Source organism: Pan paniscus, chromosome 9 (assembly GCF_029289425.2).
Source record: "Pan paniscus chromosome 9, NHGRI_mPanPan1-v2.0_pri, whole genome shotgun sequence".
Lineage (NCBI taxonomy): Eukaryota > Metazoa > Chordata > Mammalia > Primates > Hominidae > Pan > Pan paniscus.
The window spans coordinates 51,248,653-51,392,831 of NC_073258.2; the positions used below are offsets into that span (position 1 = coordinate 51,248,653).

The 144,179-nt window shown below is 36.1% G+C and overlaps 3 protein-coding genes and 1 pseudogene across 3 annotated transcripts in view; 1 reads left to right on the top strand and 3 right to left on the bottom strand.

Annotated features, from left to right (window-relative positions):
* LOC100994551 (cell adhesion molecule-related/down-regulated by oncogenes) overlaps positions 1-1,294 on the bottom strand; it is a gene marked incomplete at its 5' end in the record, with an annotated part of 3,850 nt that extends 2,556 nt beyond the window's left edge. The window contains 5 exon segments of the mRNA XM_008959563.4: positions 1-103; positions 105-508; positions 511-984; positions 987-1,032; positions 1,034-1,294. The exon segment at positions 1-103 is cut by the window's left edge and continues 20 nt beyond it. Of these exon segments, the coding sequence (XP_008957811.4) occupies positions 1-103; positions 105-508; positions 511-984; positions 987-1,032; positions 1,034-1,294 (1,288 nt within the window).
* A 13,052-nt stretch (positions 1,295-14,346) lies between these two features.
* On the bottom strand, positions 14,347-21,903 carry LOC117974917 (tripartite motif-containing protein 77-like). The gene is given in 6 exon segments (XM_063607963.1): positions 14,347-14,840; positions 16,242-16,339; positions 17,050-17,072; positions 17,808-18,038; positions 20,699-20,794; positions 21,493-21,903. Coding segments are annotated over 6 exon segments (1,353 nt in total).
* Positions 21,904-39,529: 17,626 nt separating this feature from the next.
* Positions 39,530-105,763, bottom strand: LOC100980316 (glutamate carboxypeptidase 2). The gene is given in 20 exon segments (XM_034932633.3): positions 39,530-44,296; positions 45,987-46,079; positions 51,191-51,272; positions 51,573-51,837; positions 54,050-54,140; positions 55,285-55,376; positions 62,039-62,106; positions 66,546-66,609; positions 68,546-68,628; positions 70,709-70,828; positions 72,252-72,337; positions 73,221-73,319; positions 80,493-80,586; positions 83,014-83,200; positions 83,989-84,114; positions 90,132-90,233; positions 97,607-97,793; positions 103,417-103,522; positions 104,129-104,225; positions 105,638-105,763. Coding segments are annotated over 19 exon segments (2,208 nt in total). The 5' UTR covers positions 104,202-104,225; positions 105,638-105,763; the 3' UTR covers positions 39,530-44,106.
* Positions 105,764-119,918: 14,155 nt separating this feature from the next.
* On the top strand, positions 119,919-120,063 carry LOC117975164 (U2 spliceosomal RNA; annotated as a pseudogene).
* The last annotated feature ends 24,116 nt before the right edge of the window (positions 120,064-144,179 follow it).

A 144,179-nucleotide genomic window follows, 5' to 3' on the forward strand; every position in this document is an offset into this window, starting at 1 on the left:
GCAGCCCAGTGGCATTGCAGGACACAGTGACAAAGACTCCACATACCACCTTTGCACTTATTGGTGCCATGATTATAACTGGCTTGAATCCATTGTCTTTTTCCAATTTCAAGTCTTCCAGTAGACTGCATAAATCCAGTCCCATTATCTGTTAAACACTGATACAGCCCAGTATCTTCCATGATAACCCCACTGACTTTCAGTCAATTTCCTGCAGTTAGATGTCATGGGGAAGGATGAATAGGCTGTGCAATATAAAACCAAGTATGGTTGGCGGCTGGGTTTCCATGAATATGACAGGTAAAATGTGCTGTGGCACCCAGAGACTGATCCTGTAGTCCTTTATAAATGGAAGCATATTCAAGCACATTAACCATGTATGTCACATATTTTACATCTCCAGTCTTGTTTCCCACCATGCGGGAATAGTTTCCAGAGTCTACTGGGTCAATGCTATCTGTCGCAACATGAGAATATAACCTTCTTCCAGTTGCTTCCTGGAGCAATATTCCCTGTCCTTTAGCCAATACACTTGAGGATCCAGGACCCCACTAACCACACACTCCAAGGTTAGAGGAATACGTGAAAAAACAACTAATACCTGTGAACAAGCAGGAAGAAGAATGTCAAAATCATCTGAAGAAAGGTGACTTATAAGGAGCTTTTGGCCAATGGGTTCAACTTTTAATTCATGTATGACAGGATTATAAGCCACATATTTGTATGATCCCTTGTCCTGTAAGGATACATTCAAAATGTAAAGATGTCCTGATGGAAGGATTAAGTAATTCTTTGTGGAATGTTTCAGCCACTTCCCCTGGATTTTAGCACACACCTCAGCTTTGGGGTTACTCTCTGGCACCCTGCAGCCAATGAAACCAGCACTTTTTTCTTCTGCTGTAATAACATGCTTTGTGGATGAACCAAAATCACCAAGAACTGCTGTGGATACTGTTACAGGGCCACTTACAACAACATCAACCTATTGGAAATGCATTGGTAGTAACCCAAAAGGGAGGCTTTAAGAGAAAGAAATTGTCAAAGTCCCCTGATGATTCTTAATATATTCCATGTTTCTATCCTATTTTTTTCCATTATGTAACCATGAGATATGAGTGGTCACAGGTTTAGCGGAACAATATAGTTCTACAGGTCCACTAAGTTTCTGGACGGCAGAGAGTTACTCAAAAATGAAATAAGGTGCCACGTCCGAACTCACAGAAAAGCAGAGAATCATCAGAGTAACATACAGTAGTGTCCATAAAGGGCCAAGACCTGGATGCAGAGCGCCAGATTACAGAAACAGGCAGGACTGACTTCCATACCCAAACCCAGGCCTTGGTTCATTTTCCATAGTAATGCAGTCCAGGGTAAACAAACACATTCTTTAATCTTGACTCCTTCGTGCTCACGAAAGACTCTGATAACGGACAGTCTTCATGCTGTCCACAGGGGTCTCCCAATATTAAGAGTAACAGCTGGCTTACATCTTCAGTGATTCAAGTCTGCAAGGTGTATAGACTTCTGCTGGGGAGGAAAAGCAGAGAAGCCACTTTCTGTACTTAGCCTGGAACTCACTTCAGTGCTATAAACATCATCGCAGTCCTGCCTGTAATAAAGTCCGGACTAGCAATCTGCCTTTGAGTTGAGCTTTTCTCTTACAAGGTAAGTTGTTAAGTCATGCCTTGATTTTAGATCTCTCCACAGAGAGGGCTAAGCATCTAGAGCTCCTGCGTGGCAGCCAGCTGGGAAAGCCACCCCTATGTCATGCTCTTCCGCGGGCGGCAGCAGCTGTGGTGACGGCTGCGATCTGAAGGGGCCCCTCCAGGCCCCGCACAGGGCAGAGGAGGGTGTCGCACGCCAGGGCAGAAGCACTGGGTAGGACCCGGAGGGTGCCGGGTCCCAGGTCTCCTCACACGGAGCGGCCTAAGCCGGGCACCCGGGCTCAGGGGAGGGTAGCTGGCGGGGCGGAGTGACAGGACGCGCCCCTGCAGCTGTGCTTCTCTGGGCGGAGGCTTGAGGGCAGGTAACCCGGTGGGCACAAGGCCTGCCAGGAGCAGGAGAGCAGCAGGAGGAGCGACTCGGAGAGAGACGGACGGGGCAGGCTGTAGAGATGGCCCTCAATAGGTAGTTTTTTAACCCATCCCTCTCCCTCGACCCTCAAGTAGTCCAGAGTCTGTTTTTCCCATATTGATGCCTATATGTGTTCAGTGCTTAGCTCCCGCATATAAGTAAGAATATACAGCATTTGGTTTTCTGATGCTGCATTAATTGGCTTAGGATTACAGCCTCCAGCTCCATCCACATTTCTGTAAAGGACATGATTTCATTCTTTTTTATGGCTGTGTAGTATTCCATGGTGTATAAGTACCACATTTTACTTACACAGTGTGTAATTGATGGGCACCTAGGTTGATTATGTCTTTGTTATTGTGAATAGTGCAGCCATGAACATAGGAGTGCATGTGTCGTTTTGGTAGAATAATTTATTTTCTTTTGAGTATATACTCAGTAATGGGATAATTGGATCCAATGGTGCCAGTTACATTTCTGCCTGCTCCAGTTTTTGTTTGTTTTTTTGTTTGTTTCCCCAAAACGACTGCCTTATTGATCTCCAACTTGCGTAGTCAGTCTCCGTAGTAATATGTCATTATTTTCTTTATTCTCCCTCCCGCCCTCCTACTGGTTCTGCTTCTCCAGTTGAACCCTGACTGATACAAGACTAATAGATTTATTTTCACTATTAAGATAGCTTTATATAATTTCTTCATTACTCTGCATATCATTCTTTGGCAGACTAAGCTAATCTCACTAATATAATCAATACCCACACATGGTTAGCTAACGTTTTATATTTGGGAGATTTAACTCTCATAAAGTTAATATATACTAAACATTCTGTTAGCTAAGAGAAAACCCTGGAGATTATAAGAAAGACATATTAGAAACTTTTCAATTAATTCAGGCCAACACTACTGTGAGTTTTCCACCTCAGCTGACTTTACATTTTATGAACTTATTTCAAAAGTCATTTTCTTTAGTCACCTCCAGAAAGTACAGAATAATATAACATAGAATGTTATAGTCAACAAATTAAAATAAAAACAGGTCATTTTCACTTTACTAAATATTGTTTGAATTCCTTTTTTTTTCTTATATATGTCCAGATTTTAAGAGGCAATTTATTCTTAGGACTTCCAAATCCTTATTTCTTGCTCTATTTTCTTTTCCGAGTTGCACATTCATAAAGCCACCTAGATATTACCCAGGCTCTTAATATAAATTATAGCCACTTCAAGTTCCTCACATCCAAAAGAACCCATCAGGTTTTGTTCTTGAAAAGTTATTCTCATCTTGTCTTCCTGGTTTCAGGAATCGGTATGACTACTTACCTCCTTATCCATACTGGAAAACTAAGATTTAGTTTAGATGCTGTTTTATTCCTCAACCTCTACACCCTATCAGGCCCTACACAGTGTTATTAAGTGATTAAACTTTAAATGTCTGTCAGGTATATTTTGTCCTTCACATTTCTAATTTCTTCTTTCTTAATTCAAAGTTTCATTATCTCCTCCAAATTTCTTCTAATTTTTGGATTTACTTCTGCCATTAGATTTAGCCTCAAGAATTGTTTCTGAAAAACCACTTTCCATGGGCACTAGGTGGCCACCCATTGGATTCTCCTTAGGTACTTGTGCTTGTGCCTGCCACTGGGGGACTTGTAGGTGAACCTGCCCAGTATGGCCCTGCCCATCTTGCCCCAGCTGCCCCCAGAGCTGAGGAGGGAGCCGGGAACGTTGTGTACTCCACGAATCAGCCCATTGCCTGGGGCTTCTCCTAGTAAACAAGGGTCAAGTATAAACCCAGCCATGTTGGTCAAAACCAGCTCTAACACATAAGCACCATTTACTGGCTTGTAGGTCGAACCGTACAGCCCAATAAAAAAACCTGTAGACAGAAATGCCTAGGGCTGTATGAGAGAAGCTGAAAGACCAGCCAAACCCAGCATTCTCTACATCAACTGACCTTTGACAAAGCAAACAAAAATATAAAGTGGGGAAAGGACACCCTATTCAACAAGGGGTCCTCAAACCCTTGGCCTGTTAGGAACCCGGTAGCACAGCAGTAGCTAAGCAGTAGGTGAGCAAGCATTACCATCTGAGCTCCACCTCCTGTCAGATCAGCAGTGACATTAGATTCTCACAGGAGCTGGAACTCTATTGAGAACTGCGCATGCATTGGATCTAGGCGACGTTCTCTTTCTGAGAATCTAACCCGTGATGATCTGAGGTGAAACACTTTCATCCCGAAACCATCCCCCTTACCGCTTCCCAGGAAACCAGTCCCTGGTGCGAAAAAGGTTAAGGACCGCTGCTCTACAGTCATACTAGGAAGGAGGAAAAAGAGAAAGAGTGGGGTGGGGGACAGGTGGGGAAACAAAAACAAACAAAAAGGAAATCCAATAACATTACAGGAAAATTTAAAAATATCCTATCGGCACAAAAGTAATTACAAAAATTAGAGATGTCTAATCTTGGAAATAGGAGTCCATAATGAACTCCAATCCAGCCAATTTAACTTCAAAACCCATCTCTTAAGGACCAGCTGTCCTACCTCTCCAAAAAGATGGGTTGCAAGACAGGAATAAGCAATTATTTTTTTCTTCAATAGGCAATTATTTTTTTCTTCTTGGTGGCTCATTTAACATGCACTTCATCAAGAATTTATTAAGTAGGGTGGATAATAGCTTTTCTTGGTGCAGAGAAAAAAGGAAATAAGGTTTTATGGATTCTGACAATTGGCAAATAAGCCTGAAGTATAGCAAGGAAGATAACAAGCAAGATAGCAAGGAAGTATCAGTAAGATTCAATAATAGATGGATAAATGGGTTTATATTCTGGCTAACCCAATACCACTGCAGAATTATATGAATGTAAGGAGAAAAACAATCAGTGTTTAGTTTTAGAAGATGCCTCTATTTCTCCATGAGGACAGACAACATAATTTAGAAAGACTGAAAATAGAGGGCAAGAAGAATTTTCAGTAACTTCATATATATATATATACACACACACACATATATGTGTGTGTATACATATGTGTATATGTATATGTTTATGTAGCTCTGGTTTATAAGACCAGAATGGCTCATAAGAGGGGGGATCTTAAAAAGGAAATGCGCCACAAGCCAGATACGGACTTGCTCAAGTGAGAAAGGAGATTTAGGGTGTCAAGGTGTTGAACATTCACATGCATGGAAATTATTTCTCTCAGATGAAATCTACATTCCCTCCAACTTTCATTATTTGTTTCCGAAAACATACTTCTATAACTGTGGCTGCTTTATTGTTTCCCCTCAAAAAATTATCTAGAATTCGTGCAGCTTACTTATACTTTATCCATGAACAAATGAACTTTGTGAATTGGTGAATGTAGAAGGCCGAAGGAAAACTGGCCATTTAAATGAAAAAAAAATTATTTAGTTTCTTGTAAATCCATAAAATGATATTTAGGTTAATATTTTGGTCATAGAAATATGAGAAAAGCTTGAGATTCTAGCTAACTAACTGCCTTCCTCCTCTATTTTCTCTTTAACTGTTATCACTAGATTTGTATCGTGGTCATCTTTGGGTCAGATATACTTAAGAATGACACCTTGGGAATTTTTGGACAACTCATTCGTGTTTATAACAGAGCACATTGGCTTCCCAGATCTCCTTCCACCCCACTCACTCTGAGAAGATCCTTAGAAATGAGACTTCTTCAGAGGTTTCCCCTCTGTCAATCTGCTCAATTGGGAGTCTCTATTGTAAAGAAAATAGGCAATGACTTCTCAAGTATGAGGAAACTGAGGAAAGACTATTTTTCAAAATTGTCTCAAGTTCTTTGACAGGACTTAGTGAAAGAGATGTCCTGTGAAGACCACTAAGCCTCCTGTTTTTGCCTTCACTGGCTTTTGGAGACATAATGTACAGTTGAGTCTGTCCCTGATTCCAGCAGTGCACTTTCAGAGTTTTCACAACAGCTACTGAAATGAGCTCACACATTATTAAAATGTTAACTCAATTTTTTATGAATCTATTTTTCCCTTCCTCTGATATAGAAATGTTTCCGGTATTCAGTAATTTTATTTGGCATGGTTTAAAAGAAAAGTTGCAAAAAAAAAAAAAAAAAAAAAAAAAAAGAAGAATCCTAATAATCTATTCCAGGTTAATTTTTTAGTTCTAAAAATCCTATGCATATGTGAAGGTGCTAAGTTTTTTTAAGTGTTAACAGAGACAATTACTTTAGTGAATGCAGGAATAGTGGATGCCAGAATAGAAAAGGAGAGAAGGAGTCTCCCTGGAGTGAAAAACCTAGTGAGTTACTCCTATATGTTACAATTGACAGCTAGAATAGATGAAAGAGACCCTATACGTGTGAGAAAAATGTGGTCCCAAGGGCAGCTCTATAAACCAATCTCACAGCCTCCACATTGGCAAACAAACAACATAAACTACTAGCCCTGAAAAAAATCCCATTGTTCCACACAGGGAGCATTGCAATGGAGTCTGGTAAAAACTGTATACTAGCCTTTTATTCCTGAATATTCTCAAGATATAAGAGAGTCAGGGTCTTTAAAAATTACTGGTTATTGGAAGTAAAGAATAGACTCAATTCTGACTGAGAATATTCATTTGATTTGAAAATTTAGGAGCCACAAATAGGAATTAATCTGGGAAAAACAAAGTAATGATATTGTAGTTTTCAAATTGTGAAATAAAATAAGATTTTGTTGAAGCATCTTAAATACATAATACTAGTGACTTTTTTTGTAGCTGTATAAATGTTAACTGCAAATTTTTCCTTATAAAAGTGAGGCAGTATAGCTGCAAGTGCCCTAGGCTGTGAACTCAGATCTCAGAGCAGGGCTGATTTCTAGACTGATTAAAAAGCTCAACTGCTTTCTATGTAAGGGGCAGCCCATTAGCAATATGCTCATAATCTAGTATTTTTTTGTGAAATCATATGGATAATCTTTTTACTTTAATTATTGAATTTATTTTCAGAAATTATTACATCATTTTGACCTTGCAGACTTTTTATAATTGCATACATCCTTGTAATCATATTGGCAAGATGCAGAATGAATCAGTATGAAACTTAAATAGATCTAGGCTCACAATCAGTGACTTACATAATAGGCAAACAGAATGACAAAGTAAGGGAAAAAAGGAATAAATGGTGCAATGTTCAGAGTTCAGGTAAATTATTCAATGTTACATGTAAAATTGTACATTTATTCAGTGTATTTAATTTTCAATTGCTAAGAGTAGATTTTTGGGGTTGTCTTTTGTACTGGTGTGCTGTTCTTTATATTATTTTTACAATATATGGCATATATTATTCATATGATATAAAATTTGAATAAATAAAAGTTGTTTTTAAAAAACTAAAATAAAAACTAAGCAAGGAAGCAAAAAAAAATTTAACTTACGGTATGAACAGCTAATGTTAAATCAGAAAATTCAGGGTAGCCCAGTGTGAATGCAGAGAGTCAGACAGACTAGAATTTTAAGAAAATTATTTATAAATAATACCTCTAAAATGCTTATATATATATTCACTTCAAAAAATAACATGTGTGGACTTCCTTTTGTTTTCTAGGGAAGATCTTGAATAAATGGAAAATTCTGACATCCTTGGCAAATGATGTTGTTATTTTGAAGTAAGAAATGTTTTCCTGGAAATTATTATTTAGAACTAACAAATGTTTTCAGCCATCTCTGATAGCTGAAGGGAGTTAATGACAGATAATTTATAGGGCATTTTGTTATGAAAGTTGAACTCAAATACATTAGTCTTATATTTGATTTTTGTTATTTGAATTTTCAGGAAATGGTTAATGTCTGTGGTTAGAGATTTGTTTGTTCTGCACATATATTAGTAATCCTCTACTTTATTAAACAATTTAAACAGAATTGTCATTGGCCTCTTGACCTCATATTGCTCAGTTATATAATACCTTGGGAAAAAATACACTTTATATGCTTTTCTGGTGAGATAAGATCCCATTACTCATGTATGTATATGTATGCATGTATCTTTTTTCTTTTTGCAATGACTATTACTCTGTATCCTGACAAAGCTAATAGCCATATCCTCCTACTTGGAGATTTGAGAAGCATGAGTGTTGGACGTGATCCTCAAGATCTACCATGTACAGCTCCAAGATCTAAGTGTTTTCTTGAATGAGAACTCAGACTCTCACTTTTGGCAGACATTACTTGGAGATGAGAGATTCTTGAAATTGGGCTCTTGGTGTCTGTAATTATTACTGGAAAGGGAAGAATAGGGATAATGAGATAAATGACGTGGAGAGATTCTCTCCTTAGATTGTTAAAGAGAACTTTCACTACAATCTATTTACCACTTCCTCACTTTTATTTCATTATGTGCCATGGTCTTTCAGTCAGAAGAATTTCTAGTTAATGGAAAGGGAACTGTGAACTTTGTTAATATTGTTCAGTTCCCTTTTATATAGCACTCCTTCTCTTTGTCAGGCCTGTCTTTTACTGTAGTCATTTCTGACCAGAAACAAATCAGGAAATTATCCATATATGGAGTAACAGAAGTAGCTGAAGGAGCCCTTCTGGTGTGTGTGTCTTCTCAAATAAGATGCATGGGTTATATCTGATTAAGTTCCTTCTAATTTAATGAAAGCACATTTACTATGATACTATTGGACGTATTTGGACATCTTATGCTTTTATTTTATTTTATTTTATTGAAATAGAGTCCTGCTCTGTTGGAGGCTGGAGTGTAGTTGCACAATCTCGGCTCACTGGAACCTCTGCCTTCTGGATTCAAGTGATTATCAGGCCTCAGCCTCCCTGGTAGCTGGGATTACAGGTGAGCACCACCATGCCTGGCTAATTTCTTTTCGTATTTTTAGTAGAGACAGGGTTTCACCATGTTGGCCAGGCTGGTCTCAAACTCTTGGCCTCAAGTGATCTGCCTGCCTTGGCCTCCCAAAGTGCTGGGATTACAGGTGGCCTGTACCTGTAATTTATACTTTTCAAAATGTGCTTGTATATATTATTTATTCATTTTATGAAAATCATCACTCATGATGCATAGCATATTGCTATTCTATGTGAAAAAGTGCTTATTAATCATTAGATTAAGGCAAATTAAAATCACAAGATGAACCACTAATTGCCCAGAAGAGCGACCAGAATTTACCAAGAGATTTATTACTATGTGTTGACAAAGATGCAGAATGAATGAAATTCCAGTCATACACGGGGGAATGTAAATTTATACAACCACTTTGAAAACATTTTGGGAAATCTACATAAAGTATTCCTTATGACCCACTAATCCACTCCTAAATATACATCCTACATAAATACATTATCTTTTTTTTTTGTAGAAATGGGGTCCCACTATGTTACCCAAGCTGGTCTCAAATCCCTGGGCTCAAGCAATCTGCCCGTCTCGGCCTTCCAAAGTACTGGAATTACAGGCTGCACTCATATGTTAATTAAAATATGTGTACAACAGTACAACATTCTTCATACCATTACTGTTCATAGTATACCAAAATTTAAATTAAAACATTTATCTCCAGTAGAATGCCTAAATAAGTTGTGATATATTCATGCAAATAAATTTTATGAAACAAAAAAAAATAATGAACTCTCACTACATGCAACAAAATGAAAGAATATCAAACATCACTTTAAGAAACGAATCTGGACAAAACTTATTCTTAAAGAATACTTAATATTGAAGAATATTAAATATTGACAACAGACAAGTTCTATTCTATCTAAAGATTTTTCTTCTTTTACCCCACTTTTTTCTTTACCTCTTTCAATGTATCTAAAGATTATGTCACACACAAAGACCTGGACCTTCCCTATCTCTTCTTCCCTATCTCCTCAATATAACAGAAGTCTAAACCACTGCAGGAGGATCGAGAAACATAGCTTCCTTTAAGGTACTGGTAAAAATTTATTCCAGCTCATAGACGGGAACAAGAAATTAAAAGATGGGAAATAGCATAAATATGTGTTAGATTAAGACCTAGAACCGAAGGCAGAGCAAGATCACTGAGAAAGTCCCATTTACAAGTCCCAGAGATACAGAGTCTGCCTATAACGGAGGCTTAATCAGAACTGTTTCATCTATCTGTGTGTATGTGTAATTATTTATCCTGATCATAGAAAATACAATTTTTTAAATAATATAGAATATTCTGTAAACCAAATAATCATAAATTAAATCAAAAGGAAAATAGTAAATTCCACAGTGTTAAAATACACACAAGATCTATATTATGATCTTAAAGTCTTTTATACAGTATATATATGTGTTTATGTGTGTGTGTATATATGTATATAGATAAAGATTCCATATATATATATACATATATATATGTATATGGCTTCTTCATCTATTTGATACTAAAAGTCCTATATAAATATTTTCTATATTGAGTATGTTTCTACCTAGGTTTTCTAGCATCTATTTTAACTTTTAACTTTACAATTTTGGTTCCTATACATTTGGTACATAGCTATTTATAAGGTTTAATTTTTCATTGCAAATTTTGATAGCATTAAGTTGTCACATTGAAAGTTGTTGATTTAAATTATACTGACGTTCTTATCAGATTCTCAGATCCTTCTTTCTTAATGTCTCCATCTTTCTAGCATAATTTTGTCCTTCTCTTTACTTGCAGTCTTTCTGAATTATTTTGCTTTAGGTGTCTTTTTTTGTATACAGGACATAGCTGGGAATTATATTTGAGCTTATAAAAATACTTTTTATCTTTTAATAGGTAAGTTAAGACATTTCACATTTATTTTATAAATGGTGCATGAATTGAACATCTCTAATATAACTAATAAGTACAAAAAAGATACTCAACATCATAGTCATTGAGATTATTTTAATTAAAAGCACAATTACATGCCACTATAAGCTCAATACAACAGCTATAATAAAAAACATAGACAATAGTATTTGTTGTTAAGGTCATGAAAAAATGGGAATTTTAATGCATTCTAGGTAAACATGTAAAATAATACAGCCAATTTGAAAAAGTTTGTTTTCCTAAAAAAATAAATAAATAAACATAAATGTACCAGAAAATCCAGGAATCCCTTTACTCAGTATCTACCTAAAAGAAATAAAAATATGTTTATACAAAGACTTAAACTCATATATACATGATAGCATTATTTATAATAGCTAAAAAGGTAAAACAATCCAAGTCTTGATAAACTCTTTAATGAATATCAAAATGTGAACTATTCATACATTGAAATGCTAATCAGAAAAATAATAAATAATGAAATACTGATTTATATTACAATATGGATAAATATTGGAAATATTATGCCAAGTTAAAAGACAACCTAAAAACTACATATTGTATAATTCCATATATATGGAACATTCAGAGGCAGAACATTAGAGAGAGGTAATTGATTTCTTGGTACTAGGGTAGAAGGTGAAATTAATTGTAAACCAGCACAAGGCATCCTTTTGGAGTAATGATAATGTCAAAAACTAAATTATGGTGACAGTTGCGGAACACAATAAATATACTAAAATTCCTTGAAAGTTACATATGGGAGAATGTTACATGGGAGAATTTTATGGTATACAGATTATATCTCAATAAAGTTGTTGAAAGTACTGAGGAATATAAAAGTTATAAAATTGCCAAAGTACTCTTCAAAAAAGAATAAAATGAGATTTACATTATCTGTATCCAAATGCGCTATAAGTCTGTAGGGATCAAGAAAGTATATTAGTGTATGGTGAGAAAAATAAATATCTACAACAATAAAACAGAATTAGAGTCCAGAAGTAGATAACACATATATGGTAAATTGATTTTTGACAAAGGTGGTAAGATCATTCAAAAGATTCAAGGATAATCTTTTCCACAAATAGTGTTTAAATTTTTGGAATTTAGGAGCAAAAAATATGAACTTCAAACCCACATTACACTGTACATAAAAATTAACTCAAAATGGATCACTAACCTACCTAAATGTAAGCTGAAATTATAAAACTTCTAGAAGTAGTCATATAAAAAAATTTAGTGACCTTGTGTTAGACAAGTATTTCTTAATATGTGGTGTCAAAAAAGGAAACATTAGAAAATGGCAAACTGGATTTATTAAAATTAAAAATGTTGTTCTTCCAAGGAGACAACAAAATTAAAATATAAGCCATAGACTGGCAGAAATTATATTTGCAAAACGTATATGTAATAAAGGATTTGTATCAAAAAGAACTCTTACAACTCAGCAAGTAGACACACTATCCAATGAAATCATTGTACAATGAGCAGATGATTCACTAAAGAAGATACTTGGATGGAAACTAACGATAGTAAAAGATGCTCAAGGCCAGGTGCGGTGGCTCATGTCTATAATTACAGCACTTTGGGAGGCCAAGACAGGAGGATAACTTGGGGCCAGTGGTTCAAGATCAGCCTGGGCAACACAGAGAGACCACATCTCCTCAGACAATTTTAAAAATTAGCTGGGCAGTGATGTGTGCCTGTAGTCCCAGCTACTTGGAAGACTGAGGTGGCAGGATACCTTGAGCCCAGGAGTTTGAGGTTAGAGTGAGCTATGATCTTGCCATTGCACTCCAGCCTGGTTGACAGAGGGAGATCCTCCCTCAAAAAAAAAAAAAATGTTCAACACCATTAATCACTAGTAATATATATGCAAATTAACCCACAATAAGCTATTACTATACACTAAAAAATAGAAAAGCTTATGTAATAAAGGTTGAAAATACTAAATGTCAGTGAGGATGTAGAGGAATTAGAACTCTTATCAAGATGCTGGTGGCAATGTAAAATGGTACAGTCACTTTTTAAAGAAGTATTTTGACAAGTTCTTAAATGATTAAAAAAATCCACTAAATAATTCAGTACTTTCACCCCAAGTAACTACCCACAATAAATGAAATATATGTGGGTTGATTTGAACAGAAATATAAATCACAGTTGCTAAAATTGGGAACAATTAAGATGTACATCATCTGGTGTTTGGATAAATAAAACGTGGTGTATACAAGGTATGAAAAACCACTCAGCTAAAAAAGAATGGAAGATGGCCAAACAGATGCAACCGGAAAGCTCCGTTCCTGCTGAAAGAGACCAAAATATTGAGTAAACCATATAGCTAACAGACACTATAAAGCAACTATACAATCAACTCTACAAAACAACCAGCTGACAGCATGAAGACAGGATCAAAATCTCACATATCAATACAAATCCTAAATGTAAATGATCTAAACTCCACAATTAAAAGGCACAGAGTGGCAAACTGAATAAAAAGACAAGACCCAAGTGTATTTGGTCTTGAGAGATCCATCTCATATATAATGACATCCAAAGGCTCAAAGTAAAGGACGGAGAAAGATCTACCATGCAAATAAAAACAAAAAAATGCAGGAGCATCTATTCTTACATAAGATAAAAAAGACTTTAAACCAAAAACAATAAAGAAGAGCATTACAAAATGATAAAGGTTCAATTGAACAAGAAGGCTTAAGTACCATGGTACCATATCTATGTATCCTTTATGTAATGATATTTCTCAGCCTGTTCTGTCTTGCTAATTATGGCTATACTGTAGTATATTTTTGTTGGTTCTATAGCTTTTGATTTTAATAATTTTACATGTTTATTCATTTAATTATTTACATATTTCTTGAATATCTCTCATATCATCAGACTGTTTCTTATTCCTATAATGAATGAGAAGAACTATCATTGGCATTCCCTTTTTGTAATTTACAAACTTGAAAAAAAGACCCAAATTCTGTTAGGAGTTTTACAGGGGAAATGTATGAGCCATTCTTGACATGTGAGACCTCGTCTAGTTCAGAAAGGTGGGAACTGGTGAAGGGAAAGTTTTATCCAGATGAAGGCAGGGAATAGAGAATTTTAGGCTGACACTGAGTTTTGAATAAGGGCTATCTGGAAGGCAACTTGTCTGTGCTTTAATTTGACTCAGTTAGCTGGGTTTTCATGCTCATGTATTCTTTCACCTCTAGTACGCTTTGATAACAATTTAAAAGAACATGCATCCTAAACAATATAATAAGAGACATTACATCTATTCAAATAAAATAGAAATGACAAATGTACATTATCAACACTTTAAAAAATGATACAATAAATATATATCCAGGAGGTAAAATGAAGTAAAAGGTAATGAGATATGACTGATTTTCCCCATTAAGAAAGTAACCAGAATAGGAGCCTCCTCTGCTATTAGAATTCCCAAGGCCTTGGTCAGGTTTGTGACCTGTCCCTGATTATTTAGATCCATGGCAAATGAAAGGTCTGAGAGGAAAATAGAAGATGCGTGAGAGGAAACTACAAATGAGGGAACTTTGGGCAACATTAACAAAGCTCACTACCCCACATTCATAATCCAGGAACACCCCTAGCCAGCCTTGGGGCCTTGGAACATAGTGAGGTAACAGTGGGGAGGTAGAGAAGAGACTGAAATGGTCATCCACTTTAAGACACAGGAGTAGAAAGATACCCTCAGAGTCAAGTCACATGTCATTCCTCTTTGTTCAGGCTTCTCTGCAAAGTCCTGTAACCCAATTACAAGAGTCTTTCACATCCACCTCCCAGTAATGTTTGCCAGAGCTGAGGATCTGAGCTCCCCATGAAGAAGTATACTGTGTACTTGTTGGATTACAGGACATGTCTGTATCATCAAGGCTGCATTGCAAATGCCTCAGGTCTTCGAACAGAAGCTTGTGATTCCTGCATATCTTACGATCCAAGGTGATATACACTGTAGCAAAAGAAAACAGTGAATGCAAAAAACAGTTTAACAGTTCAGAGGTACAGGTGCAGAGGCAGTCTGGCAAATGCTTAACAACCAATCCCTGAAAACAAACAAATAAAAAAAAGCAACTGGTTTTGTTTATTAGGAATATTTCCACCTCACTAAGGACAGTTTCAAGTTACCAACAATTTAATAATCAGTCAAAAAATTTCAAAACATTTAACAATTTGCTCTCATGAGTCAGTACTAACTGGCTCCGGCACACCGCTCTATCACGAGTGGCATACAGAGTATATCAGAGGAATTATGGAGACAGTTTAGCAACAGCTTCTTGCCCATTTGCAGGGCAAATGAATCTTTAATCAAGCAACTAAGATGAAAGAAAATTTAGAGAAAACATAAAGATGTAGGATGTCAAGCTCTGATTTAATTTTTACTAGACTACTAAAAATTTGCCAGCTTATTCATAAGATGCCAAGAAAACATCAAAATGGCCCTTTATTTAAGCCTCCTTATTAACCAATTTTCACAAAATAAAATAAACATACTAAAAATAATAAAAATATTATTAATTATACTCAAGCTCTGACATTGTTACCATTATTAGTCCTAAACAATACCACTTTGCCTAAGATAGGAGGGCTTCACACTTGATCTTAGCCAAAAGGCCAAGAAGTAATGAGGGCTTCACAACTTAAGCAAGCAAAAGTGAAATAAACTGAAAATCTATATGTGCCTTTTTAAAAAGGCGGTTTCTCTCCCAGAATTTCTGGTTTGGACACCATTAAATCAGAATTCTCTTCATCTCATCCCATGGCTGCCTCTCTTCTATATGCCAGACTCACCCTCCATTTCCATTTGTCTGTATAGCCCTCTACACAGTGAAGGGATTTTCTTTCAGACTACTTTGTTGTTGTACCTATTGTTTACAAACTTGTTTTTCTGCTTTTGAGAATCCTGTGGTTTTTCAAATGTATTCCTTAAAACTTCAATCTTTAGGTAAACATTCGAATAACAACATTAAGATATTTCTAAGAATTGGATCATGTAAATATAACCAGAGTTGAAATGCTTTGAATGAATATGCAGTTTTATATGCTACACTGAAAAATGAATGCTTTATTTATAGCATTCCTCCGGGTCTTTTTTTGAGTGTTTTTTTAAATCACTTAAAATAATCATGTTACGCACTGTATTTCTTATTTGTTTATTTATTCTAGACTTCAGTTAGCTTTTCCTGAATGTTTATTAACAGTTTTAAAATTGGTTATAAAGGTTTCCATATTTACCTGCTTGTTCACTGAAAATAATAATAGAGACAGAGAAATGAATATAGACTAAAGTGAATATAGGTCACCCATATAAAAATACTTATGTTGGAAACATTAGTGCAGTTCACACTCTTACCTCTGAAGAAGTTAAGCCTTTCTGACATCCCAGTGATGGTCCATGTACTGAGCTGTGGGTTCACAGGCTGAGGCATGGCCAGCCTCAGAAACCCATTCCTGCACAGAAAAATACCTACTTTTTATTACCAGTCCCAAAGGAATCATTAGCAATCCACTAATAAGATGCTTGATCAGAATCCTCACAATTAGGTTGAAGAGTGTGACTTGAACTCAAGAACTAAGACATATTGCAATTGTAACTGTATTTTATGATGTGCTCTGCTGCTTTTAACACCTCTATGCCAGTAAAGTATGTTATCTCAGTCATAATTATATCAGTTCTCACCTTTGCAGCTTCCCTAGGTGAGCCATGCAGAAATACTAATTTAATTTCTGAAATCTGATAGCTGTCAAATTTTTGGAACATGCCACCTGCTATATATGGAGCCTCAGCTCTATACTACATTCCTTCTTGGTGATGTTCCCTTTCTCCTATTTTCACCATCTCTCCATCAGCTGCCTCTCTGAGATTATTTGCCTTTCCCATTGACAACCTGGAATAACCTTCAAATAATTAGGATGTAGAAAATTAGAGGCAGGAAAAATAGTTGTCTTATTGAAACTTCTTTCTACATTAGGCCTTGCAATTAAAACTGCCCATCCTTCACTTTCATCTGAAGTAGTCAATATACAAAGCCTGGATGACCTTTGAAAAGAAAGGAATAAATACAGACAGAAATTCCTCACTAAAAGTGTGGGTCGATCCCAGCAGAAACAGCCTTATTATTGTCACAATTACCAGGACTTGGATAGAGGGGCAAACTTACCTTTTCGTTATGTCTCCCAAATCCTATAAAGAGAGAGAGGATTGCTTAGTTTGCAGCACAACATGGTTCTCTCAATATATCCTAGACATGCAGTCTGAGGATATGCACTGAATTGGAAAACTTAATGTCTTCCACTTTCCTTCTTTGGATAAAGGCATTTTTCATTTTCTTTTTCTTTATAAATATGAAACCCAGTCTGATATCTACATATAGTTGATAAAATTACACTCTTGATGAAACATAGTCAGATGGACTGAGGTTGAACAAATGGGAAGAGGAAGGGAAGACATTCTGCTGTACAAACATCTGCAACAAGATTGACAGAGGTCCCCACAAAGTTCTTATAAGGATGTGTGGGGCCCAAATTTAGGACTTTAAAACTAAAAGAGTAAATAAATTTCATAAATCTCACACTTTCACATATTGACACCTCCTTATACAAAACTGAATCATGTATTCACGAGCTGCTCTGTTGCAACTACTAAGAATCAGTGGGTGTAGTAAGATAATTTTAGAAGAGAATTTTCCTGAATTTGTTACTAGAACCTTTCCAAATAGTTTTCCTTCTCCTCTATGGGACAAGAAAGAGTGAGACTGGGTCTACAGAGGAGTGAAACCTGCCACCATAAGGTCAGGAGAGGCAGAATCTGAATATTTGGAACCGGAAAAGTAAAATAGATCAAAAAGGATATAGACTCTAGCAGATACGATTCCCAAGCAGGGTGGTGTTCAGCACCCTGACCTCCTTCAGTTTTTACCTGAGGCAGGTTCACATCTGCTTTACAGCTCATTTCCTTCAGTTTCTCATACATTTCTCTCAGGAGTACACCCATCTTAGCCATTTTGGTTTGACTTCTCTTGAGTTGCTGAAAAACTATCCTGCCTTCTCTTGCCAGGCCCTCTAAGTGCTTTTTCTCTTCTTCACGGAGGTATTGACACACCTTAGGATATTCAGCGCTAATCATCATGCTCTGCAAATTTATAAAAACCTGTAGTGATATTTGATTAATTAAATCATGTGTCTAAGTGGTTTTATTCTTTCCTTATCAGCTATTCTGCTTTGTTTCATGTTTTGTGCTATTCTACTAAATATAGTTTAATGCCTTTCCACTTCAAATACAGTATAAATCTTCCTTTCTTCCTCCTTCCCTTCCTTCCTTCCATTTCCCTGCATCACTCTACCTACTTTCCCTCAAACCTCCATATTTACTTTTTAAAAATAAAGATAATAAAGATAAATTAAGATCAAATTTATGTTGTCTTATATAATGTTCTAACCTCTTCATCATTATACCTAAATTTTATTCCATTTTTCTCAATACTCCTACTCATAACAATTTACTTCCTCAGGAAAATAGAGAACATAAGATATTGCTGCATCTTTCTAAAGTACCTCCATTTCCAAAACACTCGGTGTTTTTACCAGTGTTTGGCTATGCTTGCCTATTACCCAAGACTACACATCGCTATCCACCCCTTGTCTAGGTTATTTTCTTACAATGTTCATTCTTTCCTTCTGCCTGCCTCTGTCTTCCTGTCTCTGTCCCTATTGTTTGCCTACTCTCTCTTTCTGGCTCCATTTCTCTGTCTCATTCTTTCCCTGGCTTGTCTTTGATTTTCTCTGTCCCTGTATTTCTGTCACTGTGTCTTTATTTCCCCTACCTCTCTTTCACTCAATTATATTATTGTTATTATTATTGAGACAAGGTCTCAGTTTGTCACCCAGGCTGGAGTATGGTGGTGCAATCATCGCTCACTGCAGCCTTGAATTCCTGGGCTCAGGAGATCCTCCCACCTCAGCCTCTTGAGTAGCTGCGACTTCAGACACATGTCGCCATGCCAGGCTACTCAATTACTTTTTTTTTTTTTTGAGACGGAGTCTCCCTCTGTCACCCAGGCTGGAGTGCAGTGGCATGATCTCAGCTCACTGCAACCTCTGCCTCCCGGGTTCAAGTGATTCTCCTGCCTCAGCCTGCCTCCCGAGTAGCTGGGACTACAGGCGCATGCCACCATGCCCAGCTAATTTTTGTGTTTTTAGTAGAGACAGGGTTTCACCATGTTGGCCAGGATGGTCTCAATCTCTTGACCTCATGATCCGCCCACCTCGGCCTCCCAAAGTCCTGGGATTACAGGCATGAGCCACCGCGCCTGACCTCAATTACTTTTTCACACAGTTTTTCCCTTCTTTCCACATCACCTTTAAATACGTGCAAATTTTGCAAATTACTTTGGAAAAAAAATTAAAATATTCTTGTCCCAATTACCTCATCTAGCTTCTCTTGCTAAAACATTTCTATCCTTTTCAAAGGTAAATTTATTAATCAAATGTGATCAAACTTGCTGTGCTCATGTGTGTGATTAAAGACCCTTTTACCTTTATTCCCTACTCTTTCCTGAACCAAACATTACAACTTACCAAGAACTTCTTTTTTCTAAATCCAAATATTATGCTTTAGTCCTAGAATTCTTTACCTTCCTTCTGCATTTGACACCATTTTCTACTTATTCCTTTTAACCATACCTTGTTTTTCCTGCCACAGAAAAATACATTCTTACAAAGCCACTGATTCATTTCTTCTGCACCTTCTTATCCCTGAAAATGGGTTCTTCTTGGCCAGCATAGATTCTACAAACCTGGATTCTTTGTATCCATTCTCTGCTTTATTTTTCCCTGAAGCACTTCACGAACATTATTTATTATAAAGTTTACATTTTAATTTGTAGATTGAATTCCCCCACTAGATTATAGACTCCTAGGGTAAGTGATCTATTTCTTCTTTTGTCCACTTCTGTATCATTTTGTTGGGCTACAGCAGTGAGCAACACATGATAGGACCTCACGAGAATGCAGGACTCCTCAGAAAATCCATCTGAAATGATCAACATGATTTTTTTTGTTCCCCTTTGGCATTCTCACAGTATCATGTATCAATTATTATTATTCTCTACTGGTCCCTGTTTATATGTCCCCTTCAGAAGTGCTTGAGATCTTTGAGAATCAAAATGTTGTTTAATTTACTTATTCAGTTTTAGGTACTTAATTCATATTTGTGAATGGATTATATAATCCTAATTTCTTACCTAAGCATTCACATTCTAGACCTGGCCATAAGTACATTTATAGCCATATCTCTCATCACTGCCTGACTCTTTTTCATGAATTAATCAAGAGGAGTTACTCACATGTCCAAATAATTCTACTGCTTTTCTAACTTTCAGCTTTCTTATTCCTAAAATCTTCCAACATTATCATCGGTAAATTTCTAAATTTTACTAATACATTAGCATCAGATTGATTTTCACCTAGAAGCTATTTTTTTTAGCATTTCATGTCTGTTAAGCTGCTGTAGAACCACATTTTTACCTTCATTCTAGTGATCTTGCATGCCATTTTTAGCACATTTCTTGTCACTGCTGATGTATTATTGGTAGATACTGCTTTATTCACAAAAATCAGGATATTTTTAGTTATATATTGGATTCAACATGAAATCTCACACTAAAGATTAAGTTACATTGTAGAGAAACACATGTAGGTCCTTTTTCTGATCATCCTATTCAGGGGACATATGGTTAACTCAAGTTCTTCTCCCACAAGTCACATTTTCTATTCCAAACTGGTTCTGAGAGAAATGAGCTTACTGCTTACATCCCATGTTCCGATTATGTTGGTCTCTCTGTTTAGATTTCTTTGATTTTTCTGTTTTTTTTTCCAGATGGACTTCATTTGAATCAGGAGTTTCTTCTGAAAAACAAAACTATAAATTTGAGCACTAGAAAAGAAAATATAGTATATTTCAGATACTTCCAAAAGAGGTACAGACATGGGACAAGTAGAGTGCAGAATGCAGACATGCAGGGGCTTTTCTTAAGGGCACTGATTATCAAGTCTGAGAGGTCAATGAAACCAAAGGTAGAATTCCCAAATTTAGAAAACAAGACCCATTATCTTAGAAGTCTGGCACTGAAACTGATACAACCTTGCCAATTTTCAGAAGTAACTCTTATTTTATATTTAATTTTAAAATGCTAGCCCTCAACTTATCTACAGTACTATTGGAGCATACTGACCAGTATTTATTAGAATTTTCTATAATAGATTCACTGCAATCATGACTGTGTTAGCCAATGACTATCATGGAAACTAGTGATTAATATAGAGCTGCTTACACTGAAATACCATAACCCTAATGTTCATCAACTTTATCATCATTATTCTCCCTCAACCCAAGAGAATTTAAATTTCAGGTGAGCAGGGATGTTTGGTTTCTTCAGTGCTTTATCTTAGTGTCTAGAACAGTGTCTAATTTATGGTCATAAGCAATTCTGTTTGTTTATTGCATAAAATTATTAATAATGATGATGATAAGTATATCTTTCCTTATTACCTGTAGGATTCAGGGTTCTTCACATTTCAAAGTCCAATCAGTAGCATTTACTTACCCTATAGTATTCATCAGCCTCCTTTGTCATATAGTGTTTGTGAGTAGCATGCCTTGGGGATTGAGAGCAGAGAAAACACAGCAGGCTCCTATCAGTTTCACAGATGAGGTTCTTGATTTCCTGGTGTCTCCTACAGATCAGCATGGCAGAGCTTGATAACTGGCAGGAGACTGATTCTCTTGTAGGAATAACTTGTTTCTCAGCAAAAGTAATGCGTTTGAAGTACATTTGCTGTGATATTTCCCTCCGCCCAGGGCAGCAATTAGGAGTTAGTGTATCTTCCCACAAGAGGCAGAGACAGGGACTACAAAATCTGTGCCCACAGCAAATGGTGACAGGGTCTGTCAAATAGACTGTGCAGATCGAGCAGGTGAGCTCACTGGTAGAACACTGTGTGATAGCAGAAGCCATGTTTCTGAGAAAATAAAAGGAAAGTGTCATTCTTTCCCCCAAGGCATATGAAAGGAGCTTAAGACCTTTTTTACTAATTTGTGTATGCACTGTAGCATGACAGGCCATGTTTTCTGAAAGACTAAAATAGGATGGAGAGACACAAACAGTGCAACAGATTGATCACATGCCCTCTTTCTTGACAACCTTGGCCTATAGCACTATTTTCCAGTTCCCTAATAGAAATCCAATATTTTTCATATCTGTTATCTCTTCTACAAAAACATAAAAATCACACGTCCTGGGCTCATCTGTAGCCGCAGGCAGTGGATCATTATTTTGTCCAAAGCTATCAAGATTTTCCCCCTTTTTTCCTCTCTCTTTGATTGGTCATCATAAGACATGTACTCCAATTCTGGCCAAGAGAACAAGAAAGTAGACTCGTAGAAGAATTCTGTAAAAGGTGTTCTTGCTACAGAAGAGACACATAGAAGAAACAATTGCTTTTTCTGCCTCTGGACATTATTTGGATGCAATATTTGCTTGTGTAACCATTTTGTGGACTCATAGTGAACTAATCTAAGACAAAAGCCAATACTCTAAGGAAAACAGAAAAGTGGAAAGAACCTGCATCCTTAATAATACAAAAGAACACTAACTACATAATTCTGGAGAGGCCAACTAATGCAATAGAAGGAATGGTGGACAATCCTCATTTTACAGATGCCATAAAAATAACTGAATCAGGCAAGAATCATTAATGGATAATAAAATAACTAAGTCATAGATTTTGTGAAAGAGCCTATTTACATATCATCAAAGTTCTACCCCACATGTTAGCTCTATCCACAGTGTTATTGAGGCATAATAGATAAGTGAAAGTATATAATTTAATGTACACAGAGGTAGATGACTAAGGACACAAAACACCTCTGTAGTATTTTTGCCAAAAACATTTTACCTGCATGTAACCATGGGAGGAAATTAGATAAATGCATTTGAAAAACACTATGCAAAAAATAAGGCTGGCCTACTAAAAATAATTTTAATTTCTAAGGAGAAAATGTCTGGAAACAGCTATATAGCAAAGATAACTAAAAGAAATAAAAAATCTAACTCTGATGTAATTATAGTATCGTTGATTTGTACCTGGTTTGAAAAAAGTAACAGCCATTAGGACATTATTAGGACATTCAGGGATTTCATAAAACCTAATAGAGTCTTATGGTTGCAGCTCAGAAATGGAGAAGGATGAAAATACTATTGCCGCCTCCCTGCAAGAAAAAAAGTGCGAGAGAAACTAAAGATTAATTAGGTTTAGTTTGTTTGTTTGTTTTGTAAACCGTTAGAGAACAGAGGTAACAAGACAACTCAATCAGTTCTGGATAGAGACAGGTACAGCACTGAGAAAAACAGGACCCATGCATATGTTTATCTGGGGCAGATTCTACCAAAGTCCACAAAAACAGAAAATAAACCAAATGGTTTTAATTTACTGCTAAAAATCAAAGCTGGGCTAGAGTGAGCGTGCAAAGACCCTTAGGATCACAGACATAGAAGAATCCTCACCCAAAGGGCAGACCTTTCCAACAGAAATGCCAAGAGGCTCTCACAGGGAAAACCAGGAAGAATCAAGAGAAATTTTCCCTTCTTGTGGTACTGGCTGGCAGAGAAAAATGGCAGCAAACACATGAAATCAACCAAAATATCCGTCAATGATAGACCAGGTCAAGAAAATGTGGTACATATACACCATGGAATACTACACAGCCATGAAAAGGAACGAGACAATGTCCTTCACAGGGACATGGGTGGAGTTGAAAGCCATTATCCTCAGCAAACTGTAGGATACAGAAAACCAAACACCACATGTTCTCACTTATAAGTGGAAGCTGAGTGATGAAAACACATGAATACATGGTGGGGGACAACACACACTGGGGTCTGTCAAGGGTAGGGGGTGAAAGGAGGGAAAGCATCAGGAAGAATAGCTAATAAATGCTGGGCTTAATGCCTTGGTGATGGGATGATCTGTGCAGCAAACCACCATGGCACACGTTTACCTATGTAACAAACCTGCACAACCTGCACATGTACTTCTTAACTTAAATGTTGAAGAAGAAAAAATACACTTTAAAACATCTTTTAATTCCTAGAAGCTTTGCTCACCATGCATTTTCCCCAAGCAATATATTAAAACTGAAAGTGATTTCACACCAGATCTCTTTCTTCCAGTCTCTGCCTTTCTCAATAAACACAAAAGAACCCTTTCCAGTGAATCTGATGAAATTTTGTTTAATTTTCTTAATGTTTCTCCCACTGAAACACAACATTTAAAATAATTTATACCAACTATGTTAATGAATATTAACATAATAGTGACAAAAACTAGTTATGTATCATGGATTAAAATAATTTAATGTAATTTATTTTTATGTTATTTTTCATTTTGAAAGTTTTTACAAGTAGCAAAAATATATGTGCACAGTTGAATTGGGAGAATAAAAGTAGACAGGTATCTGTATAATAACCATAGGCTTTTTAATTAACAATAACAAAACTTTTTAACATAAAAAGTCCAGAACCTTTTAAGGCACTCAGGAGGGGGGTCTCCAGGTGCAGAGAGTGGTTCTCATTCCAGTTCTACTCCTTTAAAAGATTTCTGGATAACCACTGCCACCATCAAGGTGACCACAAATGGGGCTTTTCCACATTAATATGCTTGTTGAACTCAGCTTCAATTTATTCTGAAACATAGGAAAGAGATGCAACTGGACCTTTGGTTAAAGGCTTTATTAAAGGCTCAGTGAAACCTAGGGAGAAAGAAAATCAAACAGTAACCAGAAGTCAGGTAGCCTAGTTCATGAAGCTCACTTTTCTCACCTTACAGTTGGTGCTTCTCCTCAAGGAACCTCCTTTGTCTTATCCTGCCTGCCCCACCACACAGAACTGATGCTTTGTAGCTGCCTGCACTGTCCAGATCCAGGAAGAGGAGGAGATGGGAGAGGGCTAAAGTCTTCATTACCAGCTGTGCTTTGTTTGCTCTCTGAGAAGGGATCCTTCTCAGATTAACAGCCAGGCTAATGAGTTAGCCTAGCTGGTGCATCAGTATCACCTGAAAAGCTTCTGAGGCCACAGATTGCTGGGGATTACCCATGGCTATTCTTCATTCAGTAGGTCTGGGGTGGGGCCAGAGAGTTTGAGTGTTAGGCAACTTATAAGAGGTTGCTGCTTGTCCCTGAACCATACTTTGAGAATCTCTGATTTAGCCCAATGTTCATAAAAGATGATATATTTAGGTTGTAAAAGGATGGACAATTTTAAAAAATCTATTTGGAAAGCACAAAAATAGAAGTCCAGGATGTAAACGTGCCACTGTAGCTTCTTGTGGTTTGTGGTGGGTGAAAAGAATGGTAGGAAATGCATCCCCTTTTGCCCATACAACTACAGCACAGTGGGAAGGCTACTGTGCAGGACTCTTGCTTTTCAGAGTCTAGGAGCTCAAGGAACAAGTTATAGACCCAATGTCCAGGGTCCCAGGCAGCCCTAGTTTTAGACAGTTTCTTTCCTTACTCCAACCTTACAACCAGTAGGTGATCAGGAAATGGGCCCTTACTACAGAGGTTCACAATGTGTGGCTGTGAATATTTTTAGGGTTCATAAAGTCAAAACTATTTTTATAATAATAATACTATTTAGACATTAATTGCCCTTTGAAATTTTATTATCCCATGAGTATACAGGAGATTTTCCCAGGGGCTACATGACATGAAATATCACAAAAGATTGAATAGAGAAGCTGATGTGAGAATCCAGATGACTGCTATTAAGCCAGACATTAAAGGGATTTGTAAATATGTAATCAAAGCCACTCTTTTATTTATTTTTATGGTTTTGCAAAGTATACTTATTTTTTATAGAAATATTACATTACCAATTATGGTTTTATAATTATTTTAAATTATTAATAAATAGATATTTAATTATTTTTCAGCTTTAATTTCTAATACAGCATATCTTGACATTAAAAAACCCACATCAACAAAAGCTTGCGGAGACTCTCAATTATTTCATCAGCTTAACTGAGGTATAATTTACATACCATAAAATTTACTTAATGCATAGAGTTTAAAGACGTTAATAAATTGCTGTTAAATTCATTTTATGCATGATCACCATATCCACTTTTAGAACACTTTAATTCTTTCAAAAACATCTCTTCTCCCCCTGCTTTTTTTTATACTTAAGTTCTAGGGTGCATGTGCACAACGTGCAGGTTTGTTACATATGTATACATGTGCCATGTTGGTGTGCTGCACCCGTTAACTCGTCATTTACATTAGGTATATCTCCTAATGCTATCCCTCCCCACTTCCCCCACCCCAGGACAGGCCCTAGTGTGTGATGCTCCCCACCCTGTGACCAAATGTTCTCATTGTTCACTTCCCACCTATGAGTGAGAACATGCGGTGTTTGGTTTTCTGTCCTTGCAATAGTTTGCTCAGAATGATGGTTTCCAGCTTCATCCATGTCCCTACAAAGGACATGAACTCATCCTTTTTTATGGCTGCATAGTATTCCATGGTGCACACATATGTTTATTGTGGCACTCTTCTCCCCTTTTGTAGTCAATCTCTACTCACATCCCTGTCTTCAAGGAACCGCTGCTCTGTTTCTTGTCTGTAAGATTTTTGTTTTTGTTGTTGCTATTTTTGTCGTTGCTTTGTAAAGAAGAGTCTTTCTTTGTTGCCCATGCTGGCGTGCAGTGGCACTATCACAGCTCACTGTAGCCTCAACCTCCTGGGCTCAAGCAGTTTTCCCTCCTCATCTTTCTGCATAGTTTGTACTTCAAGCAAACACCACCACACCCAGCTAGTTTTTAATTTCTTGTAGAGACAGGGTCTCACTCTGTTTCCCAAGCTGGTCTCACACTCTTGGGCTTAAGTGGTCCTCTTGCCTTGGCCTCCCAAACTGCTGGGATTACAGGTGTGAGGCACCCCACCTGACCTGTCTATAGCGTTTTGACTTTTAATAAATATTACACATGTAATCATTCAATATATAATCCTTTGTGTCATTTAATATGTTTTTGAGATTCATCATGATTTTATGTATCTATGATTTGTTCTTTTTTAACTTTTATTTTTTATAATTTCAACTTTTATTTCAGATTCAGGGAGTAAATGTGCAGGTTCTTTACATGGGTATATTGCGTGATGCTGAGGTTTGGGGTACGAATGATTCCATCACACAGATAGTGATCAATTTATGTATGTCTGAATCAGTGCCTGGAACTTTAAATAGACTCTTATAAATGTCTGTGGATTATATTATTTAAAACGAGCAGCCGTTAAAAATTCACTTTTACTGAAAACATTTCATGAAATAGACCCCTTGATAAAATATTTCTAAATTGACCCTTACATTTTCTTTTCTTACCTTTCCTTCTACAACCAACTCTACAGCCTTCCATCATGTTTACTCCATTTGATTGTTTAAGTCACCATCCACTTCAACGTTGTTACGTACAATACCCCATCTCTAACCTCCTTTTAATCACTCTCTTTTCAGTAATACTGTTGGTTACTTATTTCTTCTTGATTTCATTTTATTCTTATAACTTCATATTCTGAAAACACTCATTTTTATTAGATTCTCAGACAAAATTTATATTCATCTGACTTCCAGCCTACCTCAGAGAACACCCTTTAGCAGACTTTTTGGAAGTCTCCTTCTTCTTTGTTTCATATCCAACTATTAGACTGTCCAAGTGCTCAGTTTTGCTACCTTTCCCTCCTTGATTGTGCTCAAAATTAGTGTCATATGGTGTGATGCTTTAATACCTGATAATGTTACCCAAAGTTATGCTTCACTGATGTATTCATCTATTCAATATTTACTCACTAAATGTGAGTGCAAGGCATTGTTCCAGATTCTAAACTGTTCAGTAAAAATTATAGGGGCCCTTGTTTTGGACTAAGCTCCTGTGCTAGGCCCCAACAGAGCAGACTAAAAACCAAAATGAAGTTTCCCATACTGAAGTTCTACATCATCAAACCAAAACTAAGTCTTCGTTGTTGGGTTGATTTCTGACTGTCCTATTAATAGAAATCAGAAGATGGAGATTATGACAAGTAAATTCCCAAATAGGGTAGTTTCAGTCGGCATGATACTGAGGTTCTCTCTGTTTTAATGTTTACCCCAAAAAATAACCTGAACTATTCTGATATTAACCAATCAGTTATTTTTCTGTACTCTTTCTCCCTGTCCCTGCCTTACAAGGAACATAACTTTGAGGTGATCAGCCAGTTTTCTGTTCATTGTTTTTGCTTTCTTCAGCTCTCTATATAAAACCAAGCTCTTCTCAGCTTATAAGAACACTTACTCTATTTTTTTTCTTTTTTTTTTTATTATACTTTAAGTTTTAGGGTACATGTTGTGCACACTTACTCTATTTTATGAAATACAGTGTTGCCAACTTCTGGAATCACAGATAAAGCCAATTAGGATCTTTAAATTAATGATTGTCACTTTGGTTTTTTAACAGAACCAAACAAATGTAATACATATTATGGAGTAGTAAACTATTTTGTTTTGTTTTGTTTTGTTTTGAGACAGAGTCTCGCTCTGTCGCCCAGGCTGGAGTGCAGTGGCACAAGCTCCGCTCACTGCAAGCTCTGCCTCCCGGGTTCACGCCATTCTCCTGCCTCAGCCTCCTGAGTAGTTGGGACTACAGGCGCCCGCCACCAAGCCCGGCTAATTTTTTGTGTTTTTGGTAGAGACGGGATTTCACCACATTAGCCAAGATGGTCTCGATCTCCTGACCTCGTGATCTGCCCACCTCGGCCTCCCAAAGTGCCAGGATTACAGGCGTGAGCCACCGCACCCGGCCATGGAGTAGTAAACTAATATTTGGGCTCCAGATTCTTACATGCACTGGGATAGGTAATGGGCATTTCAAAAATTAGAACTCCCAACTTCCCTGACAAAACCTGCTTACCTTTTTCTAAATGCCAAAATAACTAGGAATCATCTGGATTTCTCTTGTACTTTTACTTTCCATTTCAGGAAATTATCTTGCTTTTACCTCCAAAATATGTGGCAAATTGTCCAGTTTCCTTACTTTTTGTGTATTAAGTACCATTACTGAGCGCATGAAATAATTTGCTGCCAAGAGAACTTTCTTCTATCTGTATTCATTTGTCTCCCGTTCTCCCATGAAAGAATCCAATAGAGCAAAAGGCAGAGGAAAGAGGAATTCAACCTTTTTATTTTTCCCTGCCTTACTGGTAAGCTAAGACGTGTCATACCATCTCTTGCCATTGCACTAGGATTTACATTATTAGCTGCCCTGGATTTCAGGCCTTCAGATTCAGACTAAATTACACCATTAGCTTTTTCCAGAGCTTCTTGTTTAGAGATGATAGGATTTTAGAGCCAATTTCTCATTATAAAATCACATTCTCTCTCACACATACACATGCTCACACACACACATGCTCATTCACACACACACACACACACACACACACAAACAGTGCCCTATTGCTGCTGTTTCTCTGGAGAATTTTGACAAATACCTTAAGGAAAATTTACATTGATACATAATAAGAGAAATTTGACAAAAATGAATACACATTATGGAATAAAACTGATTAATCCAAATTGGCATTTTATTAATATGTTATTATTTCAAATATTAGCATAATTGTTACAGTTGTAAGTGGTGTAACCATTAGCTTAAAAATTAGAAGCAATACAAAAACATATAACTGCTATTATTTAATATTGCTCTGTATTTTCTAAAAGAACACATAAATAAAAAGGGATTTGAAGTATTAAAAATATAAATATTACCATTATTTTCTGGTACAGTTTACCTAGAAAATCACTTATAATTTATTAAGAAATCTAGGAACAAAAACACTAAAATCAATGGATATAAAATGGATGCCACTTCTTCTATGATGCAAACATTAATGAGAACATGAAAACAGAGGAAAGTATGAGAATGCAGTAGCCTTCAACTGACTTTAAAAGATAGCAGTAAACCAAAATAATTAAAGCTATGTGGTACTGGTGAATTCACAGGTGGACCAGGAGAACAGTATAGTGTGCATATCTACTCCTGTATCTTTCTAGGTATCCATGTATATTTCTGTATCTCCTGAATGATAAAGGTGAGGTGGACTTGCACCTGAGGCAGCAGGAAGAATCTGGAGCTTCCACCCAGGAGAATAAATACAACAGACACCACTTGGAGCAGCAGTGCCCTGCCCAGTCACAAAACATTGATTCTATGGAGAAGTTTATTCAAGTGAAATAGATAAATTTCCATGTTTCATTTCAAGTTTTTGAAATCAGTAAGAAGTCTCTTTGGGAGCTGAATCAGATATACATGTAAAAATATTGCCCCCTACATCACTCTGCCCACACTCAAGCATGGGAATGGCCAAGTCCTTACTTCAGGGAGTGGGGAGAGTGACGGCAGGAGTCTGGCAACATTCTTAAGGCACCTGCCCTAACTCCCACCAGCTACTCTTCACTCTACATTCAGCACAGGAGTCCTGAGGGACACTTCACAAAGAAGGTGGAGATTACAGACTCAGTGTCCCCCTACCACCTCTTTCTGGCAGAAAATAAGGAAAGAAAAACTTGTTACTTCTGGAATACTCAGTCTAATACCCCATAGCCCAATCATCTCATTGTTTATTCAAAAAACCTCAATTCCATGAACTCCCTCTCTCTGGCTAGTTGTGTATATGGGTGGGGAGGCAATACTGGCTAATACGAATATTTGTTCTCTATGGTTGGTCTCCACTTCCTGGGTTTATGGACCTAATATAGAGAGTAGTGCACTGCATCAAGTTCCTTGTTTATAACCCGTCCCGCTTTGTACAGAGGAGGAGGGGGAGAAAGGAGGGAAGGGAAAAAGCAAGGAAGTAAAAAGGAGCAGGAGGAGGGTCCCCTCCCTTTGACATAGATAACATGGATGGACTTTTGGCTTGGAAGGACTGTCCAACCTTTTAGGGTATTAACCAGGCTCAGGTTGAGCCTGAGTCAGGAGTACCCTAAGGAAGCTGAGCTAGAGCTGCTGCCCTCAGACTAGCCATCTTCATCTTCACTTCCACTGCTAGAGTCAGAGTAGTTACTACTTTCATCCTCTTTCCATCTTCCTTCTTGTTTTCCTAATCCCTGTGAGGAATTATACTCGACCCAAATGGTTTCTAATGAATTTGTTCCTGGACCCAGCAGCCTCTGCTCCTCTTCAAATTCTTCTTTCAGACTCCATTCTGATGGGATGGCAGATATTTCTATCAAACCTGGTGTTTGGGCCTCCTGTGATGCTCATGTTCTTGTGCTAATTAGAAGTTGACTGTCTATGCAGCATAATTTTTTTGAGACAGACAATTGAGCCAGAGATTCAGGTCTACCTTGCAGTATTTCAGCAACTCCTCAGCATGGCTCTTATGTTCCTTAAGGCTCTTCAGAGTATACTGATGGTATCTGCCAATCTCTATCATGGTCTTACTCAGTGGCACCTGTTGCAGCTTCCTATTCAATCACGAATCTTGATGATACTTTTGGAATCCATTCATGAGGGGCTTCTTGGGCTCTCCATGGAATTGTATCTTTGTGGAAGAGTCATAGTTTCCTGGTCGAGATCTCAATTGCACATTTTCTGAGGCTTTATTGGGATAAGGGGATGTTTTGGATTGGTGCTTCTTGGGCACAACAGAGTTCTTGGAGTTCTGAACTAAATTGGGGGGTCTTCACTGAGTTGAGAACAGGTTTTCCTCAAACTCCTGTTTGTCATAGAAATCTTGAATACATTTCAACTACCACTTCTCTGGGAGCCTCAGAACATTGGTCAGCTCCTAGTTACTTAGAATACGTTATAGGGTTGTGGGAAACAAGTACTTAAGAGCTTCTCGGAGACGTGCTGATGGGTGTTTTTGGTTTTATTTATTTTGGGTTTTTTTTTTGCCTCAGGAATTCTTAATATGTTTCTTAGTTTCTAGGATTCATTCTGTCAGAGTGATACTTGTTGAACACATAGGAAGTTTCTAGCCACTTGAATATGCATATTACTCCAGTATAATCTTTAAAAGCTATTTTTTCTCAATCCAGCATTAACTGGGTTATTTTGAAATGCTGGATTTCATTAGATGGAAAGTTAGTATTCATGCCTTCCAGAAACCTTAGGAGTTCCTCTTAGGACCATTAGTCTTGGTTTTTAGGTAATGCCATTTCCAGGTGTTTGAGTCATTGATAATGTCCCAGTTCTGCAGACACCTCAGCAGGAACTCAAATGCCTTTACTCTCACAACTCGGAGGATACATTTCAGAGGGTATTATTTTTGAAATTCTTGCTATGTGTGTTATTATGTATTTCTGAGGAGAAGGACAATGAAAGTTCTTCTTTTTCCATGGTTTGAGTAAGAAAAATCACCCCATTTGTGATATGTTGTTTATATAAATAATTTACCATTCACAATATAAATGAAAAGTTGCCTACTTCTGAATTAAAATTTCTTTGTCTTTCATATACTACATGTACAATATTCAAAATCCTCCCCTTCCATCCCAGCCCAGCTTCTGCCAAGTCTTACCAGAGCCTGTCACAAATATAGCTGAATAAGACAAACGCCAGGCCACTCAATCAAGAGGCTTGCCATAAGAAAAAGATGCTGGAAAAGGGTGGTTTAAAAAAAATGACTAAAATGGACAGGACTTTCCATCTCTATTGCTCTGAGTGTGGTCACTTTCTAAGTGCAGCCCAGATGTGCATGGCAAAAGGTGCAATTGGAAAACTGGAGATGCAATGAGACAAGCTGAGGAGCTCTTCCAGACACGCATCCAGCTGTTGTTTTCCTTATGGGTAGAATATGAACCTTCAAATCTTCAGGACCCTGTACATGAGAATGCATGCTTTTTTCCCTTCATATGGCAGGTGTTTCATAAAATTGGAAATGTTCTATTTAAGTCACAGTGTTTTGTATCTTACGGAAAATTCCTCTAATATATATATGTCATTTATTAGTACTTAAACATATAAAGAACTAAGAGCTATGATATCTTTACTAATCTTGTCTTTTCTAGTCTAATGTCTTTGAAACTTATTTCCTCAGATCATTCCCTGAACTATCCTAACTCTTTCAATATAGCATTTTCAGGATAACCTTCTAAGACTATGCTTCACATGAGTCAAATTAAATACAAACAAATAAAATATTTAATAAATCTAGATCTTGCCTGAGGAGTGGGCTAATAAGAAGAACATAACATAGGCATTCAGGAAAAAAAATATGCAGAAGGGAGAGACAACATAAGACAAAGAGTCAAAAGGAAGGTGAACTTTAGAGAATGAACTTTCGAATATCTAAGAAACATATTTTAGTATTTTTAATTCTCAGTAGAATATAAAAGTATCCAGCTTTTGAATGGCATTAAAATGTTTACCAGAAGAGGAAATAACTCAATAATTATGGTAACTTCAGATAAATGATGTATCAGAAAAATAAAATAATCTAAAAAATTAAGAACATAATTTAAGTTCATATTTGAGAGAGAAGAGAAAATAGCAAAGATATTAGACTTAGAAATGGCTTTTGAAAAATTCTATAATAAATTAAAATATGAATAAAAACAAAATGGCAAAAAAATAAAAGATTTGAAGTTGATGAGTGCAGAAGATTGAAGAGTCAACTTGAAAGTTACAGAATTTTTCATTTCAAAACTCAGAAAAAATACTATTTCATCGATTTCCGAAGAAAAATTAAAATAATTATTATTTCTGTTATATTAAGTTTGGTTTTAAGGAAAAAGTAATATTCACATAAGAAAGTAGAAAAATGAAGAAATAAATTCCCTACCTCTTGTTTATGGTCACAACTTACTCTCAAATTCTTCAGGGTTAAAAAGTTGCCATCAACCTACAACTATTATGTAAGTGATACTTATGAAAAATAAAAATATGTATATGTAAGATGTATTCTAACTCAGAAAAAGGAGAAATCACACAAAATTGACATTAGAAAAGAGATCTGAAATATTTAGAATCTGAAACTAGTGAGGATGAATTACTGTGTTTCCAATTCTAAAAGGTAGGATGATGTGTGTAAATTCATGGACACGGAAACGCAGTTTTTGTTTGTTTGTTTGTTTGTTTGTTTGTTTTTGTTTTTTAATTGTGTGGCTCCTATGAGCCAGGCATTTTTTCAGATTGTATTGAGTTGAAGAATGGCCCTCCAAAATAGATGTCTAAGTCCTAACCCCTGATACCGGTGAAAATGGACTTCTGAAAATAGGTTCTTTGCAGATGTAATTAACTTGATAACCTCCAAAAGAGACCATTCTGGATTTAGGGTGAAACCTAAGTCCAGTGACTGTTATCATTATAGAAAAAACAAGAGGAAGATTTGAGACAGAGACATCCAGGGTAAGACAGAGGGAGGAAGAGATTGGATTTATACTGCCGCAAGTCAATGAAAGCCAAGGGTTGCCATCAGCCAACAGAAGCTAGCAGAGAGGAAGAAGGTGGATTTCCCCTCAGAGCCTCCAGAGAGAACCAACTCTGTCAAACTCTTAAATTAAATTTCAGATTTTCAGAATTGTGAGATAATAAATTATTGTTTTAAACTCCTCAGTAGTCATTTATTATGGCAACCTTATAAAAATAATACACAAATGTTGGACACTTACCCGATTTTCTTCCTCCGAACTCTATTGGGTGGGTTTATCATTATTATTCCATTACATAGTTGTCCTAGCTTCCCATCAAAAGTTTATATAACTTCCCAAAGTTATGATAATAGTGAAAAGAGTAGGAAAAAATAACAAGAAAATTTTTAAAGAACATTTAAATAAAATATTTATTTTGTAAATTGAAATACCACTGCAAAATTAAAACTCCAATAAAATATTTAAAAAATAAAATTGAGAAATTAGAGGAATAACTAATGAGCTTTTTAAAAATATGATATTAGCAGCAGAAAAAGAGACAAAGTCTAATTCAGGTGGTACAACAGATGTTAATGAATGGGCTGCTAACACTATTATCAAAAAGGTGAGGAGAACCAACAAGGGCAAAGCACCCATCTCCAAAAATGGGGGACACTCTAACCACTTCTAAACCCCAGGGATTAAAAAAACTTGTAGATGAATTTGAGGGACTGATGAATGTGTATGTAAATCTTGAGAAGATATTTTAGTATAGAGAATTTGAGTATGACTTTTTGATACAGTTACTGAAAGCTGGAAAAATAAAATTTAACTCCAAGGAAAAACAAAACAATGGTAAGAAAAAGAAGATATAATCATACCATGTCTCAATGCTCAGCTATTTCATTTTACATACAGATTTAATTTTACATACAGATTTAATTTTACATACAGACAATAATTTGCACAATGTTCATACAATTTAAAAATTTGTAAATTACACTGGGAAGATGAGAAAAAAGTGTATTCCACGTATGGGTGAAATCAAGTAGTTAAGAAACTTAATTCTTCACTTCTCATAAAGTCAATGAATATTTTTCTAGATTAAGAAATATTATAATAACCATATTATTTAACATCCTATACAGTAAGATTGAGACTGTTTTGGCACATGTATGAAGATTAAGAAAATCATCCCTTTCTTATCAGAAGTTCACAGATACAAACAAAATATCAACAGAAAAATGCCATTCTGGAGAAATGTGCACATGCTATATGAGCTGACACTAGGAAGCAGTTCTTACACCTTGTCCATTTTTTCATCTGCACGTGTGCATAGAAAAGTTCTTGCCACCTGTGGACAGATCAACCTGAGAAAAATGATTATGCACACACAGACACTAAAATTAGTCTCCAAAATCAGTGACCTAAAATTAGTCACCTACAATGCTTTACTTTATTATATTAGAAAACCCCATCCTATCAATCCCTAATACAAAATAATTGATTAGTGTTTCATCAATCTTTGGTAGGCTGCAAACTTTAGTATTAAAAATTTACCTCTCTTTCCTTTTTAGCATCAATGCTCTTGCATTTAGGCAACCTTAATATAAACGGTATCCAACACTGGGAACAGAAGAGCAATATATTCCACAGTCATGTCAGATTTACTCTTCAAAGGTCATCCACATTTGGAAATAACGTAAACTCCAAGTTAAAATGACAACTGCTGCCATCTAATAAATTACAGTTTTAAAGTAAATAACTAGACATAATAAAAATTCTTACTTGTGGTGCAGAGTGCAGAAAACCCTCTCATTCCTGGTATTCAGTGTGGTCACCAATGTCACCTTTCCACAACCATGACGAGTTTCTGAATTGCTATTGAGCACTTTAATGACCAAGGCTACAACTTAAAGTTCCAAACATCATAGCACTTTTCACATTCTACAACACAGATTTCCAATTAAGTTTTAAACATCATGCCATAGATAAAACTGCATGATATCTAGAACTTTCCTTCCAGAAATCCACAATTTTCATACACAAGGAAGGAAAAAAAGGAAATAAAAATCATGTAAGTTTATATATTTCAAAGCAATGATAGATATTATACCTGAAAAGGAAACCGAAATTAATTACATAACTTTTATCAACTTGGCACATCAAGGTGACCTGCTTGGAAAGCTCATAAGCCTAGAAATATTTAAATTAATTCATCTTATGGGTTTTTTGTTTTGTTTTGTTTTGTTTTGTTTTGAGACGGAGTCTTGTTCTGTTGCCCATGCTGGAGTGCACTGGCAGGATATCAGCTCACTGCAACCTTCACCTCCCAGATTCAAGTGATTCTCCTGTCTCAGCCTCTCTCAAGTAGCTAGGATTACAAGCCTGTCCCACCACACCTGGCTAATTTTTGTATTTTTAGTAGAGACGGAGTTTCACCCTCTTGGCCAGGCTACTCTTGAACTCCTGAATTCAAGTGATCCTCCCGCCTCAGCCTCCCAAAGTGCCGAGATTACAGGTGTGAGTCACCACGCCCTGACTTGCATATTTTTTATTTCTAAGGGAAAAAAGTATGCATTATCCAGCAGGCCTGTAGAAGAGGGCCCTGACTGTTAGAAGGAAAACTAACAAACAGAATGCAATAGCATCAACATCAACAAAATGGACGACCACACAAAAACCCCAACCGAAGGTCACCAACATCAAAGACCAAAGGTTCAAACCAGTTCAAACAGGCTGAAAATTCTGAAAATCAGAACGCCTCTTCTCCTCCAAAGAATCACAACTCCTCGCCAGCAAGGGAACAAAACTGGATGGAGAATGAGTTTGAAGAATTGACAGAAGTAGGCTTCAGAAGGTGGGTAACAACAAACTCTTCTGAGCTAAAGGAGCATGTTCTAACCCAATGCAAGGAAGCTAAGAACCTTGACAAAAGGTTAGAGGAACTGCTAACTAGAATAACCAGTTTAGAGAAGAACACAAATGACCTGATATAGCTGAATACACAGCACGAGAACTTCATGAAGCATTCACAAGTATCAATAGCTGAATCAATCAAGTGGAAGAAAGGATATCAGAGATTGAAGATCAACATAATGAAATGAAGTGTGAAGACAAGATTAGAAAAAAAGAATAAAAGGGAGTGAACAAAGCCTCCAATAAATATGGGACCATGTGAAAAGACCAAACCTATGTCTGATTGGTGTACCTGAAAGTAATGGGGAGAATATAAGCAAGTTGGAAAACACACTTCAGGATATTATTCAGGAGAACTTCCCCAACCTAGCAAGACAGGCCAACATTCAAATTCAGGAAATACAGAGAATACCACAAAGATACTCCTCAAGAAGAGCAGACCCAAGACACATAATCATCAGATTCACCAAGGTTGAAATGAAGGAAAAAAGTGTTAAGGGCAACAGAGAGAAAGGTCGGGTTACCCACAAAGGGAAGCCTATCAGACTAACAGTGGATCTCTCTGCAGAAACCCTGCAAGCCAGAAGAGAGTGGGGGCCAATATTCAACATTTTTAAAGAAAAGAATTTTCAACCGAGAATTTCATATCCAGCCAACCATGTTTCATAAGTGAAGGAGAAATAAAATCCTTTACAGACAAGCAAATGGTGAGGGATTTTGTCACCACCAGGTCTGCCTTTCAAGAGCTCCTGAAGGAAGCACTAAATATGGAAAGGAAAAAAGCAGTGTCAGCCACTGCAAAAACATGCCAAATTGTAAAGACCATCAACAATATGAAGAAACTGCATCAACTAATGAGCAAAATAACTAGCTAGCATTATAATGACAGGATCAAATTCACACATAACAATATTACCTTTCTATGTAAACAGCCTAAATGCCCCAATTAAAAGACACAGACTGGCAAATTGGATAAAGAGTAAAGACTCATTGGTGTGCTGTATTCAGGAAACCCATCTCAAGTGCAAAGACACACATAGGCTCCAAATAAAGGGATGGAGAAAGATTTACCAAGCAAATGGAAAGCAAAAAAATAGCAGGGGTTGCAATCCTAGTCTCTGATAAAACAGAGTTTAAACTAACAAGATCAAAAAAGACAAAGAAGGGCATTACATAATGGTAAAGGGATCAATGCAACATGAAGAGCTAACTCTCCTAAACATATATGCACCCAATATAGGATAACCCAGATTCATAAAGCAAGTTCTTAGAGACCTAAAAGGAGACTTAGACTCCCACACAAAAATAATGGAAGACTTTAACACCCCACTGTCAATATTAGACAGATCAGTGAGACAGAAAATTAACAAGGATTTTCAGGACTTGAACTCAATTCTGGACCAAGTGGACCTAAAAGACATCTACAGAACTCTCCACCCCAAATCAACAGAATATACATTCTTCTCAGTACTGCATTGCACTTATTCCAAGATTGACGACATAATTGGAAGTAAAACACTCCTGAGCAAATGTAAAAGAAAGGAAATCATGACAAACTGTGTCTCAGACCACAGTGCAATCAAATTAGAATTTAGGATTAAGAAACTCACTCAAAACTGCACAACTACATAGAAACTGAACAACCTGCTCCTGAATGACTACTGGGTAAACAACAAAATTAAGACAGAAATAAATAAGTTCTTTGAAACCAATGAGAACAAAGACACAACATACCAGAATCTCTGGGACACAGCTACAGCAGTGTTTAGAGGGAAATTTATAGCACTAATTGGCCATATGAGAAAGTGGAAAAGATTTAAAATCGATCGATACCCTAACATCACAATTAAAAGACCTAGAGAAGCAAGAGCAAACAAATTCAAAAGCTAGCAGAAGATAAGAAATAACTAAGATCAGAGCAGAACTGAAGGAGATAGAGACATGAAAAACCCTTCAAAAAATCAATGATTCCAAGGGCTGTTTTCTGAAAAGATTAACAAAAGTAGATAGACTGCTAGCCAGAATAATAAAGAAGAAAAGAGAGAAGAATCAAATAGACACAATAAAAAATGATAAAGGGGATATCACCACTGATCACACAGAAATGCAGACTACCATCAGAGAATACTGTAAACACCTCTACACAAATAAACTAGAAAATCTAGAAGAAATTGATAAATTCCTGGACACATACACCCTCCCAAGACTAAACCAGGAAGAAGTGGAATCCTGAATAGACCAATAAAAAGTTCTGAAATTGAGGTAGCAATTAATAGCCTACCAACCAAAAAAAGCCCAGGACCAGATAGATTCACATCCGAATTCTGCCAGAGGTACAAAGAGGAGTTGGTACCATTCCTTCTAAAACTATTCAAAATAACAGAAAAAGAGGGACTCCTCCCTAACTAATTTTATGAGGCCAACATTATCCTGATACCAAAACCTGGCAGATACACAACAAAAAATGAAAATTTCAGGCCAATATCCCTGATGAACATCAATGCGAAAATCCTCAATAAAATACTGGCAAACCAAATCCAGCAGCACATTAAAAGGCTTATCCACCATGATCAAGTCAGCTTCATCCCTGGGATCCAAGACTGGTTCAACACACGCAAATCAATAAACATAACATATCACATAAACAGAACCAATGACAAAAATTACATGATTATCTCAATAGATACAGAAAAGGCTTTTGATAAAATTCAACACCCTTCATGCTAAAAACACCCAATAAACTAGGTATTGATGGAAGGTATCTCAAAATAATAAGAGCTATTTATGAGAAACCCACAGACAATATCATACTGAATGGGCAAAACTTGAAGCATTCCCTTTGAAAATGCACAAGGATGACCTCTGTCACCACTCCAATTCATCATAGTATTGGAAGTTCTGGCCAGGGCAATCAGACAAAAGAAAGAAAGAAAGGACATTCAAATAGGAAGACAGGAAGTAAACTTGTCCCTGTTTGCAGATGACGTGATTGTATAGTTAGAAAACCCCATTGTCTCAGCCCCAAATCTCCTTAAGCTGATAAGCAACTTCAGCAAAGTGTGAGGATAAAAAATCAATGTGCAAAAATCACAAACATTCCTATACACCAATAATAGACAGAGAGCCAAATCATGAGTAAACTCCCATTCACAATTGCTACAAAGAGAATAAAATACCTGGGAATGCAGCTTACAAGGGATGTGAAGGACCTCTTCAAGGAAACCTACAAACCACTGCTCAAGGAAGTAAGAGAGGACACAAACAAATGGAAAAACATCCCATGCTCATGGATAGGAAGACTCAATATCGTGAAAATGGTCATACTGCCCAAAGCAATTTATAGATTCAATGCTATCTCCATCAAGCTACCATTTACTTTCTTAATAACAGAAAGCTTTAATAATTTGCCCATAGACATACTGTAAGTAAGTGGGAGAACTAGGGTTGGACCTCAGGCAGTCTGTCTCTAAAAACTCTGTTCCTGGTCAGGAGAGGTGGCTCTCACCTGTAATCCCACCACTTTGGGAGGTGGAGGCAGGTGGATCACCTGAAGACAGGAGTTCGAGATCAGCCTGGCCAACCTAGTGAAAGCCCATCTCTACTAAAAATACAAAAAAATTAGCTGGGCATTGTGGCAGGTGCCTGTAATTCCAGCTACTCAGGAGGCTGGGGCAGGAGAATCACTTGAACCCAGGAGGCAGAGGTTGCAGTGAGCCGAGATTGCACCAATGCACTCCAGCATGGGTGACAGAGCAAGACCCTGTCTCAAAACAAAAACAAAAACAAAAACAACTGTGTTTCTATCATTGCACTACCTCTTATGAATGACAGTGACATTAAATATGTTGCCAAAGTATGTTCCTAAGCCACCAAATTACATATAATATTTTGGGGAGATGCTTATTGCATGCTTGCAGAACTGATTGAAACTTGACAAAGCTTTCAAGTATTATGTAGGTTTTGGTCCATTTTTTAGAATAGTAATATTCACCTTATCCTACATCTACAGTATTGTCCAACTCTCTAACACTGACATGACAAAAATCCTGTTAGCATGCTCTGCCAAACCCTGTAACAAAGGCATTGTGGAAATCCTAGTGTGCAGTGCAGCTTTGATTTTCAAAGCACAGAATGTCTCAGAAAGTCTCATATGCATGCTACTCTGATTACTCACAAAATGAGTGTCATCTATGGACTCTCCCTACTGATAGAGATTGAAGTGAAAATAAAAAAACAAGACTCAGTCTCTAAGGAGCTTATAGTCTAGTAAGGAATATAAGGGAAGGGGCAGTCATTCTGGAAGTATTCCTAGAAGAGATGACATGTAAGCTGAGACCTGAAGGATGAGGATAGTCTTATCTTTTCTGGTGATAAAGGCTACATGGCAACTGTTGTCATGAGAAAAGATTTTGGGACCTGGCATGGTGGCTCCTGCCTGTAATCCCACCCCTTTTGGAGGCCAAGGAAGGTTGATACCTTGAGCCGGAGAGTTATTGACCAGCCTGGGATACATGGTAAAACCGCATCTCTACCAAAAATATAAAAATTAGCCAGGCATGGTGGTGCACACCTGTAATCTCAGCTACTTGGGAGTCTGATGCTGAAGGATCACCTGAGCCCAGGAAGCAGAGGTTACGTTGAGCTGGGATTGTGCCACTGACCCCAGCCTGGGTGACAGAGTGAGACCCTGTATTTAAAAAAAAAAAATCTCATCTTTTGCTGGGTTGATGGCCTTCTAATCCATCTAGGCCAGAATGCTTTCTGAAATGCAAATATGCTCATATCCCTATCCTGCTTAACCTTATTATGGGCTTTTGATAAACTACAGGAAAGTACTTACACTCCTCTGGATGTCTTCTACGCCCTATGTGATGTATTTGGTGCTCAATGTATGGATTGTTCTTCCCACAAATCCCTTGGATTCTAGAAACACTGAGTTCTTTGTATTTCTTTAACATGCCACAATCTTCCATACTTGTTTTTTATCTTGAATAACATGATTACTTTGCCAGTGGGAATACAAATAAATAAAATCACTTTGAAACAGCTTGGCATTGTAAAATTGAAGATGCACACACTTTACAACACAGACATTCAACCTATAGGTAGATACTGTCAGGAAAGAGAATCTCTTGAATATTTGCATTAGGATACATGTTCACAGAAGCAAAATACAGAAAACATTCCAAATATACACCAGCAGAAAATGAATAAATACATTTTATTATTCACCAGTTATCCAAATTTGGGTTATCCACTCCAAACTCCCGCTTGATTGTCTTCATAAATAGATCTGGGCCCATTAAATAGTTCTTCTTTGTCACGTGTTAATGATGTTAAACTTTGTGAGTAGAAGGCATTGGAGAGATGTTCCAAGAAGGTGCTTTTCAATCTGCTTTCTGTGTGCACCCTTGGCAAACTCTGGCAATGCAAATGACATCTCCAGCATCTGACATGGAGGGCATACAGAGCTACACCAGTGCCCAGATTCTGTAGTTCAGGCTGCTGCTATGGCACCCACTTCCTGAAGTTCATGGTGGCCAGGAGAACCCAGCGGCCAAGAGCTTCTCCTGAAATTGTCCTTTGCCAGATTTGTAGTAGAGCCCCTCTGGCTTGACATTTCTTCATAAACAGCTTTACACATTGGCCCAGAAGACAAGTTTCTTGGGAGTTCTGAAGTGTCAATTTGAAGCAGATTCTTCAAGGGCAACACTACAGCGACTTCTTAACTTTGAGCGAGGCCACAATGTGAGGGGACTCTTCATTGGCTGCTCCAAATTCACCATGGAGACAAGAGCAATTCCTTATATCTGCTCATCACATTTTCTTGAGACTTCTCTTTACATATTACTAGACAATATTTCATTGTTCCAATGCTGTAACAATTAATAATTCTTCATATTAACTTTCCCTATTCACATTACTGTATGTTTTCTCTGTCTTGATGGACCCTGAATCCTACCCTCATGTGAATGAATGCTCTATATCAGCAAAATATGGCAAACTACAGCCACAGTGATAATATATTTGAACCCTTAAAAGTCAATGAAAAAAATCAAGTCCCTGAAAATTACACATGGTATGATTGTCTTTACAAAAAGTTCAAAAATACATAATGCCAAAACATGTAAAGGATACAGCCATGTGTGATAAAATTATAAATAATGACAGAGGAAAGATAAATAAACATAAAATTCAAGAAAATGCAAAAGCATAACTGTCATTAGTACATGGGGCATCCAAAGATATTAGAAATGTTATTTTCTTCATATGGCTATTAGGTTCACAAGTGTTCATTTAATTACTATACATATATGTTATACTATAGCCTTTTATATAAATAAAAAATAATTATTTCTTATGCTATAGAGTGATAACATTTACTAAAAGTGTGATTTGATCCATTTCCCAAATAGTGTGCTGAGATAGTGATCCTCTCAGCCCAGGCTGGCCAGGTAGGCCGTGAGGCCTCTGGCTTGGCATAATCTTGTGCATATTCCCCAGTGTGCTCTCTGACATACTGATGTTTTCTTCTGTGTGAAGTGACATGAATAGATTAGACTTGATTCCCTGATAATGCCAGAGGAGAGTTTTACTATATTAGGCCATTCTCCTTAGATTTAATACTGAGTTAAATTTTTCCACTTCAGAATAACCTCTTATAATTATGAAATTTAGTTTTAATCCATAGGGAGAAGATAAACAATATAAACACACACATATATAAACACTCACATAACTATATATAATATTCAACTTTATTTCAAATATACCAATTTTAAAATTTATCAATATACCCATTATGATTCTTTCTGAGTGACATACCACACAAATTCAATATGGATTCTCTAAAGAATCCTCTTAGGCTACTTCACTCAAAGTCTCTGCAGCTGCCTGCACTGTGAAGGCTGCAACAGAAATCTGTCTTTTCACTTCTCCCCAGGCCTTGGAAGGGTCCACTTTGCTTTCAATATCAAACAGAGCATCATAAATTCCTGGGAATGACTCCCCTGCATACTTGTTGTGGATGCTTGGAGCATAGATGACATGCCTGTTGATAAAATCGTTTGCTGTTTATTAGGTGCCCAAATGGTATACAAGAGAAACACAAGAGCACTCTGCAATTCCTGGATTGTATATTCCTATAACAATTTGAACAAGCCACTTGTCAACTGAACTTCCAAGTTCAGTCATCTCTGAAGACTATTATATGAAATCTATAGTAATTAATTATATTTTTATTTCAAACAAATAAATTAAAGTGGTTCAGTGCTATAAAACTAACAATGATGATAGTAACCACAGCAATCATTCTTGGTATTTAATGTTTACTTACAATTTTTCTGATGTTTAGAAATAAACTCTACACAGTTGATATTAGTATTTCACAGAGAAGGAAACTGAGGTCTGAGAGATCAAGTAACTAAATGATTTGTCTCAAGGCACACGACAAGTAACTGCTGATTTTTTAATATATCATGCTACCCCCTACATTATAGCACAATTGTAATCATTACAGTCTTGCTTGTGATCAGCCAACCCTCTATTGTGTTTTTTTTGTCTTTTTTTAAAAAGTCACACTACCATGTTAGAATACTTAATATAGAGTTTGAAGAATCATCAAAAACAATTTTGTAATGTTCCATGTGACCAAGGCAGAAAATGTTTTATAGAATGGGCTATGACAGTTCATGTAATAGCCCACAGAAGAGAAGGACAAACTCCATAGTAAAGATGTAAATAAGGCCAGAAGCAGTAGCTCATGCCTGTAATCCCATATATTAGGGAGGCCAAGGTGGGAGGATTGCTTGAGGCCAGGAGTTCTAGACGAGCCTGCGCAACTTAGGGACACCCTGTCGCTACAAGTGAACGTACAAATATTAGCTGGGCATGGTGGCATGTGACTGTAGTCCTAGCTTCTTTGGAGGCTGCTGCAGGAAGATTGGTTGAGCCCAAAAGTCTGAGGCTGCAGTGAGCTAAAATTGCACAACTGAACTCTAGCCTGGGAGACAGAGTGGGACCCTGTCTCTTAGGAAAAAAAGGGGGGGTGGGGGATGGATAAAAATATGCTGCCACTGGTGATCTGATCCAGTCAACCTGCTTGGAAGATGCTCTTACTCCCACGCCCGACCCTTTGATAATCCCTAGAAAGAAAGTTAGGGCCATTTCTGGCTGTCCAATGATCTATCTCATTCTGCAATATTTAGAAGATCAACCTGGGGACAGTCAATGTTTGGCAGAAAAAAATCCAACTGTCAGGATTTAGGAGGAAATAAAATATCTAAATATCAACATTAGGGAAAAGAATAAATAAATATATATTTATTATATACATTATATAGAGAGAGATGTTTGGGTTCTGTGTATACATAAGTAAAAATATATTTAAAATAGAAAAAGAGCTAAAATTATACACACCAGAATATAACAATGATTTTATATTTTTCTGATAAAATTGGGGAGATTTTTATTTTCTGTCATGGCTTTCTGGATCTTCTATATTTTCTAAAATAAATTTATATTCTTTTATAATCAGAACAAAGATACTCAAAATAAAGATATGCAAAAATCATATTACATTATATGAAGAAACAATACAACTATCACTTACTACATATATTTTGAAATTTTCTATTTGCTTGCAAGAAATCAACTACAATATTTTTTCCACAGTGAAAAAAATAAAAATAATTAGAAGAAAAAGTGATATTACAGAAAGGAGTCATATTTTCTTTTCTTACCTATAAAAAGGCCTGTCTGGTAACCCTAATGGATCAATAAATGCTCTTTCCAGAAACATGAGTTGATCGTTCATCATTCTTAATAATATTGGGCTGAGAAAGAAAATGAATATAATTATAACTTCATGAAAATATGTTTCTACCCAGAAAATAAAAATTTCAGAACAAAACTGAATTTAGTTATCTCCGGGGATTGGTTTCAGGACCACCCTCTACACCAAAATTTGTGCATACTCAAGTCCTGCAAGGAGGACACATGTATGTGAAAAGTCGACCCTCCTCCTCTGTGGAATTTTTTTTTATTATTATACTTTTAAGTTCGAGGGTACATGTGCACAATGTGCAGGTTTGTTACACATGTATACATGTGCCATGTTGGTGTGCTGCACCCGTTATCTCACTCATAGGTGGGAATTGAACAATGAGAACCCTTGGACACAGGGTGGGGAACATCACACACCAGGGCCTGTCGTGGGGTGGGGTGAGGGGGGAAGGATAGCATTGGGAGGTATACCTAATGTAAATGACAAGTCCTCTGTGGAATTAACAGGGTGAAAATGAACAAACTACCAAACAAATTAAATTGATCTCTCGGTATAATGATCCAGATTTAAGTCTAAAAGTTACTTAAAATTATATCGTTTCAAGTGATTTTCAGAATGGTTTAAGTACAGCGTTCTTGGAGCCTGATATGACTTTCTGGATTAACTTGCTCTGCCTCAGTGAGGAAATGTAGCTGTGTATGTGGAACCTGAAGCCACATCTGATCTCCCTTGGGTTAGCTGCCCCCAGTATAACTCTTACCACATGCTTAATCCCCCTTTCACATCTTAGTCTTCATGTTGTTAAGACAATGAGATAGGCAATTATATAAAATAGAAAATGTTTGTGGAACACATGGCTAGTAGTCCAAATGGAATGTAACAGTTTTTTTTAAGTTTCTATAATTCTCTTACTTTATATTTTTCATTAGTTTCTCATTAGCTACATCTGAGGTTCTCAGATTCAAGCCTGTAGAGTGAGCATCATTCTGTGATAAAAGTTCTAATATATCAAAGCTAAAAGAAAGATGATTGTTCAGATTTTTTCCACATAAATGAATTTACTCACTTAAAATACTTTTGTTCTAGATTTATGTCCATCCTACTTTTAGATATTTTTAATGAAATCATTTTATGTATGCAATGCTAACGTTTTCAAATGTAAGCTTGAAAATAAAAGATTTAATTTGGCAAAATAAAAAGTTTTCCATATTTAAAAATAACAAGAATAGTCAGCCCTCCATATATGTGGGTTTTAGTCCTTCAATACTGTATTTTATTTTGTTTTCTTAAGAGATGGAGTCTTGCTCTGTTGCGCAGGCTGGAGTGCAGTGGCTTAATCATAGCTCAGTATAGCCTTAAACACCTGAGCTCAAGCAATTCCTCTGCCTCAGCTTCCTGAGTACCTGGGATTACAGTGAATAATACTGAATTTTCCATCTGTGTTTGCTTGCTAATGTGAAATCTATGGATAGAGAGGGCTCACTGTATTAATTGAAAAAAATTCATATATAAGTGGACCTGTGCAGTTCAAATCACTGTTGTTCAAATGTCAATTGTAAATTTTAACATTCTGTAATATGCAAATTAAGAACAATAACATACATAGCTATGACATCTTTAAAATCTTATAAAATACTATACTGCTCAGGCTTATAAAGGCACAGAAACAGTTGTATGTGCAAATGGAAAAAATAATAGTGATTTTTATTTACATTGGCATAATTAACTGATCAACCCAGATATACAAATATAGGCAAGATTTTCTTCACCTTAGGTATCCTAGCAATCTACTCACTGAAGTAATATCAATATTAAAATAAGATGACTTGCTAATGTTTAGTAAGATGCCTGGCAAATTATAAATATTTACCAAGTGATAACTAATAATATTCCTTTTATTTTTAAAGCTAAACCTATTATGAACACAACAGATGGTGATTACTTAAGTCTTTCAACAATATTTGGATACCTGCTATTTATCAAACACTCCCTGCTTTTACAGAACTTACATTCTAAAAGGAGTGTTGGGGTTGTTATTATAATAAGAATGATTCAATATAATTGAAAGTTTATCAGCAAGCTCTGAACACTTCAACAATGAGTTACTGAATTTAATATACCAATTATTTCACAATTTAATTAACTGAGAAAAATTACAATAAGAAAGCATGAATCATCTTATTCATTAATTTACTTCTTGCTTTTCATAATTTAGTTTTACTAAAAGAGCATTTAGTGATCATTTCCTATGTGCCAATTACTGTTCTGAATCTTTATACAAAATGTGATTTTTAATTTTCAGAGCAATTCTGCAAGTTGGGTAGGGTAACAGCCCCATTTTGTAGATGAGATAACAAAGGATCATGAGTTAAATAACTTGCCTAAATTCACACTAGAAAGTTTTAGAGTGAAATAGGAGATTGATATTGTTCTTTCAACTGCACCTTGCCGACAAAAGGAAAATAGGAACAACTTAAACTCCCATAATTTGGATTTGAGCTATTTTTAACATTTATGTATTTGGCATCATGAATTCAGATTCTGTGATAGTATAAAGGTAAATGAAACACAGAATACCTGTTAGCAACTCCGATAAACAGTTGAGACAATCGAATGAAGGATAATTTCAATAAGATGCTATGGGTTTCGGAATCAAATTCACAAAGAATTGCTACAAGTACAAAAGCTCATGTGGCCACACACACGTAAATGCGCGCGTGAGCGTGCGTGCACACACACACACACACACGCATTTCTCTTTCTCTGTATCCTGTGTTAACGTCTTATATTCTTTGATGGGGCAAGAAGTGATACAAGAAAAGCAGGATAAAGTCATGTCTCTTCCTTAGATTTCAAAGTTCTGGTTGAGAAATTCAACATTCAGTTTAATTTACTTAGTCAGAATTTACTATTATTATGTGCAAAGCACTGCTCAGGTGTTTCAGAATTTGTAAATATCATATAGGGAACAGAGTGTATCTTTACTATCACTTACAGAAAATAAAACAAATATAGAAATACTAAAGGAAGGGGAAGCTGAGTGTGCTAAACAATAAGTGTCCTAAACAAACCACAATTCAAACCATGAGGCATTTTGTCAGAGGGAGAAAACATTTTTTCTTTTAAATACAAAAAGAAAACCAGTTTTATAGAATACATGGTGTTTGGGATCTCCTTAAAATGTATTTCTTATTGTTGACTTTTTTACTCACATATAAAAATTATAAAGAATTGAAAAGAATAGGAAAACAATTCTTCCAATATTCCCTGAGGATAGCACAATTATTATAATAATTCATTAATTCCCTTTAAGTTTTTCCTGTATTTGTTAAATAAAAATTAATCAAATTATATTTACAATTTTACAACCTTTTTGCTTACTTCATATTTTATTCTAAGTATCTTCTATTATGTTGTATTTCTAATAATCCATTGTTAGGATTATAAAATGTTCAAATTGGTGAATATCAAATTTTTTAGTAATTTCTCTTCTCTTAGGCATTAGGTTATTTTGAATTACTTGCTATTATAATTTTATACTTCAAATCTTTCTCCAGGCAGCCTTTCTTTTCCAAAATTGAGACTTTTTCCTAAGAAATAATCCAAGAAGTGGAAATACTATGTCAAAGCACAGGACTCTGTGACAGCTCTTGAACACATTAGCAATATGTATCTATCTTTTTCAAAAAGGCTAAAATAATTCATAATGCTATCAGAAAAGCATGGAGAGCATATGCTTCAGTGTACCAGCTACAGCAATGGGCAAACCAAGGTTTAAATTGTTATTAATGTGTTATAAAAATAACATCACATTACTTTCATTTGTATTTCTGAATTATGCATTAGTGAACTGCAATATTTTGCTATGTTTCTTTGCAGGTGTATCTTTGACAACATTTTTAAAATTATTTGTCTTGTTTCTTACCGATATTTTCAGCTGGTTCTTTTGGACTGTTTAAATTAATTTTCAAAAAATATTTTTATAATGTATATATTACTCTCCATTTTTGCTAGAAAATAAGTTTTCAACTTTCTTAATTTTTCTTGTGAATATTAATTTTTGTATTCTGAACCATTTCAAATGGTCTCAAATCTGATTGCATCATTTCCCCATTGCTTCTAAACTTGGCATCTTTCGAGAAATTTCCATTTTTACTAAATAATTCTTTACACCTGTTGTTTATGTTAGCATACAATGTGAAGTGCGATTCTGAATTTACTTTTATAGCAGTTATAGCAGGTACTAACATAGTTTATATAATATTATGGTTGAGTAATCTTTCCCCATTAATTTTTGCTGTATCATTTATTACTAATATTTCCTTATAGATCACCAAGCCTATTTCTACATCATCTACTGTAATCTTTTTATGTGTCCTTACATCAGCTCCTGGGGATTTGATATTTATATCATGATACTCTATTTAATACACAGATCTCTGCCCTCAAAATTATACTTTAAAAAAATTACCTTAGTATTCTCACCAAGTATTTTTCCTTCCATCTTAAAATTTTGTTCAAATTGTGTTGTACTTGTGTAATCTTACACAGAATTAATCCTAAATGTTTAACATTTCCAAAATTAATGGCTTCACAATATTTGCTATTCTGGATAAACAGAATTTTGCCAGATGGAAGTGGAAATAAGGAGCTCTATGTGGAGGTAATGACAAAAACAAAAGAGGAAGAAATCATGCTTTGAAAAATAAATAGTCTGGCTAAGTTATGATGTACAGATACTGAAAAAGCAAGAAATAAAACTGGAAACAGCTGGGGTCACACAGTAGAGGACCTTCAATGTTAAGCAGAGTATTTTGTAACCGATCAAATGGCAGGAGGGAGGGACTGACATTTCTGAGCAGCACAATTGCCACTCAGAATGTCGAAAGTAGGTCTTTTGAGATGGGGCAGCCCTACATAGGACGTGCTAGAGTGGAAAGACAGAAAACAGCAGGAAACGACACTTGTATACCTATGTAACAAACCTGCACGTTCTGTCCATGTATCCAGGAACTTAAAGTAAAACAAATTTAAAAAAAAGAAAACAGCAAGAAATTCCCAAAGCTAGTTCAGCAACAGTCATGTTAGTTTACTTTTAAATATATATATATATATATATACACACACATATACACATATGCACATATATGTAGAACATACTTGCTTTTGTCAAAGTCCTGGAGTCTCTCACTGAACTTGGAAGCAATTTCTGTAAAATTCTTTACTGCAGAAAAAAGTGAATCTGAAATAGAAATTGGGATCATCAAATGCTTAAAGAACATAATTTCTAATGGCACTGCTCTATAGTTCAAGAAAAAGAACAATATAGAAGCCATCATCTTTTGTGTTTTACAAGGTATTTATATTTTTATATTATAAGATGTGAGCATCCATAAAATGGAAAATACATTTATAGACATAAACAGAATATTGGATCACTTGAAATAGCAATAAATAATAAATGACCTAAGATAGCCCATTATATTTAGGAGATTAATAGGACCATACAGATGAGGAATTTGAAAAAGGAAAGGTAACATACCAAATGATACACTGTATGTCTTCATTTCCTGTGGATGTTTCATAGAAATATTGTAGATTTTGTCAGCATACTTTCTTAAAACTACAGCATAATCTCGACAATCAAAAGGGAGCACTATGGAATTGGCTAGCTCAAACACCATCCCTCCTCGAACCTGGGCCACAGTGAGGTGATATTTAAACATTGGATCATAAAACTTTTCCACCAACTCATATGTTTCATAGACACTGTGATACAGTGGATAGCCGCTGAATTTGTTTGTTTCCTACAGAAAAAATAACAAAACATATCTCTTATAGGATAGCTTACAAAAAAATGATTAGCACCATATTTACTATTAGTATTAGTAAGATTGGTCAGTGATGGATCAAGGAAAGTACCTAAGCATCTCAATAAGCTACATCCTAAATGGCTAATATTATGATACATAAACACATTCCAGGCTTGTATCAATTAAAATATGTGTATATGATATAACAAATATTATTTAAAAATTATTTGAAAGGGACCAAACTGGCTTGCCTCTAAGAATGCAGAAGATTGCATTCTTAGATTCATGTTTTAAGAATCTGAAAAAAAAGACAAGACAATCTTGCATTTGGATAAAAATAAGAAGACGAATTGTTAAAGGCAAGTACATTAGTATTACACAATATTATATAGGAGAAGACACTAAATTGCTTAATCACTAAAATTCCATGGGTAAATGATTGTCTGACAAGCAGTTTGCTGAAGGCTGGAGAGTCTGAGTGGTGAGGGGTGCAGTAGTGGATCCAAAATCTCACTAAGGAGAGAGAAGGGAGGCCCAGACAGGTGTCAGGAAAACCAAAAGTATAGGTAGAAGGAAGGACTTTTCAAACTGTGAATTGCTGGTTTATCACTTTTGATCATCTTAAGATGCTTATTTTTTATTATTAATATAAAAGGACATTTTATGTACTGATGTGTTGAAGAGACTGGGATTCTGGAATTACCCTGCCAGGGTTTGAATCTAGGCTTCAGGACTTACTACCAAAAACTTTAGGTGGTCATTTGACTTTTCTTTGTTGTAATTTTTTCATAGTAAAATGTAGACAATATTAATATTTATCCTCACTATCACCTCCTGCATAACTCTGCCTAACCTCCTACCTCACAGACAGGAGACTGAAGATTTTCCATCTGGGAAGAATAGCCCATGAAGAAAGGCTTACAGAAACTTAATGTCAACTCTAAATCACCAAATGTCTTTTCTGTATTTGGAGTTGAGCTCGATCTCTTATTATTGCAATATTCTTATTGGAATAGTTTTGGATGAACTCTTCCTTACCATTTTTATAACTGTGAGAATGATTTTTCTTTATAACATAAAATTTAAAATTGAAAAAGTATCAGGATTAAAATATTACTTATAAATATGGATGTATCATAAAAGTTGACAAAGGTTTCATCTGATGAACAGAAATCAGGGGTGGTATGAATATGAAATGGAAATAAGAAACAACTGTTTTTAATTATAAACCAGTGTTCTTATAAAACTACTTGACATTTTATAAACTATGTACCCAATTTACTTTGAAGAAAATGAAAACCATATATATATATATATATATAAAATCAACAACAAAAGAAAGGGAATCATGACTTTTACACGTACACAGTGTATTATACTGATATGATTTGACTCTGTGTCCCCACCCAAATCTCACCTTGAATTATGATAATCCCCACGTGTCATGGGAGAGACTTTGTGGGAGGTAATTGAATCATGGGGGACGAGTTTTCCTGCACTGCTCTCGTGATAGTGAATAAGTCTCATGTGAGCTGATGGTTTTATAAAGGGAAGTTCCCCTGTATATGCTCTCTTGCCTGCTGCCAGGTAAGATGTAACTTTGCTCCTCACTCACCTTCAGCCATGATTGTGATGCCTCCCCAGCCATATGAAACTGTGAGTCAATTAAACATATTTCCCTTTTAAATGACCCAGTCTCGGGTATGTCTTTATTAGGAGCAGGAAAACAGACTAATATATATATACCATTTTTCATTTGTTTAATGACTTGTTATTTGTTTAATAATTGGAGATACAGTAAGAGATGGAAATCCAAATACACTCATTAATTTTGAATGATAATGGGGAGATACTAATTTTGAATAAGGAGGAGGGTGAAATCAAAGACAATTCCTACATTTCCAACTTAAATGACTGAGTGAATGCAATGCCACCAAATGAAACAGAAAATATGATTAAAGGAGTACACGGAAGTTCACATTTGCAGACATGAGTATTGATACCAACTGACACTTGAATTTAGGGTTGGAATACCAGATACAGGAGTTATCCTACGTAGTAGTGATACTGTCAACCATTGAGACTTCTCCCTCTGCTTTCAAATTTCTCTATTCCTCTAATGCTTGAGTCACTTTTTGGAGTCAGAATTATTTGTTTAGTTAAAACATATTCATAAATAATCTTGGATAATTTGAGATTCACTTACCCAATTTTTAGTATACCGTGCTCTGCCTGAAGCAATTCCAAGTCATTGGAAGAACACCTCAAAATCATTTCCAGATCCCAATTTGCTTATCCTTTTAGAGATAAAACAACAGAATTATTTCAAAGTAATTTGTTCATTAAGCACAGATTACATGTCCATTAAACTAAACCCCATTCTTACTATTATAAATGTAATTTTAAACATACAGCTTTAGACATGCAGCAAAAACATGAAAAGAATATTAATTTTGATCACAAAATATCTCCTTCTATGAGACTATTTCGTGTAGGAATGACTATTTTATGTCACATTTTGTTAAAGGTTTCTGAAGTTGGAAAACATTTTCCTTAAGATTATTTCATTCCATTTATCATCTTTATTTGTTGTACATAATAGAGTGAAAAGCAAATATTTTTCAGATAATTTGGACATAAATTTTGCCCTTAATAATATAAATAGTGCTGTTGACATCGATAAACTCAGAGCACTGAGATATTTATTCTTCTTCCCTTGCTTGTGAAGATACAACCAATGTTGAAATGATGCTTGCATTTTTATTGCAATAAGCAAAATATTTGTTAACTATATGATATTCAGAAAAAGGATAATTACAAGGTGATGAGGTGGCAGAAAAACGAGGAAAATTACTTTTCACCATTATCTCTATCATGGGTTGAGTATCCCTAATCCAAAAATCCAAAATCTGTATCAAAACATTTCATGCACCCCAAAAATAAATACACCTACTACATACTCACAAAAATTAAAGATTAGAACATTTTTAAAAATGCTGCAAAATCCAAAAGTTTTTAAGCACCTACATGACACTGAAAGGAAATGCTAACTGAAGCATTTCAGATTATGAATTTTCAGATTAGGGATGTTCAACCAGTAAGTATAATGCAAATATTCCAAAATCTTAAAAAAATCCAAAGTCCAAAACACTTCTCATCCCACGCATTTCATATAAGAAATGACCAATCTTTATAATCTGTTGAAATGTTCCATATGTATATATTACGTATTCTAAAGATAAATCACATTTTGATATCCTGCAGATTTAACTACAAAACACACAGTAATATTTTATTTGTGAACCAAAGTAATGCTTTTCTTTATCAGATTTTAGACCATTTTGAAACTTAATTTTTCACTTAATGATTGAAAGAAAATATGCTTTTATTTTCAAAACAATCCCACACTGAATTCAGTGGAAACTTCATTCATTTGTTTACCTGGGCATGCCACTGAACTCTGGGGAAGGACTTTTTTTAGTCCAACTTTCATAAAGAGATTTGCCTTCAAAGCCTTCATCAGGGCTTTTCAGCTACACAAATTAAAAGAAAAAAAGAGAATACTTACAAATCAGATATATTAAAAACTAGATGTCCATTAACCAGAAGTGAGTAACTAAGCCACAATTCAGCAAAAACAAGGGATGCTATCCATACATTAGCAGTCATCAAGAATTATAAGTTTCTGACAAGTGGGAAAATACTCATGTGATTATATATAGGTGAACTATATTATAAAAATAAATGTATGAAGTGCATAGCATAAACAGGCTACACCAAATTCATACCAAGCCATTGTCTTTAGATGAATGGCATAGCGTATGATCTTTTTGTCTATTTTTCTGAATTAAAAGATACTACAGTCAAAACTATTTCTCATCTCACAACAAAGAAAATAAAAAGAAGTAAGCTGGTTAAGGGTAAGGATTCAATTTAATATTCTTTCTTGCCAGTAGGGTTGCCAAAGTCATTCAATAATATACAATAAACCGCAATGTCTGTTCTTGTACCAGTATCATGCTGTTTTGGTTACTGTAGCCTCATAGTATAGTTTGATGTCTCCAGCTTTGTTCTTTTTGCTTAGGATTGCCTTGGTTATATGGGCTCTTTTATGGATCCATATGAATTTTAAATTTTTCAAATTCTGTGAAGAATGCCAATAATAGTTTAATAGGAATAGCACTGAATCTATAAATTACTTTGGGCAATATGGCCGTTTTAATGATATTGATTCTTCCTATCCATGAGCATGGAATGTTTTTTCCATTTGAATATGTCATCTCTGATTTCTTAGAGCAGTGGTTTGTAGTTCTCCTTGTAGAGATCTTTCACCTCCTGAGTTAGCTGTATTCATAGGTATTTTGTTCATTTTGTGGTAATTGTGAATGAGTGTTAATTTGTGACTTGGCTCTTGGCTTGTCTGTTGTTAGTGTATAGGAATGCTAGCAATTTTTGTACATTGATTTTGTATCCTGACACTGCTACAGCTGCTTATCAGCTTAAGGAGCTTTTGGGCTTTGACAATGGAATTTCCTAGATATAGAATAATGTCATCTGCAAACAGGGATAGTTTGACCTCCTCTCTTTTTATTTGAATGAGCTTTATTTTTTTGTCTTGCCTGATTACCCTGGCCAGCACTTCCAATACTATGTTGAATAGGAGTGATTAGAGAAGAGTCCTTATTTTGTGTCAGTTTTGAAAAGGACTGCTTGTAGCTTTGGCCCATTCAGTACGATGTTGGCTGTGGGTTTGTCATATATGGCTCTTATTATTTGGAGGTTTGCTCCTTCAATACCTAGTTTATTGATAGTTTTTAACATGAAGAGATATTCAATGTTATTGAAAGCTTTTCTCTGCATTTATTGAGATAATCATGTGGTTTTTGTTTCTAGTTCTGCCTATGTGATTAACTGCATTTATTGATTTGCATATGTTGAATCAACCTTGCATCCCTGGGATGAAGCCTACTTGTTTGTGGTGGATAAGCTTTCTAATGTGCTGCTGGATTCTGTTTGCCAGTATTTTATTGAGGATTTTTGCATCATTGTTCATCATAGATACTGGCCTGAATTTTTGTTGCTGTTGTATCTCTGCCAAATTTTGGTATTGGGATGATGCTGGCCTCATAGAATTAGTTAGGGAGGAGTCTCTCCTCCTAATTATTTGGCAATAGTTTCAATAGAAATAGTACCAGCCCTTCTTTGTACCTCTGGTAGAATTAAGCTGTGAATCCATTTGGTCCTCGGCTTTTTTTGGTTGGTAAGCTATTTATTACTGCCTCAGTTTCAGAACTCATGATTGGCCTGTTCAGGGATTCAATTTCTTTCTGGTTCAGCCTTCAGAAGGTGTATGTTTCCAGGAATTTATCCTTTTTTTTCTTTTTCCTTTCCTTTTCTTTTTTTTTCTGTTTTTGTTTTGTTTTTTGATGAAGTCTTGCACTGTCACCTGGGCTAGAGTGCAATTGCGTGATCTCTGCTCACTGCAACCTCGTTCACGCAATTCTCCTGCTTCAGCCTCCCGAGCAGCTGGGATTACAGGCACCTGCCACCACACCCAGCTAATTTCCATTTCTTCTAGATTCTTTAGTTTATGTGCATAGAGGTGTTTATAATGTTCTCTGATGTTTGTATTTCTGTGGGGTCAGTGGGAATATTCCCCCTTATCATTTCTGACGGTGTTTATTTGAATCTCATCACTTTTCTTTTTTATTAGTCTAGTTAGCACTCTATTTTTTATTAATTTTTTTCAAAAAATCAGCTCCTGGATTCGTTAATATTTTGAAGGGTTTTTCATGTCTCCAACACCTTCAGTTCAGCTGTGGTCTTGGTTACTTTGTGTCTTCCGCTAGCTTTGGGGTTTGTTTGCTTTTGTTCTCTAGTATATTTAGTTTTGACACTATGCTGTTAACTTGAGATCTTTCTAATGTTTTTTTCTTTTTTTTTTGAGACGGAGTCTCTCTCTGTTGTCCAGGCTGGAGTGCAGTGACGTGATCTCAGCTCACTGCAACCTCCACCTCCCGGGTTCAAGCGATTCTCCTGCCTCAGCCTCCCAAATAGCTGGGACTACAGGCACCCGCCACCACGTCTGGCTAATTTTTTGTATTTTTAGTAGAGACGGGGTTTCACTGTGTTTGCCAGGATGGTCTCGATCTCCTGACCTTGTGATCTGCCCTTCTCGGCCTCCCAAAGTGCTGGGATTACAGGTGTGAGCCACCACACCTGGCCAGATATTTCTAACTTTTAATGTGGGCATTTAGTGCTATAAATTTCCCTTTAAATTCTGCCTTAGCTGTGTCCCAGAGATTCTGGTGTGTCATATCTTTGTTCTCATTAGTTTCAAAGAACTTCTTGATTCCTGCTTTTATCTCATTATATACCCACAAGTCATTCAGGAGCAGGTTATTCAATTTCCATGGAATTGCATAGTTTTGAGTGAATTTCTTACTCTTGATTTTGAATTTGCACGGCAGTACAAGAGACGTTTTTAATTTCATTTATTTTGCTTTTGCTGAGGAGTGTTTTACTTCCAATTATGTGATCAATTTTAGAGTAAGTGCCATGGGCTGATGAGAAGAATGTCTATTCTGTTGTTTCTGGGTGGAGAATTTTGTAGATATCTATCAGGTCCATTTGATCCAGTACTCAGTTTAGGCCATGAATATCTTTGTTATTTTATGTTTTGAAAATTAATTAATATTTTCAATAGGCTGTTAAAGTCTACCACTATTATTGTGTGGGAGTCTAAGTCTCTTTGAAGGTCTCTAAGAACTTGCCTTATGAATCTGGGTGCTCCTGTATTATGTGCGTATATATTTAGGACAGTAAGCTCTTCTTGTTGAATTGAATCCTTCACCGTTACGTGATGCCCTTCTTTGTCTTTTTTTTATATTTGTTGGTTTAAAGTCTGTTTTGTCAGAAACTAGAATTGCAACTCCTGCATTTTTCTGTTTTCTATTTGCTTGGTAGACTTTCCTTCATCTATTTATTTTGACTTATGTGTGTCATTGCATATGAGAAGGGTCTCTTGAAGACAGGATACCAATAGGTCCTGGTTCTTTATCCAGCTTGCCACTCTATGTATTTTAATTGGTGTATTTAGCCCATTTACATATAAGATTAGAATTGAAATGTGTGGATTTGATCCTGTCATCATGATGTTAGCTGGTTATTCTGCAGACTTATGTGATTGCTTTATAGTATCACTGGTCTGTGTACTTCAGTGTGTTTTTGTCATGGATGGTGACAGTCTTTCCTGTCCATATTTAGTACTTCTCTCAATAACTCTTGTTAAGACAGGTCTGGTGGTAACAAATTCCCTCAGCATTTGCTTGTCTTGAAAGAATCTTATTTCTCCTTCACGTATAAAGCTTAATGTGGTCGGATATGAAATTCTGGATTGGAATTTCTTTTTTCTAAGAATGTTGAACATTGGCCCCCAATCTCTTCTGGCTTGCAGGGTTTCAGCTGAGAGGTCCACTGTTAGGCTGATGGGCTTCCCTTTGCAGGTAACCTGGCCGTTCCCTCTAGCTGCCTTTAACATTTTTTCTCTCATTTTGTCCTTGGAGAATCTGATGAGTATGTGTCTTGGGGATGATCTTCTCAAGTAGTATCTTACTGAGGTTCTCTGCATTTCCTGAATTTGAATGTTGGCCTATCTAGCTATGTTGGGAAAGTTCTCATGGATTATATCCTGGAATATGTTTTCCAAGCTGGTTCCATTCTTCCTATCTCTTTCAAGTACACCAATCAGCCATAGATTCAGTCTCTTTACATAATCACATATTTCTTGGTGGTTTTATTCATTCTTTTTTCTCTATTCTTGTCTGCCTGTATTATTTCAGAAAGACAGTCTTCAACTCTAAGATTCTTTCCTTCACTTGGTCTATACTGCTATTAATACTTGTGACTGCATTGTGAAGTTGCTGTAGTATTTTTCAGCTCTATTCTTCTCTAAACTGGCTCATTTTACTGTCAGTTCCTGCAATGTTTTAACATGATTTTTAGCTTCCTAGAATTGGGTTACAACACGCTCCTTTACCTCAGTAAACTTTGTCCCTATCCATATTATGAATTCTACTTCTGTCATTTCAGGCATCTCAGCCTCAACCCGGTTCCGAAACCTTGCTGGAGAAGTGATGCAGTCATTTGGAGGAAAGAGGGCACTGTGGCATTTTGAGTTTTCAATGTTCTTGTACTGATCCTTTCTCATCTTTGTGGGCTTATCTGCTTTCGATCTTTGAGGTTGGTGACCTTTGAGTGGAGCTTGTCCTTTTTTTTCTTTTCTTTTCTTTTTTTTTTTTTTTAAACAGTCTAGCCACTTTTCTGCAGGGCTGCTGTGTTGTGTTGGGGGGTCGACTCCAATCGCTAGTTGCCTCAGATTTTACAGTACCTGGAGGAATCATCGGTGATGGCTGTGAAACAGTAAAGAATGCAGCCTGCTTCTTACTGTAGGACCTCCATCCAAGGGAGTTATAGACATGTTGCCAGCCTGAACAGACCTGTAGGAGGTGGCTGGAGACCCCACTAGGAGGTCTTACCCAGACAGGAGGAAAAGGATCAGGGACCCAGTTTAAAAAGTAGCCTGGCCACGTTTTTGTAGAGCAACTGTGCTGTGGTGAGGGTCCACTTCAGCCCTCGGTTGTCTTGGACACTCCGAAGTCTGAAACCTGGGATGGCTAAGTCACCCAAACAGCAAAGATGGTGGTTTGCCCCTCCTCCTGGCAGCTCCATCCCAGGGTGTCCTAAAACCAGAGAACACCAGTGGGGTAGCCAGAAACCCTAGTTGGGAGGCTCCACCCATTGATGAGGATCGCAGTTGGGGATCTGCTTTATAAGGAAGTCTGGCCACGTTTTTGTGAGGCCACTGTGCTGTGCTGGGGTACCGCTTCCACCCCCAGTCATCTTGGGCTCTCCAAAGCCTAAAGGTGGGAATGGCTAAGCCACCCAAACAGCAAAGATGGCAGCCCACCCCTCCACCCCCACCTCCCTGCCCCCCACCACCACCCAAGAGCTCTTTCCCAGATAGGCACAACACTGCTACCAGTGGCTGGCTGGAAATCCAAGCCAGTGGGTCTTATCCTGTGAAGTGCTGTGGAAGTGGGGCCTGCAGACCATCACTGCTCAGGCCCTTGAATTCGGCCTCTTTTTTATGGGTATGTATGGGGGTCTAACCTCCTGCTGTGCTGGAGTTGCAGTTACTTTTGCCATGAAGCCTGGAAAGCTGGTGTATCTAAAGCTCCTGTGTCTCCGTGCATGCCTAAGTGGCTGTTCTGCTAAGACTCCATGCAGCTGTGTATCAGACTGAAGGCCCTGGTGGAGTGGGTTCACAAGGGTATCTGCTGACCTAAGGGTTGTAAAGATCCATGGGAAAAGCATGGTTTCCTGGGGTTGCACATTCGCTCATCATTTTCCTGGGTTGGGGAGGTTCCCTTGACTCTGTATCATTCCCAGGTGGGCCGTCGTCCTGCCTTGCTTTTCTCCATTCTCCTTGGGTTGGGTTGTTTCCTTGATTAGTCCCAATGTGAGTATCTGCTCGTTTCAGTTGAAGGTGCTGTATTTACTTGCCCCTTCAATTTCTCTTTGTGAGAGCCACACACCATAGTTGCTTCTAGTCAGTCATCTTGGTCACTCCTCCATTCCATTCTTTTGAAACCAAAGCTTAATGGCATTTAAATTTTATTTATAATCCCTATCTGAAAAAATGTAATTGTGATCTCATCTAGCCTCTGTCCCTGGAAGCCAGCACCTGGTATTCTTATGAATATTCTTTCTCAATCAGTTAGAACATTTAATGATTCCTGTGTTCTGAATTAATTGGTATCACTATACTGAAGAGTATAAACAAGTTTTTTAATTAAGGAGTTGAGCCATAGGACCGAGTCTTGGTTCGGCTACCGTACAAGTTGTGTGTGACTTTGGTGGCCAATGTTCTTTGAGCTCAGTTTCACTGTTTTAAGAATGGAGATGGTAGACATGATGCTACTAATGGGCTACCTCACAGTGGTGTGGTGAGAAATGAGGCAATCTGTGTAAACAGTTTACTAGATGTGATGGTCTGTGAAGATGTGATGTCATATATGTTATATGAAATGAAGACAAGAAGTTATAAAACACCACCAATGTTTAACATAATAATACCTCAAGAAAACATCATTTGTAGAATTTGGGTTTTCTTAAATTATATGTAATTATATACCTCTTTTGTTAGGTTGTATACCAAGCTGTACATCAGCGGTGTACAATCAACTCTCAGAGTGTAGTTTCCTGAAAAATAAGAAAAGAATAGATTTTAAAATTTAATTTCTTTCTGTTATTATTTTCTTCAAAGACCACTGCTAAATTCCTACCAGAATGATTGTTTTAAAACCTGATTTCAACTGTAACTCTCCAATGGCTTCCCAACTAACTCTGTAAAGTCCATCATTCTCACCATGGCCCACACTGCCATATATGAAACCCTAGGTCACCTCTCAAAATCTGCATTTTACATTCTGCCCAAGAATACTCCCTCAGTATCTTTGCACACACTGTCCTTCCAGCCTGGAACAGTATTCTGCATTATATCTGCATGACTTACTCCTCCTCCTCTGGTCTAATGTCATGTTTTTCTGAGAGATTTCCCCTGATCACCCTACCTAAAATAGCACTCTCTTACCCCCTAATTTTAGCCACTCTCTCTTTTAACCTTGGCTCATGTTTCTCTATATTACTCATCTATTTAACATAAAACATATTAAGTACTTGTCTTTTTATTATTGGCCCTCCCACTAGACGATAAGTCCCCTGGGATAAGGTGCACTCTCTTGTTTGCTGCCATACCCCAAGTGTTTAGAACAATCCTAGAATTTGGCATTTAACCAATCAATATTTGTTGTAACAATGAATTTGTGAACCAGGTGCTCTTCTTAGAGTTTCAGTCCCCATTCCTCAGGAGGGGGCTGGTGGTTGTGACAATCAAGTGAAGCACCCAGGAGAGGTGTTCTTGGGAAGCCAAGACAGCACAGGGAGGGGCTGCTGACTCAGGAGGAGTTTTGGGGGAGGGAAGTCAAGACAAATTCACAAACTTGGAGAGGGGACTCTTGAACTGGGTTTTCTAGAACCAGGACACAGTTGGGGGGGAAAATGGTATTTGCAGCTAAAGGCATAGCCTGTGTGAATGCCCAGAAATGTAAAAGCACATGAAACACTCAGAGGATGGCAACTAGCTTTTATCCCAAAGCCTCAGATCCATGTTTGAGAACAGCAAAAGTTGAGGCTTTTAAAATAGTGACACCACAACAGAATTGTTTATGGAACTTAAAGATTTGATTTTAGATTCTAAAATTTATCTGGAAGAATAAATATGTACAAACAGCCAATGTAATTTTTAAAACAGAAGTGCTTATAAGAGTGGAAATTGGGGAGTGGAGTAGTTTGGCAGCATTTATTACAATTTAATTGCCCACATCTGAAGACCAAATAAATATACTTGTAGCTCTCTACCCTCTCCTCACATTATACCAAAAAAGCATGCAAATAAAATAATATTAACCACAACAAACTGAAGCAATCTGTCCAGCAGCTAGAAAACTGATACAAAATTTGTCCTATTGAATACATTGTAGATTTTTGTTGTCTGGTGGTAGTGTTTGTTTTTTAAGTGAAACAGAGATATGTGCTGATATGGAAAGTTTTTCATAATGTGTTGCTGAATGAAAAAGGCAAGTTGTAGAACCATTTAGCTGTAATATGATACCAAATACCTGTATAAGGTGGTGAGAGACAATAGAGTGTAGTGGTTAGAAGGGTAAAGTTGGAACAGATCAGTCTGATTTGAGTCTAAGCTCAACCCTTCACTAGCTGTGTGGCCTTGGGAAAATTACTTAACCTCTCTGAGTGTCAGTTTCTTCTTTTATACAAAAGGGATAATAAAAATATTTACTTACTTATCTCAGAGAGTTATTGTGAGTACTGAATAATTTTTTTACGTGTAAAGCACCTGAGATAGCACCCACTACGCTCTTGGTGCTTTGTGAAGCTAAATTCTATATATTAATGCCAACATGATGGAAACACCCAAAACTGAGGATAGTAATACCTTTGGAGAGAGGACTAAGTTTGAGAGTAGTTTGCATTGGGGAGTTTCGCTTTATTTGTAAATTTTACATTTTAACATTAGAAATTTCAGAATCTATGATTATTTGTATTATTTGAGAAAGAAACATTAATACAATGTAAAAATATAAAACAAGTGAGATGAATGGTGTCCCAATCATATAGTACGTCCTGTCCTTTGTTCTCGATTTTGAAAATTATAGAGACACAATGGAGCAATTTCAAGCCAGGGATGACATAAGTAGCAAAGCTTAATGAGTTTTTAAAATACATTAAAATATCAAATCTTAAAAAACTATGGCCAAGTATGGTGCCACACACCTGTTTTCCCAGCTACTTGGGAGGCTGATGGGGGAGGATCAGTTGAGCTCAGGAGTTTGAAACTATCCTGGACAATACTACAAGATCTCATTTCAAAACAACAATAACAACAACAACAACAACAAAAAAAAAAAAACAGAAAAAAACTATCAATAAAGAGAACGTTATTCTACGTTTCAAGAAAATATATTTGGAGTATTTATTCTGGGTGGGCATATAATATACATATATATACATATATATATTTCACCTTATTATGTGTTTTAAGTAGGTGTAATGATACTAATCAAAGTTAACTTTTTTTGACATTTACTCTGTGCAAGGCACAGGTCTGGGAGATTTGCAAATGTAACTTTTTTTGCCCTTACAGGAGCCTTTGAGATAGGAGCTCTTAGAAGTTATATTTAGAAGTGAGAAAACTGAGGCACAGAAAGTAAGTAGCTTGGGTCACACAAATAGGAAGTTGCAGGGCCAGGAATGAATCCAGGCATCTGACGCCAAAGGTCAAGCTCTTAGCCACTACCCTAAGAGAAGGAGAAAAGAATAACCAAATGCACTGTGTAAACTAACTTTCAGAACAGTGTAGCTCAGAGGCATTGACAAAGAAGAAAAGGAAGGTTGGGAGCTGTGGCTCAGACCCGTAATCCTAGCATTTTGGGAGAACAATGTGGATAGACAGCTTGAGCCCAGGAGTTTGAGACCAACCTGGGTAATATGGTCAAACGTCATCTCCACTAAAAATACAAAAATTAGCTGGACGTCTAGCATTTGCCTGTAGTCCCAGCTACCAAGGAGGCTGAGGTTGGAGGATCACTTGAGCCTGGGAAATCAAGACTAGTGAGCCATGATCGCTCCACGCACTCCAACCTGGGCTGCGGAGTGAGACCCTGACTCAAAACAAACAAGCAGACAAACAAAAAAACAGAAGAAGAACAGAAACAGAAAAAAACAAACAAACAAACAAAAAACAGAAAAAGAACAGAAACAAAAAAACACAAAAAAAAAAAAAACAGAAAAAGAAAAAGAAAATGCCAACGTGACTCCATCAAGGTCTCATGTTCCGAGTGTTGACATGGCAAATTTACTAATACACTAAAGAAAATATTCTAAAAACTTCCCCCTTCATTCATTTAGTCCTTTTTTTTTTTTTTTTGCAACCGTACCACAAATATTTATTTAATAAGACACTAGGAATCTAGGAGTGAATAAGCAAGATACTGTCTGTTCCTTGTTAAAGAATACAGTCTATTACTTGTAAAACAAATAATTACTTAATAATGACAGTGATGAGTGCCATGAAGACATGTCTTCCCTGAAAAAGTAACATTTCAAAGGAGGGTCTAAGGATAAGGATTAAACACATAAAGAGGTGTTGAAGAGCAATCTGAGTGTAGAGAACAGGAGTGCAATGGCTGGGATGTTGCATATGGTCAAGATATAGATATATTAGTGGAGCTGGACTGTAGTGAAAATGGACTCTTTCATTTTCATGAAAATCAATCTGAGATTTCCTTTAGTTTGGTCCTTTGCTTATTAAACGTATTTCCATTCTTCAAAGTCAGCCTCAAATGCCTATCCCCTTTCTCAAGCCTTTCCTGAAGTTTCTATTATCCTTTCCTCTGAACTCCCAGAGTGGTTTTATCCTACCCTTTCTAAAGTACCTGCATACATTATAATTCAAGATTGATTTAGTATATTATCTATACTGAGTGCGCCACCACGCCCGGCTAATTTTTGCATTTGTAATATCTATGGGGTTTCACCATGTTGGCCAGGCTGGTTTCGAAATCCTGACCTGAAGTGATCCACCCGCTTCAGCCTCCCAAAGTGCTGCGATTACAGGCGTGAGCCACCGCACCCCACAAATGATACTTTTTTTCTACACCATTCTAAATTATAGAACTCTTTAGGTCCCTGAGTTAATCATTCAACAGATACTTACTAAATTCCTGCTGTATATAAAAAGAAATCTGCCAGATGAAGCTAATCAAAGAATGCTGCTTTTCTGAATTAGTACTCTATACTTCAAAGCAAAAAAAAAGTAAGAAAAGAAAGAAAAGAAAAGAGAAAAGAAAACAAAAGGAAAGGAAAGAAGAAAAGAAACACCTGTTCACCTAGGGCTCACCCAACTCTCAACTAGGGTTCATACACTGCTTCCTGTCAGAGGTTGCAGTAGATTCCCTAACCACACGTTAATGCATAGCCTTCCTTGTTAGTGCATAATTTATTAACTAGACTGCTGCTCCTAGTTTAATCACATCTTTTCTTATGAGACCAACGATATTCACCTTCTATAGATGAGTCAGCATTAATATAAGCCACGCCACGCTCTTGAAGGAGTCTTGAATTCTCCTATAATAAAAAGGAAAACTATAAATATAAAGTTATAACCCACTCCCCCTCCCCCACAAAATGCACATCTACATTTAATGTATGTAGATTTCTAATTGAGCTGACCCATATTAACGACAAATTTGACATAAGAAATTCTCATAAAAGAGCTGCTTTGAAAGAATTTCAATAAAGATTACTGGTAGGAAACAACAAGCAAAACTTGTTAAAAGCTAATATTTAAGATGAAATTGTCCATATACTTATGGTAAGTGGAAAATGAGTTAATTTCTTAACCATACTGTAGTTTATCCTTCAAAAAGTTGTCTTAGCAAACATGAATGACCTAAGAGACTTTTCAGTGAAAATCTTCCTATAAACATCTCATTATTTAAGCAGAGAATCTTGTCTGATTCACATGGAATGAAGGTATTTTAAGTGTATGAAATTTTAAGTTAAATTTCATTTTATGAAAAATAAGTGAACTTAAATCATCTCCTGACCATGAAGTCAGGCTCTCCTGTAGGATGGTACCATCTCCTGGTCAATATTGATAATTGCACACTTATAGAACAAAGCGTAGCAAAGTTTTTTTGAGATATCAATGTGAATTCTGAGTCTCTAAAATACATAATTTCCTAAGCATTCTGACTATAAGATAAAAAATGAAAAAAATACAACTGTAAGTGAAAAAAATAATTTGAAAGACACAAATTACACCGTCAAAATATTAGGTTCTTCCAGATAGTGGCAAAATTCTTTCTTATAAAACTTTGACTAAGTCTACAGGAGCACCATTTTTTTTTCAAAGAAAATTAAAGTCCACAGGGTTTCACATAATATCTGGAGTATGAAAGGAGCCAATAAATATTTACAGCATGACTGGAAATTAATGGAATAAACATTGACTTTGCATATATTTACTTTATAGCTAACGTTTCTGTTATATAAAGCCAACAATACATGCAGGTAAAATTACTTTTCAAATGGCTTAGTAAATATTCTGTGGTGGAAATTTCTGCCTTACTTTTAGCATAATTTAACATAGAGCAGGTCATTATGAATTAAGAAAGATAAATGAAAAGTATACCTTACAGCCAGGCGTGGTGACGCACGCCTGTATTCCTAGCACTTTGGGAGGCCGAGGCAGGCATATCACTTAAGCTCAGGAGTTTGAGGCCAGCCTGGCCAACACAGCAAAACCCTGTCTCTATTAAACATAAAAAAATTAGCCAGGTATGGTGGCACATGCCTGTAATCCCGGCTACTCAGGAGCCTAGAGCAGGAGAATTGCTTGAACCCGGGATGCTGACGCTGCAGTGAGCAGAAATCACATCACTGTACTCCAGCCTGGGCAACAGAGCGAGACTCTGTATAGTTAGCTTTAGGAGATATTTTGGAAAGCGTAATAGAATCATGATAGAAATCAAACATGATACAGGAAAATTTGGCTTCATGGTCAGGAAATAGAGACAATTTAACTTCATATTTTTCATAAATTTGAAATAGTTTAATTCCCTTTGAATCAGACAAGATTCTCCATTTAAATGACATGTTTATGGCAAGATATTCACTGAAAAGTCTGTTAAGTCGTTCATGTTTGCTAAGACAATATTTTGAAGAACAAACTACAATATGATTAAGAAACTAACTCCTTGTTTTGATGTTTGGTTTCTAGCATATCTACTTATTTACTCTCATACTCCCAGGAAATAAAGATAAATTAATTTTGACAATTGACATTAAGTGGCTCTAAAATGTTCAAACAAAACTTAGTTCTTTAGCAACAGAGATTTTTATTGCTGATTTTTGAACAAGAATATGTTACTTCAGATTTTGGGGAAAAAACTTTGAATACTTTCTCATTATATTCACTTCTTATTTTTATGTGCTTGGCAAATAAGTCCTGGCTACTTTATTTTATAAAAATTTATATTATAGCAAATTACCAACTAACCTCTGCCCACTCAGTAGAACCAAGAAGACCAAATTCTTCTGCATCCCAGCTTGCAAACAAAATTGTTCTTCTAGGTCTCCACCCTAAAATGTATGTGTATATATAAATGATAGAAAAAAAATTCATAATATACCCAGGACACTACCAAGCCCAGATTGGAAAAAAAAAAAAAAAAGTCATTGATGGTTTGGGAAGGGCAAATTGTAGTAAAAAATCTTTACTTAAGTAACTTTCTTTTGTAAGATTTTAAAGTTGTCAATACAAAATAGCACAATTACATAGAAAAGGGGGGAAATGTGACAGTAAAAATCTTGCAAGATCATAAAACATTCTAATAGGTTTATAATGATTCGCTATGCATAGGAAGTCATTGGTGGTCTGCAACTGCCTAGAACAAAGAAAGAAATTTCTAGATGCATTTGGTATTCTGAAAGCAGATATAACTGAAAGAAAATCCTTTAGAACTCTTTCCTGTTGTTCTGACATCAAATGAACAATTGTTCAATATCAGCTGGTCCGTATGCTTTCACACCATTCTCTGCCAGAATTAATCAACAAGGGCTCAGTTAGCAACAGCAATGTTTGCTGTTGCTGAAAACCACGTAATTCAACAGAAGGGTGATGTGTCTCGGAGGTTATAAACACTGACCTTGGAGTTAAGGCAAGATCTTGTTTCAAACCCTGGTTCTCTCACTAGCAGAGTGACTGAGGGAAAGTTATTCAAACCTACTAAACTTCCATTTCTTCATCTGTATACAAGGAACAAGAGAGTAAAGATGAAGACACCACTTGATTGTGGGAGGATTAAATGGAATAATGTTTAGAAAGCACTGAGTAGGTGCTTTCAAAATTGCGAGTAGTCATCATCTTAGTAAATATTCATTTGTGCTTAAGAATGTGTATACTATAGCTGTTAACTCGAGTCTTTTGTTTTTGTCAATAGTATTATTCAAATTTCCTATTATTATTCATCAGCATTCCATTTCTTTGGCATATTCTGTAATTGTCACAGTGATGTTTTGTATAGTTAACCACAGGAATTTCCTAGAAAAATCATGAAACATTTTTGTAATAAAATTAAACACTACCTACTTCATGAATTATGTAAATTTAGGTCTCCATTGTTTGTTTTCTTCAAATATAAGATAGCTGTGTAGAAAAAAGAACTGAGTGCCTTTACATTTTATTTTAAATAGAGACATCATGGTTTTGAGGACTGGTAGTGAGAAATTTGAGTTTCAGCCCTGATTCTCTTATGCTGCCACATGCTAGCTACATAATCCTGGGGAAATTACTTGATTCTCTAAACCTTGGTTAACTTATCTGTAACATGAGAAGATAAGTAAATATGTCTTCTCCCTAGTTGCTATGACTTCAAAGAAGATAGGACATATAAAAATTTCTCAAAAAAAAAGTAAATACTATGCAAACAACATACATTATTGTTTTTATGGTTGATAAAAATATATAGATTACATTTTACAGCCCCAGACACCTTGTTTGCAGGGTCAATAAAGAGAATGAACTTCCTGCTCTCAATGTGTAATTATTATTTTAAAAAGCAAACATTTGAACTAAATTTTACTTTGGCTTTCATATGAAGATTCTAAAATGGCTAAAGTGGTGATGTTACGAGTGTAAACCTAATTTTTGTGAGAGCACACCAGGGCTCAGGATGTGAGAACACAGATTCCAAACTTTTGAGAGAATCCCATTAGACCTAAGACCAGTATTTCTCTGAATAGAGCATCTATCTCCTTAATTACTTTGTACACGTAATCTGAGGTCTGGGGTTAGAAGAGACGGAGGAACGTCTGCTTACAGTCTCTGACTAGGAAGCTTTGGCTTATAATCTAATTTCAGTGTGTTTTCTCTAGTGATGTAACCCATCTTCATCTTCTTAGTTGCCAAGAACAACCATTAACAGTATAATTCCTTTATTTCAGATTATCACTTAATACATAAATATCAATAATATATGTGTTATATAAATAAATGCAAAAATAAATAAACAATATAATTAACCAACCAACACTGAAAATTGTATTGGTATTTTTACCAAACACATGTAATGGTTGAGGTATTATTTTTATACTCCCTTTACAGAAGACTAAACTGAGACTCAGATAGGTTGTTTTTTTTCTTGCTGTTTGTTTGTATTACCTTCCTTTTTCAGTGTACCAAAGCTCCTCACAATTTCATGAACAACAGCTGCTCCACTCTGAGGGTCAATACCACCAAACACCCATGAGTCCCGGTGACCTCCCAGAATGACATATCTGTCTAGAAAGCATAGATACAAGATTATTTGTCATTTCAGGTCAATAAAAGAGAAAATTGCAAATGACTCAATAGCATCTAAATACAAAGCACTCACGCCTCAAAAAAAAAAAAAAAAGGCTAGGATCCCCAAGATTTGTGAAAATATGTTATTTCTGATTTTAATATGTGTTTCTTCTATCTGAGAAAGCATAAATGTGATAAAGCAAATATATATTTCAATGTATTACTATAATTATAAGTACTACATTAAGTAATTAAGAAAGTTTAAGGTTATCCTTATTCACATTTTTTGTAACTTTCTATTACTCCTCTCTTACCTAACTTACCACTTTCTAATATATTCAAAGTAAGAGAACATAGTGGCCACATAGGAAGTTCTCCAATTCCTATTCTTTCTATTCAGTTTTTAAGGTACAGCTCAAATATTTTCTCCCTCCATTCAGTTTTTAAGGTACAGCTCAAATATTTTCTCCCTCTATGCAGTTTTTAAAGTACAGCTCAAGTATTTTCTATAGAAGAGGGAATTTCTTTGCCTACCCAGCTCTCAGGAGTGATAAAGCATTGATCACCCTTAAGCATATGGCTCCCTTCACAAACTGTCAGTTGTTTGTCTCGGGTCTGTGTCTTCTTTTATCTCCCCATTTCCAATGCTTATCATGGAACTGGCACAAAATAGGTACTCGGTATTATTCAATAGTAGCCACTTATATATTGTTTAGTACTCTTTAGAATATGCAAACAACAAGGATATCAATATTCTTGATCTAAAATAAATCACTAGCTGCTTGTAAGAAACATGCAATTAATAGGTTTAATATGCATTTAATAGTATCTGTTTTGGTAAGAAATACAGAACAAAATAGTTCATAAGAAACTGAGCCTTCATGAACTAAGACTATGTATAAAATGTATTACTCAGTAGATCATCTGAAATTCTATGGAAATCATATGTCCATATATTTTATCAGTGGCTTTAGTGGTAGAAAATAAAACTATGCAAAGGATTCATTAATACAAGATTATCTTAATTTTCTAAGTGTGATATTTTATATCGATGTTTATAGTTATCATGAAGATATTTATGCAAAAATATGGTTAAAAAAATTCAGAAAACTCGGAAGAAAACACATCTTTCCCTACCCTGCTTCCCTTGATCCTTTAATTGAGGCCTGCACAATTTATCATTCACCTTGGTCATCTGCCCAGCCTAGCACCAAACATTCACTTTTATTCACCACCTGTACCACAATACAAAATTATTTCATACTTATTTCCTTTGTTTTTAGGTGAGTTCCACTGATTTTCTTCGCTTGTTTGTTTGTTTGTTTGTTTGTTTTGATTCACTTTGCACTCCCAGAGCTTGGTAGTATCCAGCACATAACAGTTACTTGATCAATATTTGCTAAGCAAACGATTCCTTTACCTGGTTCCACTGCTCCTCTGAGAGTACCTATCACATTGTAAATTCTCATCACTCCATTGGTAGAGTGGATGTGCATCTTGACTTTTCTAATGCAAAAATAAAAGACATTCTTAAAAAAAAAAAACTGGTTAACAGATTAACACTATAAGGGTTAAGGGAATTTTCCCCTCTGCCTTTGAAGGTTCAAGTCTGGTAAAATAAACTGAAAATTGATTAACAGGAGAAAAGGCATACAAACTTACTAACACACCAGTGTATACAGGAGCCAAACAAAATGTGAGACTCAAACAAAGGCCAAATGGCTGAAGTTTAACTAGCACCCTCTTCATAGAGGAGGGGGAAGTGGGGGAGTGCAGGTGGTTTTGAGGGGTGGTAAATGGTTTTCAAGAGAGTTAAATGGGCCCCAAAGAGCAGGCAATAGTTTATAAATAATTCTCTTTGGAACTTGAATGGAACTAGAGAACAGTCAACAGCTTGTGACAAAGCCTGTGCAGATAAAGTGATATGCCTCAGTCTTCCTTCCCACTACATGAGTTCAATCTTCCCTGGTTAATAAAATTTCAGGGAGGGGAAGGAAAGTCATTGTCTTCCTTCTGCAGGAGCTTCAGATAAGGGAACTTCAGAGAGAAACTTACACTCTGCTCTTGTGGGGTGAAGTAAGAGGTCAGAATTATTGATTCTGAAGCTGCATCTAAGGACTTTTATCCTTTAGTTCAAAGTGCTCAGCATGTCAAAACACCATACTTTGGGTTATTCATTTTCTGAGTTCCAGCAACACTCATAATTTTTAAATCTTCAATCTTGTTTAAAGATTTCTAATTGTTCACAGGCAAAAATTACACTGGTTCTAACTTGCAGTTTTGTTTCCTGCTGGTATTACATAAATTTTACTTTTTCTGTCATCCTCTATAGTATTTTTTTCTTTAAGGCTCCCCCTTAAAAGAGTTAAAATTAAAATAGTCTCTTAACTGTGTAGAAAAGTTTCCAGTAAAGCCAGGTCCAACATTGTAGGGCACTTTGAGGCTTCCTCTCCAGCTGCTATCTGGTGGTGCTGAGCCACCCATTTTTCTATTGGACACAAAAAAACATTATTAGCCACAAAAAAACCTTGAAGTAACGCATTAAAATGTTAATGGATTCACTTTATTGAGCATCTGCTCATAATATCCTTAATGAGTGCAAAGTGCTTTGAATATAATACGTCATTTAAACCTTACCATAATTCTGAGGAATTGCTACCTCCACTTCACAGATGGGGCACAGGAGGCTTAGATAACATGCCCAAAGTCATGCAACTAGTAAATGGTATAATTAAGATTCAAATTATTGATAAGAATTTGATCTGCCTTACCAGTATCTAGTAGTAAATCTAAAAGTGCTTTCCAGAGCATGTGCTGAAGAAAGAGCTTGATGTCTAACTCTCTGAAATTTTCCATTCTTATTTGTCTCACTGGTATATAGTTATTTTTTACAAAGTACTTTCATACACGCCTACTAAGAAGACAGGAGGATCAAAAGAAAGGATTTCATTTCAGAAGCCCCTAAAAGCTTCACGCTATTTTCTAAAATTCAGAAATAAAGATTCAGGCAGACCACCCAGTATATGCCATGGTCCCTGGTTATCTTTCAGCAGGTGACTGAGAAAGAAAACATGGTAATGTTTATGAAATGGTGGGGTTCTTGTAGTTTCACTTCAACATATCTGCCTTTACTGTATTAAGATGATGGATTAACTTATTCTTGATATGGGCATGTAAAACAATATACTTTTACTAAACAGCTACAGAGAGACAAATGTGTTTCCAGACAAACTTAAGAGACTGAGTGTTCAAACTGAATAATCTCGACCTTAATTGTAACTATATTTTTATGAAAATCCAGCTGTAAGGCAAAAACAGACTTCTTTGGGCCTACCACGGGCATTTTGTTCCTGTTAAATGAATATTCCAAACCTTAAACCCAGCTCCACTTAAATAATGGCCTGGAAAAATAAATGTCATTATCTGATATTATACTGAGATGTTTAGTTATGAAATCAAAAGTGGAGAATTTCAATCTGTCCTGTAAGGCTTTCTCTGCGGTCACGCACCCTCATGCACTCCAGGCTGTGCGGTGCAGCATGCTCTGTCGTGTCCTGTTTTCTTCTGTGCCTGTACACGGGTGCTTGTTCCCTGTCTACCTGTTTGAGGAAATATGAATAGCTCAACTTAACCTAGAATCTACTGCACATGCAATAAGGAAACAATCAGTAAGATCACTTTCTCATGGAAAATTCATTGAATTAACATCTCGTTTTAAAATGCTCTATCAAAGTGTAAATAATTCCTCTCTCTTTTCCCTTTTTCACTAAGGAGTTTGTATATTAAACAGAATTTCAAGTAATGTATTATAAAATTTATTTAAACTATTTACAATAAAATGCCACGTATAAAGCATCAAGCAACATGAAGAGGCATTTTACATTGGTAGAAAGCACAACACAGTCAAAACAGCAGAGTATTAAATAAACAGAAAATTTGCAAAAGGCAAGTAAAGAATATACATATACTTAATTATACATAAAATATTGATACAGGAGGTAGAAAGAAATTTAGTAAGCAGATAATGGGGGCAACAGAATCCTCAGCAGAGCTTCCCTTCTAACAAAAAGCAGCCCAAGAAATTATTATTTTTTTTTCTAACAAAAAGCAGCCTGAAAAATCGAGCTGCAAACATAGATTAGCAAGCTGAAAGTGCGGGAGAATGCTGGCAGCTGTGCCAATAGAAAAGGGCTACCTGGAGCCGGGCGCGGTGGCTCACGCCTGTAATCCCAGCACTTTGGGAGGGCGAGGCAAGCGGATCACCTGAGGTCGGGAGTTTGAGATCAGCCCGACCAACATGGAGAAACCCCGTCTCTACTAAAAAAAAAAAAAAAAAAAAAAGGCAAAAAATGAGCCGGGCATGGTGGCACATGCCTGTAATCCCAGCTATTTGGGAGGCTGAGGCAGGAGAATCACTTGAACCTGGGAGGTAGAGATTGCGGTGAGGCGAGATCACGTCATTGCACTCCAGCCTGGGCAAAAAGAGCAAAACTCAGTCTCAAAAAAAAAAAAAAACAAAAGAAAAAAAAGGCTACCTGGGGGCCAGGCATGTACACATGGAGGGTCTATCTTCCCTGGTTTTGTTATCACATGCACAGTAACAGAGAAATGAGCTCTATGACGCAGCTCAGGCAGAGAACTCACCTGAATAATAAAAGATTAGGGTGGGGCCACCAGAAATTCACACCCTATGCAAATGACACACCTGGTCTAACCAGTCTGTCCATGACTTATATAAATCAGACACTACCTCTTCACCAGCTCATCTATAAAACCCTCTGCATTTTGCAGTGGACCAGCAACACACTTTTTCCGGGACCTCTCTCTGCAGCAGAGAACTATGCTAATACACTATAAACTAATGACATCAGTTGCTTTGGGGGTGTAAATGGATGAGAGGAAAACTTTACTATAAATCCCTTTGAATTGTGAACTTTGTAAATGTATTTCCTTTTCAGAATAAAAATTAATAGTCCATATTTCCATAAAACAACATAATATAAAGCCACGATTGTAGTGTCCCCACAAGGAGGTAAACAAATAACTAGAAGAGAACATAATAATAGTTATATATAAGAATCTAATATACCAATGAAAAAAATAATGCACATACATGGAGAAGTTTCAGTTGAAAAATGTTACTGAAATTTCTCTTTAGGTTCTCTTTAGGTTCTCTTTAGAAATAAATCTCTTTAGGTCATTTTCTCACTTTATAAATAAAAAATAAATTCCACAAATATTTAATAGTTGAATATTAAAATTTCAAACCACAAAAATATTAGAAAGTACCATTAAATGTTGGAAAATGTCTCCGAACATATTTGGTAGATGGTAGATGTCCAGTAATTAATGTATAGACAGTATTGAGTTTATAATTCTGTATCTTGTAGCGTATTAATTTTGATTTGACAATTTGGAGAAGACTTGTTGTCTACTATGTTTAAGGCACTGTGTTTTATTCACTAAAAAATATAAATATATACAAGACTCAGTCTTTCCACCAAAGAGTTTATAAATCACTCAGAAGAAAATACATATAAAACCAATCATAATATAAAACAGAACATGACAGAGCAAAGGTAAAATTCTAAAAAATTTGGACAAAAGAAAGCTTGAATCAGCTTGTGAGATCAGGAATTACTTTCTAAAGAAGGTTTCACTTGATCTGGATTTTAAAGATGAATAAGGGCCGGGCATGGAAAAATGAGGGCAAAGAGCCTTCCAGGCACAGAGGCAGGCAAGCATAGAGCAAGTATAAGGCATGATGACTATTCTGGCTGGGATATAAAATGACTAAGATTCCTTGAGAAAGAAATTGAAAAATAGTGTAACTCAAGTGCACATGGAGCATTTTTCATAATAAATCATGTCTGTAAAACGAGTCTGGATAAATTTAAAAGGTTGAAATTATACAATCATTTTATTACTCATATACTTCTTTTACTAATCCAACCACAATAAAAGGAATTTAGCAATCAATAACAAAAGTAAATTTAGGAAATTCACAAATATATGGAAATTAAACAACTAACTCCTAAATAACCAATGGGTCAAAGAAGAACTTGCAAATACAATTTAAAAATGCTTTGACATGAATGAAAATGAAGACACAACATACCAATATTTATGAGATGCAGCAAAAACAGTGCTTAAAGGAAAATACATAGCTGTAAACACCTATATAGAAAGAATCTCAAATCATTAAGCTAAGCTTTCACCTTAAGAAACTGGACAAAGAAAACTAAACTAAACTCTAAAGCATAAGAAAGGAAATTACAAAGATTGAAAGAGAAATAATAAAATAAATAGAGAAAATCAATGAAACCAAGGGTGATTCTTTAAAAAGATCAACAAAATTAGCAAACCATTAGTTAAACTGACCAAGTTTAAAAAGTAATTACTAAAATCAAGAATACAAGATAGGACATTACTACTGACTTTACCTAATTCCTACTTCTACCACAGTGCCTGAAATATAAAAGTCATTCTATAAATGTTTCTTGAGTGAGTGGGCTGTGAGACGCCATTAAAGGTCTCCCGAGCAGAGGCATAAGAATGAGCCAATACTATAATCAACAGAGGTGGCTACTAAATGCTTGCGTCACTGAGTAGAGAGTAAGTAGTGTTTACCAAAGTGTCTTTTGCATCAGACATGAATTTGGGCCCCGGCTCTCTCACTTGCTCTCTGAACATTGGTTACAATGAGTATCACAATACTAACTCATATTGTTGTTTTATAGGTTAATTGAGGAGATGTGTGTAAAGCATTTAGCACAACAGTAAGTGCTAAAGCGTAATTAGCACTCCATGCAGGATACATGCTATTACTGTTGCCGTTGGCACTATAATTATAGTCCTGGAAGTTACTGTAGAAGGCAAATTAAAACCACATAATCACACTGTGTTCAGGGTACATGTAAAGAAAAATAGGAAACAATATATATGGTGTCCCCTTTCTGTCCCACTCAAGTCAACATTGAAGTTTTTAACATCACTCACATTTCATCAACTTTTTATTTAAGTTCTCAGCATTCTTCGGCCATTATATGACTTTATATCTCTCCTCATTTACTCACACATTTATTAATAAACTTTTATTTCATGATATATTCCATTTGTAAAACACTGTCTTTTCTAATTAGTGCACAATGCTAAACTGCTAACCACTTGAGAGAACCTCAGAATTGAGTATCTTGGCACACTCCCAAGGTACGTGTGCCAAGAGAGTAAATTTTCACAGTGAAATTCATAAACAAACCATATGTTCTTTTAAACAATTTTTTAAAACTAAATTCCACTTATATGGACTGTTTCATTATGGCTTAGAAAGTATAGGTGGATAAATAGAAAGTGTCTATTTTTAATTATGAAATTTTGAATGTAAAATGCACTTTTTCATGAAAGTTATGTTATTAACGGTGATTGTGTTTGTAAAATGGCTTACAGAGGCTGACACAGTAATGTCAGATGAATTGCGTTTGTTATTTTTCAATCAATCAGATAATTCCATTACACAATCAGAGCACAGCTGATATTGACCTAGTAAACCAGACCAAATCGTAGACGTCTAAATAAATCTCACATCTAATTCCATAATATTATGCATCCCTCTTTTGTAATTACAAAGATAATACAGGTTCATGTTTTAAATTTTTTTTTTTTTTTTGAGACGGAGTCTCACTCTGTCGCCCAGGCTAGAGTGCAGTGGCGCGATCTCGGCTCACTGCAACCTCTGCCTCCCGGGTTCAAGTGATTCTCCTGCCTCAGCCTCCTGAGGAGCTGGGACTACAGGCACGCACCAGCATGCCCAGCTAATTTTTGTATTTTTAGTACGGACGGGGTTTCACTGACCATGTTGGCCAGGATGGTCCCCATCTCTTGACCTCATGATCTGCTCGCCTCGGCCTCCCAAAGTGCTGGGATTACAAGCGTGAGCCACTGCGCCCAGCCCCATGTTTTAATTTTTTATATAACTGAGATAATACTATATATATATAGTTTTGAAATTTGCTTTTCTTCACTTAATAATATAAGCATTTTTCTATATTATTAATTATTCTGGTACTACATATAATATCTTTTAATCACTTCATTTACTATCAGAGTAATTAATGTATTATTCGAGTACATATAAATTGTTGAAGATTTGTGTTGTCTACAGTTTTCCACTATTACAAGTAATGCTAAAATCACTTTTATCTTTTAAATGTCATGAATACTTAGTCTTTATTTATACATATTTTTAGGCAAATGCATAGTCTATGGTGCTATCAAAAGTTGTGCCTGGTCCTGAATCTTAACCAATGCAGTAAATCTTATAGCCCCAAGGAAGAAAGACCAGGGTACTTTCTTAATCTGCCCTTAAATTGAACAGATGTGTCCTACTCCCCAGATGTCAGCCTCCTCACCTCTAAAAATGAGTGCCTTGCCCTTGGTCAAAAAGTGCTTCCTCATAGATACTGGAATAAAATTAGTAAGAAAGGCTTGAACTTAAAGAAGAAAAGGGACTACCTGGCCAGACGCTTTGGTCTCTATCAATTTCACTTTTAGAAAAGCCAGTGTTCTCTCACCTCTAAAGAATAATGGTGGCTGGGCGCGGTGACTCATGCCTGTAATCTCAGCACTTTGGGAGGCCAAGGAGGGCGGATCACCTGCAGTCAGGAGTTCGAGACCAGCCTGATCAGCATGGTGAAACCCCATCTCTACTAAAAATACAAAAATCAGCCGGGCATAGTGGTGGGCACCTGTAATCCCAGCTACTCAGGAGGTTGAGGCAGGATAATCACTTGAACCCGGGAGGCGGGGGTTGCAGTGAGCCAAGATTGCACCATTGCACTCCAGCCTGGGCAACAGAGTGAGACTCTGTCTCAAAAAAAAAAAAAAAAAGGACATGGCAATGGGAGAAAGCAGCACAGGGAAGAGGAAACAGTTCCAATGCCAGGTTAAGCAGAACAAATCTGGGAAAGTTTCAATAATGAAAGCAGAAGGGGAAGAAGAATAGAGATAAAAACAAAATGGAAGTTGCTCTCATAGTGTGTTATTCTGGGTCCTCCCAGACGTAGCCAGTAAGAGGCATACATAAGTAAGAGATTTACTAGGGAAAAGCATGTGTGGAATATGAGGAGAGAGCTAGGAAACCCTGAGAAAGTCCTTAGACTGCAAGGTAGGTCTAATATTGAATACAGGAAAAAGGGAGGAGGAAAAGAAAGAGGAGTGTTGGGTGCAGCATCTATTTAAGCGAGGCTATCAGGGAGTCCCTGGGCCAAAGTTTTGCATCAGAGGAGTCCAGTGCCTTCCAGAAACAGGCCTGCAGTAGTATCCTTGCCACACTGAGTCATTGCCCGAGAACACCTACAGGAAGCATGGTCTTGACACAAATATAGTGGGGTTTCAAAGCACAATGTCTGGAGCAATTGATCAATTAGGTTCCCTGAAGTTAAATATCTGAAAGGCTCATTTTCATGGCTGTCATACACTAGATACTCATGTATATACTAAATTCCAGAACAGAACCACTCTTCTATTTTATACTGATAAAATTACAAGCAACACCCATGTTGGAAAATTTAAGTACTAAAAAATGGAGATAAAAGCCTAACATTTGAAAACTGTCAATAAGAAAATTACCCAAATAGCCATCCATGGTTTCTTACAAACTTACTCTAGGAGCTTCTGTGCATCATAGTATCCAATTGGATGAACAGGAATACTTGGAAGACCAACAGCCTCTGCAATTCCACGCCTATAAGCATATTCTGAAAAAAAAAATTGCCATAATTCCAGTAAAAACTCAGTTTCATTCAAACGGTTCTCTATAAATCACATTAAATACATTCTAATTTCACATTTGCTAGAATTGTTAAAGTAAAACAGATTAACAATTCAAATGTTAGCGAGAATGCAGAGCAACTGAAATCCTCATACATTGCTTGTGATAATTTAGGCTAAAATTATACAATCACTTAAGGTAACTCTTTTGAAAAGCAATGTCAAGCAGAAATGTGCACTATGGCACAGCAATCCCACTCCTGGGTACTCTAGAAAGATAAGCACATGCCCACAAGAAGACGTGTACAAAATTGTTCATAACAGCCACATTTATATTAGCCAAATATTAGACAAAGTCTAGGTTTCTAACAACAGAAGAATGAATAAACAATCCGTAGTATAATCCCACAATGGAATGCTACTCAATCATCAAAAGAAAAAAACTAATACATACAATATGATGGAAAATCTCAAATTACTACACTGAAATAAGCAAGGCTTTAAAAAAAAATCGACTGTTTGATTCCACTTACTTGAAGTTCAAACCCAGGCAAACGAATACACGATGCTAGATACTAGATAGTGATTGCTTCTAGGGGACACAGAGAAAATTGACCAGAAAGGGGTACAAAAGAACTTTCCAGAGTGATGGAAAGGCCCTTATATTCTATTTGAAGTGACATAAACACATGCAATTTGCAAAATTTATTGAACTGAACTCGTGAGATCTATGTATTTTATTGCATGTAAACTGTACCTCAAAATAAGCACACACATCCTATCATTTCTTCAGATTTAAGAAAAATCAGAGTTGTTTTTCCATTTTTTTCTCTGTTTTTAAAACAATCTAATAAGAAACTTAGGTAACTGCAAATCCTTGTTTTTATGGGTAAAATGACATAATGATATGCTGTGTGGGATTTGTTTTCAAATTCTTTAGAATAATAGCAAAAAAAAATTGGAGAGATAAACAAATAAAACAAGATTGACAACATGTTGATAACTGTCTCTACTTTTGTATATGTTAGAATTATGCCATAATAAAAAGTAAAATTAGAAAGAAAAAAAATGTATAGGGCACAAAAAATAATTCAATAAACATTAGCCCCATAGAAATAACATAATTTCCCCCTAAAATACCATCATTCAAATTTGAAGAAAATCAACAGAAACATTCCAGTTAATGTCATTTTATTTTCATTATTTTGACTTTGCATAACTAATAAAGCTTAGGCTAAGCTGCATTTTTTAAAACTTGGAAATAAAAAGGTGGAGCAAATAAAGTTCAGGTAGATTTATATAATTTTACTATAGGGTAATATGTGTCATTTTTTAAAAAAGAAAAAAATCTCTGACAATGTATTATGTTCTAAGAAGATTTACAAAGCCAAAAAAAAAATACATAATCTTTACAGGAGTCTACAATTTAAGAGTAAAACCAGATGAAGACATAAATGTCATAGAAAACTTGGCAAAGTATTTTATACAAGTTTTAAAAATTTAGTTAGCTTTAAACCACACAAACTTAATGATCACAGATTTTTGTAAACATCATTAAATAGTTGAGCACATTCAAAATAAATTAGCTCCCTTTGTTAATGTTTTACAGGGGAGCCTTTCAGCATAAGACTACTATGTGGACTCTGTGAGCCAGACTGCCTGAATTTGAATCCAACTGCCCATTCAGAGGAGGGGTGATCTTGGGCTGACTTCTAGTCTCACTTTCCTCCCTGTGAAATAAGAGATAATAACACCCCCTAGCTTTAGGGTTGTTAATGCAAGTAAAATGCTGGCATTTAGGAAACACTCTTTGAAAGTTATCTCTGTTATCTTACAGAAATGAAGCAATATGCATTTCCTGGGCCCTATATCCTAAATTGGCCATTTAAAAAGTTTATGGAACTTCTGCTCTCCTGTCCCTTACCCACACTGTGAAATCTGTAAATCTGGGGGGAATTTATTTAACAGCAAAACCTGATCTGACCTGAACTCATTTGAAAGCAAAATTTGACTTGAGTAGACATAAGTCTGTTTATATTCCTTATTCCCCGCCCCCCACTTACTACTTAGCGTAAGTATTCATACACTCTGCAACAAAAATATTTATATGCTTTTCCCCCATATTCTGTCCCGGCCCCCTATGTCACTGTTATGCAAGTTATGGTATATGTGTAACACCATAATGTTTTTTAAATAGCTGAAAAAGTCTGAATTTGAAAGCCCACCAGGCCCAAGTTTCAAAATAAGGGGGTAAGGGTCCTGAACCAATCACTTTAGAGTTCAAAATTCTTTCATTCTTAAATGCAAAGAGAATAAAAAAAGACATGCTTAGTCCATTGTACCAAAGGAAATTCTTTAATAAAGTCTCTTTCAAATGTTAAGTTTCCTATGATATTCAAGGATTGATCATTCACCATTTGCTGGGTAACCTGGTGTGAGAGGGTCTCCTGCACCATTCAGATTTAGGATATTTCCACGCTGGACACCACCTCCAGGAAGATTCCAACCGTCTGGATAGGACTTCACCCCAGGAGCAAAGTAGTCAGCAGGGTCCGAGTAGAGAATGACTCCTTTGGCCCCTGCCAGCTGGGCATTTTTAACCTAGAAAACACAGTGTCTTTCTTTCCTTATTTTAAATTGGTTGTTCCAGATTCGGTAATATCAATTTTCAATATTACACTTACATGAGTACCAGAACTTTATCTTCAACCTTTTCTCATTAGGCCTACAACAAAGGACATCTCAGATAGAATTTCCCTTTTCTTTTTGCTACTACAAGCTCTAAAAATCCTCAGAACATCAGATTTGGAAATGCTCTTATTAGTGGTAGTGAGCATTTGCTATTTCCTACCACTAGCTTACAAATATAATAAGCAAGTAGACCCCACAGGCCAAATTCCTATTTGTTCTACAGTCAAAAGGGAATTTTTTAAAATTTAATTTCCCACTAAAGAGAAAAATATATTAACAAATCAAATGACAGTAATTTTTAAATTTGCTATGTGTAAATTGTTTTCCCTCATTATTTATAACAATTCATACTACAATTTAATTTAGTAAACATTTTTGTAGAAAATATTTAAAACAAAGATACTGAAAGTTAATAATAAACCCAGTGCATGCTTCTTTGTAGGCCACAGCCATAACCTGTAAGCACAGAAAAATTTGTTCTGTTCACTCTAAACATCTACACTGGCCAAATTCCAATGCTCGAATTTAACCCCGGAATATAACCTAGTAAATGTGTCCTCTCTGTAAGGTGGGCATGTCACAGAATACAAGAAAATAATGGTATTCATAAAGTTTTAAGAAAATGATTCTACACATGTAAAACCCACTATAACTTTTTACATTGGGGGAGAGAAAAAAAGAGATAATTTTTACCCTACCTTATTTCCTCTGAAAACTTTCCCATATCTGGCAATTACAATTTTCCCAGAGCAATTGATTTTCATGTCCCGTTCCAATTTAAAGAAGTCTTCAGTTCGTGCATAGTTAACATACACTAGATCGCCCTGTTGAGATCGGGAATGACTTAATATGAGTCAGATATAAAACAAGGAGGTTTTTCTGCATGGGGACTGTTGGACATTTTTGAAAGAGGGAAGAGGTCAGAGCACACAGGAGGGTCAGAAATGCATGAGCTCCAAAGAAGAGATTCAAGGGAAAAATGAATTTAAATTGAGAATGGAATTAGATGGGCTAGAAGCACATGAATAAAGTAATATTTGTTTGTATTTGTCCCATATTTAGTGGCTATGAAGCTGAAGCTACAGAAGCACCCCCCCCACACACACACAGAAAAGCATATACGTGTACACATTGCTGCACGCAACTTGAAGGGGTCCACATACCCTAGGCTAAGAAGCCCTTAATGAGACCTTTTCTCTCTTCAGTTTGTGTTCACAGGGAGTAGCCTAATGGTTCTTAACAACCACCAAGTAAAGAAAAATGCACAGGTAACATCACTGCTTCACAGGTCTGATTTCAATCATTAAGTGATTATGTGCAAATCTTATAACATATTTGAGTCTCGATATTCTCATTGGCTCAATGATCTGCTAGATTAAATCAGTGATCTTCCAACCTTTTTTGCTCACCTATTCCCTAAATTAATTTTGACAATGTACCCCTTCATCTAAAATTTAAAATTTTTTATCATACCTTTAAGTAGCTGCAAAGCATGCAATATCTAGCTTACTATAAATATTAATATTTTTAGAAGAAATTGTATACAACTTTTATATTGATCCAAAGGATTTAAATACTGTATTTATTTACTATTCAACATCATCAATTTTAAAAAATACATGAACATGCTGTTCTTTACAGTCAAAATTTTGTCATCTCTTTTTTTTCTTGAACTTGTATATTGTCCATCTTCCCCCACAGAATTTTACTCTAAAGTAAAATATATTTGTGCTGGGCACCAGATGAGCTGTCCGGATTCACGGTCAATGAAGGACTTTTTGCTCCAGCTGCAGGGAAGGCTCTCTGCAGACAATCTTCATCTGTCAGCCCCTTCAAGGACTGCCTCAGCTGTAGACAGCCCCCTTGCTCAAGGTCATGTCCCTTCCTAGAATGCCACACATTCAGTGACTGATTGATGTGAGGGTACAGAGACCTGGACATCTCAGTCTAACGTAGGACAATTCTGAGAAACTATTCCAGACCTCCTTATGGGCTTAGCCAAGGCTATCCTTCAGCTGGCATTGCAGGGTGACTTCTCCCTCTGCCTAATCCAGCTCTGCTTTTCACAGATGTTGATCCCAAGAGAACACTCCACAATTATCAACTAGCATTCTAAATTTCAATTCAGAATCTATTACCTTAAATATGGGTATGCTTGAAAGTCTTTTATTAATCACTGTCAAATTTCCTTGAATCAGTATATCTTTATAAGTCAAATTTTTAAAAAAATTTATTTTTGTGACAGATTGTGTTAAGAAACAGCTTCAAGAGTAAGTTATAATTATAGGCCAGGCATGGTGGCTCATGCCTGTAATCCCAGCACTTTGGGAGGCTGGGTTGGGTGGATCACTTGAGGTTGGGAGTTCAAGACCAGCCTGGCCAACATAGTGAAAACCCATGTCTACTAAAAACACAAAAATCAGCTGGGCGTGGTGGCACCGCCTGTAATCCCAGCTGCTCGGGGGCTGAGGTATGAGAATTGCTTGAACATGGGAGGTGGAGGTTGCAGTGAGCCAAGATCATACCACTGCACTCCAGCCCGGGCGACAGAGTAAGACTTGGTCTCAAAAAAAAAAAAAAGATAGATTAAGTTATAATTATAATTACTAGCAGTATCAAATTAAGTCTAACAACATCATTGCAATTCTTATATATAATGCATAACCATAAAATTTGATTAGAAATATATCTTTTAATGCAATGAGTGGGACAGTGAAGCGTTATCTTAACACATTTGTTCAGTGGGTGAACAAATTATTGCTAGAATGAGACTGGGATCAGCAACAACAGTTCAATTTACATTTCTTGTTTTTACAGTAAGTTCTGAGACAACTTGGATAGGAATGAAAGATTTGTTATGGAATTGTTACTAACTTATTTAAACTTCTTTCAAGTTATAATCTGAAAATCACAAATTGATCCATCATTCAAGTGTCTTTTAATGATATTAGCTGGAAACTCAATTGTGTTTACCTTTAATTTTGCTCAATTGTAAACTATTTGAATTGCTAAGAATTTGTTACATAGCTATTAGAACCATTCACTATCTTAACATTTAAAACAATATTTCTAATTGTCTCTTTTTTTGAAGCCCCAGAGATTTTTACAACACAGATATATGCTTCATATTGACTTAGAATGGGTAGGAGATGTTTTTCATTTATAAAATAAGATGAAAATGCTTGTAAATAGGGAGCAGGACCTCACGACAGGCTAGCTTTCAATACCATGAAAAAGCGCACAGGGTAATTGATGATCTGGAAACTGATCTCTTTAAAACCATGTCATGCTTGCCTTTCGAAAGTCTTTACACAGCCTAGTTTGAAACCCCTGTCCCAGATGATTTCCAATATCCTATCATTTTATTTTGGTTATTGTTTTCCTTTTTGACTACATTTTTCATAGCATGTACACGACAAATATACATAAGATATTAAAATAGAATTGTTTCCAAGCTGATTCTAGGATTAATTTGACAAATTGGTGAAGATCTATTATGTGTTAGGCAGTGCCCTATGTAATACAACAAATCTCTGCCCTTGAAGGAACTTACACTGCAGGTCCTCCTTCAGTCACAATGGGATTAAGTCTTACTAAACTCACCTAAGTTGAAAATAATTATACATCTAAAGTGTGTTTTTGACTTAGGATATTTTCAATTTATAATGGGTTTATCCAGACATAACCTCATGGTAAGTTGAGAAGTGTATTGAATGAGTATGGCTATTGCACCATCATGAAGTCAAAAAATTTTAAGTAGCCATCTTAAGTTGGGGGTTTCCTGTAATGTGGATGGGATAATACAATAATGAGCATTAAATTTAATAACTAAGCAAAGCATACATTATATTAAAAGGTGATAAGTAGTATAGAAAAAATTAAAAAGCATTTAAATAGAGTATACAAATGGTGAACTAGAGCTTAAGTGGGTGTAATATTAAATAAAATGAGGAAAGTCTAATTGGGAAACTGACATGTGAATCTTTGCCTCTGTAAAAGGATTACATTTAGCTCTTGTATTTCTTCCTAAGACCAATGTAATATTAATGCACTATTAATCATAACACTATATGTCTGATTTATCATTGTTAGCCCTCTCTGGAGCACACTCATTCTATTTTAACTGTGGCTACAAAGTCATTAACCAATGTGATTTCAGCAAAATAATTTTTTTAGTGTAAGTATCGTACTTTCTTTACCCTTAATATAAGTAACTTTGAGGAGATTGTACCTTTAAATGTCTCTAAATGTGGCTGTCTTTTGATATATCAGCAATCCTCACAAAACAAACTGTGAGGGAGAGAAAACTGAAAAACATATTAGCTTAAAAATGAGAGTAAACTTTGAAAATGAAAACAAGTGTGACAGATATTCCCTCTCAGCACTTCTCAAATGCAAGTTGTCACTGTTAGAAAAGAGCTTTGTTTTTAGACAAAGACCTTCTTGTACAACTTACACTGTACCATCCATTGTTCTATGACTGTGAATAAATAGAATCTTGCACTCTTAGCCCGGAATTTTCTTTGTTTCCTTAAGCTTCCATCTCCCTAACTCTTATTTATAGAGACAGAATTGGGAGGCAAAACCAGTGATTCTCAAAGATGGTCCTTGGACCCTCAGAAACAATATCACGCTTGTTACAAACACAAACTCTCAGGCTCCACCCCATTAAACTTAGGAAGTGGAAACTAGAATCTGTGTTTTACAAGCCATCCAGATTATTGTGACAGACACTAAAGCTTGAGAACCACTAGACAGACTATATTTTATGAACATCGCAAATTGCTAATTTTAAATAGCATAAAGCAGAGTCCCATATTTCATATTCCACAGGATTCAGACGTAAATTCAAAGATTACTGATCGTGAATTTTTGTTTTGTTTTGTTTTTTGAGACGGAATCTAGCTCTGTCGCCCAGGCTGAAGTGCATACATTTAATTTAAAATAGCTAAAAAATATAAAATATACTTTAAAAATCTTAAATGAATGTGATCTATTGAAGAAGCTGAAGTGTGAAGTGTGAAATTGAAGAACCCTGAAATGTATTGAGCAGTGAAAAGATTATGTATACAAAAACAGGTTGGCCGGGTGCGGAGGCAGGCAGATCACCTGAGGTCAGGAGGCGCGATCTCGGCTCACTGCAAGCTCCACCTCCCGCGTTCACGCCATTCTCCTGCCTCAGCCTCCGGAGTAGCTGGGACTACAGGCGCCCGCCACCACTCCCGGCTAATTTTTTTGCATTTTTAGTAGAGACAGGGTTTCACCGTGTTAGCCAGGATGGTCTGGATCTCCTGACCTCTTGATCCGCCCCCCTCGGCCTCCTAGAGTGCTGGGATTACAGGCGTGAGCCAGTGCGCCTGGCCTGTAAAATATTTTAAACACACATATGGACATACATAGTTTTGAAAGAATTGACACTCCACTGGCTGGGTTACAGATGATCCAGTGAGGAACACCGATCAGCAAACTCATCTGATATTTGAACATAAACAGCAAACCCATACAACATGTGTGCTCTTTGTATTTAGCCATTGATCTGGAAGATTTTAAGTCTATTTGAAGGAAATAAGAGACAACGGTCTTTATAACTCTTTCTTACGATTAATAGTAATGTCAAAGTCCAAAAATTATTTGGAAGATTTTAATTGGGTATGCAGTAAACCTACAAACTAATCTAGGTGTAATTTTCTCCTTATAATATGATGTCTTCTCAGCCAGAAACATAAACGGTTTAACTGTTTTTTGTTTTGTTTTGTTTTGTTTTTCTAAGATGGAGTCTCGCTCTGTCACCTAGGCTGGAGTGCAGTGGCACAATCTCAGCTCACTGCAAGCTCCGCCTCCCGGGTTCACGCCATTCTCCTGCCTCAGCCTCCTGAGTAGCTAGGACTACAGTTGTGTGTCACCGCATCTGGCTAATTATTTTGTATTTTTAATAGAGATGGGGTTTCCCCATGTTGGCCAGGCTGATCTCGAACTCCTGACCTCAGTTGATCTGCCTGCCTCCGCACCCGGCCAACCTGTTTTTTTATACACAGTCTTTTCACTGCTCAATACATTTCAGTGTTCTTCAATTTCACACTTCACACTTCAACTTCTTCAATAGATCACATTCATTTAAGATTTTTAAAGTATATTTTATATTTTTTTAGCTATTTTAAATTAAATTTATTCATTATACTTTCTGCTATCATATACTATCTGGTCATTTATATTTAGCTTCAATCTGATAATATTAATACTATTTTTAAATAAAAATGTATTGTTAATTTTTGGTATACATAAGTCATGAAGTTATATCACTGTAAATCATAAAGAAGAATATTAATAAAGAAGGCCCAAAGTGCAAAAACATAAGGAAAATAATTTGACAACGTCAAAATTAAGGATCTCTTTTCAACAAAGGAAAACACAGAGTGAACAAAAAGATGAAAAATTAGAATAGGAAAAACTAATTTATGGTGGCAGAAATGTCAAAGAAAGATATCCTCTGGGGTATGTAGAGTTGATTAAGAAGAACCATAAGGGAACTTTCTGAAGTGAAGGTAATATTCTGTACATTGATGGGATTTGGATCACCCAGATGTTGGCATTTGTCAAAAATCAATAAATGTGCATTTGGGATTTGTGCATCTCATTGCAGTAAATTGTATCTTTAAAAATACCATTAATAAAATATAATCAATATTCCTTCTTCTTACTAAGACATTCTCATTACTTAAATGTGGAAAAATGAATTGGATTACATTAAAAGTCCCTTTATGACCCTTTAATTATCGGCTGAACATATGAAGAGAAGGAAGGCTTCTTTTTGTCATTTTTATTTGTTGCACTGTGTTTTTACCTCTGGCATTCCTTGAGGAGAGAAAGCACTGAAAGGTGGTACAATATCCGAAACATTTTCATATCCTGGAGGAGGTGGTTCAAATAATGATGTGTTGAAAATCTAGAGAAACAAAATATTATAATCAAAATAAAACAGTTAAAGTTTGATTACTATAATCAAACACAAAAAAATGAATATTATCTTTTATGTCAGTAGAGGGTGAATGAATCCTTCAGGATTTTGATGATAGTATCAGATACCCAGCACTATGCTAGAAGTTGTGAAGAATTCACGAGATGAATAAATCACAGATTCTGTTCTCAAAATGGTTAGATCTATTCAAGGAAACAAAGCTAAAAAAACCCCACCAATAACTAAAAATCAACCAAATGAAAAACAACAATCATAAAATAAGTAAGTACTATAGAAAGAAAAGCTCAGAGGAGGTAAAAAGATACTCTTCCAAAAGGAATACTGTATACTGTAAACTGTGTACTGATAGAAGGAAGAATTAGAAATTTATTTTTTGTAAGTGGCATACATACTAAGCTAGTGTGAACACAAGCCTAAATATGTAGTTGCTTCACAGAAGGTTAGAAGTAAATTAACCTCATGAATTTCTTGAGAGAACTTGTAAGGACTAGCTTTCGATTTTGGAGAAAGATTTTAATCACCAAATAAAAAGTACCTTTGTTTGGTTATCTCAATCATTATAATAGTGCTTAGATAATTACCTAGGAACAAATTAAATATTAAATTTACTTAAAAAAAAAGTACATGATTGGGGAATCCACAACTGGCCTTATCTAGATTCTCTGAACAACATATGCACTGAAAAGAATGAAAAACACTGAACCAAATATATGTTTTTTTAAGTTTATAATTAAATTGGAAAAAAATAGTAAGGAATATTCAGAAGCAAAAAAATAAAATGAAAGCAAGAATCCTCAGAGGTAGCACGAAAGTTGGCTTTGCCTTAGATGGATCTATCAAAGCCTATGGCCCCATGAAAAGGATTCAGGAGTTAGTTTAAAGCTGGTTCACATAATGGAATCTAGCAGAAGACTGTGCATAAAGCTGGTCTAAGAACAACAATATCCTGGCCAGGCGCGGTGGCTCACGCCTGTAATCCCAGCACTTTGGGAGCCCAAGGTGGGTGGATCACGAGGTCAGGAGTTTGAGACCAGCCTGACCAACATGGTGAAACCGCGTCTCTACTAAAAATACAAAAATTAGCCAGGCCTACATGCTTGTAATCCCAGCTACTCAGGAGGCTGAGACAGGAGAATCACTTGAACCCAGCAGGCAAGCTTGCAGTGAGTGGAGATCGTGCCACTGCACTCCAGCCTGGGTGACCAAAAAAAAAAAAAAAAAAAAAAAAAAGAACAACAATATCCTTCAGGGTTAAGGATAAATTCAAAATAAACTTGCTCCATGGAAAGTAATGGCTTAGCGTAAAGCAGGAAAAAAGGGTTCCAGATAATTCATAACCCTACAAATTTCCATTCACTGTTTATATAGTATGCCTCAAGCGAAAATATTTATTTTAAAGCAGTGCCAGGTTTGTAGTGCTCCCTGGGGCCTAAGAGAAATGATCAGGAGGAATCAGCCTTCAAATTACCCTTAAAGAATTCCCAAATTCTTATTACTATCATATTAATAAACATATTTATCAAGTTTATGAAACAAGACTGAATTAAAATTATGCATATAAATTGGTAATATATAACAAAAGTGAAAGTGTTCTAAGGTTTCTATATTGTAGAAATATTGATTGAATTATGACACCAAAGCTTTAGGGGAAAAAAGGAAGAGTAAAATTCACACTAGAGGAAGGTAAAAGTGACCTAAATATTGTATATCAGAATTATAAAAAATGAAAATGGAAAAAAGAATAATTAAAAAGCGCAGCATGTCTAAATAAAATCAGCTGTGTACCAATTGACAAGCAGTGACATAAACCCGCTGAAAAAGAAATACCAAACAAATATTAATTAAAAAAAATTATAGGACAAAGTCAAATAACATTATGACGAGATAAAAAAGGCTACTACATAAGTATAAGTCTGTCATTTCATCAACAATTCTAATTTTGTTTATATATGATAATAGGTCTCCAAATTATACATAACAAATTTATGGAATTATAAATTTTATATATATAGTGTAAAACAGACATCACTATAGTGAGGTGAGATAATTTAACATTTATCTCTAATTAATAAAGGAAGCAGACAAAATGAGAGAGCACATTAAGGATAATGGAGATTTCAGCCAAATAATAAGCAAACTCAAACTAATGTACAAATACAAAATATTAAACCAAACAACCATGAAATACATGTTTTTCCCAAAGAAACACAGAACATCTATAAAAATTGAGCACATATTAGGTTCCAAAGGAAGCCTCAACAATTGTCAAAGGATTAGTGTCCTACAAACCACATTATCTGATCTCAATATATTCAATTTAGAGATCAGATCAAACAAATAACAATAACGATCTTTATATTCAGGATTTTAAAAAATACTTGTAAATAGTTCCAGGATCAAAGAAGAAAATACAGAAATTAAAAAATATTTAGATACTAATGATAATTAAACTACTCCTAATCCAAATTTGTGAGATGTAGTTGAAGTGGAAAGGGAAGTTAAAGGGGAAATTTATGGCTCTAAATACTCATAGTAGAAATGAAGAAAGACTGAATGTCAATAAGTTAAGCATTCTACTGAGGATTTTACAAAGAACAGCAAAGTAAACACAAAGAAGATAAAAGAGGCAATTATAAAACAAGAACAGAATTAATAAAATATAAAGCAAAGATAGATGAGAAAAGATTGCCAAAGCCAAAGTTTATTCTTTGGATACACTAGTAAATTTGACATATCCCTCTCAAGAGCAATAAGAAAAAAAAATAGCAAAAGCGCAAACAAATAATATTATTTATTAAAAAGAGGCACATCTACAGACGCTGAACAGATTACAAAAGATAAGAAAATACTAGGAACAACTATACTATAAATTTGAAAGCTTACATCAAATGGAAAATGCATTTTAAATAAAACTTATGAAAACTGACATAAGAATACATTTTTTAAAAAATCGGCCAGGCACAATGGCTCACGCCTGTAATCCCAGCACTTTGGCAGGCCGAGGCGGGTGGATTACAAGGTCAGGAGTTCGAGATCAGCCTGGCCAACATAGTGGAACCACGTCTCTACTAAAAATACAAAAATTAGCCGGGTGCGGTGGCTCATGCCTGTAGTCCCAGCTACTTGGGAGGCTGAGGCGGGAGAATTGCTTGAACCCGGGAGGCAGAGGTTGCAGTGAGCTGAGACCATGCCATTACACTCCAGCCTGGGTGACAGAGTAAGACACGGTCAAAAACAACAAAAAAATCTAGTTGTATAGCCATATAACAATAAAGTCATATATCAAACAATAAAAATTGTTCTATGACATAAAATTATCATATGACAAACAATAAAGTCATTTAACAAACAATAAAAATTGTTATATGACATAAAATAGTCATATTACAACCAATAAAGAAATTAAACCAGTAATTTAAAATTTTCCACAAACAGAGTCAAGGGCAACTGGTTTTCCTTGAGTTTGAAAGGTTAAAGGAAAAAATAATTTAATTGCAACAAAACCTATTTCAGAAAATATTAAAAACCCAACTCATTTTAGAAGGCAAGTAGAATATTGAAATTATAACCCAACAAATAGATTGCAAAAACACAGACTAAACATGCTATGAGTATAAACATAATATATATCAATATATGAATTTAAAACCCTAATGCTAATATTACAAGTTCAAAAAATGTAAGATTATTCTAACATTAGAATATCACTGAATGTCATCTTCAGATCAAGAAAGAAAAATCGCATGCTCATCTTAAAGAAAAATGTGTTTAATATAAATCCATACAGCAAAAAATTTTAGTATATGTGGAAAGGATGTACTTTAAGATAACCGGAAAAAGAAAACAGTAAATATCATAATTAATGGTGAGAAAGAATTAAAGGTATTTCCTTCAAGACCAGAAGAAAGTTAAGGATATCTGCTATCAAAACTTCTTTTCAACATTATATTGCATAGGTCTTGGTCAGTGCAGTAATACAAATGGGAGGGATTTGGAGATGAGGAGGGGATCTGGGCAGATTTTACATTGTACTGACTAGAGCAGTAGTTATTTCCCTTTTCTGACATGGATAGAAGCTAAAATGAAACCAAATCAACTACGACTTGCCACATCCCCACATATTCCAAATTTCCCATATTTTTTTCTGTGATTCACATGAGAAATGAACTCATCTGAATCACTAGGTAAGATTAAAAGAAAAATTATGCTGAGGTGCAATAAAAATCAATAAAGGAACAAAGTCATTATATAAGCATGTCTTTCAGGGAAGGGAATATTCAAACTTGTCTCACTTGATTTGCCTTTATGGTAATCAATTTTGCAGCACCACTATGCCACACTGAATTTTACAGCAAGTTTATGAGCTATTCTAACAAGTAAGAAAAGTTTTTAATGTCAAGGAAATGCCTTTTTGGTTGACTTTATCAAAGTTAGATTAAATTTCAGTCTTAGAGTATTTTTTACTTTCCAAAATGCACTGGTAGCCTCAAATTATATATTCTGAGTATAACTAAAACAATATTAGTTTATAATTTCTGTTTACATTTTGTGACATAAAAAAGTCAATATATAGTTAAATCTTTATGGGATGTTATTTCTGCATAATCAAAGGTGAAACAATGTCTCTGTATACATTAAAAATATTTCTCATAGGATCCACAAAATACTAATCATATTTGTTGCCTACGGATGGAGAACTTGTCTGTTTTGTGCAGGGGTATAAAAGAAATCATAGTTTACCACATAGCTCAGCTGTGAACTGTTATTCATAACAATTAAATTGTACTGGGAGATGGGAGGTAGTAAGAGAACATGGTGGTTGGGGCCAAGGGATGAACAGGGAACTGACTTGTCACAATGTCAATAGATAATGCCTGCATCTGAAATAAAAGCCATATAAGCATGTAATTTATAGAAATAGATGTAAATATAAAAAGAATGAACTTATAGTTGAATAATGATTGCCTCTGGAAAGAGGAAAATAGAGAAAAAGCAAGGCACTCAGGAAAATTATGTGGTTATGTACATATATAACTTGGATAAAAATAAAAAAGAACTAATGATATAAATTTAAAAAATTAAGAAACTAGGTATCTAACACTATTCAGGAAAATCTCCCAAGTGAAACTTTTACATGATTCATTTTGTATTATGTAACAGGCTTTGGTAACGTTATGCATGTTTGTAATACAAAAGTAAATAATGAAATAAAATAAGCAATGGTATAGTCAAAACTGGGAAGTGAGGAGGAAGGAAAAAAGAAGAAAAAAACGACAACATAGCAAGACCCCATCTTAAAAAAAAACTAACCAGCACTTTGGGAGGCCGAGGCGGGTGGACAACGAGGTCAGCAGATCGAGACCATCCTGGCTAAAACTGTGAAACCCCGTCTCCACCAAAAATACAAAAAAATTAGCCGGGCGTCGTGGCGGGAGCCTGTAGTCCCAGCTACTCGGGAGGCTGAGACAGGAGAATGGTGTGAACCCGGGAGGCGGAGCTTGCAGTGAGCGGAGATCCCGCCACTGCACTCCAGCCTGGGCGACAAAGCGAGACTCCGTCTCAAAAAAAAAAAAAAAAAAAAACAAACTAAAATATATTATATGTCTGCTCTTTTCCACATTGTACCTAGACAATTCTCAAATTTGATAGATCAAAAGAGACATTTAAGCATATGTATACATTTTAACATTGTCAATATTTTATTTCTTTAAATAAATTTTCTGAACATGTTTTAAAGACCCCTCGGTATTTAACTGTATAGATATGCCACCACTTATTTAACAAACATTCTGAGACTATATGACGTGTAGTGGTATTGCCTTTTCAATATAATATATTTTAGGGTTTTTTTAGTTTGTTTTTCTTTTTCTTTTTTTTTTCTTTTAAGGTTGAGTCTTGCTATGTTGTTCAAGCTGGTCTGCAACTCCTGGCTCCAGCAATCATCCTATCTCAGCCTCCCAAGTAGCTGAGATTAGGGGAACATGCCACCACGCCTGGCTTAATAATATTTTTTAAAGTTATATTGTTAACTACTATGATTGAGAACAGTAGTTAATATGAAAAGCTCCAATCACATTAGGAAATTTAGTATGGAATTATATCACTGACTGTAAAACATAACAACATATTAATCATTAAGAAGAGACTGATTATTAGTCAATAAAAGGAGGTTATTGACCTACTATGAAAAAAAATTATATATGTACTTAAATCACATGACATTTTCAGTTCACTGATCAAACTGGACATATTTCAAGCTACATGTAATTAAGAGTGCCCAGTAATAAAAGGACTAAAGGAACTTACCTAAATAGAAATGGACTCTTCTACATACGGTAGCTCTAAAACTGAGGTATGTTAAGTAAGGATGAATGTATGTTATATTTTGTGATCTTTCATATTGAACATACATCATAATAAATATATCAATTTATCTGCATTGTCTTCTCTTTCTCAAGTATATGCCCCAACTTGCAAACAAGATTGCAAATTCTTTAAATACCATGCTAAAATACCTTGCCTCCAAACTTGTCCTCTCCAAATGTCCACACACAAATTCTTCGCACAGAGTTCAACCTGATCAATTGAGACATAATCATTAAGTACCAATAAAAACTTGCTGGGTCAAACTGCATACTGGATCCGTGCATTTCCCAGCAACTCCAAATCTGTGCAGTGTCTTTATAAATTAAACCTATCAAAAATGTATCTCCTGGCCAGGCGCAGTGCCTCACGCGTGTAATTCTACAACTTTGGGAGGCTGAGGCGGGTGGATCACTTGAGGTCAGGAGTTCGAGACTAGCCTGGCCAACATGATGAAACCCTGTCTCTATTAAAAATACAAAAATTAGCTGGGTGTGGTGGTGCACACCTGTAATCCCAGCTACTCAGGAGACTGAGGAAGGAGAATCCCTTGAACATGGGAGGTGGAGGTTGCAGTGAGCCGAGATGGCACCACTGCACTCCAGCCTGCCTGACAGGAGTGAAACTCCATCTGGAAAAGAAAAAAAGAAAAAAAGAATTTCTTTTATAAAGTATCTCTTTTTATGCTTGGAGGTTTACAAGTATATCATATTTGATATTGGTGTTTAGTACTAAAAACTAAAAAACAGCAGCTGTTATCAAGCATTAATTTCTCGAATCTTTCTAAAACACAGTAAACTCAAACATCATAGGAAAGTAGTTGACACGGATAATGAGGTATTAAAGGTATTCACAAGATCCAATAATATTGATTTCTATTAATATTTAGAGATGGGATAGAACATTATTTCATAGAAGGTATTTGAAAAAGAATAAATGGGGGGAATGTTTCTTTTATTTATTTATTTATTTTTTACCTCATTTCCATCTTCATTAATTATTGAGATGTAGTTGGGATGAGTCTTATTTGGGTAGGACAACAGGACATCATAATGAGCTAGCTCAACAGAATCCAGGCCAAATTCTTTCCACTGGGATTGAATTTGCTTTGCAAGCTGAAAGTTTTGTTCTGTTCCTGCTAAATGTGGTATCTGTGTAAAATTACTGGTGAACAAAAATTGAAAGTGGTTAGATATTAATGTTTAATCAACTTTTATTCCAAATCAACAAAGTAAAGCAGAGTTACACAAAAGTACTTTGAAGTGTGATACGTTAAAAAATTAAAGTGGTAGTATTATTGCATGAAATAGATTTTCAAAGTCTGCTTTGAAATTTTTATGCTCTAATTTGTACTAAATCAAGAGAAAAATTGGAGAAACTGATTTTTGTATCATTATGTGTAATCCTATTACTATAACCTCGTATGGTAGATTATCATATTCTTTCTTAAGACCTATACTTCTTGGAACTTACATGGAATTATCTGTTTATATCACTGTGTAAAATATTGAAACAGACAAAAATATGTTATCCAAAAGATCAAGGTGTAACATGGTAAGAATTACTAATAATTACATTTATTTAAATACTGAGAGTTATAGACAAGTGATTAGCAACCATTTATAAAAAACCATTTATAAAGTATCTTCATCAAAGAATAATCTGAACATACCGATACAAGTTCAGAATGAATCTCTTGCACTCCATCTATCATACAGAGTAACACACTTAAAATCAATGACAATAATTAGTCTGAAGAGGAATATCTTTAACAAAGAAATTATGTGGCCAAAATTTGGCTACCAGAAATATTTTCAGGAGTAGACTAATTTCTCATTTAATATATTTAGATTCTGGTGCTTTTGATTGTTTTAAATTTCTCCCTCCTGGGAAATTTCTTGTTTCCCTGAAGAGCTCATTGGTAAGTATTTTTAACTTAAGCCCTTAAATATATGACAAGATATTATGTAGCATGAAAAGATATATATATATATATATAGTTCATAAACTTTTGGAACTTCATAAATTTCTAGTTTTAAATATGTAGCTTTATAAAATCAACATAATTCCATCCTTATGGTGATTTAAAAAAACTAATAACCAACATGACTATGATAATTCCAGTTTCAAGTTTCATTCTACCATGTATTTTAATTTTTTTTCATTTGGTGAATCAACAATGAATTAAAATAACTCAATTTTTTAAAATTGGAATTTCCTGTAACTTGTTTACTTTAATAATTATATTAAAGTTATTTAAATTGTATTTATAAAAATAGTATTAAAATCCTCGTTTGGTAAATGTTTAGGGGCAAAATATCTTACACAGAATTTCTAATATGGAAAATATTGTAACGAAAAGGGCACAAACATAAGAGGCAGCTAAGGAGTCTCTATCCCTTATCAGTGAGCACCTGCAGGGAAAACAGAAAAACAGCCAACATATCGCTATTTTCTTGAATATTACAAAGATCACAAACTGCAATGTAACTAATGTAGGATGCAGATATCCTGAAGTGCCAGCTATGCCTCTGTCCCTATAAGCAAAAGGAATTACTATGGGGAATCTTGAACCTACTCACAAAAAAGTGGGAGAAAATCATTATAAGGCTTTGCTACTATTAAGTGAATTTTCTTGTAACAGTCTTGTCACTACCAACTAGGAAACAACATTTTGCTATTATCAGGGTTGGGACTCACTCATTTGAACAAAACACATCCTGGAAAAGATTAGTAGGAGAAAAAAAGATCCATTGCAAATACTAAATAAATTAATTAGCATAAATCATGTATGTGGTATAATACAGGTGTTGTCATTAACTCAGTATGTAACCCTAGCTGTGTCTTGAGTTTCTCATCTGTATATGGGGAGAACATCACTGTCTCACTACTTCACAAAGACTTGAGGCTCAATTAGATTGCGTATTAAATAGCACTTCTCAATGATTTTAATCATTTGAGATGTGTGTCACAAGTTGTTGAACCTACCAGAATATCAAATTTTGTAAAAAATAAACAAGAATAAGAATAAAAATATGAATTTACAAATTTTCCCAAATAGCCAAATTCTGTTTATATATCACTGTAGGGCTGCTTTAAATGTGTTTCTAGTATTGTCACATTATCTCTTTTTTTTTGTAAGAGACAGATTCTCATTCTGTTGCCAGGCTGGAATACAGTGGTGCAATCATAGCTCACTAAAACCTGGAACTCCAGCTTCCTGAGTAGATAGGACTACAGACACATGCCACCATGCCCAGATAAGTTAAAAAAATATTTTGTAGAGACAGAGTCTCACTCAAGGCATCTGCCTGCCTTGTCCTCCCAAAGAGCTGGGATTACATGGGTGAGCCACTATGCCCGAATACATTATCTCAGTCCTTTAAAAGAGCTACTGTTATTTCTGTTTTAGTACATTTCATCTTGTTTACAAATAATTTGGCAGTGTTTCCAAGACTTCAAGATGACGAAGGTATTTAGTAAAAGGTGGAATTAGCTGGGCACGGTGGCATGTGCCTGTAGTACTACCTACTGGGGAGGCTGAAGCTCCAAGCTGCAGTGAGCTATGATTGTGCCACTGCACTCCAGCCTGGCAACAGAGTGAAACCCTGTCTGAAAAAAATAATAATAATAATAATTGAGATAATGTGACAATACTTGGAATATATTTAAACCAGTCTGAGAGAGATCTATGAATGGATTTTTGCTATTCTGGAAAATGTGTAAATTCTTATTCTTACCTTTTCTTTTTAACAAAATTTGATATTCTAGTATCAACAAATTACTTGTGACACACATCTCAAGTGATTAATAGATTAAGAAGTGTAGTTTAATATGTGATTTCATTGGGCCTATATATTCAAATACAGACCTATGTATTCAAATACAGACCAGTAAAATTCTGAGACCAAAAGTCTAAAACACCTTTTAAAACAATCTTATCTTGCAAAACAATGTGGAAAAGGAAGAATCCCTCTAGAGAGATGCAAAATGGTAAACAGATCTGTGAATTCAACTGGGTGTTTTCAAAGAAGGGAAAACACAAGACAACCCTGTACATCAAGGCAGAGTGAAAAAAAGCTGCCCCTAATTAATCTTCCCATTCACTACTGAGGCAGATATTTCAGAGGCAGTGGGGGCTTTTAAGAGCAGAACAAAAGATTTTAAAGGGGGACCAGATGGAAGGTCAGAGGTTTTAATAGTCTCTGACCCATGGGTATATTTTAATTGAAAGCTCTCTGATGGACAAATGGCAAATTGAAAATCTGGAGAGTTTAGGAGGCTTCTGGAGATTCTGTGGTCCTTGGAGGAATGAGAGGGAATTCTTTCAATTTCTTTCTTTTGTGTGTTTATGCTGAATATCCCCCTGCGTTCTGGTTAGAGGAGCTTGGTTAGAGACATGGAGAATAAACAAGAAGCTGACTGCTTAATCTTGCTGAGGGTCCAAAAAGAGAAATAAAGGCATTTATTTTTCTTCTTTGTTGGTCAATCTATGTCACAAGTTAGTGTTACAGGTAGTTAGACACGAGCAAGGCAGGAGGGGGCTCTCCCCCCACCCTCTAGAATGTCAGGTGATGGTTCAGTTCAGCATTGATCGCATTGCCTCTCTAAAAATGATTTAGCAGTGCCAGGGAGAGGCCAGCTCTTGATGGTCCACACCTGTTAACACCAAAATGTTAACTGAATGCAGACTCCAGGGAGAAGCAACTTCCTGGGCATGTGTGTTAGAGACAAAAATGGTATAGTATAATCTTCCAGGTACACTCCACCAGAAAAAGGAAGAGAGACTCAGGTGGGCCTGTGTATACTTCCCTAAACACATTGCGGGTGCTCTTTTCCCAAGGGTTAGGAGGGCTGGACAGCCCACCCTAAGAGAAGAATCATGGGAAAGAGGCAAGCGTAAAGAAGTCCTACGATCACAGTTAAGTGGGGCACTTGGCCTTCTCTCACCTTCATGTGCCTGCTTGGCTCTCTTCCAAGCACACCTTCCTTTCTTTCCTGTTATAAGGCCTTTTAAAATAAACTTCCATTCCTGCTCTGAAACTTGCCTTGGTCTCTTTTTCTGCTTTTGCCCCCAGTTGAATTCTTTCTTCTGAGGAGGTAAGGACTGAAGTTGCTGCTGACCTTATGGATAGGCTGCTGATAACTTGGAGTAACTTGGATCTCTTCCACCACTAATATTGGGAAAGGAAGAAAGCTGGAACAGCAGCTCTGTCAAGGAGTAAAGACCATACCTTGCCAGACCTCCACTTTTATTATACCTACTATACATTATTAGAGTGGAATAAGCACAACAGGCAGAGGAGGGTATTCCACAAAGATAAAGAAGTTCGAGCTTCAGAGTCTCACATTTAAAACGGCCCTTCCAAAGACCTGAGAGGTATCCTATCAATTTGTATTTATACTTTTAATTCTGTTGTAATTAATACAAACATATATGTGTTTGTATGATTATATGTGTGCACATCTATGCATACCTATGTGCGTGTGTGTGTGTGTAATGGTCTTTTAATTTAGAATTACAACCTTTATTCACCAGGGAATCCTGCAATCATTAGAGGGACTTCAAGTATTTTAGGACACATGAGCTAACTCAATTTGTAAAAATTCACAAAAGGATCTCATGCTTAAAAAAAAGCAAGTATTCTGGGCTGGGTGTGGGGGCTTACACCGGTAATCCCAGTACTTTGGGAAGCCGAAGCAGGCAGATCGCCTGAGGTCAGGAGTTTGAGACCAGCTTGACCAACATGGAGAAACCTTGTCTCTATTAAAAATACAAAATTAGCTGGGTGTGGTGGTGCATGCCTGTAATCCCAGGTACTCAGGAGGCATGAGAATCGCTTGTACCTGGGAGGCGGAGGTTACAGTGAGCTGAGATCACGCCATTGCACTCCAGCCTGGGCAACAAGAGCGAAACTCCATCTCAAAAGAAAAAAGGAAAGAAAAGAAAAGAAAAAAAAACAAGTATTCTAATCAATTATATATAGTAATTCTATATAAGTATTTTCTTTTTGATTGCTTTTTAAATTTACTTATTTATCTCTTTCGTCCTACACTGGAAATAGCTATTTCAGGAAGTAGGGAGCTAGTTTTTAAAGTATGCCAAATATATGCTAAATATATGCTCTTTGACTTCATCCATATCATAATAAGATCATTATTCCCATTTTACAGATGTGGAAAAGAGAGCTCAGAAAGGTTAAGTATTCATCCAAAGTATTAATGGGCAAAGATGGAATTCAAACTCAATTCTAACTCAAAGTCCATTTTTTAAACTAAAATGCAATATCTTTCTCTAAAGCATTAATCAGCAAACTAGGTTCCACTGGCCAAATCTGGACCACTAACTGTTTCTGTACAGTCCACAAGCTAAGAATGGTTTTTATATTTTAAATTGGTTTTAAAAATAATATTTTTGACACATCAATTATATGAAATCCAAATTTCAGTGCCCATAAGGAAAGTTTTATCAGAACTGACTGTTTATGTATTTTCTATGACTTCTTTTGTGCTGCAATAGCAGAGCTGACTAGATGTGACACAGATCAGCTGGCCTACAAAGGCTGGTCCTTGTACAGAAAAAGTTTGCTGACTCCTGCTCTAAACCTCTGTAATGACAAAATTTAGCTGAAAGTATAGTCCTCCTCAGATGAAATGTGATCCAAGATCTTTAATAAATAAAATTTTAAGAAAAAAGTCCAGTTCCTATATATAAAATATTGGACCAAAACAGAATGATAAATTTTTCTAACAACTTGTCCATATAAACTTTCGAGGATGTACTTACTATAAGAACTTCTTGATGTTCTCAGCTTTCAATTCATCCAAAAACGCTTTCATATTTTGCTTTGGAGTAATGTTAGTAGCTTCATTGGAGGATTTTATAAACCACCCTGAAAAATACATCCAAAAATAGGCATGAGATACGAGCCTATAGATAGGACTTATTTTTCATTATTGTTGTATGTATCATTTGTAAAACACAAATTATCAATATTACCTCTGACATTAGGTGAGATATTTCTGAATTTTAATTTCTCTTGCCTACTTTCACTGAAAAAGAGGCACGCAAACAGATTTTTAAGTTGCAAACCAATTGCAAAATATTTCTTATCCAACTTCAATGATAGCTATTGCTGTTATTCTAAGAAATGTTTTATGAGATAATCAGGACGAAAATAAAATGACATTAATGTTTCAACTAATGGGTGTAAACGAGATGTTCTGAAAATGAAGGCAAAAAGGAGATCCACCTTCTACTTTCATAAAGTTTCTATCTTCCTCTGCTGACTCAGAATAAGCATTTAATACATTTTTATAATGAATTAATTATGAATATATTTCAAATAAATAAATTATTTCCAAGTGTTGAAGGAAATTCAGACTTCTAATTTGCTCTGATTCTGAAACTAAAACAAAATGCTGTGAGAGTTTGCGTTTCCAGTGAAGTAGGCTTGAGAAATCCAAGTTCAGACAGCTACAATGAAACTACAATTTACCCAGCCTCTCTGCCAGACACCCAGTGCACGCATAGGCGGCCAGAAACAATGGATAGCTAGATCCTGCAGTCATTAGACCTTGCAGTTGGCTTTTAACCTGAAGGAGATAAGGCAAGATTCCAGGGTTTATTTAGAGGAATTACAGGATCTGGGAATAAAATAGTTACAAAATTAGTCCCCAACCAGCTTTCATGGAGCGTTCCAATTATTAATTATTCTAGTTCTTAATCGCATGCATACAAATGCACATACATATATACATGCATATTAAAATACATGATTGGACGCAAACGGAAATAAGATTCCACCTGTGCATAAAACAGAAAGACTTGGATTAGAGTGAGGGATCAGGAAACACCACACTGAGGACGAGATGCTTGAACTGAGATCTGAAAAATGAACAGGATGAAGAGGATGGAGCCTGTAGGGGGAGGGGAGAGCAGAGAATCCTAGGGGGTGGGGGGCGGACATCAATAAAGAACTCTTCTGTGTCAGCCACTGAGCACGGAATACAGGGATGAGAGTGAGGGCAATACCAGGAAGAATAAATCCTTTTAAGAGATGAAGATTGTTATGAGCACAGTGTGTGGTTCAAAAATCTTTTAACAACCCCAAGGTGAAGCTAGTGGAAGATATTGAATTTGTTTAAACCCATCTGGTCCATGCCCTGTTCTTCTAAATCCCGAAAGAGGGTCAAGAATTCCGAGCAGGAGTGGACTACCTGGTGATACCTTAGACTAGTCCTGTGTATTAAAGTCCAATGAGGAGCATCTTGGTAAAAGAAGAAATAAAGTGGCGAAAATCCCAGTACTGTGCTAGGAGATTTACATGCTATATTATTTACTATTACCAATAATTTGCAGATAATATTATCCTCATCATAAAATAGGGTAACTAACGCTGAGAGGGACTCGGTAACTTGTTCAAGGCCACTAAGAAGTGGCAAAGTCAAAACTGGAATTTAATAAAAGAGTCTGAGCTTGCCTGTGTGGTTCTGCTTTTCTTAGAAAGTTGGATCGAGTCTGCAAATCAGTACCCAGGAAAAACATCAAAAGACCCGCTGGTAAAGATCTGTCCAGATTGCTGACCTGGTTCACACAGTTCCCAAGCTTGCCTCTGTTACTTCCAAGGAAGAAAGAATGCACAGAGAGGTAAACAAACAAACAAACAAACAAAAAACAAAAAAAACAAAAAACAAAAAAAAAACTTCCTCTGTCTTGCAGGGCTCCAGCACGTGGAACCTTCCTACGCCCAGTTTCAGGTTCTCTCAGTTCTACCCTCAACCTGAGTGACTGTCCTACCAGCAGCTTGTCGAGAACTCAGCCCTGCACCGTTCCCAGCTACCCTCCTCCTAACTCGAGGGGTGCTAACCCCACATTACCCCGACCCTAATCGCCGCCCCTGGGGAAGACCAGCAACAGGATCCCACTCGGCAGCTGACCCGCGAGTCCCAGCACCGCGGCACCACAGAGAAGACCCCGAGGTTTGCTCCGCGAGGCGCCCCCCTACCGAAGAGGAAGCCGAGGAGAAAGAAGCCACCCGCCAGCACCAGCGCCCCAGCGCACAGCCAGCGCGGGCGGCGCGCGGTGGCCACAGCCGAGTCGGTTTCGTGAAGGAGATTCCACATCTCGGCGCGAGCAGAGCCGGCCTCCCGGTACCCGCGCCTGTGCTACTGCTCTACTGCGCGCCCTCCAACCACCACGGCGGGGTAAAGTCTCTCTCAATCTCACTAATGCCTCGCTTATCAGCCCTGCAGGCTGGAATTCGCTCCAGACCTGGGGTCCAGTTTCTCCACCACAGCAGTGTTTCTAGAGTGCGCTGAACCAATCCGAGCGAGAGAGAGAGGCAACATCTGCCTCCAGGAGAAGGAAATCCGGCCCCTTTTGAGAGGCGCCTTAAAAAAAAAAAAAAAAAACTTTCTTGGAAAATGTCCAGCTCTTGCTTAAATATAAAAATGAAAGGAAGAAAGAGACTCTCCTCTCTCCACTCCTATAATTATGAGGAACTTTTATTCAACTCTGAAATTCTATACAATCTCTACAATACTCTACTGAATAAAAGCAGAGCAGAAAAGCTGCGCTTTTTTTCCATAGTCGGGAATGCTTGTCATCAGTGTAAATCACCACCGCGCCCTTTTTCCTAAAGAATATTATTGTTATTAATAAACATGTAGGGTATTATCCTCCACTTACATTACAAAACCATTTTTTAAAGCCGGGCGTGGTGGCTCACGCCTGTAATCCCAGCACTTTGTGAGGCCCAGACAGGCGGATCACGAAGTCGAGAAATCGAGACCATCCTGGCCAACATGGTGAAACCCCATCTCTACTAAAAATACAAAAATTAGCTGGGCGTGGTGGCGGGCTCCTGTAGTCCCAGCTACTCAGGAGGCTGAGGCAGGAGAATCGCTTGAACCCGGGAGGCGGAGGTTGCAGTCAGCCAAGATAGCGCCACTGCACTGGAGCCTGGTGACAGAGTGAGACTCCCTCAAGATAGAAAGGAAGGGAAGAGAAAGGGAAGGAAGGGGAGGGGAAGGGAGGGGAGGGGAGGGGAGGAAAGAAAAGAATACTGGAACTTGTTGAAGGCAGAGACTTTATTTTCATATCCCGGCTATGTCTGGCTACTGTCTTACGTAATAGATATAAAATCAATCTTGGTTGGATTAACCAGAAGAATCATCATACAAAATTATATCCCTGCTATAAATTCTTAATAATAATAATGGTATTTCGAGGGAGAGAATAGCTACATGCTTTATAAAGTAAACTGTGTTCTTATAATCCGTGAGAGAGGCCGTGCATTTGCTAGGAGTACTTTATGGAAGCACTGCTTTTAACAGAAACATAAGGTACAGGTAGGATTTGACCCAGTGGAGATGAGAAGAAACATTAGGGGCCATGGGCCAGCTGAGTAGGCAAAGGCAGAAAACTCAGAGTGTATTCAAGGAATAGCAAACAGTTTGCTTTGAGAAAGGGAGAGCACAGTATGAGTTAAGTGGAGAAAGATGGACTAGATTGTACAGTCTTGGGTGCTTCGATGTAGACTTTCTGAGCAAAGTGAAAAATTTGGGAAAATTAATTTGTCAACAATGAACCATGACAACTCCTAGATGACCTAGGGCAGGAAGGAAGGGAATTTCTTCATCTCTTTCTAACAAAATCCTGAATGTACTATATCTTTCCTAATGTTCCTATTGTCAAATCTAATCAGAGATGGCTAATAATAGTGACTAATATTTAAAGAGCACTTATTATGAGTGATGCATGTTATGTACATCACCTCATTTAATCACCATTGGGACCCTTCAAGGTTTGTTCTATTACTCTTCCCGATTTACACATGGTAAAACTGAAATTTAGCTAGATTAGGTAAGTCATTCGAAGTCACAAAGCTAAGACTTAATATAATGTCTGTCTTACTTTGTACCACTCTACAGTCTCTATTCAGCACAGGATACCTTTATGGAGTTTGCTTGTGGCACTGGAGGGAGCACTGAGTTTGGAGTCAGAAGACTCTTAACAGTCTTTGGACCTGGTCCTGTCCAAGCTGTGTACCCCTGGGTGCTAAGTATTCAACTTACCAGAATATATCTTCTCATTTGTAAAACGTGGGATCACCCAGTAACATTACCCAGTACAGTTGGTTAATGTGTTTTCTTTGAAGGTTAGATGTGATTATAAGTGAGCAAATTTCAGTTAAATATAAAAGTGATTTTTGAACAATAGAATTTATTCAATTAATAATTCAATTAATAAGACGCTATGGTGAAGAGGATGTATTTGAAGAATTCAGACAACAAATGAATATCTGTCACATATTGTAAGGCTTGTGGAACTTACAGTTTAGTGGAGAAGATAAACCTTCAACAAGTAGTTAATAACCAATATACTGAGCATTTTCTATATGGAGGACACTACACTATGTGCTTTATGTGCATTATTTCATTTAATTATCATGACTTATCCTGAAATAATTTAAAATCTCTAACAGGTGATTATGTAAACCACACTAGATTTTTCTGTTGCACCCTGTATTATTATTTACCTTTTACAGATAAGAAAACTGAGGTTTAAAGAAATTGATTAAGTTTTGCGGAGCGCTAAGGAGTTAAAAGAAAAATGAAAAATGGGCTTAGCTGGCAGGAACAGAAACAGGAGTAGAGGGGAATGAATGTTCCAAGAATAGAGTCAACTGCAAATGGCTCACTTAGCACCCAAGCATCCTCTTACAAGCACCCAGCTCACAGCCCATCTGTAACCAAGCATCCTGTCTGCAAGCATTCAGCCTAAGGAGCACCCTTATAAAACTCCACTCGAGTCCCTGCCTCTTTGCAGACAGCCTTCCCTCTGCTGTCTGGCCAGTTGCTCCCTTGCAATGTGTCTCCCCTTTTCTCTAAATAAATATGCCTTTCTAAACTCATTACTGTCTTGGTATTAAGGTAAATTCTTTTACTACCTGCACGCCAGCCTCACAGTTGTTGACCATGACAACTTTCTCAAGAAAACAATGGGCAGATGTTTGTTTTCTGAATCCCACCGATAAGCATTAGGCCATACTATACTTCCTTCTTTAACTATTGGAAAAAGATTGAAGATGACTCTTCATGTCAGAATTTGTAGAAACAAACATGAACTAAATCAATGTATTATACTCATCTATGAGGTGTGTTCTAGAAAAAAATTAAAATATTTTTAATTCCTCTTATTTCCAGCCTTTTACCCATATTTGCCTTTGAAAAATACTTAGTCAAGAAAAATCACTGGCTGCTTTCTTTCTTTCTTTCTTTCTTTCTTTCTTTCTTTCTTTCTTTCTTTCTTTCTTTCTTTCTTTCTTTCTTTCTTTCTTTCTTTATTGTCAAAGTCTGGCTTTGTCACCTCAAACCGCTGGGCTCAAGCAATCCTCCCACCTCAGCCTGCCAAGTAGCAGAGGCTACAAACACCAGCCACCATGCCTTACTCATTTTAAAAAAATTTTTGTAGAGACAGGGTCTTGCCATGTTGCCCAGGCTGATCGTGAACTGGCCACAAGCAATCCTCTTGTCTCAGGCTCCCAAAGCCCTGGGAATAAATACATGAGCCACTATGCCCAGCCTCCTTGGCTACTTCTTAATCTGTAGACATAGCATTCTTGGACTTTAAACTGCATGCTAAATAACATAGCTCTAGAAGATAAAAATTCTAACTTATTTCTCCAAGTAATTTGATTTTTTTAAATTTCAGTCTTTTTAAATTGGGGGTGGTTACATAGGCATTTATATTTGTTGAATTCTTTTTGTCATATGTTAAAAATATGTGCACTTTATTGTATTTAAAGTATAAATTTTAAATTTGATATAAACAAAAAGATAGGGCCATAGATAAATAAGAATGTTCCCTAATGGTTCATCTGAATTCCATTGTTTCAAAGTAATTAATTCTCATTCTCCTTATGCTAACTTTACCTAAAGTAGCGGAATATTTGCAGAGGGAACTTTGTAGACAGATTTCTTTGCTTCGGAATTTTGAAAAATAGAAAATGTGGTAATACTGTCTCCAATGTAATGATGAAATGGAGTAGTAAATGAACATATTTTAGGAAAAAATGCTTGTAATATTTAAATAAAATATATATTTTTCCTCTGCTAATTTTTATTACTAAAATAAAATGCTTTTTTTTTGTGTGAGATGGAGTCTTGCTCTGTTGCCCAGCCTGGAGTGCAGTGGCACGATTTCGGCTCACTGCAACCTCCACCTCCCCGGTTCAAGATATTCTGCTGCCTAGCCTCCTGAGTAGCAGGGACTACAGGTGTGTGCCACCATGCCCAGCTAATTTTTGTATTTTTAGTAGAGGCAGAGTTTCATGTTAGCCAGGATGGTCTCGATCTCTTGACCTCCTTATCTGCCTGTCTCGGCCTCCCAGAGTGCTGGAATAACAGGCGTGAGCCACCGCGCCTGGCCAAAATGCTTATTTTTTGATGTATACAGAAGTATAAAAAGTAGGAAGCTTAAGTACCATTTTATAACCCTCTGTCCTTTCCCTTAACATATCACCATCCAGAGATGAATACCGTCAACATTTTGGTAGTAATTATTTGAGACATTTTTCTTCAAATACACACAATACTTCAAATGAAAAATGAAATCATGCTATGCCTTTATTTTTAAGAAAACTTTTAATTAACATATACATACATAAAATGTACAAGTCTTAAGTGTACAGCTTGATGAGTTTTTACAAAATGAACACACTGGTCATTCAGCATCAAGATCAAGAGACAGGGTATCAACGAAACTCCACAAGCCCTCATCACATCCCCTTTACATCATTATCTTTCATGCTGACGGATATCCACTATTCTCCTGTTCTAAATTCTAAATAATGTCTAGTTTTGCTGTTTTGAAATTTCTGTAATTGGAATCACGTAGTACTTTTATTTTTGTGTTTGGCTTGTTTCCCTAGGAACTATGCTTGTGAAATACATTAGTAGTGTGCTAGTAAATCAGCTCTAAAGAAGGGGAAAAGCCTTGGTTTGCAGCATTTACTGATTTCTGTGATGCAAATATTCCCAACCATGGCAGATATCAAGGAAACAACAAGAAGTTACTGAATGTGCAGTCTGAAAGGGAAGGCCACAATTGCCTTTTGTAAGCTGGCAGAAGCAGGCTGCAGCACACCACTGGACACTCCCTGTCTTTCCATGTAGCAATAGTTCATTCATTTTCAGTGTTGTAGATTTATCAGTTGTATAAATGTTTCGCAATTTATTTATCTATTCTCTCCTTGGTAGATTTTTAGATTTTCTCCAGTTCTTGGCTATTAGAAATTGTACTTCAGTGAACTTTCTTATGCATATCTTTTGGAGGTCATATGTATTTATTTTTGTGGGTATTTATCTAGAAGTCATAGGTATGTATATGTTCAGCTTTAGTAGAAACTTTTAGAGTTTTCTAAGGTTTTTATGTACTACTCATACCAGAAGAGTATGTGGAATTCCAGTTTCTCTCTGTTCTTGCCAACCAACTGGTATTTTACTGATGACAACTAAAATGGAGCAGCTTTTCATGTGGTTGCTTCTAATTTGTACTCTTCTTTTTTTGCACTGACCAAGTGTTTTGTCCCATTTTCGCTTGGGTATTCTGCCTTTTTCTTTTTTATTTGTAGGAGTTTTTGTATATATTATGACTATAATTTTATAATTTATTTTATTCAATAATGCAGAATTTTACATGAGCATATAAAATATCTATCTTATCATTTTATCACTTTATAGTATTTATAAAATATATTTATAATATTTTAAAGAATAGACATAAAATGGGGTGTTTCATTTTTATTCATATCAAAATTCTTATCAAATAAGTGATTTACAAACATTTCATTTGACATTCTAGTTGTCTTTTCACTTTCTTGGTAATATCACATGAGTACTTAAAACAAATTTTTTTACATGTACCTGATTCACATGAGAATTTAATAGATGCTCCCTTACTTACAATGATTTGGCTTAGGATTTTTCAACTTTATGATGCTGCATAAGTGATATACATTCAGCAAAAACCATACTTCAAGTACTCATACAATCATTTTGCTTTTCGCTTTTTGAACAGTATTCAATACATTACATGAGATACTCAACACTTTATAACAAAATAGGCTTTGTATTAGATGATTTTTTTCAACTGTTGGCTAATGTAAGTGTTCTGGGATGTTTAACTTAGGCGAGGCTAAGTTATAATGTTCAATAGGTTAGGTATATGAATCATACATACCTGATTTTAAATTTATCTCAGTCAGTAACTCGCATATGCAAATATGGGCAAATTGTTCCATTTTGCCTCATTTGTAATCTTTACCATTCCCAGAAAAGGCTCTTCTCAAAGTTACCAATGGTCTACGTCTTTTCAAAGGCAGTGATCAGTTTTTTGATTCTGTTTTGTTTGTGTATATGTGTCAGTGGAATAACTGAACCATGTGATGTGGTATAGCCATAAGAATTCTTTAGACCCATAAGAACATCTGTTCTTACCAAACAGGAAAAACATGACAAAGGTGTAGGTTTCCATCAAAATCAGAGGTATTTTGACCTATGTAAGAAGATATTTTAAATAATATAAAAGCCAAAGAAAATTAAATCCAGTGATATAACCCTGGGTGGGTTTACAGAGTTCTGTGGGAAAAAAATATTATAGGTGAAATCCAAACTGAAGCATGTAATGTACCTGAGCCATAAGATTTGCAAGACCATTTAGTGAGTTGATATGGTGACTACAGATAAGACTGAATATGTTCTATCACAGTAACAGATATCAGAGTCCCTGGTCAATATCTTAGGCGAATATGCATATTCCAACCATCTAGGGGAGTATCCTCAAAGACTTTGTGGTAACACTGTTGTTTCCTTTGTGGGAAAGCCTACTTTTACCCTTAAAATATTTAAAGTAAACATAGAAATATTTAGGTAATTAAACCCATTAGTTAAAATAAGTTTAAGCATATTTAGTATTTCAAAAATGTGATGCGTACTGTTCAGAAGAATATTGACTATTCAATGAAACTTGTTTCTAATGTAAGCTGTATAAATTGAGTAGTTGAGTTCACCTTTTGAGTTTTAAATTCAAAGTACTTACAGTATCTATATGCACTGTGACTGGAATATGGAAAAGAAGTTAAAATCGGGCCAGGCACACTGGCTCACTCCTATGATCCTAGCACTTTGGGAGGCTGAGGTGGGCAGATTGCTTGAGCTCAGGAGTTCCAGACCAGCCTGGGCAGCATGGTGAAACCCTATCTCTACAAAAAATAGAAACATTAACTGGGTGTGGTGGCTTGCACCTATAGTCCCAGCTACTGGGGAGGCTGAGGTGAGAGGATAGCTCACACCTGGAAGGTTGGAGCTGCAGTAAGCCTGAGTGCAAGCCACCGCACTCCAGCCTGGGTGACAGAGTGAGACCCTGTCTCAAAAAAAAAAAAAAAGAAAAAAGAAGTTAAGATTACTCATAATTATAAATTAAATATATTAGACTTACAAGAATTAATTTTAAGTACTTAGAAATGTTTGTTGGACAGACCATTGAAGTACCTAAAATATTAATAGAATAAATTTATAAATGTTATTTAAAATGCTTAACGGTATTTAATTAACTATGTAAAATAAGACGAAGACTATGAGATATCCTGTAAGTTATTGTTAAAATTTATTAGATTTCTAAATAGAGTAAGATATGCCGAGACCAGCTCGGTCTGGGAGACCCTAACCCAGCGGCGCTAGAGGAATTAAAGATACACACACAGAAACATAGAGGTGTGAAGTGGGAAATCAGGGGTCTCACAGCCTTCAGAGCTGAGAGCCCTGAACAGAGATTTACCCACATATCTATTAACAGCAAGCCAGTCATTAGCATTGTTTCTATAGATATTCGATTAACTAAAAGTATCCCTTATGAGAAATGAAGGGATGGGCCAAATTAAAGGAATAGGTTGGGCTAGTTAGCTGCAGCAGGAGCATATTCTTAAGGCACAGATCACTCATGCTTTTGTTTGTGGCTTAAGAATAACTTTAAGTGGTTTTCCACCCTGGGCAGGCCAGGTGTTCCTTGCCCTTATTCCTGTAAACCCACAACCTTCCAGCTTGGGCGTTAGGGCCATTATGAACATGTTACAGTGCTGCAGAGATTTTGTTTATGGCCAGTTTTGGGGCCAGTTTATGGCCAGATTTTTGGGGGCCTGCTCCCAACAAAGATATATATATATATATATATATGGAATATCAAGAAGCTAAAGAACAGGGTTTTTTTTTTAATGTAGCTTCAATCAGTTAAATATTGATTATAAAAATTAAAGTAAAACTCTGAAGAGTTTTCTGTGTATAAACCTGTCCTCAAGGATATAAAAAAACCGTCAGTGCAGACACTCAGAGAGTTTAACAAAGTTAATTGCTAATTCCTTCATTAACGCTTTCTCTTCTAGACTGTATGACACCATTGTCCTCTGAAACTGACTGGCGTCCCTTCTCAGTCTCCTTTGCCAGCCCTGCCTTTTTTACCAGACCTTTAAATGTTGGAGTGTTCCAGGGCTCTCCCTTTGGCCCTGCTCTTTTCATTCTATAGTGTCTCTTGACGTGATTTCAAACTCCAAGTACCATCTATATCTGGCCACAACTGGCTAGAGGTTCACCAAACACATTTCCCTATTGTTCTAGGAATACAGCTAGGCCGCATGTCTCAGTCTCCCTTAAAGGTAGGGGTGTCCTCATTATTGTGTAAGAGCTAATAACATATGAGAGGAAGTGATGTATGCCCCTTCCAAGCTTATCCCCCTCCAAAAACCTCCTATACAATTTTCCCCTCTCTTTGTTTACCCTAATGGTTTCTGAAACACACAGAGGCTCTAGCAGAGGATGCAGAGGCCCTGGAGAATGATACAGCCAGACAGAAAGAGCCTAGATTACCGAACCATTGCTAGGAGCAATCAATAACACCCAAATAAACTTTATAGCAATAAAAGAATAAATTATTTTTTTAACTGAATGGATTGATTTGGTACAGAAGCTGGTGCACTAAACACTTCTGATCTTGATTGAGACCTGCATTTTTTTCGTATTTGTTGTCCTCTTAGACTTCTCCCTTGAGATTCAGCATTAAATATGTAATTACTTAATTGAGGTCTCCAACTGGAAGTCTATTAGCTCAAGCTTCACATAGTGAAAGATAAGTTGCTCTACAACCCACTGCCCAACAAATTTACTTTGTGCCTCCCCAATACCAACCCAACCTATTGCCAGACTTCCCTCCCTGTCGTACCTGAATAAATGATGACACCACTCTTCACAGCAGTTCAGGCTAAAATCCCGTCACTCTTGACTATTTTACTCATAACCAGCAGCTACCTCTACTTAGTCCTAAAAGGGAAAAAAAGTCATCTTTTCCTTGTAAACCTTTACCTTTACTCTATTTTTCTCTGCTAAACAAAGTTTAAACTTTTTATCAAGATGTACAAATCTTTGCAAAATCTCATACAAATCTAGTCTTGCGATGAACTTCTACCTTGAAAACCTCATGCCCCTGGTCACGGTGAAATGGATGAAGATTAGATATCTGACTCAGCTTTGGAGAATATTTTTGCCAAGGTGTTGAATTCAAGTTTAAAGTGACTGGAAGCATTACATGAGTGGCTAGCTAGCTTCTACCTCACATATGAATTGACTAACAAAGAAAGCAGGATTAACTAGAAAGGAGAATAAAGCAAGTGCCCAGAGAGGAGCAGAAACAATATTAGAAATGGAGCACTCCTTCAATTTATAATCTCCAAGATCTTGATTGCTACATTTCCTGAGACCCATTGTCATTTCTACATTTGGCTTCTGTGAGACATTCTTGTGTCTTTATAATAAGCCCCTACCACCATTACTCCCTCTCTTTTTTGCTTAAGCTAACTGGAATTGGTTTATTTTATCTACCGTATAGAATCCTGAATAATTAAGCTTTCCAGCCTCATCTCTAATTCACTAGTACTCCCCGATTCCCTCCTGCCATCACATATGAAAACTGGATACATTGAACTTCAAACGGTTTCTAGAATATTGTTGGCTATTTTGTGATGTTAGGATTTAAAAAAATCTGTCTCATTTGCCTGTGATATTCACTGCCACTTAGCTTTCTGGAAATGTTTTAGTCATGCATTAGGGCTCGTCTCAAATATCACCCTTGCATTGGACTTATTTGGACCTTCTGCAGGAAGATATTTTTATTCTATCTTTTGTGCTGTCATAGTACTCTATCTACCCATCTGTAATGACATGAAGGACATGAAATCATTATTGAAAGATTTTCTTCCTCATTAGACTGACAGGCAATGATGCCCAATTAATTCTGAATGCCTCAAGTATACTACACGATTTGACATACAGTTGTATGTCTATTTGTCAAATGAAGGAAGAAATACATGAAAGAAGAAACTGTACTAGCCCTGCCAATTATTATTTTAGCAGATATCTTATTTTAATTGTTTAAGTTTCAAATGACCTTTGTGGTATACTGGCTTATTTGTTTAGTTTATTTCTCAGCACATTCTTTGCATATTTTATTACCCATCGGCAATAAAAGACAAGAAGGGAAAGAAGGAATTGTAATAATCAGCTCTTCACACCCTTATTTATCTTCCCTAATATTTCCCCAAGTTTTTATTTTGTTCTCACAATTAAGTCTATACTACTTAGAAAATAAGATTAAATCTTCTATGCTCCTTTGGTTAGAAATTTTTCTGGGATGGATTTAAAGTTGAACATCTATTGCAACTTAAAATTTTTGTTAAAGTTGCTCTTTCTTTCTAATAGCAATTATGTTGGGCTAGAGGATAAATAGTTGGAGATAATGGAATTTTCTCTTAGTGTTATTGCTGCCTCCATTCTTCTATATCTTGTAATGGACTCTTTGGAGATTATAATAATAATGAATACTAGCTTAATATTTATCAACCACAGAACCAGGGGCTGAGCCAAGTGGTTTTATATACATTGCCTTATTTACTCCTTTTCTCAGCACTGTGACTATAGTACTTTCATAATATGTATAACTTTAGAGGTATTTTGAGTTACTAAGAAATAACATGAAAACAAGCTCTTTGAGCCTGTAAGATTACTAGCTAGGACAGCTTTGTAAGAGAAAGACCTCTTTACCCTTCAGGAGTAGCAGGAAAATTATGCTATTCAACAGGATTGGCTTATCCACCTGACTCTGACAAAATCATATATGAAATGATACTGACATCAGCTTTCTTTCTCCAATTGTTGATAATTTGGTTCATTATTTCTTGTCCTTCCTCATGAGTAATTTGATCTGTCCTGTTCCAGTTCTTCCCTTCCAGAGCAGGAAAGTCAAAGGAAAGGAGGAAGTTGTGTAGAAGAAAAGTTTCAAGGGGCATTCTCCGGAAAGACTGAAACATTATGCTAACCAGTGAAAACATATTTTGAGAAGTTAAATTTGGATTAGAAGTCTCTTTCTATAAATTTTTTTTCAATTTTTAAAAATTTTTATCTTTAAAAAATGTGTTTTTCAAATTTTATCAAAAAGCTCGAGCTTTGTCCTAGCTGAGCTCACAAGAAAAGGAATGTTTTCAGATCTCACATCTGAATAAGTGGGGGAACAGCTTGTCTCTGAGGGGGCAAGCTGGTAAAGAGGGTCCCATTTGAAAAACTCAGAAACAAGAAAGGATTTTAAGTGGGAACCAGGAGTTTCTCTTCAAAATAATCCTTTACACTCTGTTCATTAAAATATATATTTTTTAATATATTATACATTTAAATATATATTTAAAAAATATATTATATTATATATAAAATATATATTATATTTTATATACATATATTATATTGTATATAAAATATGTATTATATTTTATATACATATATAATATATTGTATATATAAAATATATATTTAAAATATTATATATATATGAATTTAAAAAGTAGTCCTTTCACAAGGTCTAAGGATTTCTCCACTGCTGATAATCACAAGAGAACAAACTGAGTCTCTAGATAGGGAGAAAGTGAGAGTTGCAACATAGTTCCAGACTCCAGAAGAAAAGGGTTCACGTGCCACGGATTGCCAAGATATCCTGTGATAACTTAGCTTCTGCTTAGGGTGCTTAGGCCTATATCTCCTATCTACTATTTTCTCTATTTCTTGGGAAAGCTGTCTGATTCCATCTGTGTTTCTATCTGGATATTTAGCCCTTATCACCATTTTATTATATTGTCATATATTATTCAACTGGATTTTGTGGTTTAAGAGAATTTTGGGCTAGGAATCAGACCAGTGGTTTAATGCACTGAAAAGACATAATAATGTTATAATAACTAACACTTATTGCTTATTTGCTCTGTGTTGGGACTATGCTTAATGCTTTACATGGAATGTTGAGAATTACTGAAGTGTTCAGTGAGCAACAAACTATGAAGGTAGATCTATGTGATAAAAATTTAGTTTGGTAACAGAATAAAATATGTAAAAAGAAGTTATCTGTGGTGTATGTGGGATCATTGGTGTGCTTTGTCCTTAGACATAAGTGTAGGAGGGGGCATTTCAGATGAATGTTGCTATTTCTACAAGTCAAGCCAAGTAACTCAATAGAATAAAAATTTGCCATTATTAATTATTATTACTATTAATTTTGTCAAGCCTGGGCAGCTATATGTCATACCTTCAGTAAAAAGGAATATCCATAGCCTAGACATTGAAACTAGTATATTTATTGTTCCAGATGCTTAACACAGCTGAGTGATGCCCTTCATTCAGGAGCTCCTGGGGAACACAGTGCTATATAATACAGTGAAATGGGAATCAGTGAGAAGAGGAAAAATAACTTCATCAGGAATGTGAATCCAAGATTCTTAAAAGGGCAGAGTACTTTTCTCATTCATTGTTTTTTTTTTTTTTTTACCTCCATTCAATTAAAGAGACTTGGGGTCATCGATGTTTCTTTTCTCTTCCATTTCATTTTTGACTTAATACACAAATGGAGTATGTTATTGACAGAGGGTCCCCCTTGTGGTCCAGCATAAACTCCCTCATTCAATCAAAACTCCACACCAAAAACCTATATGATTCATAAGCAAGTGCATAGGTGTTTGCGCTACATCATATTTCAACAGGTAGCATACCTCCAATTTATTTGTTTATTTTTGAGTTGCTTAGTTTGTATTTGCATTTTCTGGGTACTAGATTCCTGACAAGAATCAGGTAAGGCTGTCATAGACCAATATATGGAGTTCTATAACTCAGCACTTTAAAGAAAATAGTCCTCAGGACTTTAAAAAAGTTTTTAAAAACGTTTTTAAAAAGTTTTTAAAAGGCAAATTAAATAATTATTTGTATTTAAAAAAAATCTTTGTGCTTTTAAAATGCTATTAATTTAAACATGATTATGGACAATAGATCGCTAGTGATGAATGATGGGGTTTTGGACGCGCCAGACATTGTACAGCTTCCCTTGGGGCAAGCATGGTGATCGATGTGGGTTTCGCAAGCTGGAGTCATTCAACTTGGTGTTCTAGTCTTGTATATATACTTAATTTCATATTTAAATTGTAAAATTATGTTATTTTGACTATAGTCAACCTGTTGTGCTATTAAATACTAGATATTATTTATTCTTTCTAACTATTTTTATACCCAATAACCATCCCCACCTCACCCTCAAAGCCTACACTACCCTTTGCAGCCTTTGGTAACTATCCTTCTGCTCTCTACCTCCATGCGTTCTATTGTTTTGATTTTTACATCCCACAAATAAATGAGAACATGAAATGTTTGTCTTTCTGTGCCTAGATTATTTCACCTAAAATAAAATGTTTGTCTTTCACCTAAAATAATAAAATGTTTGTCTTTCTGTGCCTGGATTATTTCTCCTCAAATAATGATCTCCAGGTCCATTCATGTTGTTGCAAATTTTTTTCATGTGTCTTTACCACCTGTTCTGGTACCATATCCATCTGTGTTCAATTTTTTTTGTACTGAAAAGTATATATATATATATATGTATATATATATATATATATCTCCAATTCCCTGTGATACCGAGGAAAGACAGCATACACACACACACACACACACACACACACACACGTATATGTATATATATACATATGCATATACAGCTACTGAGTGACAAGTGGTATGGTATAATATCACCTGTCACTCAGTAGCTATCATATATATATATATATAAAACAAGGAATTGTTTCCAGGAACCCCAAAGATACTGAAATCTGAGGACGCTCAGCTCAAGTCCCTTATGTAAAATGGCATAGTTATATTGTTTCTCTGACTTTTGGCTAAGATGAAGTTTAGTATCTGTTCTTATCAGTTTAAAGTGGCATAGTATTTGCATATAGCCTATGCATCCTCTGGTATACATTAAGTAATCTCTAGATTACTTATACTACTTAATACAACACACATGCTATGTAAATAGTTGTTATACTATACTTTTTATTTGTATTATTTTTTATTATTGTATTGTTATATTTTAATGTTTGTTATTTCCAAATGTTTTTAATTCATGGTTGGTTGAATCTGTGAATGCAAAATCCACGGATATGGAGGGCCGAATGTACACACACACACACACACACACATTCATAATTTTCAAAGTCCACAGTAAGTATCAAGCAGTGTGTGTTTACCTGCATGTGTAGGTGAATTAACTCTGTTCCTGAGGCGGTTTTATTTCCCTCCAATGGATTCTACTTTATTTCTTAATGTCAAGAAATGGCTTATCTCTATCTGAGTACCTGTACTTCCTTTCTCTGTCTCTCTCTGCTGTCTCTGTCTCTGTGTCTGTCTCTCTCTATCTTAGTGTTTGTGTGGGTGAGAGATCACCATTCTGCCTGCACCACTCAAAATGCAGCTCTCCTAACTAAAAGATTGTATTATTCACGGAGGTCTCAAACGAAAATGTTTCTCCCATTGGACAGAAATGAGAATGCCCTGGCACTTCTCATATAACACCACTTAATATATTCTTTCAATTGCAACAGTTTAGAATTATTATTGATGAATAATTCTAATACCATTTAGTGTCCAATACCATATTAGGGAAACATGATAATTTACCACATCCTCTCTGTATTCTTGTTCATTTATTTTTCATTCTGTCGTACTCTGTACCTTTTTATAGGCCACTTCAATTTGTTTTTTACTAGAGCTGGAAACATGTTACTTCTCCTATGAACCAGCGAAGTTTTTATGTGCTTATTATGGATTCAACATACCCCTCTTCTCAATTCACAACAAATGGCTCCTCTCTATCTGAGATAGAGCAAGTTGAAGTCCTACTCCTCCAGTACTGTACTTTACAATGTGAAGGCTTGGGACAGATTCTCCTCCACAGCCCCCAGAGAGAACCTATCCCACTGACACCTTAATTTTATACTTCTAGCATCTATAACTGTGAGACAACAAATTTTTGTTGTTTTCAGCCACTAAGTTTGAGGTGATTTGTTCTGGCAGTCCTAGGAAACTAATACAATGCCTCTATTAAAACAATTCATCTTGTTTACTCCAGTGTTTTTTTTTTTTTTTGGCATATCTGTTTCAGACTGGACTATGTACTCATCAAGAGAAATGACCTTATCTGTCATATACTTCACTCTGTGGTATTTATGTAAGGGATATAAAATGTAAGACATGATATGCTATGTAAGATATGATACCTGCCTTAAAATCCAGTGTTTATTCATCAAATTGTTACTGAGTGCCTGATGTAATTATGTAACAGCCACTCCTCAGGATACTGGTCATACAACGGTGAGCACAGAGATGATGGTCTCCTCTCTCGTGGAGCAAACAGTCTGGAAAATGGTGGGGTGGGGGGACATTAAAAACACAAACAAAAAGAAAATAATTGCACAAAAATAATTGTCAAGCAGGAGAAAAACATCTGTATGTAAAGAAGAGGAAGCAGCGATCATTCTTGGCCATGAGATGATCTGGAAAGGCTTCTAAAAGGGGCAGTAGATTTTAATAAACAGCACATACAGAGAGACTATTTCCTTGTGAAGAAGAGAATGGGGAAGGACCCCTGGGTCATTAGTAGTTCATTTGCCTGGAGCATAGAGAAATAGAGTAAGTAGAGTAATCATGGCAATAGTTTTTTGGGTGTTTTTAAAATGCTTACTAAGTATCAGCCTTACATTATCTCATTTACCTTCACATTTTTTTGACGTAGGCTGTTGTCATCCCAATTTACAGATAAGGTTGTTGAGTTTTCCTTAACCATAGCTTTATACTTATTATTATACCATACCACCTGTCACTCAGATTTATTCCTAGGGATAACTATAATTTGAAATGAGATCTCTGACTCCACAGGCTCTGTTTTTTTTTTCATTCTACAATAGAGAATTATTCCCTAAAATGCAGAGTCAGAAAGATAGGTTGCAGGCAGATTTTAGAATACTTCTATTACTAATCAAAGACTATAAAAATATACTTTACAGTAAACAAAGGGGAAAATCAAATGTCTGCAAAGTAGTAACATGATATACGTGCTAAAACATTGAAATAGGAAAAAATATTGGGGGAAGTAGGATTCCTTAGCACTTACTGAAGGAAAGATCCAGATAAGAAATGTAAATGTACCAGGCTTGGTGGCTCACACCTGTAATCCCTGCACTTTGGGAGGCCACAGCTGGTAGATCACTTGAGGCCAGGAATTTGACACCAGCAGGGCCAACATGGTGAAATCCCATCTGTATTAAAAATATAAAAATTAGCCAGGCCTAGTTGCATGCACCTGTAATCCCAGCTACTCAGGAGGCTGAGGCAGGAGAATCATTTGAACCCGGGAGGTGGAGGTTGCAGTGAGCCGAGATTGTGCCACTGCACTTCAGCCTGGTCGACAAAGTAAGACTCTGTCTCAAAAACACACACACACACAAAAACAAAACAAGTTATGTAAATCCATAGTCAGAATGACTTAGTGTGAACAAGAAGCATCTCAGTTGTCTGCTAAAAATTCCTGCTTCTTCGCAATGAGAATATTCAAAAATCTCTCTTCAAGGTGGTGGATAAATTACCTCAATTTGATCATTACACAATGCACCCATTTAAACACATATCAAAACATCAGGTTGTACCCTATAAGTATGCACAATTATTATGTGTCAATTATATTTTTGTTTAAATTCTACTTCCAGTCACCACCCCAGAGGACTGCTGACGTGAGGAGGTTTTAGACAATATTCTGTTCTGGCCTAGCCAAGGGATTAGGGAGGCAATGTAAGCCAAACTTCCTTTTTCACAGCAAGCTCTTGGACTGCAGGGATCAAATTTCATTCATCTTTTTATTCCCTTTTCCCCTAGGTCCCAGACCCTTGCTCACAATAAGCATGTGGATGACTTGAATTGAATTGTAAGAGTGAAAGACTCTTGTGAAAGAAGAATCATTAAGACTGTGTGAATTCAAAAAGAGAACGAATTCAAGAGAACATGCTTTGTAAGTCTGGGAAAGAGAACGTGCAGGGTACAAGGGCGGTAACATGTGACCAAGAAGAGAAGAGTAAAATGAACTCACTAGCCAATTACATTCGAGTGATCTGCTACTTAGAATGCATGATTGAACTCCTAGGTGGTCTTATAGCCACTGCGTACTTTTCCTCTGCCAGACTTCGAAAGCACTTTGAAGACAGGGTGTCATCTAAAGGTTGGTGATTTGTATTGAGTTCCCCCACCATAGAACTGGCAGGCACCATTCTCTCTGATAAATATCATAGGAAGAAATCAGAGAATTGTATTTTCCTTTGAAATAGTTGGAAGATATATAGAGAAGCCTAATGTGGTTTTCTCAGTTGGAAATTTGCCAGGACATAGGGATGTGAATGCCCCTCTTCTCAAAAGACATGCTGTAGATGCCAATAGATCTGAGCAGCAGGATGGAATGTATCAAAATAAATGGCAGGATTATCCAGTGCTGGAGCCCTTATTTAAGAAGCCCATATTAATTGAACTGAATATAGTTGGCATTCCAACAAATACATGCTGAAAGAAAAATAGCAAAAACAACTTAGGGGATATGTTCTCTCAAGTGGTTGATAATTTGTTTCCTAACCTTCTGTCACTGAACCTGGCTGGATATGGAAAGGTCCATTCTACTTTCATTCTACTTCAGCTACTCAGATCTTAGTTGTACCCTAGAACTTTTCATGATGGATAATTGTACCCTTCTATACTTTTCATTTAAACCATGTCACTCACCAATAATCACCTACATTTTCAGCTAATTGTCTCTAGTGCCTTGGCTCCAAACATTCTTTAACCCCACTGTATTTACACTTTTCCTCATTCCTTTATACCCCTAAAATTTGCAGTCCCCTTCTTACTTAGCTAATATTTTACAATCTCTCCCACAAACACCCTCAAATAGCCTTGCATCTCTCTTCTTCATTGTGTTACTTTTGTAAAATCCAGACCCTATTTAAATACAATGTTCCATGTATTCTGTGCCTGAACCTATGCAGCTGATGTAGCTGAAGCAAAGCAGGGGTATTGGCTGGCCTCACTTTAAATTCTTCATCCTTAATTGGAAATGTATCTTCATACTCCATGGTAATTCTACTTTATATATTTTTACACCTATTACTTTTCCTGAACTTCCAATACTGCCTCGCTTCTCTTCGTTTTGGTTTATGAACCTGGCTTCCTATTTCACTGGGGAAATAAAAGTAATCAGTAATAACTCTCACGTCTTTTCACCACCACATCGACCAGCCCATCCTATCTGTACATGTTTATTGTCTCTTCCTTCCTTTCTTACTTGAGCTGTACATGCTCCTATCTGATCACACCTATGCACAGGGTCTCTTTCTCTTTCACTTCAGCAATTAGACTCTTCCTGAAAAAATAATTTTCTGTCTCAACTTGATTATTCCCACAATAGTGCAAACATGTTGTAATATCTTTTTTCTTTAAAATAACCCATTTTCTTTAAAATAATTTCCAACTATCAACTGATTCCTCTGTTTCTCTCTATATAAAATTCCTTAAAAGAGATTTCTTACGTTGCTTCTCTCCCTTTTCTCTCTTCCCATTCTCATTTGAATCTACTTCAAAAGGTTTACCATACTAAGAAAACAAGCTCTTCTCAAGATTACCTATGGTTTCCATAGTGCTAAATTCAGTGATAAATTTAGTCTTTGTCTTAATCAGCCTCTCGGTATCTTTGATTCAGCGGGTAATTCTCTCCTTCTTGAAATACTTTCTTCACTTGACTTCTGGGAGCTACTCTCAGTTTTCCTATTCACTTTAGATGTTTCCCTAAGCTCTGTTTACTCATTTATCTTATCCCTCCACTGGAGTTCACTAGGGTTCAGTCCTTAGATCCTTTCTCTACCAGCATTCACTCACAAGGTGATATCACATAGCCTTTGAATAGTATCTGAATATTGATGATGGTCAAATGTTATTTCCCTTGAACTCGAGACTCTATTCAACTCCTACTAGACATCCTTACCTGCACAATTAATAGACACATCAAATTTAATATATCCTAAGTTGGACTCTTGATGTCCTGCTCCTCCAAACCTGGTCCTCTTGCACATTTTCTATCTCATTAAATGTCTATTTCTTCCCATTGCCTAAGCAATTCAGAGTCACTCTCGAAGTGACTTTTCTCATTTCCCCATGCATATTTGATCCATCAGTCGTGTTAATTATGCCTTTTAAATGTGTCAAGAATCTAATTATTCCTCTTCCACTGCTAACTTTTCTTGAAATGACCATCAGCTGTCTCTTGGATAAATACGATGCTTTACTTTTGGTATTTCTGATTCAGCATTTGCTTCCTTATTATCCGTTCTGAACATAGCATCTGGGTTAGAGGTCTTGTCACCTCTGTGTCCCAAAGTCTACAGTGATTCCCACCACCCTCCTTATCAAGGCTAACAAGGCCCTGCATGATCTGGTCCCCACTTCTTTTCAGACCTAATTTCTTCTACTTTTTTCAGGCTTCACTCATTAGCCACACTGTCCTCCTTGGTGTGCTTCCACTCTTAGCACATTCCCAGCAAAGGCCTTTTGTTCTGATTGTCCCTCTTCTTGGAGCTCTCTTCCTTAAATATCTGCAAAATATCTGCTTATCTTTTTCCATCACATCCTTCAGGCCTTTCCTCAAATGCCAATTTCTCAGGGAGGTTTTCCCTGGCAACCGTATCTAAGATTACGCTTTCCTACCCCAGCACTATCTAACCCCATCCCTGCACATTTCTCTTCCTATTTACAGCCATCTAACCTACTACATATGTGACATATCTATGTATTGACTGTTTTCCCCTCTAGAATATATGTACAATGAGGGCATGGATTTTGTTCACTGTTTCATTTCCAGCACCGTAAAGAGAACCTGATATATAGAAGACCCTATATAAGTAACAATTGAATAGTTAAAGGCAGGCAACTCTAGGGTTTCTTCCCCAGACCTCTGTACCAGAAATTGAAATAGGAAATAGAAGATATTGAGGATACTAGGTATTGTCTACCTGTGTTATTGACCAGAAGCAGCAACATATAATTTTTCTTTACAAGGACTAAGCTAATCAATAACGAAGCAATGTCACTGAAAATCACACTCATGGAATGAATTTTAATAAAAATATATTTTTGGATGCTTTTTGTTATATTTGAGAGAATGAATTGAGAATTTTTGTTTTTTTAAGTCAGGTGGACTCCTAATAACTTTTAAAGGCTAAGTTAAAAAGGTCTCATTTTCTCTAAAGCATTTCTGACTTACCATTCAGTCAGTCACTCTTTCCTCAGTATATTTTATGTATATCTTAACTCTAGCTCTTATCACATTATTTCATAGTTTGCTGTATTGGGTTAATTCCACAACTAGGCTTTGTGTCCCCAGGAGCTACAGCTGCTTCTGTCACATAGTAGGTTCTCATAAATCTTTGTTGAATAGCTTATGTAGACTCAGATGCCACAAGATTGGCAATAATTCACTGTTATTACAAAAAGAATTAATATAAAACATCACCTTGTTTGTAGACATATTAAAGAAGAAGGGAACCATGAAACACAATCTTAAGGAATTACAATGTGTCCTCTAAGTTTTGGATTGAATTGCCCTACCTAAATCTTAACAAACAAAAGCACATTGATACTTTATTTTTCTTCTTCTTATGTTTTGTATTACCCTGACTTAGTCACCAGATGTCACTATGAGACTGTTGTCCAGGTCACTCTTTCTCTAAACAAGAAGGAAACAAAGACCTCACATGAGGCATGGAGCAAAACCTATGTCCTTGCGGAAACACCTTATAAATGTTAAGACTAGTAGCTTTAGGTTTTTATTTTAGAGTGGATTTTGGCATGGCTTAACGTGTAAGAAAGAGCACTGGACTGGGAATCGAGAATCCTGTATTTTAGCCCCAATTCTGTCATTTTAAAATATTTGACCACCTGGTAGATTTCTTTACCTTTCTGGGCTGTGAAAGATATCCTCATCTGAAAATAAGGGTGGCAAAAGAACCTCACAATCTTCAAGCTCTAACATCCAGTGATTCTATTCCCTTCTTTTGCTAATTTCTTGGAAAGTAGCCAGAGGTCTTTACTACCAGGGATGATTTGGAAAGTCAGCATAAGTGAGAATAATGAGTACCTATTGCATACTCTATTTTATTCTAAACACAGTCTCTGCTAGGCTTTGACCTACCATGAAGTGGGGAAACCTTTATGGTCACTCTCACTTCTACACAGTCTCTGTATATTGGTGGTACACATTGTGTGAAATACCTTTTCCATCTAGAGATTGCTTCTTTTTTTATTATAAAAACATTACACAAAATTTGTTTAAGGTGTCATGTAAATATACTTTTAGTGACTGTCATTTTTGGGGTTTCACTCTCAGAGGAAAATGAATTATTTATATTAGGTATTTCTGAATACCTAATCTGAATATGCTTGCTTTTTTTAAAAACCAGTTCTCTGCAATGTTCACCCATCCACCTACCTAAAATATGCACCACTTAATCTTTTATTCATGCTGCTCCACAGCGTCCCGTAATCATAACCCACTTGTGGTAGACTCAGACACTGTTGTTGTATGAATGCCTCATTTATCTCTTTCTGTGCATATTTATGTTTCAGTTAGCTATTTTCATTGCATGTAGTTCCTTCCATAATGTGGGTTCTTGTATTCGCAGCCATTTTCTTTGTCATTATTTTACTCAGAGTTGAACCACAGGGTAAATATTTTTGAGAACAGTCTGAATTATATGGAGCCTTTAACACTTAGAGGCACTATCCTAATACCCAAATTATTATATAGAACAAGTTGACACGTGCTTTTATAGAATTATCTAATCCTGAAACATATCTTGAGTATTTACTAAGTGCTCCACACTGTTGATGTTCTGGGATTGAAACAACAGATAACACAGTGTGGCACAGAGAGAGCAGGAACAAGCATTTACACAGCAAAGTGTTGACCGTTACAGTGGAGTTGTGTGCAACACACTGTGGGAGGCTAGAGGAAGGCAGCCAGGCTTCACAGAGGATGGTATAGACTTACCCTTGAGCTGACCTTCAAAAATAGTCAGGAGGGTTTGCATGGGAGGGTTGGGAGTCTATTCCAGGCAGAGGGGGCAGCAGAGGCAAAGAAAAAGAGGTTTCAGACTACATATTAAACTGGAGAAGTGCATATGGTCTGTACTTACTGCTTAGCAACAGAGTAGAATGATTTGCTGGGAGGTGAGACTGAATTAATATTAATCTATTGATTTCTCTTTGAAATTTACAAAATTTTCTCCTCTTCCCTTCCTTCTTTATGTATTTTGGTTCTACTGGAGTCAGTTCAGGTGTCTCTTAGGAAATTGTTCTTTATGATCTCTGTGAGTTGACATTAAAATATACATTATGTATGTTCTGTGACACATTGTTTCTCTTATATGTTAGTTGTTTAACACCTATATGGGCTCTTGCCTCAGCTAAACAGTGAGTTCTCAAAGGTCACATTCATGATTAGCAGCCACACTGAATTATTATTACATGGAAGAATGGAAGGCAGGAATGAAGAAAGGAATGGTGGGAGGGAGGAAAGAAGGTAGGAAGGAAAAAGAAACAAGGGGCGGAATAAGCGCTTGTAGTGGAAGATGGAATTAATGTTTTTCAAGAGTATCTTAGTTTCTAAGATGCTCAAATACAATGAGAAATATATTTGAGCATCCTGAATTGTGTGAAAGTTTTAAAATAATATTTGTCAATGTTCAGGAGAAAAATTCTTCTGAGCATGTGAAACAAGAGGAAGACCGAAGGTAGATATGCATAGAACACTATCCACAGTTACTGAGTATGTTTAGTAGGGTAGAAATTGAGAAAAACTGCCTTATGGAGAGCTCAGCTCCAAAATGACTGGCATGAGATTTAAACTCAGCATGTATAGGTTACACAAAATAATATCACATTCCAATCATAGATATCATAGACCCTAAAAGGGCAATAGTGCAAGGTCTTTCATTGCACTGTCTTGATATTTCTAAGTCAAACTGCTTTTTGTTTCAAGGAAACAAAACCTCTTGAGGAAGAAACTTCTGAGATGGCAGCTGCCAGAGATATACAAGCTGCCCAAGTGAGGGGTTAGGAAAAGCTGAAGCCAGGCAGACATGACTGTGGGTCCAGGCTCTACCTCTTGGTAGCTATGTGACCATCAGCAAGGTGCTGTGTTTCTTCTACCCAAGCTTCAGTTTCCTTGCTTATTAAATACAATGAGTTTTTTTTTTCTTTCTGACAGAGGGGGCAGCAAAGACAAAAAATTGATTACAGGAAAGGGAGTATCTGAAAAACTCGGCATTGTGCCTGACACGTAAACTGCTCGGAAAATAACAGCCATAATTATCGTTGACAAGTCTGGAGCAGGAAAACAAACAAGCATACAAAACACAAGATTAGACTGTAGGTTAAAAAATACAAGGTCTAGTTCTGGCTCTGTCATTTATTTGCTATGTAACCTCAGTCACATGTGTTTTTTCCCTCATCTATACAATTGGAGAATTCTACCTATTGTACCTACTTGACAGCATCATATGAGATTATATAGATATAGATATATACAGCACTATATGGTCTAAGGGATCATTTTTATTACAGGCTTGATTTGAAAAACGCAGAGTTCCACTACCTCAAGATGAAGCACCCGTGCCTTGTTCTGCCTGACAGCCTAGGACTGATGCTACTTGCAGAATTTTAGTGCTCAGCCCCTTCAGAGATTGCCCCAGCTACAGAGCGGCCATAAACAACCACACACCCTCCAGAGGGTTGCCTGGATAAAATGACCACTCCATATAGAAGGCCTGGCCAAATTGGCCCGAGTCTGGACAACAATGAAGGGCCCTGATAGCTTCAGAGCTCCCCATAGGGTTGGTGGAGGCTGCTATTGAGATTACTTTGCCCATCAACTTCTCCCTGCTGCTTCCTGCTTCCTTCCCCTTCCTTCAACAGATGTGGACTCCATGGACACTCCTTAATAAACATCTTGCAAGCTAAACTGCTTCTCAGAATCTGCTTCCCAGAGAACTAATCCCGTATAATCCCACTGATACATTTGGTTACATATGTACATATTGAATAAAGTTTATTTTACCTAGCAATTTGGGTAAAATATTAGCTCCTTGTTACAAATTTCCAAAGTGCACAGAGGGACTATTTTAATTGTGCTTGCAACTTTTATCTCACATTGTATGACTTTGAAAGTTGTTGAGAGCATATTTTATAAATAATCTCGCTTTGGGTGTTTTAGTAGTGTATGTGTAGCGCATAAATTAGGCAGCATTCTCATACAACACATATATCAGGTACTACAGGGACAGAGGAAGATCAGCATGTATCAACAAAAACCACACATTTTATGATTAACACAGAGGATGATATGGAAAGTTGATGTATACCCTCCCCTAATTTTTTCCCCGACTCTACAACTGTGCTGTGATGTTCCTGGCTTTGTGTGAGTTAACTTACTTGGGAGTACAAGAAAAGAAAAGAGGCTTTTCAGCGTAGGATTATTTGTTTATTTGTTTGTTTGTTTAAGAGATAATATCTCACTCTGTTGCCCGGGCTTGAGTGCAGTGACGCAATCATAGTTCACTGCAGCCTTGAACTCCTGGGCACAAGCAATCCAATTCTCCCATCTTGGCCTCCTGAGTAGCTGGAACTAAAGGCATGTGCCACCATGCCCATCATGTTGTTTTTCCTTGTTAAAACCACTGAAGCCATCTTCCTGGTACCCATGATGAGATCGCTTCTCTACCTGTCTTCTTGTTGCTTATTCTATCATCTCCGCACCTCCTGCTTTCCAAGAATTCACTGGCTACTAGATAGCCTTCTGCTATTTTCTAGTATCCTTATGTGCTCTCAAAATATGTGATACATAAGTAAAACACTGTTAACCATCACGAAAGGTTAGATTAACAGCTTCTTTCTTTTTTGTAGTTGCAATCTTTCCTCTCTCCTTCTACCATTTTTTATTTGTTTTTAATGAAAAGAGGCTTCTAAGCACTGATTTTCACTACCTCTTCAAGAGCCACAAAAATCAAAAGTACTAAGAGTAATACTTTTAACTTTAGGAGCCCAGGCTATCTTTCAAATAGATGACAAGCTTACAGTCAATAAAGAGGAATTTTAACCACATATCTCATGGATACAATGATGAAACTTGTCCCTTTTTACAGTCAGGAAGTAGAATCACCAGACCTCAAGTCAAAGTCCACATTTAAATCCCAAACACTCAGCTTCCTATGACGCATGCAGACATCCTTGCCCTTTGAACATACTACATCCCGTAATAGCTGTTTTGCAGTGAATGCACATTTCCTGGAGAATCGAGGTTGCCTCCTGGCCTTCCAATGTCCTGTGCTTCACTTCTATAATAGGTACATATTCATGGGCAAAGCTGTTGCGTTTGTGTTTTCACTGTTCAAGCTCAGGCAGGAACATAAGTTATCAGGATAGCATCCTAAAAGCATTTCTATTTCTTCCTGTTGGCAGTACATGCCAGAAAACTAAATTTTATGTTGTTTCATCTTATTTTTGGCAAGTTCATTCTGCATAAGATATATCTTAACAGTAGCCAAGCACAAGCAATCAAACTCAGACTTATTATTTTCTTAATCCCGTGTCACCCCTCGATATGGCCATTTTGGCTAGATTTACCCTGTGATTAAATGTCTACTTGTGTTCTGTTTATTGGTTATTGTCTCAGTACATCTGCAATTTTAAGATTCATTACATTATCTTTTGCTCATCTCTCCTATTCACCTGTCCGCAGTCTGTGTTTCACCTTTGCCCTCACCTCCTGTCATCAGCCTGTCTCCCAAAAGAGGCCCCACCATTGTTCTGTTGCAAAATTCTATTTGGTCAGCTGCCTCATTACCTCTATTCAGGTCTTTTTCCTCTCCCCATATGCTCCAGTTCTCTGTTACTGGATATGCTGGGTATAACTGGCACTCACTACTGAGTACAGGTACCCCTTATATGTGAGAGTCCTGGAGGCACCCAACCAATCTCACTATGGTCCTCAGTCAATGACTGAAATTGAGCTGCATTTCTTCATGGAGAAGTGGGAAAAATACCTCTTTCTCAATATTAGCATGGCTGTATTCCACACAAGCATAAGACATTTATGTTTGTGTCTCCATCATTTACAAAGTTTACAGTGAAGTAGCTCTTTTAGGTTATAACTTACACTGCTTACTTTCCCCACCACCTATTAGCAAAAGAATGAGCCCATGGGACATTTGAATAGGAGACCAATCTGAGTGAAACTTATCTACATGCAGATAGGTAACACCCAAAATGCTTCTTGGTAAAGCCAAATGCTGATGAACAGTGGGCCAAACTCATTAGTTTAGCTCTCTTCCCCCCTACCCAGCTTTAATGAGGTATAACTGACAAGTAAAACTTACATATATTTAAGATGTACAACATGATAATTTGATATATATACATGGTAAAATGGTGACCACAATCAAGTTAATTAACATATCCGTCACCTCACATAGTTACCATTTTTTCTTTGTGGTACAAACACTTAAGATCTACTCTCTTAGCAAATATAAAGTATACAATACAGTATTAATAACTACAGTCTCTATGTTGTCCATTACATCCCCAGAACTTATTCATCTAATAACTGAAAGTTTATACCATATGATCTTAGCTCTTTCTTTTATGGTAAGTCTCAGACTAGCCCTACTCCTGGGGGAGACTAGATGAAATTCCTGAGCAGAAAGTTGGAGTAGAGCAGGTAGATCTGAATAGAAAGTTAGCATGAAAGAAGTCATAGGGGCCTAAGAAGAAGGAGCATTGGGGAAGGGGACATGGTATGAGGACAGAAGCAGAATTATCATCAAGAGACTGCAAAGCACATATCAATCATAACTGCCAGGAAGCCATATGGATGCCAGAATAAGGCTCGTAGTCCTATTGTGGCTATTTACATAGGCATTTCTGCACATAACCTCTGTCAAGGGTACATGTTGGCTGTTCTCAGCACCATCGGACAGAACAAACCATTACCACTTGCCTCTCCATGTGTGAGGACCTCCCAGCAGAAATACTGCTTACCTGTGCCATGAGATTTGTTTAGTACCCCTGTGCTGTCTGGGTACCTTCCTCTAAGCTTCCCAGGAAATTCCTAAGGTCTGGAAACACAGGATAGTGTTCTTGACCAGTAGTGGTTTCAAAGAGAATTTTCATTCCACTTCCAGCCTCTGCATTTGGGTAGAACAAGACCACAATAAAATGAATTCCATTACACAAATATTACTTACAAATTCTGATCCTTCCTGAAGTGACTTGGAATATTGTATTTCTCTTTTGATTTGGAAAGAGTTGATATTTCTTCTCACCAACCTGCACTAAGTTCTGTTTGAACTGAGAATCTTTTACATTGGCTTTTTTTTTTTCCCCAAAATCTGAAGTAGTGTTTCTTTTGACCTTACCGTTACTGAAAGGAGAACAATATGGCTATAAAAGTAAGTGCAGCGTCTCTAAGAAATCCAAGTGTTTAGCAAATCAAATACAACATAAGGTACATTAAGGTTTTATTAAAATCTCATTTATTGTCAAGATTTGCTTCTTTCTGAAGAGTTCTAGTCTGCCTCTCAAGAATTAATCTGATGTTTTCCATTTGTTTTATAGTATGTTTTTTACCCTTTTCCTCACACAGGTCTCATACCTTTATGAAACTTTTCCCTTATGACTCTACTTCAGTGTCGTCTTCCCAGAGAACCCAACCAGTGACATCCTGAAAGCATATGCTGTGAGCTTTGTGTGAGCTGGGACTTAACGGCGGTTTTGTTCAGGGCTCTGTTTCCAGTGTCGTGCTCCGCAGACGACATAAAGCAGGCACTGGATAGGAATGTTGAATGTTAAATGAATGAACAGCATCCATGCTTATGGTCAACAAACCTAGTGGCCTCTGAGTGTCATGATAAAGAGCACTTGCTCTGGAATCTGACCATATGAGTTCAGTTTGGCTCAGTTGCTTCCCAGTTTGTAACATTGGATGAGTTCATTAACTTTTCTACTCTTTTATTTTTTCATGTGTAAAATCAGAACCATAGTTGTATCCACAAGATAGTTTTTCTTAAATTTGTATTGTTTTATCTTGTTTTTGAAGATTAAATGAATTGTGAAGCACTTAGGAGAACACTGAGCAGATAGATGTTCTCAATTAAAGTCAATGATACTACACAGTATGAATGTTTATGGTGGCAGAGTGCTCACTATCTGATTAGGTGATTCTTACTAGTTTTAGAAGTTTTCATTTCTAGAATGACTTTTCTGCCCTCTCCATCAATATACTTTATTATAGAAGTCTGTTCATTCTCTTTAAAACACTTAGTAGTCTCTGAAATAAACTTGTTTTACAAAATCTATACGGAGGGAACTTTTCCATCTTGTTTAGTGTTATATCCCCACTTCAAGAAGAATAGTTAACATGTAATAGTTGTTTAATAAATATTTATTTAAAGAATGCATTGAGTAAATTAAGTTTTATTTTTATGTTTTGGCAAATTTGACCTCATAATTGTATCTATCAGTTCTATCTCAGCTCTGTGGAGCAAAAGATAATGGCTTTAATGCCTTTTATTTTCTTTTTAGCTATTCACATTTTTATTTGTTATTTTTAAAAATTATTCTTAATTTTTTGGTGTACATAGTAGATGTATATATCCTTATGGGGTAATGTGATATTTTGATACTGGCTTTAATGCCTTTTCTATATGACAATTTATTGGACATTTGAAGAAACGATCTTTCCTTTATTTCTCTATTCTTTATGTTTTCCTTATGATTGCATGTGTGGTGGGTGGGGGTAGGTAATGGAAGATAATATGAATATAGAAGAAGACATAGAGAATTCCTAAGATGGGGCGGGCATGGTGGCCCACGCCTGTAATCCCAGCAATTTGGGAGGCTGAGGCAGGCAGATCACATGAGGCTAGGAATTCAAGACTAGCCTGGCCAACATGGCGGAAACCTGTCTTGACTAAAAATACAAAAATTAGCTGGGCATGGTGGCACACACCTTTAATCCCAGTTACCTGGGAGGCTGAGGCACAAGGATCACCTGAGCTGGGGAAGCAGAAGTTGCAGTGAGCTGAGACCACACCACTGCACTCCAGCCTGGGTGACAGAGTGAGACTCTTTAAAAGAGAGAGAGAGAGAGAGAGAGACAGAGAGAGAGAGAGAATTCCCAAGAGTGAATTTCCAGCTCCAAGAGCTTTAAAGTGTCATGTGAAGTCACTGAAGGAAGAAGACTTTGGAGAGTGGTGTTCAAGTAATAATATCCGGCCATTAGAATAGTCTCCTGAACCACAGAAAAATATATGCCAGAAGAGTATCTAATTCAAGAAAGAGGAAGATATCTAACCCAAAAAATGCAATCAGTTCTGCCATATGGAAGCAAATAGATGGCATCTGTATGGCAGACCTGGAGAGGACAGAGGGGCTCAGGGGGGAAGATGTACTAGTCATTTACCTATGGGTCCTTGGCTCCAGATCCATATTCCTGTACTCAACTTTGTGATGCTTAGGTTAGGACTGTACAAATTGTATTTCAGAGATCTATTTTTCAGCACTAGAGAAATATTAGGAGGTAAAAGAAGGGGAGCTGGGTCTTCCTATTTATTGCTATTTCTGTCAATATCAATCTACAGTGGCAATTCGTTTCCACATTTGGCAGCTGAATAAACACTATTGGGTAAAAATATACACCTGCTTTTTAAAGTCATTATTAGTTAAGTTCTCCCTATCCACCTGAATAGCACACTGTTCAAAGCTCATATGCCATTGCAAAAATAATTCTAAAATTTGTTTGGAACCACAAAAGCACCTGAATAGCCAAAGCAATTTTGATGAAGAAGAAAAAACATGAAATCACACTTCTTGATTTAGAATTATACTACAAAGCTATAGTGATCAAAACAGTATGGTATGGGCATAAAAACAGACACATAGACCAATGAAACATACTAGAGAGCCTGAATATAAACCCAAGCACAAACAGTTAACTAATTTTTCCCAAAGTCACAAGAAAAACAAAATGAGACAAGGATAGTTACTTCAATAAATGGTGTTAGGAAAATTAGATATCCACTCGTAAAAGGATAAAATTGAATCCTTATCTAACACTAAACATAAAAACTACTCAAAGTTGATTAAAGGCTTAAACATAAGACCTGAAACTATAAAATTCCTAGAAGAAAATATAGGAAAAAAAAACTCCATGACATTGGCCTTGCCAGTGATTTATTTGATATGGCACCAAGATCCCAGGCAATAAAAGCAAAAATAAGCAAGAGGGACATCAAACTAAAAAGTTTCTGTATAGTAAAGGAAACAGTCAACAAAAAAAGACAACCTATTGACTAGGAAAAAACATTTGCAAACTATGTATTTTATAATGGATTAATATCAGAAAATATAAGAAACTCATACAATGGCAAAAAACAAACATGCAAACAAACAAAACCAAACAAAAAAACACACCTGATTTAAAAGTGGGCAAATGACCTGAATAGACATTTTCCAAAAAAGGCATATAAATAACAGGTATATGAAAAAGCACTCAACATCACAAATCATCAGGGAAGTGCAAATCAGAACACAATGAGGTCACCTTACAGTTGTTAAGATAGTTATTATCAAAAAGATTAGTATTGGCGAGGATGTGGAGAAAAGGCAACCCTTGTATACTGCTGGTGGGAATGTAAATTGGTATAGTCACCATGAACAACAGTATGTATGTTCCTTAAAACATTGTAAGCAGACCTACCATAGGATCCATCTGGGCATATGACCAAACCTTATGAACTCAATATGTCAAAGAAATATCTGCACTCCCACATTCATTCCAGTATTATTCACAATAGCCAAGATATGGAAGCAACTAAAGTGTCCAATGACAATTAATGGACAAAGAAATTGTGGTATATATACATATAAATACACGCATACACACAAATGTTATTCAGCCTTCAAAGAAGGGTGATCTTGTTATTTATGACAACATGGATAAACCTGGAGGACATTATGCCAACTGAAATAAGCCAGACACAGAAAGAAAAATACTGCACCATCTCATGTACCTGTGGAATCTAAAAAATGAGTAAATAGAAGCAGGGTAAAGTGGCTACACCAGGGCCGAGGAGGTGGGGGAAATGGGAATATTCTGGTCAAAGACTGAATAAGTCTAGAAATCTAATGTACAGCATGATGGCTGAAGTTAATAATACTGTATTGTATACTGGAAATTTGCTGAGAGATTTCAGGTGCCCTAACAACACAACACACAAAAAGGCAACTATGTGAAGACATTAATATGTACATTACTTGACTCTAAAAATCATATATATATACACACGCACATATATATATATATATATATACACCATGACTGTATACAATTTTTATTAAAAAATAAAGTAGCAATATGTGGGGGAGAAAGGCTCATCTGCTACTAGACAAGCCTTCCTTACAAACATATAGGAAAATAAAACAAGAGCTTAGCATATTTAGAAACTTTATGTTCTGCATACATGTAAGTATATATGTATTTATTTATTTCCTTGTATTTTGATTCTAAATAATCTGAGTTGGCACCAAATTTGAGTGTTTAACTTCATAAAACATTTTATTTAAAAAAGAGTCCATATTGACACAAATTATTTAAAAAACAAATTAATGATGGAGAGTAGACAACTCTCCCCTGCAGAAGAATTCTAAATAATATATGTAGGTATTCCACCCTTAAAAAGGCAGAGAATAACTGTCATCTTAAGTGTGGACTGTTCATAGTGACATTTTCTCAGGGAGCACAGTATGGAAAGAGGTGGAAAAGATTAACTTTATAATAGAGAGTATGACAAACAGTATTTCAGTGAAGAGATTAAGGTAAATATAAACGGTTATTAGTCATCTTGATCATGTGTATCCTTGATATACTGTGATGAAAATGGCACTTCATGCCTTTGGTCATTCTTCCAAAATACCATAATTTTATTCTAATTATGATTTTTTTTTAAATCTGTAAAACCTCAGTTGAGGGATATTATACAAATACCCGACGAGTATACCTCCAAACAGTCAAGGTTATCAAAAATAAGAAAACAACAAGAAAAAAAAGTTTTATTTATTTATTTTAACTTTTATTTTTAAGTTCAGGGGTACAAGTGCAGCTTTGTTACACAAGAAAAATAACTTAAAAAACAAGGTCATCAAAAATAAGAAAAATCTGAAAAAATTGTCATAACCTAAAGGAGCCTAAGAAGACATAATGACTAAATATATGATATCCTAGATAAGATCCTGGTCATGGGGAACAGACAATGGGTAAAATCTAAGGATATCTCAATAAACTATGGAATAGAAAGTTTAATCAAAAATAAGCTGAAGTCCCCAAAAATGTTTTTAACAAGAATATTCTTACATTTGTATTTTTGTCCTTGTTACTGTTTACAATTCCCCTTTCCATGATCTTTTGTTAATTGATACATAATAATTGTACATGTTTATAGGGTGCATGTGCTATTTTGATACATACATAGCATGTGTAATGCTGAAATCAGGGTAATTAGAATATTCATACCTCAAACATTTATTACTTCTTAGTGTTGGGAACATTTAAAATCTTCTTTTCTAGCTATTTTTCAATATACAATAAATGATTGTTAACTGTAGTTATTTACGCTAGTGTGCTATCGAACACTAGAACTCATTTCTTCTGTTTTGTTTAAACAATCTCTCTTGTTTTCCCTTCTCTCTCTCTCTCTGTCTCTCTCTCTCTCTATATATATATGTGTGTGTGTATGTATATACATATATGTATATATGTGTATATATATGTATATATGTATATATGTGTATATATATGTATATATATGTATATATATATAACTCACATTTAAAGATAATTTGTTTATGCATTGGTAGACACTTAGGCTGATTCCACATCTTTGCTATTATGAATAGTGCTCGATCAACATCGGCATGCAGATTTCTCCTCGATATACTAATTTCCTTTTATTTGTATATATATACCCAGCAGTGAGATTACTGGATCACATGGTAGATTTATTTTAGTTTTCTGAGGAAACTCCATACCATTTTCCATAGTGACTGTACTAATTTACATTTCCACTGGTAGGATACTAGAGTTCCCCTTTCTCCACATCCTCATCAGCATTTGTTATTTTTTTCTCTTTTTGGTAATAGCCATTTTAACTGGGGTAAATGATATCTTATTGTGTGTTTCATTTGCATTTTCCTAATGATTAGTGAGGTTGAGTTTTTTTTTCATATGCCAGTTGGCTATATGTGTGTCTTCTTTTGAGAAATGTCTACTCAGATTATTTACTAATTTTGTAATTGGATTTTTTTTTGCATTTGAATATTAGAGTTCCTTATATATTTTTGTTATTAATCCCTTGTTGGATGGATCATTTGCAAGTATTTTCTTCCATTCTATAGGTTGTTTCTTCACTCTGTTGATTGTTTTTTTTTCTTGCACAGAAGCTTTTTAGCTTAATGTAATAGCATTTGTCTATTTGTCTATTTTTGTTTTTGTTGCCTGTGCTTTTGAAGTCTTTTCTAAAAAACTTTTGCCCAGATCAATGATATGAAGTGTTTCCCCAATATTTCCTTCTAGTAGTTTCAGAGTATCAGGTTTTCACTGAAGTCAAGTCTGTAATTCATCTTGATTTTATTTTTATATACAGTGAGACATAAGAGGTCTAGTTGATCATCTCAATAGATGCAAAAAAGCATTTGAAAAAATTCAACATCACTTCATGATAAAAACCCTCAACAAACTAGGTATAGAAGGAGCGTGCCTCAATACAGTAAAATCCACATATAGCAAACCAGTGGCTAGTATTATACCAAATGGGGAAAAGCTGAAAGATTTTTACCGAACAACTGGAACAAGACAAGAATGCCCACTCTAACCACTCTTATTCAACATACTACTGGAAGTCCTCGCCAGAACAATTAGTCAAGAGAAATAAATAATGGGCATCCAAATTGGAAAGGAGGAAGTCAGATTATCCCTTTTTGCAGATGACACAATACTTTTATATAGAAAATCCTAAAAGCCCCATCAAAAAAACTTTTAGAACTAATAAACAAATTCAGTAAAGTTGCAGGATACAAAATTAACATACAAAATTGGTAATATACCAACCACAAAGGAGCAGAAAAAGAAATTAAGGAATTCTATTTATAGAATCTACAAAATAATAGCTTCTATTTATTTATTATTCTAGGTATAAATATTTCTAGGTATATTTATACCTAGATATTTCTAGGTATATTTATTTCTAGGTATAAATATACCTAGAAATAAATTTAACTAAGGCGGTGAAAGACCTTTACATGAAAAACCATAAAACGCTGATGAAAGAAATTGAAGAGATCACAAAAAATGGAAGATATGTTGTGGATTGAAAAAAATAATATTGTGAAAATGACCATACTACCAAAATCGATCTACAGATTAAATGCAATTTCTATACAAATACCAATGATATTCTTCAAAGAAACGGGAAAAAAATCATAAAATGTAAATGGAACTAAGAAAGACACCAAATAACCAAAACAATTTTCAGGGGAAAAAAAAAGAAGTTCATGAATGCCTTTTGTATGATAGATGAGTATGTTTTCTTTCGTATTGACTTGCCACATGACTTGTCTTGACTAATGGAATTGAGAAGAGTTTGTGTGCATAATGTAGCTTAGCCCCACTAGAATCACCATTAAAACAGAGAATATATTTTAGGTCTCTGTGCCTCTATGTCTCTATGCCTTTCCTCCCTTATGGGGAGAAAACTAATCTGAAATGAAAGAACAGTTACAAGGGACCAAAGTAATCCTGGCAGTATTTGAATCCCTAAGGCCAGGTCTTTCTAAAGACAGCTACATTCCTATCCACAAATCAATCAATCAGTAAGAAATAAGTAAATAAATAGCAAAAAACAACAAAAAGGTATCTATGGAGTGTGATGGATATGTCAATTTGCTTGACTGTAATAATAATTTCACTTTGTCTGTATGTATCCCAGATATTGGTTATTCCTCTTGCCTGCATTCCAGAATGAGAAAACAAGTGGAGCTGAACTGAGCCAAGTCTAGCCAAGCAGCATTGAACTCATTGGAGCTACAGCCATATTGTAGCCTTCATGTAATATAAGTAAGAAATAAATGTTTGCTCTTATAAAACACTGAGATAATAGGAACATTTATTATTGCAACAAAAGAAGATTAACACACTTGTTGATACCTTTTCAAAAACATTTAGTTCTTGTACTGTCTCCTTCATAAAACTTCCTCTAAGTGTTTCTGTGACTCATCTATAGTTTCCAGATTTAGCAAATAAAAATAGAGGACTTAAAGCTGGCATTTAAAAATATGTACAGCTCAAGTTCCTAACTTGATTATAAGCTCTTTAAAGTAGGACCCAATCTTATTCATAACATCCAGCAATATATATTGGACTTCTACTGTTCCAAGCATTTTTATTAGGCATTGGAGATGTAATGGCGTGTGAAAATAAACAGAAGCTTTATACTCTTTAAGTTTTTAAACTACTGGAGGAAACAGAAATTAAGCAAATAATCAACACAATAAATATCAAAGTGTAGTTCTAACCAATGTTATTTAAAGATACCAGGTGCATGGTCCTCTGAGAAACTGTGTATGGGAGACCTGATCAAGTCAGGAAGGTAAGGAAAGGCTTCCCTGAAGGAGTGAGGTGATTTCTCAAGTTAAGAGGCAGAAAGGTCAGAAAGAATAGTGCAGCCTCTGCAAATTCCAAAGATGGAAGTTAGCAATGTGTCTGAAGAAGAAAGACTAAAGTTGCTATGAGATGAGATTGAAGAAGTAAATAAGGACAGCCATGGTATCTCCCTAATGATAAACGCAGTCCCACATGCTTAGTATGTGTCCAACAAATAATCGTGACTATATATGGCTTGACTTAGGTATATTGAATGCCTGTGGCTAATTGATAGGATTACAGACAGAAAAATCACATAGTCCTTATCTTCAAGGACTCTCTCTCTCTCATGCTGTATCTGCTAGAAGCTACAATAGTTCAGCAACCATCAGTCATAGTTGAGTTCTAAGTGACAAAAAGCCAGCTCTCACTGATTTATTCAAAAGAAGAAAATCACTTTATTGACTAATGGAATACAAATAAATATTAAACAACCAAGCTACAGGAAGGATAGGAGTGTGGCTGTCTTTAAAAAGACCTGGCCTTAGGGATTCAAATACTGCCAGGATTATTTTGATCCCTTGTATCTATACTTTCATTTTAGATTAGTTTTCTCCCCATAAGGGAGGAAAGGTATAGAGACATAAAAGTTAAAATTGAGAGATAAGCATGAACACTCCAGTGGAAAAGAGGTAGAAAATCTGAAGATGAGTGAAATTATGGGGTCTGAAAAGCCAAAATACATTTATTGTTTGAGGAGTGTATTTAAGAGAGTATAGTAGGTGAACTTAGAGATAATCTAGAGTTACATCATGATAAACATTATTACCTGACTAAAGGAAGTTAAACTTGATGCCAAAGGTATCTAGTCTTCATCATTAGTTTTCTTAATTTTTCTGGGCTAAAGTATTCTCATTTGCACAATGAAAGATGTATTGGACATACTTTGCTCAGTATTGCTTTACTTGAAGAATTAATCTTTCCCTATATCATGTGGTGATGGTGCAACTGTGAAATATCACCACTTCATCCCCCAACTACAGGTATAACCACATGGCTCAGGGGGGACAATCAAAGTGCTTCATCCCTTTAGCCATAGAGACTTTTCAGAGATAAGAAACTAATCTGAGCAAGGCCATTCAGAGACTTATTATGAGATTTGATATAAGCATGTCAGAGAAAAGGGATTTTATTTTCTAACTTTTTGAGGGAAGATAAGATAGGCTGTAAGATAGGCTAATGGCTGCTTCAGTGGCCAAGGAAGAATGAACATGAAGCCAAAACACAAAAGAAAGCACTGTAAAGGGAAGGAAAGAGAGTTATGTCTAAGTCCCTGGATCTGTCCATGCCTGAAGCAACAGCCACTGGTGGACTTCCTAGTTATATGAGCTAATTATTTTCCCTTTTTTCTTAAATAGTATGAGTTAAGTTTCTTGAAATCAAAATATTTTTGATTAAAATGGAGGTAATTCTTTCTGCTTACAGGGTTATTGTAAAGATCAGATTTATAAGAATCTGGCAAGGCTGGTGGCCCATACCTGTAGTCCCAGCTACTCTGGAGGCTGAGGCAAGAGGGTCGTTTGAGCCCAGGAGTTTGAGGCTGCAGTGAGCTATGATCATCCCACTGTACTTCAGCCTGGGTGACACAGTGAGATCCTGTCTCAAAAAAAAAAAAAAAGAAAAGAAAAGAAAAGAAAAAGAATAATAAATATATAATTCATTGTAGGCTCTAAAGAGCACCTGAGTCATTTGACGTTTATCAAATTCCTTTGGCCACAGAGAAAATAATAAAAACAATTATTCTCATGAAATAGTGGTAAGTTATACTTTTCATGAAATAAACTACAGTAATAGATTTTTGCATATGCTGTGATTTGGAATCATAAATGATCCTAATTGCCTCTGTGTTGGGCTTTGTCTAAATACTTGCTATACTTTGTTTTTACTGGTATTTGAAGCCAGCAAGTAATCTGTTTATTCAAATACTTATGGCCAAATATCCTTAATTACTTTCTGAAACAATAGTTTCTGAATATGGAGACTGGTCAATTATTTTTCTTTAATATGATTATTATAATAAAGCTATGGACATGTTTTTGCAGTCAAGCTTCCTCAGAGATGTTTATAATGATTCAATCACAAACTAAATCTCTGTGTGTCCTGCTTTGTTGTTGTTGTTGTTGTTGTTAGGGAATTAGGGGATTCCCTGGTATAGCAATGTCTTTGTTACATCCACTTCCTATCTTACCTCTTTTCTGAAATATTTCAAGTTCTCCCTGCCAGTGCACCAGGAGAAAAAAGTCCTA